Source organism: Euprymna scolopes, chromosome 6, assembly GCF_053919585.1.
Source record: "Euprymna scolopes isolate OS-2025 chromosome 6, ASM5391958v1, whole genome shotgun sequence".
NCBI classification, from domain to species: Eukaryota; Metazoa; Mollusca; class Cephalopoda; order Sepiida; family Sepiolidae; genus Euprymna; species Euprymna scolopes.
Window position 1 is genome coordinate 832755 of NC_136487.1, and position 144179 is coordinate 976933.

The following is a 144179-nucleotide window of genomic DNA, read 5'->3' on the forward strand; positions in this document are numbered from 1 at the left end:
CCTTGTTTGCATATTTTAAAACTAAACATTAATCAGAAGTGACTTTTCCATTAGATTCATTGTCAAGCTAAAATACTAGCTGACATGATATTGTAAACAAACACAGACGGAATTCGATGAACGACATTATCATTATTACTTTTAATTTGTTTTGCGAATTTGTCCATCGGGTAAATTATTCATTCTAATATACAGGATAGACTCACTTAAAAGTAGCTCGACATCTCTAATCTTTCTATTAGCGACCAACTGACACCACAAGACAAAATGCAATTCTTTTTCCAACAAGATAGCGCGACATGCCACACCTCTCACAGATCACTGACACGAGTTCATGGCATGTTAACGGAAAAGGTAACAATAAGCAAAGAGTTATGTCCACCACATTCCCCGGACTTGTTATCATGTGATTTATATCTTTATGGGACTTTAAAAAAGTATATGCAAATAATCCTTACAATCTAGACCAACTAAAAGAGAACATTACCAGCACTCTAAGGAGAATCATAAGAGAAGATCTACAAGCAGTACCTGCAAACGTCGTTAAACGTGCCCAGAAATGCGTAGATGTCAACGGGGAGCACTGCCAGCATCTTTTATTACACTACAAGAGTAGAGAGTACTTGAAAAAAACAATTGTAAAAAGTGATATTCTCCTGAAGGTTCAAGGTGTAGAAAATGTGTAAGGAAAGTCCTTTAAAAAATTACTGCGCCCTCTGTAGATGTATAAGGTAATCCTTTAAAAGTACTGCGTCCTCTGTAGATGTATAATGTTGCAGCAACGTAAAGCAATTCAATAACCAGTAAACACCGGTTCTGCACGGAATCCAACTAGCAATCACCCGCTTTTATGGCCGTTGTAGGCCGGCTTAATTTGCATATTACGAGAATTCATGTGACTTTGCGAGATATCATCCTTTACAAAAGACGGCGGCCGCCATCTTGATCTTTCTTTATTTATTTTCGGTCGGCGACGCCGAACCGGTCCCGAGGTAAGTTTTTCCTTTTCGTCCGTCTCTCTTACGCACCCACACAACACACAAACACGCGGGCGCTTGTCTCCTGGATGCACATTACACAAGGTTCAATTCTCAGTGTGGGCGACCGAAAAATACAATTGCAAATTACTTATGACTTCTATCCAGTCATGGCTGACTGAACAAAAGCATGCTACCCCCGTTAAGTAAATAAAGAGTTTCGCTCGAAATTTCGTCCAAATTACGTTGGGAAAATCACACCCAAGGGGAGAACAGTGGTCCGATGTATCCAAATAATACGAGTAACTAATCCTTACCTCCAAAATTCAGAAACGTCATAGGATTATTATGTAAATATTAATACTAATATTTCTGCATGCTTTAAGATTACAGAATTATTCAAGTTGTAAACTGAAGAAAATGATTGATTACACACACAAACACACACACATACACTCACACATATATATATATACACATATAGTTTATAAATGACAAAAGACTATATTCCAAAGTTCATTATGTTGACCATCTTATAATTTATTCTTTTAATTCAGTTCACATTTACAATTCTTGACAGTATCTGTTTCGTAGCGCACAATTTTTTCCATTTGACGGATTGATTATTGCTATTTCTTCTGATGAGTTTAGGGCAAAATAGATTCCCTGATTGATATAATAATTAAGTGATTGATTTTGCGCTACGAAACAGATACTGTCAAGAATTGTAAATGCCAACAGAATTAAAGGAATAAATTATAAGATGGTGAATATCACGAAGTTTTGTATATAGTTTTTTTGTCATTTATTCACTATATTGCTCTGTAATTACATTGAGCTTATTAAATAAAGATTGGTATATATTATAAAGAAATAAAATATATATATATGTATATATATGTGTGTGTGTGTATGTGTGTGTATGTGTGTGTATGCGTGTGCGTGTGTATAGTCTCGGTAAAAATAAGACGAATGGGAAGGTTGTCATGCAAAACACAAAACAGGGTTAGTATCTCACATAATTATATACTCTGTGTGTATCTGTGCGTGTATGTTTCTGACAGCAGGTGACATCGTGGAATGGCTGAATTGGTTTTAGATTTGAATAGGTTGAAAACTGAACGTTAACAATAGTAGAGCAAGACGAGACATTCTTTATAATTCGCCCTTTATGTCCTTTATATTCCGCCGGTTTGAATTATGAGATTTCTTTTTGTTTCTAGAAATCTGTTTGCTTCTTGCGTCTTCGTCGTTTTGCTTCTTTTATTGTTTCTAATCCTTTACTTTTTGCATTACATTCCTACTCAAATTTTATTGTGGTCGAAAAATAATGGACAATTTTTAAACTCACTTTTATGAAGTTATTTTCTTTTTTATTTCTCGAGTAAGTTTTATATCTCGAGTAATTTTTAAACATAGTGTTGCACATATTAGAGTGCTAAGATTAAATATTGTAGAATGATACAGATTAAGGTGCGACTCTGCATGTACTTATAGTTTAAAGTGAGATTCTTCCCGTTTACCTCCAATTAAACAAAAATCAAACACAACATTTGTGTTTACTATTTATGTTTCATAGCTTTTTAAAAATCCGATCGAGAGTTTTAATTCTATAGGAATAAAATTTATTAAGGGGACATTTAGCTCAATTTTCATTTTTAAAACATAGTACATTCACTTTTACGTCCACTGTTTTATATTTTAAATTTCCTAAAAATCTTTCAAATATCCTTTGAATACTAAACACTAAAACTAACCCAGTAACATTAACTAACCACGCGGGGTCGCAGAAATACCTGGATTAAAACCCAGGTACGGAGCAAACCCTCTCAGTGGTGACGGACCCAGTAGATCTTTCCAGATCATCTGTCTAGGAGAAGAAAAACTCTGAAACTAAACCAAAGGGGAAGGAGGCCTCTTAAGTCTTGGATGACAACCTCCTAGAGCTGGTGACTCAAACAAATTACCGGTTTGCAAACCTAAATTGCTTAAGGAATAGATAGGTTCTGTCTATCGCCCGGTTTCCATACTCCTTCTTTGCCTATTAGTCAGGCGCAGAGATACTATCACAGTGATTCGACAGAAACACCCAGTGGTAGATCTTGTTTCTTGTCTAGGGCAATGAACGCCGTCTCCCCACTCCCGACACACCTCACCCCTTAAGCTGGTAACTTGAGCGTGCTTGAGTACCATATATGCCTGAGAAATTAGATTGCGTTGGCCTTCCTCTGATGGGTTGAAGGTATAGGATTGACAATTACTGGCTGCTGTTTCCGACTGGTAGTACCAGAGGCCTAACTCTTTGGTAGCGCTTAGAGCGGCTGCTCCATCAACAGTTGTATAATATCGGGATGTTTGCAATGCCATGTCGCGCATGGAAAGGGACCCTGCACTCATTCCCGGTGGGCTTTCCTGAGGCCACAGTCCTAGTTGATAGGGAGTCAGCTGATGGTTTACCTGTGATGCATGTGTGATACTCTGCATAACCTCCTGTTTGGCTCCCCCTAACCTAACTGAAACTCGTTAAAAAATATGATGACAGTACAATCTAAAAATAAGCTTAAACCAGGCTTAGAGTCAAACAAATCCAACTTGCCTCCTCCCTTGAGGCTTGCATTCACAAATATCCGTGGACTTAGAACTAATTTAGCTGATGTTGAAGCATTTCTCCTAACAAATACCCCGGATATCTTTGCACTAAGTGAGACTAACCTACACTCCTCCATCCCCTCTAACTACTTTAACATGCCTGGATATCTCCCACTCTGCCGTAAGGACTCTGACAAGCACATGCACGGACTTGGAGTTTACATTCGTAATACCCTTCCCTTGACAAGAGAAACCAACCTAGAAACGGATGATCAAGCCTTTAGGTGCTTTAGACTAATTATGCAACACAACATTAGCTACTTTTACTTTCTCTACCGCTCTCCCTCGATCCAAGACTGCATCATAATAAACAAAGTATCTGACAGCATAGACAAAGCACTCTCCCTCGACACTAGCGCCCAAGTACATGTATTTGGTGACTTTAATGTCCATCACAAAAACTGGCTTGGATTCTCTACTTACACAGATGCAGCGGGCAGCGCAACTCATAGCTTCTCTATATCTCTATCCTTATCACAAATTGTTACTTTTCCAACCCGTTTCTCTGATTAGGAAGAACAACACGCATCACTTTTATATATATAGGTAACATACAAATATCCGTGCAGGAGGTCGCCAAACTAATAAAGAACCTAGATTCCAGTAAAACAACTGGCCCTGATGGCATCCCAATTATAGTGTTAAAAAAGCTTCAACCAGAACTTGCTCCCATACTTACGGAACTATTTAAGCGCTGCCTTAAGGAGAAGTGCTTTCCGACTCCCTGGAAGACCTCTTCAGTTTGCCCTATATTTAAGAATTCAGGTGATAAGTCATCTCCCTCTCAATACAGTAAGCCTCCTCTGTGTTATGAGTAAGTTGCTGGAATCCATATTAAATAGAGAAATAGTCAACCACCTCAGCAGGAATAACCTTCTTAGTGACACTCAATATGGTTTCCGCTCTGCAAGATCTACCGCAGATGTGCTGACAGTTATATCCCACAGGATTAGTGAATCTCTTGACAAAGGCTTCCTTTCTAGGGCAATTGCTCTTGACATATCAAAGGCCTTTGACAAGGTATGGCATAAGGGTCTACTTCACAAGATTTCCAGCTACGGTATAACGGGAAATGTTTTCTCAATCATTAAATCATTTCTCTCCGATAGGCTCATAAGAGTAGTGGTCGATGGACAAAAATCGGAGGCCTGCAATATAAATGCTGGAGTCCCCCAGGGGTCAATCCTGGGCCCAACTCTCTTCCTGATCTACATCAATGACCTCCCTAAACACATACTTAAATCATTCGTTGACATTTACGCTGATGACACAACCATCTACGGCAACACATCAAAGGCTGTAAATGACAAAGTTCTCTCTGATTCTCTATCCTCTGATCTCGAGCGCGTGGTTCAGTGGGGGAAGATGTGGCTGGTTACCTTTAATACATCCAAAACCAAACTCCTATCCTTACATCATCAACGCTCTGATCCCCAGCTGGAATCAATTGTGATGGATGGCTCTCGTCTGGGTGAGGCTCCGTGTTTTGACAAGCTTCTGGGTTTGACCTTTACTCCTGATCTGAAATGGAACACGTACATCAAGTCTGTTGCGAAGGTCGCTGGAAAGATGGTGGGATCCTTCTACCGCTCCAGAAGATATCTCACTACTGATGCAATTCTCTATCTATATAAAAGCCAAGTACGTCCAAGGATGGAATACTGTTGCCATATCTGGGCAGGACCTGCTAAAAACAGCCTATCCTGCCTTGACAGAGTACAAAATAAACTTCGTGGCTTAGTGGGGGATGCCCTTTTCTCTTCCCTGCAACCTCTCTCCCACAGAAGAGACGTTGCGAGCCTATGCTTGTTTTATCGTTATTTCCATGGCAGATGCTCGTCTGAACTCCAATCTCTGGTCCCCCCTCGCCAATCTTTCACGAAAAACACCCGTCTAGCTGAATCCACTGTGAAAAATTTCCCCCACTCTATATCTGTGCCTAAATCAAAACGCGGATTCCATGAACAAAGCCTCTTTCTTACAACTGCACGCCTGTGGAACTCTGTTCCGTCTGCCTGCTTCCCACCGGACTACAATTTGGATGTCTTCAAGTCCAATGTTAACAAATTCCTAATGAACCGCCCCCTTAAGTAAACACTTCATCAAAGCTCCACACTAAGGTAATGTACTTCCAATAACCCTTATCCCTGAGTGGCTTCCGGGCCTTGATAAGTGGTGATCACTGTGTAAAAAAAAACAAAAAAAAAACTATTTAGCTATTTATCAATTATGTTGTTTTTTTTGTTTTTTTTATTACATTTTCACCAAAACAAGGCGCATTGACACTTTGGTGTAGGGGGGCTACTATAAGGGGAAACAACTACTGGGGTACTATGTAGGGATTTGGGCAGCAAGATGTTGGTTCACGTTGCACTTGAACTTCTGCATGCCAGTACAGTTGGGGAAGCAGTGACCTGGAATGGAATTCCAAAGTCTAGCGGTTCTGGGGAAGAAACTACCGGAGTAGAAAGATCTTTTACATCTAGGGATCTCTACAGTGTGGGGGTGGGATTTTGCAGCTTTTCGGGTCTATCTAGGGTGTTCACGTCGTGGGGGCACAAGTGCTTGCAGTTCATCAGAGCATTCACCATTAAAATACTTGTAGAACAGGTAGAGGGATGCAACGTTTCGTCGATGGGACAGAGGCTTAAGCTTAGATGCCAGTTTAGGGCCTATCAGATTTGCGACTCTCTTTTGAACCCTGTCAAGGAGCGAGAGACTAGTAGCCAATGCACCAGCCCAAATAGGACAGCAATACTCCATACATGAGCGAATGGTTGCCTTATAGAGGTACAGGATACTTTCGGGTGTTAGTAGTTTTCTAGCACGGTAGAGAGAGCCCACCTCCTTGCAGCGGCCCTGGCAATGCCCTCGATGTAATTGTTCCAACTCATTTTTCCTGTGAAAGACGTACTCTCAGATAAAGAGTCGTTGGCCATTGCTATAGGTGGTAGAGAGGGTTTCTTGTAATTATTGAATGAAACCAGTTTAGTCTTGGCGGCATTGAACGTGACCATCCATTTTTGTCCCCATTTCACTAGTGATTGGAGGTAATCCTCTAGTTTTTCTGCCATTACTTTAAATAAATGTTATTTGTTTTCCTGTCGTGCCTGCTATAGAGTGTGGTGTCATCAGCATATATACCCATCTCAGAGGCAATTTTGTCGGGGAGGTCATTTATGAATATCAGGAACAGTAGAGGTCCTAGGATAGATCCCTGGGGCACTCCTGCATTTATATCATATTGTTTAGATGTACGACCGTCGAGGACAACCTGGATTTTTCTCTTATCTAAGAAGGATTTAATTATTTTAAGTATTCTACCAGTGATACCGTATGATCTTATCTTCCTGAGGAGACCCTCATGCCATACCCTGTCAAAAGCCTTAGATATATCTAGAGCTACTGCTCTGCCCTCTCCCGCTTTGTCCAGTGAATGGTATATGCGTTCAGAGATTACAGTGAGGATGTCTGCTGTGGAACGGGCTTGTCTAAATCCATATTGTTGGTTGGTCAGAAGTTTAGCATCTGTAAGGTGCTGGACTACAGCATGGTTAATTAAGGTCTCAAATATTTTGGCAAAAAGTGGGAGGAGGCTAATTGGACGATAATTTAATGGGTCAGTTTTGTCGCCAGAAGTCTTGAATACTGGTACAACAGAAGCAGTTTTCCAACAAGCCAGGAAAGCAAGCTTCATTAAGGCATTTGTTGTAGAGTTTGGAGAGAACTGAAGCTACTTCGGCTGAGCACTTTTTTAATAGCACAGCTGGGATGAGATCGGGTCCACATGCTTTTGAAATGCCAAGGTTTTTTTTTATGATAGCATGCACCTGAGCAGGGGTGATTTTCAGATCGTCTAGCGTAGCGTCTGTCCGCATAGGAAATTGAGGTAGGGTGTGGTTGGATGGATCCAGTGTGGAATTTGAGGCAAACCGACTGGCAAGCATGTTAGCCTTTTCGGTTGCTGAGCAAACAACCTCGTGATTGTTGGTTAGGGGGGGAATTGTTGATTGCCCATTATTTACTACACTGTTGTAGATTTTCCAGAGGTCACGAGTTCCTAGTTTTTGTGCTTCGATGCGTTTTTTAGTGGTTTCCGTAAATTCCCTAATTTCCGTAAATGCGCAGATATTTCAAAATGTCAGCGTATATAAACTGGGCTCAGATTGACAGGCGACGGCTGCCTATCCATAATTGTTTATATAACCGGGTGCAAAAGGGGGAAAAAAGTCAACTCTAGTTGCTGTGATCAGCAATTGTTTACAATGACAATATTTCAATGTCTTTGTTTTTTTTTTGACTGTATAACTGTTTCTCCCTTCCTCTCCCTTTCTTTCAGTGTTCTCTCTTCTCTTATCTCTCTCTTTTTCTCTCTTGTAAAGGGAGAATTAATACATCGTACTGAAAACAGCTGAAGTTGGGATGGCGAACCAGACGAACCGCGTGCCTGGACATTCATAGCAGTTTGGGTCCAACCCTGACCGACTACGAACGTAGGTCGACAATCACCGACTTTTAAATCTTCCTTAAATGATACAAATTAAATAATTCTAGTTTTATAGAAAATATCATTGCTCACTGTTTTATACAAGCGTTCAATTTTAGCTAGAAGTCCCTACTATCAATAATACCAATAAAGCCTAGTCATTAACGACGAGAAATATGCTGCCCATAATCACGCTGGCTAAAGACTTAGTGACGAAACCCACCAGTAAGTGTTAATCAACCCTCGTGACCCATTCCATAACAGCAACGAAGGTCTATCGTCTATGTGCACATCGTGTTTCCGCAGGGAGCTAGTCGCCGTGCCAGGATAACAACAGTTCCAAAAACGTCCCCCCTCCTGCAAAAAACAACAACAACTCTTTCAGGGTTAACGAGCTATCGGGTCATACAAGAATTCAAAAGACTACTAACTTAGAATTGTGTACGAGCGTTATTCATATAAACTCTCTTGATCAGCAAAAGGGGGAGGAGATTAGGTTGGGATTGAAATTCCATCATGACTACTTGCATTATACATCGAATCAATAGCCATTATGAAAATATATTTAACGGTTAACGCCTCCGACTATAGCACATATGGTCTGCGGTTCGAATCTTATAATATTAAAACTACGCTGACAAGATGCAGTACAGCGAAACACGTGTTCATAGATTACTGTTTTATAAATAACACATAATCAATAAATAAAGAAATAATATTTGTTCATTTGTTTACGTCCAAAAATAGGGCTATTTTTCTTCCGAAAATAATATTTTCCTGTTCTGCAAGATTGGAAACCCTAGTAACTGTATTCAACTATCATGTACAATAACAACAAAATCGACATAAGTTAAAAAAACAAAACAATGAAAATATCATTTATCAGGAATAATAAAGTGTCAAAAATTGACCACTGTCGCAAACCAACATTTATATCATACTGTTTGATGTATGACCATCGAGGACAATCTGGCTATTTCTCTTGTCTATAAGGGAATTTCATTACATAAAATATTCGTTCAGTAATACCATATAATTTAATTTTATGAGACCTTCCTGATGGCGAACGCGGATATTTTCTTACAAAAAATTGAGGTAATTGCAATAACAAAGACCAACTATTGCAGTACTGGATTTACGCCGAGACTATTTGCAAGTATATGTTGACAAAGTTCTTTGCCCGTTCCAAACAGTAAAGATCAAGAGACAGTGATATTGTATTTCTCCTCAGATTTGGGCTTAACGTCTCCACCTTAATAAAGCGTGCCACTGTTTATACCGTCCTCAGCCGAAACCATAAACACGGCTACGTTTTCGTATACTCACATTTTTGTGAATGGACGTTAGTGTTCTCCAACCCGTGTCAAGGAACTTTTGGAGAAGTTTGGTCTCGAAAGCAAGACCCCAGAACAGCCGAGACTGGGCTAACGCGTGTTGGGATCATGTGTCCAGGAAGAGCATGGAAAATTGTTATGGCAGCGTTGAATGACTTTCCAGCAGTGCCACTAGACTTACTCGCCGAATCGTATTTTCAGTGTGTGGACTGGCCATTTCCCGGTGTGTGACTGGTTACGTGCCGCCACAGCATTTATAAAACGAAAGGCAATTTTTGTTTACAACTAAATGGGATAACCAAGTGCGAGTCCATCTTCTATCACGGATGATCGAAGACATTTATTTAGGAGTAGCCCGGGACGGTGTAACTATTGAAAAGATGTAACAGTGTGGGTGAAAGCCAGTTCCATTACCATAGGCGTGGTTGTGGAAAGCACTGGTTCCGTGGCGTCACACGCAAGATGGCCCTGAGCAGTGTATGAGGACAAGCATATAAATTTAACTGAGTTTGATGTGATGGTTCAAGGTGTCAAACATGCATTTCAGTGTAAAGTCAAAACCATACATTTACGAACAAACTCTGCTTGTGTATATCAGTGGATAACTGACACCTTGTCAGGACAGACGATGATGCACACCAAATCATCCCCGGAAATGTTAAGTAGGCGTTGTCTCTTCACACACCGAGATTTACCCTCGGATCATGCACTGACAATCAATGTAGGGATTGTTAAGTCTCACAATTACAGAGCTGACCCACTTACTCAGGTACCACAGCGATGGTTAAATGGGATCTGTTAAACGACAGACCCTCGAGAACTTGTGTGTTCCCTGGGTGCAGAACAACACGTGTCTCAGATACAAACAAACAAACTCAGATATAAACAGATGTCTAATGGACATCTTGGTGTGAAAAGGACATCGTAGTTTGTGAAGTTAGTTAACTCATTAATAACTGAAGTGCGGGCGATGGTTGGGGATTGCAAAGAATGCCAGTCAATAGATCAAGCCTCAGTGAATTGGAAGCCAGGTAGGTTTGACGTCCCGGAAATCTGGAACAGAGTTGCTATGGATATATCTTATTTCGGCACTCAGTTGTATTTAATGTTAATAGACTGTAGCCCTAGCCGTTTTGCCATTTGGAGTCAGTTGCACCGATACGATTCTGTTAGCGTCATTAAACAGTAGGAGATTGCTCACGGATAATGCCGCAGAGTTTTGTGGAAAGAAATTTGTTGAGTTTACACACTCGCTTTCGGTGCGCCCACGTACACCCCCCCCCACTTGAAACGAAATAATCGAGAGACTCCATCTCACAATAAAACGCATTACGACAAAACAAGGTGTACGATCACAAAGGCAGTGTACTGGCACAACATCTCGCCTAAAGACGACACCTGCTAATGTCCTATACGCTTATAGGATCCGTGTCAAAGGTATCAATGCAGTGATGGTGCTCGACACTACAGTTGCCAATCTGTACAAGGAGGGAGATGCAGTTTGGATGAAAAATTCCACGGAAAAGATAAACTACGCAGTTCTGCACAGGAATGTTAATAAAAATCTATGGCCAACACTCAATCTCAGTTGATGGAACACCACGCCTCATAGAGGATATGCGCTCAGTGTGCCGACATAATTGTGTAATCAATGACGAAATTACCGCAGCAGATGACGAAGCCTCACTGCTGTACGAACAACTAGATGAACAAAGCTCCTCACAAGATGATGAGTCTTATGATGCGACAGACGAATGTACCACTGACGAAGTTCTTGAGCCTGTAACATTAAGGCGAAGTACGAGGAGAAAACAGCCTACCCAACATTGTTATTTGTTTGATCTCGAGATAAGGGAGGAGTGTGACGAGCATGCACCTAAATGCACAAGAATTGTGTGCGAAACCGGGACGTTTCGATTGCAAATCAAAAATCTACCAAACTAAATCCATCCTACTCACAGCGACGATTGAGTTTCGCCGAACGGCTATAAAAATATACCGATAAGTCATTTAGGGGTAGTTAAAAAGACTGACAGAACAGGCCTGGTGGCCGGAGTGTGGTATCTGCTCAGATGCTGCACCCAAAATCAATTGTTCTTAGTCAATGGGGGGACCTTTCTATACTGAGACGATTTTATTTTTGCACTCTGCCAGAGTGCCTCCTTTTGTGGGAGCTGGTTTTCTCTCACATTAAAAAAGAACTCGTGTCACATTTTGTTTTCGTGGGGAAACAAACAAATAACCAACAGAAAAAGATTGCTACGTGTTACTGCGTTTGTGATCGTATCGTGTCAATCAACCGTGTTGTTCGGGATCGTGTCCTGTCGATCGACGGTGTTGTTCAGGATCGTGGTGTGTCAATTCAGGGGTATTTTCCGGGATCGTGTCGTGTCGATAGACGGTATCGTTCGAGATCGTGTCGTGCCGAATCGTCGGAGGTATTCGGGATTGCGTGGATGAACTTGTTCAGTATTGTGCTGCCACGAGTAATATAAATATATATACATTTTAATATTTCTTTTTTGAGGGTCGTTTTCTCCTCTCTCGTGAAGCAACAGGCATATATTACAGTTAAGATTTTGCCTATATACATATTGTAGGCGTGAAAGTAATTTAGCATATATAAAGCGGTAGGCTTGCACTTGATTGAATAAGGACTCACAGATTTAGGCGAAGTAAAGAAGGAAGCTATAAGAGCGATCATTCGGGTCGGGTCTTTTACCAGACTTTTTAAAAACTGGTACCACTGACACTGTTTTCCAAAAGGCCAGAAAAAAGATTCAGCAAGACTTTTTTTAAGAGTTTGGTGAAAACTCGGGCAAACTTAACGGATCATTTCTTTAATAATAAAGAAGAGATGAGATCACGCTATCTCGCTTGTAAAACTAGTTTTTATTTTTATCTCACGGACATGAAAAGAGGTTATTTTCAGATCATAAAGTGTGACTTTTGTCTGCAAAAACGATATTTAGAATGAAGTGCAGACGAACCGTCAGGTAAGCATATTAGCTTTCTTGATTTTCTTGCAAGAACTTTAATGGTTGTTACATTGTGAGGAAATTGTTTATTGTTTATTACTTACTATACGTCTATAAATTGTCTAGGAATTCCCCGTCCTAATTCATGTGTCTCAATGTGTTTTCTACTCTTACAATTATTTCTAGAATCTATACACTTTTGTCTATTTGAATTAAAGTTATGTTAGATAAATCTGCGTAATGTAGGCTGCATTTGGAAAATTGCAACGGTACAAGTAGAAATAAACCACTGGGGAGAGTAGAGTTAGCTATAAAACTTCATTCTGGGAACATGTGTTCCAGTTGATGCATTAAACCAAGCAATCGCCACAGTTCAATAGAAAAGGAATAGATATTATTCAATAGGGCATCTCTGATGTGATCCCTGATGGCAATCGATTCAGCCTCCTTGGAATACATTGTTGTTCTTAGCAACGGCCCTTCATGTTGGGGTCGAGTGTGTTAGGTGACGTCTATCAATATCACAACGTGATCAGCAATCCTAAGTGGCCTAAGGACATTTGTCACACAATCGTCGGAAACTATAGGCAGAAATAGGCATTAAAGTGAAAGTTGCTGATCCTTATTATCTGTTTGGGACGTGATAGACTGTAGCAGAGAATGGGATATAAAAAAAAATTATGTGTAATGCTACCAGGTGCGTCTATGTAACTAAAACAATCACACCAGTTTCTCTGGTGGATATAAAGACAATAATATATATCTTCTTCAATACTCCTATAAATTTATTTTTTGTGTGTATTGATATTCATATTAAAAACCCTGTTGTCTATTTAAAAAATGCAACTTTATATATGAGTCGTGGAATTGCATTCATTAGCAACATATATAGCTAATTTGCATATTTAAAAAAGAAATTCATTTGAATTTATTCCCTATTAGTTTTTTCGGTTTTCTTATGGGATGATCATCTTTAGTTAACTATTATGTGTAATTATATTCATGCGGATATTCTACATGATTTAAACTTGAGTAATATTTGAGTAAAAAGGTTATAGTAAACAAAAAAAAACTCTTTCCATATATATTTATGTGTACATATATAGTTTTGTTTAAAAAATTTTGCCGACCAAACTGCTGCCACAGTTTTTGGTCTACAGACATGAAACTGCAGATATAAGGTATTTGAACCCATGCGAACCTTTATATTTGGGGTTTAGCTTAGGCCAGGCGGTACAAATGTATCAAAATTTTAAAAATGAAATTTGCACGGTGAAAGACTAACGCCGGCATTAAGAATATGCATGCATAACTTAATAGCTATTAGTTCATATTTTTTGTAAGCCTTCTAGCAAGCATTTCTTTAAAGCTCAGTCATAATGGCAGAGGAATAATCAATCGTGAGCTAAACGTTTTGGTTTCATTTGTTAAAAAAACTATTTAAATAAAATAAAATGAAATGACAGCTCAAGCAAAAGTTACGTTTAAACCAGGACCAAACTCAAAGAAAACCAACCTGCCTCCTCCCTTGAGGCTTGCATTTACTAATATCCGCGGGCTTAGAACTAACTTAGATGATGTTGAGTCATTTCTCCTTATAAACACCCCGGATATCTTAGCATTAAGTGAAACTAACCTTCATTCCTCCATTCCCTCTAACCACTTTAACATGCCTGGTTATCTCCCACTCTACCGTAAGGACTCGGACAGACATATGCATGGACTTGGAGTCTATATTCGTAACACCCTCCCCCTGACTAGAGAAATAAAACTAGAATCAGAGGACCAGGCCTTTATGTGCTTCAGACTAAATATGCAACACAATATTAGCTACTTGTATTTTCTCTACCGCTCTCCCTCAAACCAAGTTTTGGTTTCATTTGTTAAAAAAACTATTTAAATCATTACGATATATTGAGTCCAATATAATCTATAATATAAATCTTACACATCTGTTGCAATTTATGTATGTATGTATGTATGTATGTATGTATGTATGTTTGTATCTCTACCTAAAATTTTTGACAGAGGGAACGGATTTTCACGAGATTGGTATCATTTTGAAGCTTGACCCTTCGGACGACAAATATCGAAAAATTGTCTAAAAACATTAATTCCTTCACCCACAACTGAGCTTTTTTCTACAGGGAGGGGTCGCATTTTCGCTGATATTTTAAAAAGTCATCCCCTCTTTTCGATTGCCTAGTCTTAATTTTAAACCAACCTCACTTACAGGTTTTTCTTTTTCACATTCTTTGCCTCCGCGGTACGGTTTCGAGCCTGCCTGCCTACTATCACTGTTTTTGCTCATCCCCTCCCAAAAACCCGGGTAACGCCGGGAACACAGACGTATAATAATAAATACGAAATCTTCATTAATCAAAATATCATATTTAAGCGTATTATATATATATATATATATATATATATATATATATATATATATATATATATATATATATATATATTCCGATTAGATTTATCCAACAATCAGCTGGTATGGAAACCTGTGATTATAAAATTTACAAAATATTACTGGTCGTAATAAACAGACCTTGAATAATTTTTCACTTGATCATAAAGAACAATTACTCCAGAAATATGCCCAACTTGGATTTCTACTCTATGATGTGGATTACACAATATACAGCTTGGATCTCATTACCTCAATGCTTTAAAGGACAGTTACCTTGGATTTTACCGTGCACTTTGGAACTAAACCTTTATGTCCTTTTCTTCAATTTCAGCTGCTATGTGACTTCTATTTGATCAATTTTTAATTATGATTTTCCATGTCTAACTGACTTTAGCAAATAGGGTGAATACCGTTATATCTATTTGCTAATATTTTCTCCTTTGAAGAGATGGTAGGCATCAAAACCCTATAGGATAAGCAGATAAAATTTCTAAAGTATTCTTTGTCTTACTTGGGATAATAAAAATCCGTTTTTTTTTTAAATTTCATTGAATTACTATAATTTTATATATCTATATCTATATCTATCATCTATCTATCTATCTATCTATCTCTCTCTCTCTCTCTATATATATATATATATATATATATATATATATATATATATATAAAGCTGAACGTCTGTGTGTGTGTCTGGTCACGAATAGGCTCCTATATGGTTGACTATTATAGAAAACTGATCACATATAATGATAGAATATGTATCGAGACACAGGAATGGGTATGTTTGATCTGGCATAGTGAGGATTCATTAAAATTGTGGGGGTCTGCACGCACCTTGTCCACAAAGTATGGAAATAAAAAAAATAAAAATTAACAAAAAACGTTTACAAGTGTTTTTGATAGAGATGTACATAATAATACTTTGATAAGTATGTTTTAACTTAAACAGGGATGGTATAATAAAATTGTGGGGTCTTGGTTCGCGCCTGGCCTTCATAGAATGGAAATAGGCGCAAACCTTAATAAATACTTTTCATATCTATCTGCGTAAGTATACTTTGATAATTATGTTTCAGTTTGAAGAAATATGGTATAATAAAATTATGGGGTGTTGGTTCGCGCCTGACCTCCATAGAATGGAAATATATCATAAAGTTTAACAATTTTTTTTTAATATAGATCCACAGAATATTGTGATAAGTGTTTCAGTGTGAACAGGTATGGTATAATAAATTATGGGGTTTATCTATTTTATTTTTACTTTCATCATATTTTGCTTTGGTTTTGAGACCCCCAACTTCGAAGCCATCTCTTTACAACCCTTCCTTTTCATAACCTACCATACTTTCATAAATCGGAGTCCATTTTCTGTAGGCTGTTTTTGAACCCAATCGACGACGGGTACTTTTGCTAGTATATATATATATATATATATATATATATATATATATATTCGACAAAGTATGCCAGCAAGTATAAACATGTGAACGAAGTCAGTCGTTTTTAAGGGGCCAAAAAGGTGTAAAAATTGAAAAACATCGTTAAACTTTTTGTACATTAATTTTAGTTCACTTTTAATTTTTACTCTTTAATCAGTCATAGACGTGTCACGTTGGCACAATGGAAATGTACTTTACTTTGGATGCTAGAGTGTAACGTTAGCTTTCGCTTTCAGCTGAACATAACCGAATATTTTTTTTAACTTTTAAAATCACGACTCTATCATGATAATTCAATGAATAAAACGCTATATGTCCGTCTCCCTATTTTCAAACACTACTCTACCGAAACTAAAAGTCGCAGAGCGGCGCTAGGGACCTCAAATGATAGGATGTTTTTATGGACCGTTTTTTATGGGTCTTTAGCTGGTTAAAATAGTTTTTAATCGATCAAAATAATGAAAATTGAAAAAAATCCTTATACATTTTGTCCATTCATCTTAATTTATTTTCAATTTTTAATCAGTTCATATGCGTGTCACGTCGGTACAGTTGTAACGGCAGCAGCTTTGAATGCTACAGTTTTGCTTTCGGTTCTGATTGTAGCTGGCGGCACTCAAATATTTTTTTTTTACTTTTCAAATCACGACTCTATGATTATATATACGAAATCTGGACAAATTAAAATATCATATTTAAGCGTATTTACGACCAGATTAAACCGATATTGACACAACAACAAAGGCACAGTTTCAAGATGGCGCCCAATAAAAACGAAAACCATACAGAAAAAAACAAATAACTTTTCTTTTTATATTTGGTAGTTCCACGGTTAGTTCTAGAATTTATTTTCGATTTTACGTAAGACATTAATATATATAGGCAAAATGGAAAATAAACATAAATTAGTAATAAACCCATCGATAATCAATAATTTTTATGCAATAAATAAATTAGTATACAAGATTCAGATACTGAAATATCTGATGTTTTCTTGCTATAATTTAATTTGTTGTATGATTGTTCTAACAAAGCGTAGGAAGAGCTAGACATTCAAACAGCGCGCTAATTGAATTTGTGTTGAGTTTAAACTGAATTGTAAATATGTTTGTGTATAATGTGAGTTATCGGTTGATTTTACAATAAACAAATATTGTGGTTTAGTTAAGAATAAACAAAACAATCATATAAGATAGATATCGGATGAATAAAAAAATCTTGGGGCATAAATAGTCACTGAGGCACGAGGAGTTACTGAGCACTCGTAGGGTCCAGCAGGAGTCCCCGTGTCATACCTACAGATACTATAAGTAAAAGGATAATAGCGACATGTTACTATCAAATAAAGTAAGCCATAAAAAGTTTTTTTTTGTGTTTTTGTGTATTAATTATTAAATTAACTTCCAGGATAAAATGCATGGAATATTTCGAAATAGAATACGAAGTAATTAATTGCTTCTATAATTCCGAATATTTAGATGAGGGTTAATAAGTTTACTATTCAGGATTATTTGAACTACTGTTCTGATCCTGATTTTTTTTTTCACAACGTTTCGGCTATTGCAATTTCCGACCTTTTTTTTGTGTATCTTATCAAACTCGACAATCTTTTTATCAAACTACGGAATTTGCACCGGATTTTCACAGAAAACTTTATTTAATGCAAGAGTGTAACATGCCTTCGTTCTGTCAGGCCTTACTGGGTAGAACGCGTAAAAAGTTTTCAGTTGTATTCCGAGTGTCAGAAGCATTGTGAATCGAACGTTCAATCCCCGGAAGAGTGTAACTTACAACTAGATTCCACAAGATTAATCTGAAGACTGTAAGAGGTTACAACCGATATGTTGTGTTAATAACGCATAATAGTAAAAGAGTTGTCCGAATGATCCAAATCATCCGTATTTATTTTTAATTAAATGCAATTATCTTTGTAACCAGTTTCTGTATAGTAAACTGTGAATTATTTATAAATTTATATTACCCCATATTTGATTTGATGAACTTTTCTTGTAAGTAAGCAACATAGTGCATATGAGCGTGTAGGAAAATATCATCAGCAGTGAATGGTGGCTGGCTTGCGAAGAGATTAGCAGCAATAGACGAAAAACGCGAAAAATGCAAATTAGGAAATGTGCGCGGGAAGAAAAAGGAAAAGGAGAAAAAATCACTTCGGGGTCGGGAGAAGAAAAGCGACCCATCAAAGATATAGGACGATTCAAGTCAAGGTCAAGAATTAGCCGACTGTGGTTTGCATACAGTTGGTGAAACGATAGACTTCAGACTTTTTAAATGATGTCGAAACGGGACAATAACGGTAGTAAAAACTTGTTAAAACAGAAAATAAAAATGCCGAAAGATTTTTATTTATATCCTTCCTTTGTTTGTAACTCAACGTTATCTACATTAATTTTGATTGCCATGACAGTGCCATTTAACGTAACAGAGTCAATATGAAGAAAAAAAAAAAGAAAGAAAAATATACGTTATCACAGAAAAATACAATCGCAAAAAGGGACGAAAAAATGCAAGCGCAAATAAGGATTTAAAAACAAACATTGCCAAGAGGGGAAAACTTAAAAAAAAAAACATAAAACGATTCTGCACAATTCGGTGAGTACATTCGTTCGTTTCTTTTCTTCTTATCTTTAGAATTTTCTTATGTTCTGTTAGTCAGTTGTTTTGTGGAGACTGTGTTTTACACTCAATTAGTGTTAAAAACGAATGCTCAAGTCTTACGAATCGTTTATGCATTAACATAAGTAATATTGTTTCATACGTCGCAAATAGCTTGTTTTGTTTTTGAGGAATAAACCGTTTGGACTTGAAAATATTGTGATAAGGTGTTGTTTGGACTGTTTAAGTGGTATCTCTAGTTTATTGTTATGAATTACTAAAGTTTTAAAATGTAAAAACTTGGCTGGAGGTTTTGCAAGACTGGAATGCATGTTTAAAAATTGTATCACGTGTAAAAGTAAAAATAAATACCAAAGTAAATGCTAAAAATTACGTATGGCTTTATTTCTATAAAAAGTAGTTACTTTGGTCTAAGTTTTTGGGACGTTTATCATTGACTATTAATCCTATCATTGTGAAAACTGTTTATTAAATATAAAGACATTGTATTTAAGTTTTTAAATACAACACTGAAAATGAAAAAAAAACACGCTCATTTTTGTTCGGTCTATGCTGAGCAACTTATAAATAATTTTGCTTTATTTGCGAGGTTTTTCGCCGTGTCTGGTGATTTTGCTTGTCGATACTTTGCTATGTTGATTCAAGTAAAAACGGAACACGAAAATATTATAAGTAGTTTTTCTTTTGAAACAAAAGCAAGACTGCGTGACGGACAGGTAGAACACTTGACATCAAGGAAATTATTCTGTGTAACTGAAACTCTTCATGACGATAATGCGCAACAGCTTGCACTGCCGCTATAGTAGAAAGATAAGGCCTCACTAAACATTTGGGGTGTTAATAGTCCTCAATAATAGCGATGGAGAATGTAAATAACGACGATATTTTTATCCATTGAAATTCGTAAGTAATCTAAAGAAATCGGACAACGAATCAAATTTCCCAGGTATTCACGTAATCTAGCCATCGGAAACTAGCGACTGGAGTTTAGTGGAGCGGCTTCTGAACAAAGAAGCTAAGAGGTAGAGAATAGTGAGTGAATAACAGGTGCTCGAATGCTATATCCGTCTATTCTTAATGAAAAGGTTAAACTGTATTTTGACGCGAAAAGGGGTAAAATGTAAGAATTGGTTTATAATATTGATATCTGATTAAGTCGGGTGCACGAATAATGTCCTTGGCACGTTGGGTCAGGTGCCAGCCATTATTGCCCCGATTACTCTCGTCAATTATGAGTGAAAATTTAAGAAACAAAAATAGGTTAAATTGTCTTGAATAATCTCGCCAAATATGAGCTAAACCTAGAAGAGACAAAAAGAGGCCGTAGACTAAATAAAGGGTTAGATGAACTAGTGTTCTCTCAAATAATCTCGTTAAAAGTAACTGAGCAATTAAAGCATAAATGCATCATAGGACTAGGAAAAATGTTATGATAACTAGTTTAGTCAAGGGTTTCAAAGAGGTTTTAATGAAAAGAAACCTATTTGGATAGTTTACTTAAAAAACACTATCAATGAACAAAGAGAGATATAAATATGGCTGATAGAGATATAAATATGACCGCTAAGATATTGAGCGAAGATCGAGGGTTCTTGTAAACGAATAAAAAAAGCTTCGCGAAAATAACCCCTACGAATATATATATATATATATATATATATATATATATATATATATATATATATTAAGAATTCAGGTAAAAAGTCATATATATATATATATATATGTATATATATTAAGAATTCAGGTGAAAGGTCATCTCCCTCTCAGTAAAGACCAATAAGTCTTCTGTGTGTCATGAGTAAGTTGTTGGAATCCATATTAAATAAAGAAGTAGTCAACCACCTCAACAGAAACAACCTTCTTAGTGATACACAATATGGTTTCCGTTCTGCAAGATCTACAGCAGAGGTGCTAACGGTTATATCACAGAGGATTAGTGAATCTCTTGACAAAGGTTTCCTTTCCAGGGCAATTGCTCTTGACATATCAAAGGCCTTCGATAAGGTATGCCATAAGAGACTACTTCACAAGATTTCCAGCTACGGTATTACTGGAAATGTTTTCTCAATCATTAAATCATTTCTCTCTTATAGATTCATAAGAGTAGTGGTTGATGGGCAGAAATCAGAGGCCTGCAGTATTAATGCTGGAGTCCCCCAGGGGTCCATGCTGGGCCCAACTCTCTTCCTTATCTACATCAATGATGTCCCAAAACACATACTTAAATCATTCGTTGACCTCTATGCTGATGACACGACCATCTATGGCAACACATCAAAGGCCGTAAATGACAACGTTCTCTCTAATTCTCTCTCCTCTGATCTTGAGCGCGTGGTACAATGGTGGAAGAGGTGGTTGGTCAATTTTATGCATCCAAAATCAAGCTTCTATCTTTACATCAACGCTCTGATCCCCATCTGGCATCAATTGAAATGGATGGCTCTCGTCTTGGGGAGGCTCCATGTTTTGACAATATTCTGGGGTTGACCTTTACTCCTGATCTGAAATAGAACACGTACATCAAATCTGTTGCCAGGGACGCTGGGAAAATGGCGGGATCCTTCTACCGCTCTCGAAGATATCTCACTACTGATGCAATTCTCTATCTGTATACAAGCCAAGTACGTCCAAGGATGAAGTACTGCTGCCACATCTGGGCAGGAGCTGCTAAAAACAGCCTATTCTGCCTTTACAGAGTACAAAATAGACTTCGTGGTTTAGTGGGGAATGCCCTTTTCTCCTCCCTGTAACCTCTCTCCCACAGAAGAGACGTTGCGAGCCTGTCTTTGTTTTATCGTTATTTCCATGGCAGGTGCTCGACTGAGCTCCAATCCCCCGTCACTCCTCGCCAATCTTTCACGAGAAACACCCGTCTTGCTGAAACTACTGTCAATAATTTTCCCCACTCTTTATCTGTTCTTAAATCCAAACTTAGATTCCATGAGCAAAGCTTCTTTCTTAGAACTGCATGCCAGTGGATCTCTCTGCCGCTTGCCTGTTTCCCACCTTACTACAACTTGGACGTCTTCAAGTCCAACATAAACAAACTCCTTACAAACCGCCCCCTTAAGTAAGACACTCTATCAAAACCCCCAATACTAATGATTACTACAATAATATCTTATTGATTACTGTACACGCAATAACCCTTATTCCTGAGTGGCCTTCGGGCCTTGATAAGTGGTGACCCCCATGTATATATATATATATATATATATATATATATATATATATATATATATGTGTGTGTGTGTGTGTGTGTGTGTAAATGTATCTTGAAACTCAATTAACATTATGACATACGTGTTATGGAGACTGTCCAGAATCAATAAACTGATTTTATTACAAAAAATATCCCGTTTCAGTTTGGTGAATTTACATACTCAGAACCAACAAATATCACAGACTATGGAAACTCTGCTTTTGTCATTCAATGTTTTACTGGCTTTGTAAAATGGTTGTTATATTTAACCTGTATTCTTGCACAACCAAGATGAAACACTAAAACCTTCAGTGAAATTTCTGAAAATTAAAAGCAAACAAAGATCCTCGCTACTAAAACAGTTCAAAATAGTATAAAATTGAAATATCGAACAGACTCTATCCTTCAGTATTTTTATTTAGATTTAAATATTCATATTTTATTGTGTGAATTTTTTAGTTTTTTGTTCTTCTTTTCTTTTATTTCCTCAGGCAGGTTAAATTAAATTCTTGTAACGCATTTTTCGAGGAGTGAAAACATCAGCTGCATCGCAGGATTGCTTACTTGCGAATAAATTAGCAGCAGCAGCAGCCAAAAAACGCGCATATGCAAATTAGGAAGTATGCGCGAGTAGAAAATGAAAAAAGGAGAAAAATGCACCACGCTGTCGGGTGAAGAAAAGTGCGACGTCGAAGAAAATGGACGTGTAGTTGAGAACAAGTATAGGCCGGTTGTGGCCAGCATGCGGTCGGGGAGAGAGATACGTTTTAGGTTGTGTCGAAACGGGAGAGTAACGGTAATAAGAGCTTTTGTTAAAAAAGAAAAAATGATCCGGACTTTTATTTCTTTCTATTCCTTATTTGTCTGTCCAGTTGCAACGTAACAGCAACGTTGCAGTTATGCGTATTTCTCTATATAAAATTTGCCCTGTCTCTTTGTGTATATCCATCTATTTTTCTTGTTCTCCCCTCAGTTTCCACCTCTTTCTCTCACTCTCTACCTCCCTGGCTACATATACGAACATCAAACGGAACATTTTCCGATAAATAATTCTACGATCAATCCATCGGTTGTTCAATTTTTAAGTAAGCTTTGTAAAATTATATTGTTTCTTCACTGTTTCCCCATACATCTATAATAATCTAATCAATTAGTTTTATTTTTTTTTCAGTTTGAAACTTGAAAAACATCATAAATAACGAAATAATCATTATAGTGGTGATATGAGGTCAGAGTTTCGAATAGAACTAAGTACGAGAGTTCATTGATTCGTGAAAACGCCAGGTTACCCTGCTAAATACTACGTATTATGTCTTTTATCATTGCAGATAACAAAGGAGAAAAATAGCAATTGTGCTTACCTTTTTACCGAGACAGAATAGTTTAAGCAAGTTGTAATTCAATTTGCTACTCATGCATTTGATCAGAAGTGTCAGCATAATTTCGTAATTCTTTCTCGTCCATCTTCTTAAAACGTCCATTTCGAATGTAATTTCGTTACACACTTAATTAAACACGTTGGTAATAAAATAAGGTTACTCAGCAAAAAAATAATTTCTTAGAGGTGAACATTGCGGGCATAATTTCAGTGGTGTTTCGGGTCAAAATTAACTAAAGCATTTTCGATTAGTAAACATTAGTCAACCAGTCAAGTTTTACTTTACAATTATTAGTCAGCATTTAACACAATATATTACGCAAAATATATCAATCAAGGTTTTGTGATAAACTTTTGAATATATTTGTATAAGAAACCTGACACAAAACATCTGTCATCCCTCAAAACAGACGAGATACGACAATCAAGAGGATAACATTTTATTGAGTATCTACATAAAAAAAAAACTGGTGTCTCTATATGTGCATCTACCCTCCCATGATCTATTCCACAGTGGTGTTTATAAAACTAATCACACGAGTATATCTACAGAACAAAGTAAATAGGCTTTCATTTATCTTATATATATATATATATATATATATATATATATATATATATATAATAAAATTACAATAAGTTTACCAAGGTAATCAAAATGGTAAACTTAAAATATATTATAAATATTAAAGAGTTAATATTTACAAGTAAAGTAATCTCAACCAGATGTAAAAGCTCAATAAAACCGAAAAGGAAATAGAGCTTATAATATGAACAAATGATTAATAAAACATGTTAAAAGACATCTTGAAAAGAGTTAAAAACATATTTAATTTTTAAAAAGGAAGCACAAGATAAGTGGATAGTCCTTAATCCGCGGAGTTTCGAAGAAATACTCTCCTTCTCATCAAAGGGCACGAATTATCAAAATGCGGGATCGGATTTTGCATATAAAAGTATTTAATGAAACTACAAGTAAGTCACAGATCTTACTTGGTTAAAAAAATGGTTAGGTAAGGGGAATAGGAGGTAAAAGAAAAATGATAAAAAGATATCACATGAATGGATAGTCCGGTGAAGGGTAAAAAATCCAAGAATGGTAAAACCCAAAACGGTCGAATAAAAAATTTCCAATCCAATGGGTAAATTCCAAATGGTCCAAAATGATCCAAAAGGCAGAGTTCCTTGGAAAAAATCGCAAATAGAATGAATTCCAAATAATTAAAAGAAAAAGCACTGGGGAGAATATTTAAAACACGTATGTCAAGGCTGGAGGAATCAAGTAAATTAAGGTTAAAAATAAAACGAAAAGCGGTGAAAGTTTAAATTTGAAAGCAATGTCAAACTGACCCAGACAAAAAGCGCTAAAGTTAGCATTAATAGTTAGGTCAACTTAGATATGCATGTGAAAGTCCCAGAATTAAATTAAGAAACACTGGTCAGAAGAACAAATAAATGGCTAAGTTTATGAAATGGAGCGTCTATTATATTAAAAAAAAATGAAAAAAGTAAATAAATTAAAAATAGAAAATTGAAAAGTAAAAAAAAATCAAACTATATATACATATATACACACATACATATATATACATATATATATACACATACACATACATATACATACATACAGACACACAAATGCACACATATATGTACATACATACACACACACGCATATAATATATATACATATATGTATACATATACAATAACACACACACACATATATATATATACATATATACAAACACACACACACGCATGCATAAATATATACACATATCCAAAAACATATCCAAAAACATATACAAGTTAAACAAAAACATACAAACATACTTATATACAAATTAAGGGGAGGGACTGGCCGGTATCTACAAACTCCGGAATAAGGCAAATAAATGTGTATGTAAATGCATATAGTAAAATAAAAGTAAACAAATACATAGAATAAAAATGAGTAGGTTGATGTATATATTTAATTAATAGGTATATTTATACCATAAAACGGAGACAGCAGATGGAAAACCGGCCAAAGAAATAAAGAAAAAACAAATAAAATTCAAAATATAAAAAGCTTAGAAGGTAAGATAAAAAAATATGGGAAAAGATATATATTTGAAGGGTTAAATTAATAGCTATGTAATTTCAAATTTACCATATTTAAACTTGGGCATTTATTTGCAATAGGAGATCAGTTCGTTTTTAGAGTTTATTATATTACTACTTTGAGGGGAGGTTATAATAGTTATAGCTTCAGATGTACAGAGGTGACAAAACTTAGATCCTGGAGTGGAAGACTTAACTTTTTTTAGGATGGTCCATTTAATTGAAAAGTGGGTACTGACAGAGTTAAGCTTTTTAGCCAGTGTAGTTAGAGAAGTTCCCTGGTTATTATTTGAAAGAAGAAGTGTGGTTTGAAATTCTTTTCTTTATTAAAGTTGAAGTAGCACCTATATATGTATATGTTTTATTAATAGCTCGGGGTCGAGAATTAATATTAATTTGTTGATTTATACTGGGAAGAGAATTTAAATTTATTTTGTTCATTTTGTATGAACAGAGGGTAGGACAGTGATTGTAGCAGGATTGGTTTGGAGGGGATGATTAGTGTTATCAGTGTTAGGATGGCTGCTATGAAAAATATTATTATTATTATTATTATTATCATTATTATTATTATTATTATAGCTGGTTGTATGATTGAAAATAGAGGGGCTGGTTGATTCGTTTGTTGGATTAATAATTATATCAGAGGGAGGGTCGGAGGGAGGATAATTTGGTGGCAAAATGTTATTGTCTATAATGGGAGAATTGCGTGGGAGCTCTGTAATTGTGCATGAATATATTACATCTTTATGGATGCAATCATTATTGAGTGGGCAGAGATGTTTGTTAATACAGTTGCTTTTTGGTTAGATTGGGAAAGGGATTTTTTGGGCTGATTTAATTTTTTTGTTATTAGATGCTAAGATGCTTTGTGCTAAATTAGGCATAGTAGAATTAGAAATTCTTATTGAGTTTTTATTAAAAATTGAACTATATCTGTGTGGGTATTTTTAAATATTTTAAATTCTCTTCCCAGTATAAATCAACAAATTAATATTAATTCTCGACCCCGAGCTATTAATAAAACATATACATATATAGGTGCTACTTCAACTTTAATAAAGAAAAGAATTTCAAACCACACTTCTTCTTTCAATAGCCAAAATTCAAATAATAACCAGGGAACTTCTCTAACTGCACTGGTTAAAAAAGCTTAACTCTGCCAAAGTAGTAATATAATAAACTCTAAAAACGAACTGATCTCCTATTGCAAACATTTGTCCAAGTTTAAATATGGTAAATTTGAAATTACATAGCTATTAATTTAACCCTTCAAATATATATGTTTTCCCATAATTATTTTTTATCTTACCTTTAAAATTCTGGGATTTCACGTGCGTATCTAAGTTGACCTAATTATTAACGCTAACTTTAGCGCTTTTTGTCTGGGTCAGTTTTCAAATTTAAACTTTCACCGCTTTTCGTTTTTTTTTAAAACCTTAATTTACTTGATTCCTCCAGCCTCGACATACGTGTTTTAAATATTCTCCCCAGTGCTTTTTCTTTTAATTATTTGGAATTCATTCTATTTGCGATTTTTTCCAAGGAACTCTGCCTTTTGGATCATTTTGGACCATTTGGAATTTACCCATTGGATTGGAAATTTTTTATTCGACCGTTTTGGATTTTACCATTCTTGGATTTTTTACCCTTCACCGGACTATCCATTCATGTGATATCTTTTTATCATTTTTCTTTTACCTCCTATTCCCCTTACCTAACCATTTTTTTAACCAAGTAAGATCTGTGACTTACTTGTAGTTTCATTAAATACTTTTATATGCAAAATCCGATCCCGCATTTTGGTAATTCGTGCCCTTTGATGAGAAGGAGAGTATTTCTTCGAAACTCCGCGGATTAAGGACTATCCACTTATCTTGTGCTTCCTTTTTAAAAATTAAATATGTTTTTAACTCTTTTCAAGATGTCTTTTAACATGTTTTATTAATCATTTGTTCATATATATATATATGTCTCTAAATTCAACTAAACGCATGACGCCATTCAATGTCACGAGTTGCACATGATTGGATTTGTTTAGCAAAACATATTTTTGTATAATGATTGTAGTTTTCCATGAAATATTCGCCCATCTTTCAACTTGTAATTGTTTAATTTCAAATGTTTCTTGACATTGTCAGGAAATTAATGTGTAACTTGGAGGTCATATAATTATTTTATTCCTACTTTTAATTCATCCATTTTTCAAATAAAACAAAATAAAGTAAAAGATTATCTTAGTTATTATAGTGAGAGAAACAGTCAATTTTAACCGTGGAGATACTAACCATAACACATATAATTGACTTTTGTTTGTGGTTGTTTTGAATTGTAAAATTGAATATGCTCGAAGCTAACCCACGCCACTAGCTGTTCAAAACTAGCACATCATACATAAGTGTATACATTTAATACCCTAGACTGCTGGGAATATTCTTACTAGTTTACTCTTTTTTATTTTGCTCATTTATTTATTTTTTCTTTATGAAATTTTTATATTATTTCATTTTAGTAGTATCTGTTATCGCTCATAAGTCGTTTTAACCGAGATTCCATTTTATGATTGTTTGTAATGTTTTATTCTATGCAGGTGTTATTACTATTCATAACTTCTTCTTTATTTACATCATTTATTTACTACATCCACATATTTTCTCTCCATACATTGTTGCTATTAGTTCATTTCTTCCTTCCCCTACAATTTCAAAACATCCACTAATATTCTCATTCGATTAAGCTCCCAAAATCAATATGAAGAAAAACAAGGAGATTATTAAATATTATATAAATTTGTAACAATATGACACGAATTGACGAGAGAAGTTGAGTAGTGAATAAGAATTATAATCTAGGCTTTGAATAAATAGAGATTTAAAATGGATGTGTGAGGAGACGCCATGTTTGAAATTAAACTGGAGTTGTTTTGACAATTTTAAGATTGCGACAAAAAATGGACATACAGATTTTCATGTTTATAAATGTAATTAAATCATGCAAGAATATATTCCATTCTTATTTATACTACCTCCGACTGGAAATAGTTGATGCACAAAAATTTTCAGTTTGATCGGAAATACTTGGTGCATACAAGTTTCAAGTTTTATAAGGCAGTACTTTTGAAAGGAAATACAGGTTAACCAAATAATTGTACTTAATTTAATTGACAATTGATTGTACGTACATTCTTACAATGTATGATTAAATAAATAAACAAAAATAATGCAAAAAGCTAAAACATCTAACTATTTATTCAATTGTGTTAATTTATTTTTCAATTCTTCTGATATCAAAATTGAAGTGGGAAGTTTTCATTTTCTTTCTAGCTGTGCTTTTGACATATGCTGAAGCCGGTAATTGTTGCCACCATCAGCCAAACTTATTTGTTCCACTCTCTCCTGCAATGTCAGGAAAATGTTGTTCAACTTTGATTTTTCTCATTCTTGAAAGCTGGTTTCAACTGCTTCAATTAATTCTTCAATATTCTTTGGAGCCTTTTGGCGTTGAATGGATTGGATTGGATTGAAGTAACCTAGGTCAAGTACATTCAGATCCGGACTGTTTGCAGGCTGGTTAACCAGTTCAATGTTCAGCCCTAATCTCTCCGATTCTTGTTTGAACACCAGGTCCGTTGGATGTACGTCCGGCTTAGCATTGTCTTGTTGAATTATGATTCGTTATGCAATGAATCCACTTGGCCATGTGGAAACAAGAACCTTTTCAACAAAGAATTCACGAATCTGCATTTTCGTGATTGTATCCATGGCTTTAGTTACCATTGTTCCAGCAGGCCTGTTTCGGCTGTTACGTTTAGCCGCCTTTTGTTTGACAAGTGGCCAAATTCTAATTTTCCCGTCAAAGTAACATTTACGACATGGATCCCAACGGGGTCGAACCACAACAGCAAGAACATTACCTTTGTAATGAAACGCTTGCTTTTAGTGGTTCTTAAATGGCCATGTTCTTCTTTGCCTAAATAAAATTTCCTTGCATTTTGCGTCATTTAAAACCATTTCTGATCAATATGTATAACATCAAACATTTCTCTAAAAGTTCTTTGATTTAAATCGAACGGCGAACGGCAAAAATCAACGCGACATTTCATGTTTTCTTTCGTGAGAAGCGGTTTTACAGCATTTGAATGTGCCCGAATTTCGCCATCTTTCATCCTTGCAATCAATGTTGTCTTAGGTATACCACATGCTTGAGCAGTAGACCTCAAAGTGGTTCTTTTTCTCAAGAGAATGGTGTTTATTTTTGCCAACTGTGAACTATAGTCTTTCTTTTTTCGGCCACAAAGAAACTTACGGCTCAAAGAATCCATTGCCATCGATATATCAGACGAACTGTCTAGTGCTCGTGACCAAATTCTGCCTACAGTATTTCTTCCTATACCGAATTTTGTGGCAACATCTTTGACTGCACCTTTTTCTAGGATGCGCCCTTTAGACCTTTGTAGCAACGCTTGCAGAAATGCTGTTAGTCTTGAATTTCTCAGTTCTCTCTTATCACTCCTGTTTTTACCTTCCACATTTGGATCAACTACATTTTCCATATTTATATTGCCACTGCGGGTATTTAAAAAAATAGATTATATAACAGTCAACAAAGTAATGACTTTTAGAACGAAAACTGTTCTTTTTCAATTAAGCACGCTCTAAAATACAACCCCCCAAAACATTGAAATGGTGAGTGACAAAACCTAAAACGCGGACAATTTTAATTCTGCACCAACTATTTCCGACCGGAAATAGTATATTTTAACGTCTTTATGAGTGTTCAATTTACTAGTATAAATGATAATGTCGCCGAGTATACATTCGTTTTACAATCAAATCACTAGAAGAGATTAGTCTGTATAACAAAATAGACACACTTTACATGTTTATTTGTTTTCATCAAATTTTTTAACACATCATAAATTTTAGAAGAATTTCTTTTTAATTAAAGTGTTATTTTCTTTCAGCATACATAATGCCGACTTTTTAGCAGTTAGATATTTCACTATATTAAAATGGCCATGCGCCACATCTGTCCCTCCTGGGTAAGCGAAATATCAGCCCGTTATACTATGATTTTCTACAAAACCTGTATGTATTATTGAGTTCTGATTTCTTTTTTGGTTTACGAATAGTAATTTATAATTATGAAAACATATTAAAACAATGAGATCATATATGCGTTTCTCTTGGAACGTTATGTACAATGATACATTTATCAGATTTTAATCAGCTCGCTGCCCAAACAAAGAGATTTCGCTAGCTTCCTCGATACGTGATACTTTGAACTTACAGACTATGACGTCATATACTGAAAGTTTTAATTCTAATGTTAACTGATGATAGCATTTTCAGTTTGATTCCTTATGTTCGAAATGTCGTTTTCTTAATATTAACGTCTAATATTTCTATACATATAAATTCCACTGCACAACCGTACCCAGTACCGTAAATATAATGATTAAAGTATTCGCTACTGAGCTGGCAGACCCATATTCTATGTTCGGTCGTATTATACCAAAGATTTAAATTGATAATTGAGACCCGATTGATAAACACTGTATGATAAGATCATAGTAAAAAAGAGTAAATTTGTAAATGGAGTGGTGCCCTTTGACTAAAGTAAGGCTTTTAGTTTAAACAGGCCCATTTGGCACAATGTTAAGGGTGTTTGCAAATGGGCTGGCAAACTGATGTTTAACTCGGTGGTGTAAAACTAAAGATTTAAGAAATTATACTTGATGACCTTTTCCGAAACCCTCAGCATTACAAAGGGGAGTAATCCTGATAATAGAATGCTATCCTCTCCTACATCTACGTGAAGCAGTTAATGAAAAAGAAACCTTCAGTTTGCCATCGATTACATTCTACTTCTTAGCTTTTTTACAAGTGATTCAACACTTATCTAGGCCCGAAGGCAACTCGAGTATAAGGGTTAACGAATGTGAGGTAATAGTTTTATAATCATTAATAGTGTAGATTGGGTAAAATTTAAATTATTTAAAAGGAAGGTTCAACAAGAACTAGTTTACATTGGACTTGAAGGCTACCGTATTGTAATTCGTCGAGAAGCAGGTCAGTTGAACAGTGTTCTTCAGGAGGCCAGTTCAAGGAAAGAAGATTTGTTCATGGAATCTGCGTTTAAATTTAGACACAGATAGAAAGGGGGGCTTTCTTGATAATGGTCGTAGATAGTCAAGTATTTGTTGTGAAAGTTCAGCAAAGAGGCACCATAGATTGGAACTTAGACGAGCAGTTTAAGTTAACTCTGGCTTCAAATAATGAGTCACTCCTTATCAAGATCTGAAGTCATTTAGAGGTAAGCGTTGATGATATTTGTGGATAATCAGTGGGATTATGACTAATGTTATTCGAGGATTTAAAACACTGAATGGAATGCACAGTTTGATTAAGCATTTAGTTGATATATGGCAAGCATTTGATTATATTGTGTTTGATAGAGAACATGTAGTCTATATGCAAGCAGTCTGTTAGTAATGTGTCTTACAGATGAGAAATTCATGGAGATGATACCTGACGCAATGTACATAGAAGAAACACTAAACTTCTTTTCCCCTCCTTCCATAACTTTTGTCACATTTACCATTGATTGTCATCTGAGCTCAGCAGTGATAGAATAGGACTTGACATCGGAACATCTGCACATCGGCTTTGTGGTTATTGATCGTTAAACTATGCATTTTATATATTTTTTCTATCATTCTTTCACATTTCTGTATTTCTCTGTAATGAATCCTTTAAACCATTCTTTTTTACTATAGTTTCTTTCATTTGCCATGAAAGCTTTACATTATAATTGCTGTCATTTTGCCTTTTTTTCAACGACGACGTTATGCTTTGTACATCTGTCACGTTACTGTTTTAAATAGCGTTTTGTTATCATCCAGTTGACTTCTTTAATCTTTGGCAGACCATACACATATTTTCGGGGACAACAATTTTTAATTAAAATATCCATTGTACAAAAAGCCTTTGAATGCGTCTAAATAGACTGAAATAACATAAACAGAGATTTGGTGTTTTATGTAAAGACTAATGTGTTTTCTTTTCTCGACTTCTTTCAGTTTTCTATCCCTTTTCTGTTTCGTTATTCTTACCCTTTCGTTCTTTATTCTAATTCTTTATTGTTTCCCGATATATTTATTTACAAATTTAGCCGTTTTCCATTCAATTTTTTATCTTGATTAAGCGATGTCATTATAATCTTGAAGTAGTATCATATTTATTTATTTTATTGATTGTTCTATTTCTTCTAATAATATTCCTTTTTTCTTTTAATTATTTTTCTTTCTTTGTTTTATTCAAGCCTTTTGTTCATTTCTTTTTAACTACTTCTCATATACGATTTATTTATAACTTTTCGTACTTATTTAACGGCCTTAATTTCTGTGTTAGTTTCTTTTATTAAAACAAACCCCAGAAAAATCCAAATCTTCACTGATCTTGTCACAACTATTGACAGGTTTTCTATTTTACTATTTAGTAGGTTCTTTAATCTGTAATTTCTGATTATACAATTCTATATCCTGCAAAATGGTCAGTTTTATAGATTCATGAATCATGTCAAATGCTATGCTACAACAATGTATCCTACCTTGACTGAGTTAAAGAAAGACTTCGTAATCCAGTAGGTGATGCTCTTTTTTCTTCTCTGCAATCTCTTCCTCACAGAAGATACGTTACGAGCCTGTCTATGCTCTATCGTTATTTAATACAAGTGTTCGACTGATCTTCATTCTACGACCCTCCTTCGCCAATCTTTCGCAAATACATTCGTCTCGCCAATATCACTATCAATAGATTCCCCTACTTTCTATCGGTGCCTAGACCTAAACCTGCATTCCAGGATCAAGAAATGCCCGCCTGTGGAACCATGGTCTGTTTTCCAGCTGACTACAATAGCCTCACTATCAAGTCTAATGTAAACAAGTACTTATTGAGTCATATTCGTAAATAATTTAATTTGCCAAATTACCACTACAAACAATTATTACGCAACTGAACCAATAACTACAATACACACATTAACCCTTATCATCGAGTGACCTACGAACCTTGATATATGGTAGCTCCTTTGTACAAAAACTTACGTAGACAAACTATGGCTGAATACATCAATATTAGACAAAGATTAAGGACTTTGCAGCTAACAAAAATAAGTTATTCAGTTGCTATTTACCTTCACATTTAAGATTATTCAATGAGCCCTGATTTTGTGTACATGTACATTAACATTTTGTATAGATATTGACACCATTCCAATTTGTGTTGACTCAACTATTATTTATACTTTTCTTATCTTCACCTTTTTTGTTAGCCTATCCACACTATTTCTTTGTATTGTTCTCGTTTCTTTCATTCTTGTGCGTTGGTTATTTGTTAGTTTTTTAAAACTTGTTCTTTTGTTTATTCTTTCCCTTCTTTTCGTTCGTTCTTTTCTTCCTTTGATGTTTTATGTTTCCTTCCTTCTTCGTTTTCTTCCATTTTTCAATTTACTTACTGCGTTTGGAAATGTACCCATAAACAAATACAGACCATTATTTTTCCTTTAGATTTCTGTCATCACCTTTTATGGTTTTCTTAAAAAGATCATTTTCTTTGTAAATGCTTCATTTTTGTCTTTTCCTCTATTTATCACCATTTCAAAACTGTTCAACTGATGAAATATTTCTTTGATGTAAAAGTTACTATACAAAACAAAAACAGTCTCCTCTATTAAAGCATGTATAATAAAAAACATTCTCAAAACTCAAACACACTCTTTATACTTGATCGACCCTCTTTCAGTAGTAATTTTGCAATCCATTTACATAATTTAACACACTTAAAAATCTACAAAAATTAATCTCCTATTTTCGTATTTAGTGATATCAACGGATTTTTTCTAGTGTAAAAGATATTAAAATGACAACTTCGTCTGAATTGAGATTTCGAAATGACACAAAATCACACTATTGTTCGCTCTGTTTGAGTTAATCTCTATCTCTACTATTCTATAAAATATAAAAGTCATTTTGTGTGTGTGTGTGTGTGTGAGTGAGTGAGTGTGTGTGAGTGTGTGTGTGTGTGTGTGTGTGAGAGAGAGAGAGAGGGAGAGAGAGAGAGAGAGAGAGAGAGAGAGAAAGATCCGACTATTCAAAACGGCTGAGTATATCTTTTGCAAATTTCACACAAACCTAATTTATATATTTGGCAGTGTTCTTAGATGTATTTTGTGCAGAAATTCATCCAGTAAGCATGAAAAATCGAATACAATCTGATCTTCAAAAACAGCTGTTCTCTTTTATAGATAAAAAATAATTTTACAGAAGAATATTTTACGGTACACGAAAAAGAGAGCTAAAAATCTCAGCAAATCATTTCTTCTTAAAAACAGATTAAAATTTGTGGATTTAGTGGTAGAAAATTTGACTACAGATCGAATGATCCATTGTTCAAACATTGGTGTACCTAACCATTTTATTTTACTTTTCTTATCAATAAGTTAAATTTATGATAAAACAAGATATACCATTTCAAATCACCGCAAATCATTTCTTCGTTTGAATATTTTAAAACTAAAGATTAATCAGAAATTACTTTTCCAGGGCATTCATCATCAAGCCGAAATATCAGCTGGCGTAGTATTGTAAACAAACACAGATGCAATTTTATGCACAACATTATCTTCCTTATTTTTTTCTGCGAATTAGTTCACCGGGCAAATCATTCTTCGTAATATAAATAATCAATACTAGATTGATTCTATATAATAATGCACACGCAATTGGCGTGGATTAAAATATCATGCTTAAGCGTATTGTACAACCGGGCAACGCCGGGATGCCAACTAGTGAGATATAAAAGATATAGTTTTCTATAATTAGTCGACAATAAAAATATATACATAATTTTATATGTATTTAAAATAGCACTATAAGTAGACAATTGTTTCTTTGTAATTACCGTAATCAGTGTTGCTAAACCTAGCAGAATTCGACACTGAGACTTACCTCTTCGCTTCTAAATAGCATTTACTAAGCGTGTCAAGAACCGTCCTTAGTTATTATAGTAGAACATTGTATCGAATTATTATATAAATTATATATTTTTTCATATTTCTTATTTTTAACCCTCTGAATTGTAAATATTCAATTATTTTAATGTAAAAGAATGACTTCAATCATATGTGAAAATGAATATTACTTTTAAGAAATTGCTCCTGCTATACGGGATCCTATTCATAAAACAGTCGTTCACATGCACGTGTGTCATCGTCTGTATGGCTCATGAGTTCGTGTAGATATAGTGAGATTACAAATATATATATATATATATATATATATATATATATATATATATATATATATATATATATACATATATTGCATACTGGTTTTATAAGAGAAGACGTATGTGTTATATCATTATTAATTGTTCATATTTTGGAGAGGAAGTAATATTATATTATATCGTTGTTGTGTTCAATAGGAGAGAGACGGGGTACATTTTAATACAGAGACGAGAACATGTAATACACAAAGAGAAGAAGGATAGATAGAAGCATTTAACCAGTTCTGTGAATGTTTCTATAACGTATATTTAGTGAGGAGAATCGGTTCTTTTAACCAAGGGGGAACAGTCATTACTTATGATAGCTGAGGGAGACACATTTCTTAAGATGCTGAAGAGACACATTACTTAAGATGAATTTACACACACAGTTCATATAAATGATTCACAATACCTTTGTTTGTAGAATGACACAACACACGACGGCAGATCCGAGACCGATTTGTAGTCTAAAATGTAATTTAAAAAAATAATACAAACCAGCGGTTAGGTGCGAACCTTAGACTTTTCGGTTGCAGATCGTGAGTCTGCCAATGACTAGCCCCATCCTACCCACCCGATGGATATAGAAAATGGGCCGATAGGTCACACTGCGTCACCTGAAAAGGAATACTCTGGTCGTATGTTGCTGCTTCCGTGCTCGCGAACGTGTTTTATCAATTCGACGGTGTTGCTCAGGATTGTATTAATTCAAGTTGACGGTGTTGTTCGGGATCGTGTTCAACAGTGTCGCTTTGACAGACGTGAGTTCTGTCGGATGTATGTTGGATTTTCATAATACCACAAGTTATTTTGGCGGAGAACAGATCATGGAAGCTGAGATTGGGTAAAGATGTGATAGTAGAAAAGGTGATGTAGTCTCGTGGATAACAAAGGTAAAATTGGTAGCTAAACTACAACATGTAACAGAACTTGTCAGTTTTATACCACTTTTTCTACATAGAAATGCGCTCGTCCTCTATCTTGAGATGAGTAATGAAGAACAAGAAAATGCAACACAGATAGAAATGAGACTAGTGATAGCATTCACTGAAGAGTCTTTTGAAGCCTATGAAAAGCTAAAACGATTCAAGTGGTCAGGTGAATCAGTCAATGTTTATGTCAATGCAATCAAAAGATTTGATGGACTAGCAGGATACCTAGGGAGAGGACTGGATCATTCCAGTCAAACTTGCTTTTATAACGAGATACCAGAGATGGGAGACGAAATTAGTGGGTGGCAGTTATTTCTGTCTGTGGGAAATTGGGGCACTTTTCAATTGCTGGATGGCTGCAATTGGCATGCATTTATGTTAAAAAAGTGAAGTAGACTGGAGGGTAAAGTTCATTGTAAAACCGTCAGAGTGCTGTACGAGATTCTTGCTAAGGTAAAATTTTTCAAAGACTTGTACAAGATGAGCAATTTATATAGCATATTATCGCAGAGGAGCGTACTTGTCAATGATTGACTGTGGACCACGTACAGTGGCGATATGGCGGCAGTTACATGCAGAATCTGTGTCTGCAATTGAAGCCGAATTATAAAAAGTTCAGTAAGGGACGTGATAATAGATAATGGCATTACTTTTCGCTCCGAAATCTTCCATACTATGCTAAAAAAGGAGGATAAAAGTTCTTACAGGGAAGCTTATATACCTGGAGGAAATGGGATAATGGAGCGACATCATCAAACAGTGAATGCAATAGCTGAGAGAAGAAGGATATCATATGTCGAACCTACATTCTGGTTCAACATGGCCCCTAAGTCGGACAGAGAGAAGACACAGTGCCATACAGATCAATTTTTAATTATGAATACAGTCACCGAAGAGATACGTCCGCAGAAATTGATGGACAAGGACCAGCTAGGATCCAAATAGAACAGGTTTGAGTGAAACCTCCCTAATGCACAATGCACGACGCAATGGGGAAGAGGAGTGATTATGGAAGTGCAATCCCCTAACAACTTGAGTGTCGATGGAATTCCATGACATTTTTTAGACTAAAGGCACGGGTAGCTTTCCGATATATGGTTAAATATTACTACAAAATAATAATTACTGAATTTCTGTCTCCACATAAACTCGAAAAGATAACTGCCGAAAAGCCCCCAGCTGGCACCGCATGCTTTCTATTCCGTTGTTTGTCTTCCTCCCATCTCTGCTCTATATGATTCGTGGTATCCTTGGTGTCAGAGTTTTCGTTTCTTTACTTCCAATATTTTCCTCAAAGATCTTTTGCTCCTTTGCCGCGCATTGATGACTGATCGGTGTCTTACGTCAAACAGCAGTCAAACTCGAGCGTATGACATCATGATCCGAACAAAACGAGCGGACGCTTAGTTACGTTTAGTTCAAATTTGCCCAAGTACTAAAACAATTCCTATTATTATCTAAAATGGATTGAATATATTTAAAAAATATTTACTGAAATATTTACTTTAATAAGAGCTTTTTTATATTCATGTTTCTGTTATGCCATTTGTTTAATTTCAAGCGTAAAAAGATTACAGATCTATACATAGAGAGAAAATACTCCGTACCGTGATCTCAGTTAGGTAAGTTAGAAAATATGTTCCTGACTTTGAAAGTAAATTGTTAGCTTTGAGTACCTTTATTTTATACCATTTTCTGTTCGCCTCTTATGCTAGAAGATTATATTTTTGCAATAGCATTCAAGATATACTTCGTAGATTTCAATCACAATCATAATCTGAAAAAATTCTAAAAAAAGAAGAGAAGAGAAGATATTTAATAGCTGTTCTAAACTTATAATCTTAGCTAAAAAAAACTTGTATACCCGACACTGACATGGACTTCAACAAGTAGGTAAATACATCCTTTTACATACGATTATAAATGTACATACAATTACAAGCAATGTGGAACAGCGCAGGCAATTAATTACTGTGAGATCAAAGAAAACATACGACCACTAATATTCGAATAAAATATTATGAAAATATATATAGTAATCTAGATAACACGTTTAGATAATGACTGAATGAAATGTAAACAGTCTAAACTTTAATCTCTCTGTAGTTGTTAAACCGTTTAAGTTAAATAGCAAACCACTGCATACAAAGAATAAACTATAATGTAGGAAAATACACAAGAGAATACAATAAAATTATTAACTATGAAAATACACGAACCCTAAGCCAACAGTAGAAAGAAAAATACTCTAAATATGCATATATTTAGATAAGGTCGCCTATAAACTCGATGCATTAACAAACAAACAAAAAAGATAATATGTTACTCCTTACTATAAAATATGCGTATTAATTCCTATATATAAGAAAACCTAACTTGTTTTCTTTCATTTGAACAGTAAAGCTTTTATATAAAAAATCACATTTCGAGATTATGAAAATTCGTTTACATAAACCCCTTTATTCAAATTTTACGGTTTTCAATTTGCTATTACGCTTGCATGTGGCAGTATATTATAAGCTCAGAAATAAAAATTGAACTCCCGTGCCTATAAAAAAGTTAGCACTAATTATTTTAATGTTTTTGTGTATAATGTACTAACTTGGGAAATTACATTAAACATGATATAAACGAGGCGCACAGATAGTGCGTATGTTTGCAAATAATATCACATGAGAATTAATTTTCAAAAATTCAAACAATATTACATATTATTTTAGTTAAAGCTTTATAATAATAATAATAATAATAATAATAATAATAATAATAATAATAATAATAATAATAATAATAATAATAATAATAGCTCCTAAATAAGTATCTCCGGGTTATTAACCGTATCCCCAGCTAAACGAAATGAAAGACCTAGTTTGTTAAAGTAGGGGTATATGGCTCTCTAAAATGGACACCCTCGTTAACTATAAAATTATAGACAGTCAAATAGTAACGGTGATGCTGAGCTCAGAGAGGTATTTTGAATTCTGTCTCAGTCTTTGTTTTTCTCTTTGGTGTATTTCTTAAGACTGAGCCTTGTACATAATTATCATCGGTTAATTCACTTCAGAATTTGTCTATAAAGACGAAATTCACTCCAAAATGATCACTTTGTTTATCATACATTTTAATCCCATTTTTCATAATGGTGAGCGTGTCTGCTAACGGTTCGGAAAACCGGAGTTAATACTTAATCAATCACAAAGATGGTATTGATCATCATAAAGATGGTATTGATCATCATAAAGAGAGGATCAAAAGTAAGTGAAACAATGTTGAGAATAGTGGCACCGTCCCTTACATCTCGGTTTAACAGATAATAAACACAAGCCCTTGGGGTCGCCCTCAACTCTAGTTAGCCACTTATTTTTATCACTTAAACTATAATATAATAACGAATATACAATTCATTTTAAGTTCAATGACGCATATATTTCTAATGATGCATTAATTTATATGGATATCCAGTTTTATAATAATGTATATTTACTAAACGAAGTTAGATTTACGCCTTAGTCTTTATTAAAAGCTTAAACAATAAAATGTCTGCGCGTTTAATGATGGCTACGAAGTCGGTTATATGAAACCATTCTGCTTACCATAAATTTCCAGATAACAAACTGAAAATAGCGGAGAAGAAAAACCTAATTAAAATGAAAAAGCAATTTCATTTAATGTTAAAAGAACGGGGTGGATAATTCATGTCACTACCCTAATCACAAAAGGAGAAGCCATTTAATCGGAGATTTATAAGAGATCTGTTTCTTATTTGGCGACAAATATTCTGAGTTTTATTTGTTTATTATTTGGCATTGGGAAAAACATGTAGTTTTTGGTTTCCTTAGTTTTTCTTTTAATTTAAAAAGGAGTTGTTACGTTTTATTTCTATTATTTTCTTTACTTCTCGATTTTCTTTTTCTATGAAAGATTTATTTATTTTACATTCATTTTTTATTTAAACTCGTGTTGTCTTTCTGTTACCTCTTTCTAATCTGATATTCTGTTTGTCTGTCACATTTAATTTTTGAAGAGAAATTATGTTACACAACCCGCAAAGTTAGCGGACTATTTCTCATGAGCCTCAATATATATATATATATATAAGTAAAAATAATATAAAAATACAAGCGATGGTTATGTAATTTGAGAAGGAAAACCAAGAATTAATAAAATAGAACTCAACGTTTCGTCCCTATTTCAGGGGACATTATCAGGATTTCGTAGAAAAACGTAGAAGAACACGACTACAGACCACATGCGAGTGAAAAAAGAAAAACTCTAAAAGTCTTTCTCATTCTGGGCAGAATCTATAAATGTTCGTGTAGAAAGGTCGGATTATTCTATGCATATATATATATATATATATATATATATATATATATATACATTAAAACGTTATTCATACGCATATGTACATGCACAATGACAGAAAAGTTCACTATCCTTGTATTATACGGCCTCCACAAAACACATATAGAAAACATCCCTATGCGACCCATAGCCTCTAACATCGGTAGTATCATTCATAAGGTAGCACGAGCCATTGCCCATGTTCTAACTCCATTAATGGGCACATCACATATTAAAAACTATACATCACATATTAAAAACTATACATCACATATTAAAAACTATGCATCACATATTAAAAACTCTGTCGAACTTCTAAACAAACTAAAAAAGAATGACATACGAAACAAAACAATGCACAGTCTAGATATAGTTTCCCTATATACCAATATCTCTATCAAAAATACCTTACTCTACTCCACAAACACCTAAACAAAATTACAATCGATCTATCTTTTTCTCCGGACACATTAATACAAATAAAAAAACTTATCACTAATACAACTTTTTTCCAATTCTATAATTCCTATTACAGACAAAAATTCGGACTCCCTATGGGAAACACCCTCAGCGGAGTACTATCTTGCCTATTTTTTAGAATTTCTAGAGACCACCCTTTTCAAATTCAGACTCCCCTAAAAACTCCCCATACTTTAGATAGATAGACGATATCCTTATTTTCCTCCCCATAAACACACAAATAGAACACCCCAAAAATAAATTAAATTCATAAAATTTACACACGAATCCGAACAAGACAACTCGCTAGCTTTTCTAGATATACTTATCATTAGATCAGAAAAGGATCTGAGTTTCAAAGTACATAGAAAAACCACACAGAAAAACGATTACATTCATTACTACTTGCACCAGAATGATAGAATGAAAACTGGCATTATCATAGGTTTTTTTCTTGCGTGCCTTTAGAATATGTAGCCCCCAATATCTTGATGATGAAATTCTATAACACCCTCTCTGATGAAGTTACGCTAGGACCCCTGATCTTCTTGAAAAACTTCCGCTCGTGTCGTTTGGTACGTCGTTACACTGAATCCTGGTATGCTGAAAGCGAATATCAAGGCTCACGGAGGCAAGAAAGACAACAGACGCTTGAATTCTATTCTACGGAAGGTTAATTTCACAAAGTTTACAGACTTTTTACATATATGTACACGTGAAGTTCTTAAGACATTTCTCCTGAGAGGCGGCGGCGGAGGGAGAGGGGAGTGGTGACGTCTCCGGGAACGGTATTATTACTTCGAGTTTCGCGCACGAACTCTGGCTGGAAACTGACTAATTTCGCGCGACACTAGCACTATATAGTAAGGTCAGGCGTGAGGGATATGATCTCAGAAGCCAATCGGATCACGCCACGAATTTGGGGAAAACCTTAAATTTAGCGGGTGTGCAATTCGGCCATATCACTAATTTTGCAATCTTGGCTCAACATCAACATCTAATTCTCATGACCCCAGTGTTCATCGGCTGTCAGTCAGAACCCTCGGCACTGACTCGTCAGGCCAGACGATGTCAACGCTATTGTTCTAACATTTCCTGTCGTCAATTTCGAATAGCAAAATATATATCCGATTTTCAAACAATAAAGCAAATATATCTATATTGACAATGAAATAAAATATATATCTATATCTCTTATTTTAAGTCTTTGGGATATCCGCCATTGTCCGGGATCTTTTACAGCTATCTTAGCATACCCAGCTCCCCAATGAGGGGCAATTCGCTCTCCCAGGTCGATCACGTTACAATTCAACATATTATGAACGCTTTAAAGACATTACAATATCCGATTTATTTCATTACTAACGCAAAGAAAAAAGCCACGAAAATATATTCTAATAAAAACAAACAGAAATATAAAACAACAGATACCTCTATACTAAACAGACATCTCTTCATTCCTACCCATACTAATAATACTAAAATTTGCGACACTCTCAATAAACTTGGTATATATTCGATACGAACAACTTCTTCGAGAATAAAACAAACATTAAAAACCACTAAGCACTCCCCCAAAACCATCACATCCAACGCCGGCGTATACTCTATCCCTTGTAATGATTGCCACTAAACATATATAGGTGAAACGCAACGTAAGTTAGATATAAGACTTAATGAACATAGAAGAGACATAAAGAATGGAAAATCCTTAAATGCACTTTTCTGCCATTGTGTTGAATATGCTCACTCATTTAACTTTGATCATGCGAAAATTCTCAAATTCGTTATAGATAGACTTCTAGAATCAGCACTTATTTCAAATACTAGCACCATCTCGCAAAGAAAAGGTCTCTACAATTTAGCCCCTATTATAGGAAATATAAGAATCAGAGAGGAAAATATGAATAAAGATCCTGGGTAATCAGTCTATATATCCTTAGTCGTCTCTCTTCATATAATTTCAGAAAAATAAATGAGATAAAAAAAGTAATTGTGCATGTACATATGTATATGACTAACGTTTTAATGTATATATATATATATATATATATATATATATATATATATATATATATATATATACGTGTGTGTGTGTGTGTGTGTGTGTGTGCATAGAATAATCCAACCTTTCCACAAGCACTTTTATAGATTCTGCCCAGAATGAGAAGGACTTTAGGATTTTTTCCTTTTTCACTCGCATGTGGTATGTAGTCGTGTTCTTCTACATTTTCCTTCGAAATTCTGATGATGTCCCCTAAAATAAGGACGAAAAGTTGATTACAATTTTATTAATTCTCCGTTTCCTTCTAAAATAACACACACACACACATATATGTACTTATATATATATATATACATACATATATACATATATATACATATATATACACACGGACACACAGACACACACACATATATATATATGTACTTATATATATATGCATATATACATACATATATACATATATATACATATATACACACAGACACAGACATATATATATATATATATATATATATATATATATATATATATAAATTATTACGGGAAATTCGAACCCGGCCACAAAGCAATCTCTGACTCTATTAGTAAACACAGATGGAGACCTGAATAATAACGAGACTACACTGTTGAGATGAGAGGCATGAATTTGCTTGTTTTTAAATAGAAATATTGTATTAGAATATTGTAATCAGAGTTTTTTTTTTCTGTCTGTTTCGATTTACTCAAAACCGCACACACCTCGTCTTCTCATGTATCGTTCTCTTCTTCCTCTTCTACTTCTTGCTCTTTTTCTTCTTTTTTCTTCTCAGTCGTCAGAAGCGTCGTCTTTGTCTTGACTACGTTTTTCCTTCTCCCTTCTTGCTCACAGTGACCCGTTTTATGCTAAGCTGAACTCTCGTGTGTGCGAGAGAACACGAGATTTTGCGTGATTACTTGGCAATATTAACCGGCCGCCGCCATTTTGCCATTTTTTTTTGGACGTGCCCGCTTTGCAGAGTGCACACCTCGAGCGTTTGTCAGGTAAGCCCGTCTGTTCGCAATTTATTACACACTCCCCCCCCCCCTGATCTCATTATCACAGAAAGAGAAGGGAGGCGGTGGCCTTTTTCTTCGAGTGCTTCTTCGGAGAGGGGGATTCGGGGCTTCATCATCGTCTGCGCTGTCTTCCGTGACACGAAGGTCGGCGAACCTAAAGCTGAGCATCGCAGTATCACTGTCCGGGTCTTCATCATCAGCAGGAGGGTCAGTACTTTGAAGGCTACCACTCTCAGTGTCGCTGTGCGTTGAAGCCGTCATGAACCAGAATGATAGGTCGCTGGTCACGGATTCAATTTCACTATCTTCGTCAAGCGGCAGCTGCGTTTGGAATACTGATCTTAAGTCTTTAATATGACGAGGTACTCCATCAACTCGCACCGCCTGCGGGCTGATAACTTCAGTGACATGACCGGTTCCGTAGCGAGTCGTGCACTGGCCTCGGGTTTTTTTTAACCCAGACGACATCTCCCTCTTTTATGTTCTTTTGTGGTGGCTCCGGTTCGGGTAGTGAGCTGCTCTCCAAACCTCTCACCCTGACACGGTATGTATGTAGTGCGTTGGCTGGCGCAGTGGAGGGTGAAACATCGTCCTTAGGGGTGACGTTGTACCAATAGACTGCTTCAGGTACCGTACACCCCTTCCGCGCTGCGATTGTCTTAACAGTTCTGTGATTGCGCTCAATAATCCCGTTTCCACTGGGAACATGGGCACACCGAAAACGCAGATGGACACCCCAGCCATCTGCAAACTGTTTAAACGGCTCACTAACAAAAGCGGGGCTATTGTCGGTGAGTATCTCAGAAGGAGGGCCACGCTCGAGGAACACACCTTCCAACTCATGGATAATGGAAGCCGCGTCCTGCCGGCGAAGGGGCCGCCACAATGAAAACCTAGATGGTCCACAGTCGATAAGCGTCAAAAAATGCCTCCCGTTGTAGTGCGTTATGTCCATCGCAATCCTATCCCAATTACGCTTCACACTGAGTATTCCCTTCTTCCACCGGACAGGTGCTGGGTCGATCGATCGGCAGGTGTTGCAGCTTCCTACAACAGATTTCACAGCCCTCCGATACACAGAGGGGTCAACCAATCTGGCGAAGTAAAGCGTTCGGTTTACACCGGGGTGCCCGCTTTGGCAATGAACATCATTAATATGCTCCGGGCTGAGTCTGTCCCACTGCAGCGCAATTTACAGGTGCTGACTCGTTCACTTCTTTTGGCAGGTCTAGCCAACGGCATGGCACTATGGTCAGACGATCCGCCTGATTCAAACAGGACTGCACCAGTGTCACATCTATGACCAAGTCGTATTCCTTAGTGGTTTCGGTTAGGGTAGCAAGCCGCCTCCGGATCAACATTTCGGCCGACGCCTTCGTTGTCAGACGTGCTTTTCCGTTCAAGGCATTGGTCATCCACCGATGCACACACGTGGAATCCGTGATGATGTGAAGGATTCTAGCCTACCACTGAAGCGCTAGATTGACTCCTTTCAGTGTAGCATCGAGTTCAGCTAGGTTTATATGCTTGGCGTCATTCTCCGGCCGAAGCCAGCAGGCATCTTCTATTATCCTTCCGTCGACCGCCAGAGCAACGCGAAGGGCAAGTGAGCTGGCGTCTACCCAAACTGTAAATTCACTCCCATCGACGCACCAGCTCCCCCGTACAGGGTCATCATTGGTCACTCTGGCCACAACTTCCACCAGCATGCTTCGCAGGGCAGGATCATGCACCTCATCGTCCCATCCAGTTGACATAGAAGTTGCCCGTCGCTTTATGGCCGCTACAGCCACTCGGAGCCACCCACACACAGGGAAGTGACTCACCAATTTTCCGCAAATGGCAAACGTGCTCCGACGTGTGATGGTAGATGGGATTTCCGGGATTTCACCACTCCTTCCCCATTGAAGGCCATCCGCACTTCCGCTCACCTGCAGTCCGAGCACTTTCGCCCCGTCCTGTAGCCGCTCCGGCTCCTTGCACGACAATCCGAAGTGCTCGAAGTGTTCTTTGACCGCCTGGGCAGACAAGAGGCTCTCATTGACAAAAATGTCGTCTATATACGACGATGTCGCATGTTGCACCGCTTCATCTTGACGCCGGATCGCCTGCATGATTGCTGTCATGATGTTAGGGGCTACATTCAGGCCGAATCCTAGCCTGGTCAAGCAATAGCGAGTTCCTTTGATCACCACCGTCTGGAACGGCCACAGCGATTTCTCAACACGTATTTGCAAGTACGCTCTTCGCAAGTCCAGTATGGCTGCTTCCGCACCCTGCCGCCGCCACTCCCGTAGTTTATGAGCACAGACATCAGCCCCCGCAGTGTGTGGGTCAATGTATTCATTAAGTTCCCGGTAATCAAGAACAGGTCGAACTTTCTGCTTGTTCTCTTGTCTGACAGCCATCAGGGGAATTAGCCCCCGCGGGGGCCCGAGCTCATCCTCTGGGTATGGAACTAACCAGCCATTATCCAGCCACACTTGAAGTTCTGCCTCGTACTGCCCCCTAAGCCACGCAGGAGGGGGATACTCTGTAAGTCGATTCCGCAATGACACTGGTGGCTGGTCGCCTGCCCATTTCCAGGACGCTGTCCAAGTGTTTGTGCCCTTATCGTATTCTGCATGGAAGTCGGGCTCATCGAGAGTGATTGCTGCACACATTTGTTTGTTTGGTCGACAGAAGCTCACATCACCGGCGCCGTTCACAGTAATTCCGCCTAGCTGTGTGATAGCGTCCATTCCAAAGAGAAGGTCATATCCGAGCAGCTCCCCATCGACCACTAACACCGTCACAGCAACCGGAGAGCCATTGCCAATGCTGATATGAACAACGCTGACCCCACAACACACCAATGAGCCTTGGCCGACAGTAAGTACAGGGATCCTTCGTTTCTTCCATGTGGCGCAATATTCCTTTCGAAGAAGGGTTTGGGTACAGCCGGTGTCAACCAGCGCTGAACGTTCACATCCATCAACTTGAACTGTTACTGCAGGCAGCGCGTTGTTCAATGCCGCGTTGGGGAGGGTGCTAGCGCTGCGGCGTCCTCCCCTTGCCCGTTTCCCGGACAATTCCCCGCTATGTGGCCTGGCTTATTGCATTGGTTACACCGTATTACTTGTCGTGCTCCATAATTAGGGGTGCGCCTTGTACCGCTTTTGCAGTCTCTGGAAAAGTGGTTGGGGCCACCACAGGTATAGCATCGTAGACCCTTCGTTGGCGAGTCCAGAGTGTCAACAGCTGCGGAGACTAGTTCTCGATCGTCTTTCAAGATGTTTCGTGCTCTCGCCAATAACTCCTCCAATCCAATCTCAGTGAGTCTTGACGATGCTCGCAGCAGTCGACTTGCCTCATCCGGAAGTCCCGACAAAAAGGCGCATGCCAATATGCGATCACTTGCACCGCCGAAGGGAGTGGCAAGCTTTTTCAAGTCGGCCATGTAGACATCCACTGTCTCCCCCGGCCCAAGTCGGCGTTCGGAAAACTGCCTCCAGACGACAAAAGGGTCTTTACCAAATGCCCCGTATAGCGCTTGTGTAATCTGCTCCATGGTCGGATCCTCCCCTAGCTGCTGGTACACGGCATAAGCCCCTTTAGTGAGTCTCAATGGGATAACCATAGCCGGGTCTTTAATCTTGCACAACCGGCAAACGCGCTCAGCCTTTTCCAGCCATTCGACCACCGAGGGACCAGTGGGGGAGCCATCGAATTCCGGAATTAATCTGATGTCAAATTTCTCCATACCAAGGCCGAGATAGCTTGTAATCAGAGTTTTTTTTCTGTCTGTTTCGATTTACTCAAAACCGCACACACCTCGTTTTCTCATGTATCGTTCCTCTTCTACTTCTTGCTCTTTTTCTTCTTTTTTCTTCTCAGTCGTCAGAAGCGTCGTCTTTGTCTTGACTACGTTTTTCCTTCTCCCTTCTTGCTCACAGTGACCCGTTTTTATGCTAAGCTGAACTCTCGTGTGTGCGAGAGAACACGAGATTTTGCGTGATTACTTGGCAATATTAACCGGCCGCCGCCATCTTGCCATTTTTCTTTGGACGTGCCCGCTTTGCAGAGTGCACACCTCGAGCGTTTGTCAGGTAAGCCCGTCTGTTCGCAATTTATTACACAAATATTTATTTTTTCTGTAGAGAATTGTCTGAAAAATGTGCTACATTAAAAATACAGCGATAACATATTTTTACTGTTTGTTGGAGATTGCTACGAAACAGATCTGTAGCATATACTCTCATGTGAAAATAAAAAATGTGTTTTCAAAGTTGTAAATTTAACTTTAAAATGTACATATATGTATGTATATGTGTGTGTATATATATATACATATACATACATACATATATATGTATATGTATATATACATATATACATACATATATATATATCTATATGTGTATATATATCTGGCTATTTTGATCTGTGTATCACTCTCGAGTCTGAAATAATAATTCTTAGAAAAAAAGCTTTTATAGAAAAACATGTATTCCCCTAAGTATTTACATCATAAAATATATGTTCAAACATTTACTGGTTTTTATATTTACTTTTTAAGATAATTTCATGTCAATACGAGTAGTTGCATAAAATTGTATGCGATAAAATATTCTGCTATTTAATTTTCATGCGTGTTCTTTGTATATTTTATTTGTAACTGTACAATATTTAAAGAAATACTAATACGAAAATAATATACCGCGACATGACATTCAGAATGTTTTGTTTTAAAGCGATGAAATTTCTAACGATCATATTTTGCAGACATGCACAATGAAGTTAGCTGTTACTATACAATTAACTGCTCATTGGCACACAGTTTATAAATAGTAATAAACAAAAGCACAGTAAGATTATTAACAACCTCATGAAAAATTAACTTTAACGAGAGAAGAGTACGTTCAATCATCGCAGACAGAATTAGAAATAAACAAAGGTAAAAATTATTTTATCCCAGAGGCTAATGAAGACGAACAGCGAACAAATAATCTAAATTTCAAAAATAAAAGAACAGATGAAAACATGTAAATGTAATCACCCCCCCCCAAAAAAAAAGAAGTACGTGATACCCTCTCCACAAGGTGAGATTCTAACAATAGTAAAAATCATTTATTTATGGGCGTCCGAAATGGCTACCCTTAAAAATATGCGAAGAGAATGCGGTATTATATCGGAGCACACTTACACATTTCCATTACCCTATCTCCTCTCTCTTTGCCGTCGATGGTCGTTCAATAGTCGACCGAAGTAAAAGATTCCGAAAGAACTATCCTTATCTCGAGAAAGTTCTTCTACCTGCAATGAACAGCCGTAAAAAATAAATAAAATAAAGATATTACTTTTTCTTGAAAAGTAAACAATTTTTTTCCTGTACTTTCATCTAACAATTTACGCTTTTATTAAACACATTTTTACGTATTTTCTCCCTCTCCCCCCAAAAAACTTGACTGAACAAAAAGTCTTAAAAAAACCAAAACCTTCTACTTACACCTAAGAAGTTACGGTGATAAAAAATAAAACTTTTATCTTTTCTTGAAGGAAAAGAAAACAAAAAAAGAACTTTTTATTGATAAATATTAAAAAAAATATATATAAAATAAATAAATAAAAATATTTTCAGACCTTTAGATTTTTGTATTTTTAAAAATAAAGCAAAACATCTTTCTGTCTACACGAAATTATTTTTCCACGCTAAAAACGTCTTGCGATTACCAAATTAATTTATTGGGAAGCGTTTTTTTTTAATCTTTCGAACTTCGGAACATATAAAGAAAACTAATCCGGGGGAAAAACTCTACTCGTTTCATGAACAAAAATTGATGTCGGAAGTAATAATTCCAAATACATTTAATTAAATATATTATCAATATAATTGTTACTTAGAATATATGAAATAACAATCTTAAATAGAACAATTAAAACAACTCTTTCGCTAGAACCTTCAGCTAACATACAGCTATTTAGTACAATTGATTTTCCTTAATATAATAAACGAATGAGGTGACCTCTTAATCGTATATTTTGTAAAGAATCATACTATATATAGAAATAAATGAATACTAAACTAACGGATCTTTTGTATATATTAATCAGGTAGTGAACAAACAAACAAATAGACAGGAATACCAATTTATATATACATAGATATATATTTATATATCTATATATATTTATACATATATATATATTTATACATATATATATTTATATATTTATACATATATATATATATATATTTATACATATACATATATTTATACACACATATATATACACATATATATTTTTATACATGCATGTATATATATATATATATTTATACATATATATTTATACATATACTTATGCATATATATATATATATTTATATATATTTATATTTATGCATTTATATATTCATACATATATATACATATATATATTTATACATATATATTTAAACATCTATATATACACATTTATACATATATATATATATATATATATATATATATATATATATATATATATACTTATACATATATATTGGCTGATTGGCTGATAGGAAGGACGCGGTGGATACTAGAAAGCTGATTGGCTAACTAAAATCTCAATAGAAGGGACGTATATAAAAACGACAGACAACCACAAAATTCGCGCATAAGCCTGAAGAATCCTAGAGTGGAAGAAACGCAGAATATTCAGTGTAGCTTAATTGCCATATATATTTTATAAATTACTAATTCTACCTACGTATCGAGCACTTTTGAAGTAAACACTTAAAGTTTACGCATAAATTTATACTTTCGTATATTAATTTTATGTGAGTAAATGAAGTAGTTATACACACACACACACACGCACACACACACACACACACATATATATATATATATATATATATACAATTTCTATATTAATATAATTTCTATATCAATTAAGGAATTTCTGTAAATTATCGATACCAGTAAAATTAATTTGACCATTCTAGCAAACCAGCTGAAAGGAAAAAGAAAATGTGATATAATTAATTATTTCAACAAAAAGAAAAGAATTTCAGACAATAATAAACAATAATAAAAAGTTATTGCACGCTAGATTTCTGCTTTGTGTGCATTTAAAAACTTATTTATTTCTTTTTGTCGATAAATTTATTATTTCCGCGGCTGCTCCATCAATAATTGTATAATATCGGGATGTTTGTAGTGCCACGTCGCGCATGGAAAGAGGCCCTGCACTCATCCCCGGTGGGCTTTCCTGAGGCCACAATCCTGTAGGTGATGACAGCTGATGGTCTACTTGTATTGTATGTTTGATATTCTGCACAACCACTTGCCCAGCACCCCTCACTCACCCTAACTGAAACTTTTAAATTAAATAAAATGAAATGACAGCTCAAGCAAAAGTTACGTTTAAACCAGAACCAAACTAAAAAAAACAACCGGCCTCCTCCCTGTAGGCCTGCATTCACGAATATCCGCGGGCTTAGAACTAACTTAGATGAAGTTGAATCATTTCTCCTTGTAAACACCTCGGATATCTTAGCATTAAGTGGAACTAACCTACACTCCTCCATTCCCTCTAACCACTTTAACGTGCCTGGTTATCTCCACTCTGCCGTAAGGACTCAGACAGACATATGCATGGTCTTGGAGTCTATATTCGTACCTGTCTTCTGACTAGAGGAACAAGACTAGAATCAGAGGACCAGGCATTTATGTCCTTCAGGCTAAACATGCAACATAATATTAGCTACTTGTATTTTCTCTACTGCTCTCCCTCAACCCAGGACTGTACCCTAATAAACAAAGTCTCTGACAGTATAGATACAACACTCTGCCTCGATACTAGCACACAAGTACATGTATATGGTGACTTCAATGTCCGCTACAGTAACTGGGTTGGATTCTCTAATGACACAAACGCAGCTGGGAGCAAAACGCACAGCTTCTCTATATCTAATTTCCTATCTAAGGCGGTTACATTTCTGACACGTTTCTTAGACCAGCAAGATCAACATGTCTCACTTCTAGATTGTACAACAAATGCCCACAGCTCATCGGGAATGCTGATCACGCTGTGATAATGGAAGAAATCACCCTAAATTCTCGCCCTAAAACTGAAAACTCACTGCTTAAAACAACGAGGTATAAAAATAAAGGCTGACTGGGAAGCCATCAGGGAACTTATTAGAGATGTCCTATGGCAAAATATTTTTCTCTTCCAGCGGAACAGTGTTAAAATGAGACCATTGAATGGTTCAAAACTGCAATCGAAGCACATATACCCACACGGAAATTCTATAGCAAGCCCCACTCTTTCCAATGGTTTATTTCTGCTTGTGCAGCTGCCATTGCTCAAATGCAGCATGCCCTCTGCAGATTAAACCGACAAAAGTCCAGTACCAACACACAGAAGTATATAGAAGCTAGAAGTATTTGTAAGACAGTAATAGCGACAGCTGACAGATTACAATGAAACCACCAGAAAACACACCGAAGTACAGAAATTAGGAACACATGATTTTTGTAAAATCTACAACAGTGTAATAAATAATGGGCAGTTAATGATTCCCCCACTATCAAACAATCATGAGGTTGTTTGCACGGCAACTGACAAGGCTAATCTGCTTGCTAGTCGGTTTGCCTCAAACTCCACACTGGATCCGGCACACTATTCCCTCCCCGACTTTCCATTGCAGACGGACGTCATATTAGACGATTTGAAAATCACCCCTTTCCAGGTACATGATATCATAAAAAAACCTAGACACCTCAAAAGCACTTGGACCCGATCTCATCCCGGCTGTGTTATTAAAAATGCTCTGCTGAGGTTGCTCCAGTTTTTCCCAAACTTTATAATAAATGCCTTAACGAATCTTGCTTCCCTGACGGCTGGAAAACCACTTCTGTGGTACCAGTCTTCAAGAATTCTGGTGCAAGAACTGACCCACTAAATTATCGCCCCATTAGCCTCCTCCCGCTTTTCGCCAAAATATTTGAGTCCTTAGTTAATGAAGCCCTAGTCCAACACCTTACAGCTGCTAAAATCCTCACCGACAAACAATATGGATTTAGGCAACCCCCTTCCACAACGGATATCTTAACTGTAATCTCTGAACGTATATACCGTTCACTGGACAAAACTGGGGAGTGTAGAACGGTAGCCCTCGATATATCTAAAGATTTTTACAGGGTATGGCACGATGGTCTTCTAAGGAAAATTAGATCATATGGTATTACTGGAAGAATAGTTAATGTAATTAAATCCTTCTTAAGTAAGAGAATAATCCAAGTTGTCCTCGACAGTCGTATATCTAAACAATAAGATATGAATGCAGGAGTACCATGGACCTTCGTTATTCCTGATATTCATAAAGGACCTCCCTGATAAAATTGTTTCGGAGATGAGTATATTTGTTGATGATACCATTCTTTATAACAGGCACGAGGGGAAAACAAATGAACACATATCTAAGGAAATGACAGAAACACTAGAGGATGACCTCCAATCTGTAGTGGAATGGGGATAAAAATGGATGGTCACATTCAATGCTGCCAAGACTAAGCTTGCTTCCTTCAATAACTACAACAAATCTTCTTTAACACCAATAGCAATGGCCAAGAACACATTACCTGAAAGTACTTCCTTTAAACACCTAGGCCTAACGTTTACAGAGAACATGGACTGGAATAGATACATTGTGAACATTGCCAAGGCTGCTGCAAGAAAGGTTGGCTCTCTCTACCGTGCTAGAAAACTACTTACGTATGAAAGTATCCTGCATCTCTATAAGGCCACCATTCGCCCATGTATGGAGTACTGTTGTCACATTTGGGCTGGTGCATCTGCTTCTTGTCTCTGGACAGTGTTCAAAAGAGAGTCGCCAACCTGATAAGCCCTGAACTGTCATCTAGGCTTCAGCGTTTGTCCTATCGACGAAATGTTGCATCCTTCTGCCTGTTCTACTAGTACTTTAATGGTGAATTCTCTGACGAAATACAAACACTTGCACCTCCTCGACGTGACTAACCCCGACAAACCAACAAGCAACTAAGTCCCACCGCTAGACAGTAGAGATCCCTAGGTGTAAGAAAGCCTTTTACTCCAATAGTTTCTTCCACAGAACTGCAAGACTTTGGAACTTCCTTCCGGGATTCTGCTCCCCCAACTGTACTGATATGCAGAAGTTCAAGTGTAATGTGAACAAACACCTTGATACTCATCTCCCTTCATAATGCCCCACCAACTTACGTCCCTGATAGTAGTCCACTACTTTAAAGTAGTACTGTGTCTTGTTTGGGGTGAAAGTTGATTAAAAAACAACAAAAACACCCAACTACACAAGAATATAGACTTACAATTCCTTGCGTTAATCATTGTGTGTGTAGCTATTATAGATCCTCCCATGTGTACAAATTGACCTCTCAATGAGATCACAATTCTGCTAAATTTTAGTTAGTTTTTTCTTTGCTATTAACATATCTATTACCAGAATATCATACTTATTTTCAAATAGCCATCAATTCTGTCGCATCTACCACAAAGCGAAATATATCAAATATTCAGCGAAATTAAATAAAAACGAACACTATAAAAATCACTATAAATATTACAGCAACCAATCGGTATATATGCCATGGTATCATATTAAAACAATGACAAAAGAATTTCAATTAATAGTTTAAAAAAGATGTCAGTAAACATTTCACCATTTCGCTTCACGTAACAACAGTAAAATAAAAACTGCAAACTCATGGGTTTCTACTTCAGATGTTTTTATAGTATGCACTCAGAAATCCAATTAAATACATAAATAAACAATTCCCACTTTATAGCCACAAGTAAATATTCTAATTTAAAGAAAAAGCAAGGAAAAAGAAACAGGAACTTCAAATCTTAAGTATTATAATAAAAAATAGCTTTGGAACATCCAGAAAAAAGAAATAAATCAACCCTCTCTTGCTTCTATTAGCTTTGCCGCTTCTTTCTGTCTTTTTTTATACATCGTTTATCGTTAGCGTTCTTTGTTTTGTTAGTTGCACCTTTGTTTCTTGATATAATTGGTTCAAGATGTATTTTCCGATTTATAGCATTATTGCAGAATTCCTATGAATTGAAGCTTTCAACTTACGTTGATGTATTTTAAGCATGTAAACCGCGATTCCTGAAATTTCTACATAACTGAACAGGAAATTTAAAAAAATACCTTACTGATGCTGCCTGCGTAATTTTACACATTATTCATTTAGAAAAGACAATGAATGTGTATCAACTTAAAACATGAAATAATCCATTCCATAAATATATTAAAGCAATAAAATATTAACCAGGCCAGATTTGGGACTGAATGAATCTAAAATTTCCTTCTTGTAATAAGAGTTAAAGTGAACGTTTTTGTATGATGCCGGCTTTGAAATCAGATTAATTTCTTATAGAAATGTTCTGTTTTGTATATATTTGTATTTATCGGACTACTGTTCTGATCTTAAGTATTATTTTTACAACTCTCGGCCGATGTAACCTTTTAAATTCCTTATGCGCATATTATTGAACTCGGAAATCTTTCTGGCTAATACGGAAATGTATAAAATTTTTAAATTAACTCTTGAATCTGCTACTAGTCTCTCGCTCTTAGACAGAGTTCAAAAGAGAGTCGCCAATCTGATAGGCCCTGAACTGTCATCTAAGCTTCAGCCTATGTCCCATCGACGAATGTTGCATCCCTCTGTCTATTCTACAAGTATTTTAATGGTGAATGCTCTGGCAAACTGCAGACACTTGTGCCCCAACGACGTAGACACCCTCGACAAACACGACAGGCAACTAAATCCCAGCTCCACACAGTAGAGATCCCTAGATGTAAAAGATCTTTCTACTCCAGTAGTTTCTTCCCCAGAACCGGTAGACTCTGGAATTCCATACCAGGTCCCTTCTTCCCCAACTGTATTGATACACAGAAGTTCAAGTGTAACGTGAACCGACATCTTGCTACCCAAATCCCAACATAGTACCCCAGCAGTTGTTGCCCCTGATAGTAGCCCCCTACACCAAAATGGTAATGTGCCTTGTTTGTAAAAAAAAATATCAAAGGCCTTTGATAGAGTATGACATAAAAGTTTTCTTCACAAGATCTCCAGCTAGGGTATAGCTGGAAATGTCTTCTCGATTATTAAATCATTTCTCTCTGATTGGTTCATAAAAGTAGTGGTTGATTCGCAGAAAGCAGAAACTCTTAGTATTAATGCTGGAGTCCCTCAGGGGTCCATCCTGGCCCCAACTCTCTTCCTGATCTATATTAATCATCTTCGAAATCACATCCTTATATCATTCGTAGACATCTATGCTGATGACACTACTATCTATGGTAGCACATCTAAGACCGTAAATGACCAAGTTCTCTCTGATTCTCTCTACTCTGATCTTGAGCACGTGGTACAATGGAGAAAGAGGTGGCTTGTTACTTTTAATGCATCTAAAAACAAGCTTATATCTTTACATCATCAACGCTCTGATCCCCATTTGGCATCAATTGAAATGAATTGCTCTCGTCTTAAGGAGGCCTCATGCTTTGACAAGCTTCTGGGCCTGACCTTTATTCTTGATCTTAAATGGAACACATACATTAAATCCGTTGGCAAGGCCGCTGGAAAAATTGTGGGATCCTTCTATCGATCCAGTAGATATCTCACTGCTGATGGAATTCTCTATCTATATAAGAGACAGATACGCCCAAGGATAGAGTACTGTTACCACATCTGGCCAGAAGCTGCCAGAAAGGACATCCTGCCTTGATAGAGTTTAAAATAGACTTCGTAGCCTTGTGGGGGATGTCCTTTTCTCTTCTCTGCAACCTCTTTCTCACAGAAGAGATGTTGCGAGTTTGTCTCTGCTTTATCGATATTTTCATGGCAGGTGCTCGGCTGAACTCCATTCTATAATCCGCCCTCGCCAAACTTTCACTAGAAACACCTGTCTAGCAGAAAACCCTATCACTAGTTTCCCCCACTCTTTATCTGTGCCTAAACCTAAGCGTAGATTCCATGAGCAAAGTTTCTTTCTTAGAACTGCACGCCTATGGAATTGTCTTCCGTTTTTCTGCTTTCTAGCTGACTTCAATACGGTTGTCTTCAAGTCTAACGTAAACAAGTTTTTGATGAGCCGTTCCATATAAGTTAACAAATTTACCGATTCTCCATTACTAACGGTTACTACATTGTCCAATTTCTACTGTACATTCTTTAACCCTTATCCTCGAGTGGCCTCTTGGCCTTGATAAGTGGTGATGACTTTGTAAAGAAAACCCCTCAAAAAACCAACAGCTTAGAAAAAAGATAGCTTTAATCGACAATGATACAACACTACAGTGTTATGATTAATTCGGATTAATTAACCGATATTCAAATACGTCATGTAAAAAAGCTTACCAAAACAAATGAGAGTCGAATAAAACTGAGAAAAGTTATAGATTTCGTCCATAAGACCAGCGTTGGTAGCGCTCGAGGCGTAAATTATATATTAATATATAAACACTGACCATATGTTCCTCAGGAGACTCACTGCCTTCCATTCGAAAGGTTTAGAACCAAAGTAATATACCATCGGTATATGTCTAGCTGATGGTATTTGGATTCAAAAAGAAATCCAATCGAAATGTATCACCCATTTTCATCTCATATCTTTTGTTAAGTGTAGAGGGGAAACTATTTTGGATTCTTGTTTGTCGTATAGCAAACATTTTGGGGAGCGGCCACACGTTTTACCATGGCCTAATTTAACGGATAACATCCTCCCCATATAATTCACTGTTCTCTGGGAAAAATAGAAGGAGGTACGCTAACTGAAGAAAACCCGAAACGAGACCCTGCGTACTGACTGCGCAGAAATGGATTTGGTATGTCATCTGATTTCTATTGAGGTTAGTTTCGTGTATTTTTATAACATTCATTCATTTCATTTCTTTCAAAAACTCAGCTGGAAAGGTTTTGCTGTTACGCTTGCATGCATTTCAGTTGACTACAATACTGTCGTCTAAAAGTCCAATGTAAACACGTTCCTGTTGAGATAATTATAAAATTGTACCCAATTTCAACCACTTATTAACTATTCAATTCAATTACTACACTCTTGTCCATGCGACGACCGTACACTTATAAATGCTTATCTTCGAGTGTCTTTTGGACCTTGATATGTAATATATATATGATTAACAAACGTTATTTATCTTTGTTAATCTGTATATCGATTTTTTCTAATACACTTCCGAGTGGAAAAGGCTGCTTGGTAGTACCAGAAGTTGCAGTGTCGCAATGAGCTACCAAAACTGTTATATAACTCCGCTTATCGGTTGATAAGCGTAGGGTCTCACATGTTCTTTACGGGCTGTATGATGAAAATAAAACAATTTGGATACTATTGCATCAATAATCCTGCAAGTCAACACCATCCAAGAAGTTTTAGAAGCAACAAACATCCAAAAGAAATAATTACAATCGCGCAGAGATGAGTAGCATAGGTTTCCAAATTACTGACATGCATTGAAACCAGACCCGCAAACAATAAAAGAGAGATACTAGCTGAATGTTTTAAATGTAAGGGGGTATAGCTTCCATACATTCATATCTGATCTACTTCTGCATTTCATGTTTAAAAAGGATGTGTCCTCTATAGTATCAGACCTGACCGAATGGTTAATTGTAGGCATAAACCGATTCATACCATCCGAAAAATTCCAACAAAAACCTAACAGCCAGCCATGGTTCGCCCCAGAATCTACTGAGACTAAAGCTGCTTTCAGGACTGCCAGCAACCACTGTAAAAGAGTAATAAAAATGCAAGAGAGCTATATACTCAGTCTGTTAAATCCAAAGTAGCTGAGGAGCGGCTAGGTTCCCACCAGTTTTGGCAAATAGCAAACAGGATCCTGAACAGAAGCGTGCGTTTTATCCCAACCATCATCAATGGACCTGAGGTCATCTCGTCAGCATCAGGCAAGGCCAAACTATTTGCCAAGAACTTTGCAGCTAATTTTACCCCCTGCTACACTATGCGACAATTACAATCAACTCTTCGTATTACCCCCCTATAACAGACAACACACCATGCAGCATACAAATATCTGTGCGTGAGGTCGCCAAGCTAATCAAGAACCTTGATTCCAGTAAAGCAACTGGCCCAGACGGCATTCCAATTATAGTGTTAAAAAAGCTTCGACTAGAACTTGCTCCCATACTTACAAAACTGTTTAAGTGTTGCCTTAAGAAGAAGTGGTTTCCAACACCCTGGAAAACCTCGTCAGTATGCCCAGTATTTAAGAATTCAGGTGATAAGTCATCTCCCTCTCAGTTTGTTATGAGTAGGTCATCTCCCTCTCTGTGTGTTATAAGTAAGTTGCTGGAATCCATATTAAATAAAGAAGTAGTCAACCACCTCAGCAGAAATAACCTTCTTAGTGACATGCCATATGGTTTCCGTTCTGCTATATCTACAGCAGATGTGCTAACGGTTATATCTCATAGGATTACTGAATCTCTCGACAAATGCTTCCTTTCTGGCCCCAACTCTCTTCCTGATCTATATCACTGATCTCCCAAAACGCATACTTAAATCATTCGTTGACATCTATGCTGATGACACGACCATCTATAACAACACATCAAAGGCCGTAAATGACAAAGTTATCTCTGATTCTCTCTCCTCTGATCTTGAGCGCGTGATACAGTCGGGGAAGAGGTGGCTGGTTACTTTTTATGCATCTAAAACTAAGCTCCTATCTTTACATCATCAACACTCTGATCCCAAATCTGGCATCAATTGAAATGGATGGCTCTCGTCTTGGGGAGGCTTCATGTTTTGACAAGCTTCTGAGTTTTACCTTTAGTCCTGATCTGAAATGGAACACGTACATCAGGTCCCGGGGAAAATGGTAGGGTCCTTCTACCGCTCCAGAAGATATCTCACTACTGATGCAATTCTCTATCTTTATAAAAGCCAAGTACGCCCAAGGATGGAGTACTGCTGCACATCTGGACAGGAGCTGCTAAAAACAGACTATCCTGCCTTGACAAAGTACAAAATAGACTTTGTGGCTTAGTGGGGGACGCCCTTTTCTCTACCCTGCAACCTCTCTCCCACAGAAGAGATGTTGTAAGCCTGTGTTTATTTTATCGTTATTTCCATGGCAAGTGCTTGTCCGAGCTTCAATCTCTGCCCCCTCACCAATCTTTCACGACAAATATCCGTCTAGTTCAAACCACTGTCAGTAGTTTTCCCCACTTTTTATCTGTGTTCAAATCAAAACGTAGATTCGATGAACAAAGCTTCTTTCTAAGAAGTGAATGCCTATGGAATTCTCTTCCGTTTGCCTTTTTCCCACCTGACTACAACTTGGATGTCTTCAAGTCCAACATAAACAAATTTCTGATGAACCGCCCTCTTCAGTAAGACACTTCATCAAATCTCCAATACTAACTATTACTACGATATTTCCCATTGATTACTGTACACGCAATAACCCATATCCCCGAGTTGCTTCCGGGCCTTGATAAGTGGTGACCTCCATGTAGAAAAAAAATGTTGCCAGACCTCTCCGCCGTAATGGTTTCGCTTGCATTAAAAAAAATCTAATGGACAAGACCGGCTGCAGACCCCCAAACAATCAGCATCACCTTCTTTACGTGCAAATCTGGCTTGGGGAAGTGTTGTAGAGCTTCGTCGGCGTCTAAGCACTGAGCTGACCACCTGCGGTCGTCGTAAAGAACCCACTTTTCATCGCAAGTCACAACGCAGTCTAGAAACGGGTCGCTCTTGTTCTCTAAAAATAAGGAATATGACACTTAATAACGACGTTACTTTTGTTTATCCTTCAAATCATGGGGCACCGCTTTATCAATGTTTTGTCTTTTCAATCTCTTCCAAGTGGCTGGAAATCGTTGTATACATTACGATTAATTCAGAAGCAAGTTCTCGAACAGTTGTGCGTGGATTAGCTTCGACTTAATTGATCGTTGTTAACATCTAATGATCGACCACTACGTTCATCATCTTCAACACTCTTGTAACCGCCGCGAAATTTCTTAAACCACCATTGTTCTGTGCATTCAGTAGTTGTCCAAGGATCAAGGCTTCGATGATATTGCGAGCTGTTTCCGTAGCTTTCTGGTCTAGCTTGAATTCAAATAAAACATTATGTGAATTTACGTCTTTTTTTCATTTTGTATTCAATGTTCTTATAAAAAAGATATAATTATTTTAAAACGAATGTAATTTAAACGCTCTTTATAATTATATATAAAGTAAAGCTATTATAACGAAAACTTTTTCTTCAATACATCATTTGAAATCAAAATGCAAAATTCTGCAAGGACCTTTTGTCAGCCAAATATAAGAGCGAAGGATGTGTAAGAACTATTCTTATTGGTGGATGCTATTTGACGTGTGTCCAGATGATTGTTATTTAAAATAAAAACATTCTCGCAATGTCGACATTTATTGCCCTCACTGTCAAGGAGAATAGATTACCTGGATTGAGTCAATCGAGTTTGCTTTCTGAGCCAATATAATAGCGAATTCGAAATCGGCAGTGAGAACAGAGTATCACTGGAGACCACTCTTGAGGAAATTAAGAAAACGCATTTTAATATCAAATCGTACAGACATCTCAAACATTTTTACATCCAAATATAGAGACAAATATATACTCTGCATTTCCATAACCTTAAACATATATGCATTGTCTTAACCCAGTTTTTGCATTTTCAGCATGATTAATAAATACAATTTTATTCACATCAAACAAGGCATATCACTACGTTGGTCATTTAAAGGGGTCTTCGTAAGTGAAAAGTTATGCAGCATTTAATTGTTATAATACATTTACATTTCTTAATGCATGTGTTTAGAACCAAAATGGATAGGGAGCATGAAAAGAACCCCCCAAATCACGTGATCCGATAAAAGGAGCTATTAGAGTATATACAGTCTCCCATATCTGAGGAACTGTGCAGTAAACAGATGAAGTTTTGCATTTTCTCAATCATTATAAAGTCTGACAGCCTTGACTTAATAAAGTGTCCAATAGCATCTTAGAGCCATGACTTTATTAAGATATTTTTAAAGAGAAATCGCTATTTAAAAAAAATTCTGTGATGCGATAAAACTTTGGAGGCAGTTTGGCAGAATAAACATTAACCAATAAAATAATCGGCCGTCTGTTTTCTGTTTTCAGTATCCTGGATTGTAACTTGCAAATACAATAGGAAGATTTGATTTCAAGCAAATACAATAGGAAGATTTGATTTCAAGCCACTGAAACGTACAAAATCCCAACTAAAAATATAATAAATCAGAAATAAAAATTTTAAAGTTGTAATAAAATCAGAGATATGTATTTTATGTCTGATAACTTTGTTCTGAATGAATGAGCATATATCTACGCTTGTCCTTTTACTACCGTGTGAAAGCATTGTGCTCTCTCAAGTGTGACAACGCTGATAAAAGATCAGATAAGCAATTGAGTGAATTTCTAAAACGAACAGTTTTACTTTAACATCTTTGGAATGTTAACAACGAGACCTATGTTACACAATAGAAAAGAAAGCAGTAGTTCTTAACCTTTCTATCGCGGCACATGTGTTTGCCGCGGAATAATTATTGGTATGTCACAAAAAGATAATATTTAAAAGCAATTTAATTTTATTTTATTTCACAAACACATTTAATTTCTTCATAATGATGATACCACTCGATTAAAATCATCGAATTTGTGGAAACTAAATGATTGGGGCGTACTAATTTCTAAGTTTTCATGGCTTATGTTTGAAATGGAATACAAGGAGTCCTTCAAAATTTCGGAAATCGGAATCGGAGCTGAATAATCATACCAAAATGATTCCTAAATACACAGCTTGTAAAGCATATTCAGAATTTAACGTACAAAATATTTTTTATAATCTTCTACATTTATTTATTTATGGCAGAAAGTCTTCGTGAGTAGAAATGATTAATTTTGCGATAGTTGTGTTGCGAAAACTAGAATAAATAGTTTCACGGCATGTAAACAAAGGGAGCCACTGGACTAGTTGGAAATGTGAAAAGATACCTTCTATTATTCTAATCTCACCACGCATTTTATTTTATGTGCTTAGATTTACTACATAGTTAAAGAAAAATGAGACACAAATACAAAAACTCTATCGCTGCATGATTGCCCATTATGCTGGAAGTTAACCTTTGCCGAATTCATTGAGAAAAAAAGCACAACGGTTAATCGTGTTGAAGGTGAGCAAATGCATACTATCGCCGATGATAATAATGTAATTTTAAGGCGATATCTTAAAATATTGATTTTTTTTAATCATCATTTCACCTGGAAAAGGCAGAGCCACTTATTTGTGAGGGGCTAATTTTTGGGACCAGATTTGCAGAGATACTATTTATAAAGTAAGGCAACAATATGTCTGTTTCTACATTGAAGGCTGTTTTTCGGGTTTGTCGAGGGTATTGTCAACGAGGGGGTCCAAGTTCTGAGTTTTCCATTGAAATACTTGTAAACCAAAACACATGGCTGCAACGTTTCGGCGATGGAACATAGGTTGGAGTTTAGTTTATAGTTCAGAACGTATTAGGTTAGCGATTCGTTTTTGAACCCTGTCTAGTAGCGAGAGACAAGTGATAGTTCAGGACCTATTAGGTTTGCGACGCTTTTTTGAATCCTGTCTACGAGTGAGTTATCGGTGGCAGATGCACCAGCTCAGATGGGGCAACAATAATCCATGCATGACAGAACCGTTACCCTGCAGATATACAGGATACTCTCAGGTTTAAGTAGCCTTTTAGCACGGTAGAGAGAGAGAGAGAGAGAGAGAGAGAGAAATAGAGAGAGAGAGTCCACTTTCCTCGCAGCAACCTTGGCAATTGCCTCAATGTATTTGTTCCAATTCATGTTGTCTGTGAATGTTAACCCTAGGAGCTTGAAGGAAGTACTTTTAGGCAGTGGATCATTAACCATGGCAATCAGTGATTGAGAATATTTCTTGTAATTATTAAAGGAAATAAGCTTAGTCATTGGCACCCTAATTTATGTAATAAGCGTGTTGCGACTAGACTCGAGTTTTAGCAATTTGCTTGGATATTTGTTCATTTCTTTTACCCTCGTGTCTGTTATAGAGCGTGATATCATCAGCAAATATCCCTACCGCAGAGAAAATTTTCCCAGGAAGTAATTCATGAATATTAGGATAATAAACATCCAATGATTTATCCCTGTAGCACATCCGCATTTATATAATGTTGTTTGGATCTATGCCCATCAAAGATAACCTTGATTTTCTCCTACTTTAGAAGGGTTTGATTATGTTATGTCTAGTAATACCATATGATTCGGTTTTTATGAGAAGACCATCTTGCCAAACCTTGTCAAATCCTTTAGATATGTCTAGTGCTACTTAGCAAACTTCTCCTTCCTTATGCAGTGTTTTGTGTGTACGTTTTAAAATTACAGTTAAGATACCTGTAGTAGAAAGGGTTTGTCTAAATTCATACTGTCTGTCTGATAAAAGTTTATTGTCTGTGAAGTGGCGGAAATGTGCTTGATGGATTAAGGATTCAAATATTTTGGCGAAGAGAGGGTGAAAAAAACAAATAATCAACAAATAAAAACAGACTTGCACATGCGTTTTACTGAAGTAAACATTCTAAAAATGATTTAAAACAAAAATAATTACCAAGATATATAAACAAGTATATTATCTGATAATTGATTTCATTTATTTGGTTTCGATTTATTTTGTCGACGCTTTTTTGTTTTGTTAGATATTGAAAGATTCGACAATTCTTTTATATTTTAGTTATTGTTCGGAAAACCGTCAGTGCAATAGTATAAGTTTACTAATTATTATAATAAAATTATATATACTTTATAAACAACAGAAAATGAAAATAAATAATTTTACTTATTTTTCATATGGAAGAAATACCATTGTACTATTGTGGTACTGTGTTCTTTTAAACAATCTCATCAGATATCCCATATTCTCTACTTATTTTGATAGCTGTGTGTATTGTCTATCTTGGTTTTTGATAATTGATTGTAATAGCGGAGTTTTGGTATACTATACACAACTTTAGTGTATGAGTCTGGAAGTTATCTTAGTAAGGTTTTGTCTCAGAATACCACCGATAATTACCGATAATCGATAATTTAAATCGCTATTTTTATTTATCTATCATCGGTAAAACCATTTTCCATGTCGTCGTTAGCAACAATGATAGAACAACGGGCCGTGAAAATTCTACTGTGGGTAAGGAGATAGCGTGTTTTCTTTTTTTCTTCTTTGACATAGTCTGTAGGTTCGAACTCTGCACGTAAATTTCTTAATTTTTTATTAACTGCAAAGAATTTTATAGGACTTGAAAATTTATGCTTTTATTTGTTTCTTTTTGCATGACGTGGTCTGTAGGTTCAAACTTCGCACGTAAATTTCTTAATGTTTTGTTCGTTAACTGGCAAGAAGTTTATTTATAAGATTGGAAAATGTGTGTGTGTATATTTTAAAATATTTATTATTTTTGCAATATAAAACTGGAATATTACGGTTCTGTAATTAAACTTTATAATTGAGAATAGAAAAACAACATCGTAAACTAAGTAGAGATAATTTCCTCGTCCAAATAAAAAAATATACATTTGACTTTCACTCAAGTCACATAGAATAATAAAACTTCAATAAAACTTTTTAAAACTAAGTTTTCTTTTTACGAGTTGCTGGTGTAAAATGATTATTTTCTTTAATCAGACTTCATAAATAATAATACGTCAAGCAATCACAGTACCAACACACCGTTATTTCACGCGGTTAATGGTAGCTGAATGGATATGGTCTTTGCCAATCGAGCCAGAGATGGCTCATGTTGCCGAGTTCGAATATGTGGACTGGTGTTAATCGTGACACCCTACACTGAAGATTCCCGAAAAGGAGAAACATTAGTGTCTGTAAATATCTAATTATTATAGTAAAAAAATAATTATGACAGCCATTTAAAGGAACTCGTTTCTTATCGTTAAGCACTTTCAGTTTAATTACACGATCCATTTAGCTGTTATGCATAGATCATCGTATAACGATTAGTTCACTGTCTGACTGAAAATGTTTAAATTCAACGCTAATTCACGCGGTTAATGGTAGCCGAATGAATAGGTCTTTGCTAATCGAGCCAGAGATGGCGCGTGTTGCTGAGTTCGAATCTGTTTATTTTTAGTTTCTTATTACAAAAACGAAAAATACAATGTCTTCAAATTTAATAATCATTTTCACAATGACATGATTAATAGTTAATTATAAACGACACACAAGCTTAGAATAAACTTACGTTCTTTATAGAAATAAAGTCAGACTTAATTTTTAGTAATTACTTTAGTACGTATATTTACTTTTTTACGCGTTATAATTTTTTAAACATTTATGTTAGTCTTGGAAAACCCCAAGTCAAGTTTCTTATAAAATTTTAAAGCTTTAGTAATTTATATAATTAAAAAAGAGACACATAAAACATCCAAACACAAACTTATAAAATGTTATAAAAATGCAAATTCAAATTTTTCTCTAATACAAAAAATAAGTATGAAACAACACTACTTATGTTTATGCATAATCGACATGTAAAACTAGAACATTCGTTGACTGTAAATCACAAAACAACAACATATGACAGACAGAAACAGAAGTAAATTCAAAAGTGAGCAGACACAAGCCAAAAATACGAACAAGTGTACTCACCAACTGGTGTAATAGTTTTTTTTTGTTTCTTTTCCAACTTTTCCACTCTCGGCCATTCCCCCCCTATCTCTTTTGCGACTGCATTGTTTCGTGATAACGTTTATTTTTCTTTCTTGTTTCTTCATATGGACCCTTTTATAATAAAAGACTAGTTCTTGAGATCCAAAATAAATATAATGTAACGATGCTACCTATACCGTCGCAAATGGACAAACAAAAAAAATATGAAATAAAAGTTCCGGTTCGGCACATATATTTTACAAAACGCCTTTATTCCCGTTATTTTGTGCACCACTTAAAAAGACTCTCGCTGCTACATGTCCATTTTAGCTTTTTTCCAACGCACGCTATTCCCGCCTTCGCTTTACACGTTTATTTTCTTCGTCTCCGACTGTTTTTCTCTTCTTCATTTCTGGCTTGTGACTTCACACATCCATGTTCTTTGCCTTACACTTTCTTCTCGCGCGTACATGTTGTATTTTCTCCCTTTCCTTCCTCCTTATTCTTCTCGCGCACACTTTCTAATTTACATATGCGCATTTTTTATCTTTACTTTCCTTCTTCTTCTTGCTCACTTTTTAATTTGCATATGCGCGTTTATCTGCTACTGCTGCTGCTAATATATTTTCGTATGCTGGCCATTCTTCGCTGCTACTGATACATTCCACGCGCTCACACGCACTATGTTATACCATTGCTTTATTTCAAATATAATATCTTATTAATCATGTATTACAAGGTTTTCTTAATTATATGAATCTAATTCTATTATATATTTAATACATGGCTATGCCAATTTTACATTCACTATAAATTCCCTCACTACTTTCAGTTTCCTCGACTGTACCAATAGAGGAGTGACGTTGGGGAAGTAGCAAACGAAACCGACTGACAACCTGGGTGTATCAAGTTCGAATCCAGGTCATTCCATAAAAAAGTTTATATACGAATGTTGTCGACCTTTCTGCATGTACTCGGTGTCTTTCCAAAAAAATCTTACTAGAAACATATCAGAGAAACGAATGCCAACAGTAACAATCACAATGAATGGAAGAATAATGCTTAACGACAACAAAAACAACTGTACCAACATGCATCTCAGTGACATTGTGAATTGTTTGGGTTGAATAAACGCAAGTCATATAAAACAAAATGACTTACAAAAAAAAACGTATTTTTCATTAGAAACGAATCACCATTTTTCTAAGAGAAGACGTCTTTTTCAAAATGTTTTGTGACATACGGCTGACTTCTGCGATTCTGACAATAAATCAACGCCGTTTGAAAGCGAAAATAAACGTAAATGAAACATATTGTTTTCTAAATGGAAAAGAAAAGATCTTTGTCGTCTTCCGTTCGTATACGTTCACAAATTAGAATTTAAATAAGAACAAAACTTTTCTCCTTTATTTTACGTGGAGTTAAATAAATAGCATTTTCTTTTCTTTTATGGCTACCCAGTAGTTTAAATTAACTTAGTTTCACATGCTACGTCCCTGCAGATGAACAAATGCCTGTTCCGTTGAATAGCAAGAAGAAAAGAATCGTTAGTCACAAACTACGTTGTTGTAACTCATGTTTGTTATTTAAATGAAGGATTTTAAATACGCCATTAGCGCAATTAAATAAGTATTTCATTTGAATTTAATCGACAGTTAAAGGTCACATAAACATTCCAATATATAAAGTTTGGTGGAAAGTCAAGTCGAGGTTTCACACGGCTATTTTTGGTGACACTTGGTGAATGTAGGGCGTGATGCTGCTTTTCAAAGATTGCACAGTACTTCCTATAATAATTTCTTATACAAACATTTTATAAATCAAAATTTAAATAGCTACGAAAATGTAATAGTGGGTTTCTGAAAGTTATAGCTCATATTCTACGTTGTGTTGGACACATTTTAAATACTGGAAGATATTAAATGAAATTCTATGATTATGTATTGCATAATGTAATATAAACCTGCCGTAAGCCGTGAACTCTCCGGCTAGACGATTAGAGGGTGAATTTCAGCATCTGTCTCATCGACGAAATGTTGCATCTCTCTGCCTGTTCTATAAGTATTTTAATGGTGAATGCTTTGACGAACTACGAGCATTTGCACCCTCTCGACGTGAATACCCCCGACAAACCCGACAAGCAGCTAAATCCCACCCCCTACACAGTAGAGACCTCTAGGTGTAAGAAGCCTCCTACAACAATAGTTTCTGCTCCGGAACTGCTAGACTTTGGAACTCCTTTCCGGGATCCTGCTTTCCCAACTTTATTGACATGCAGAAATTCAAGTGTAATGCAAACAGAACCTCTTGCTGCCCACCTCCCTTCATATTATCCCTGCAACTAATGTCCCAGATAGTAGCATCCTACTTAAAAGTGGCACTGTGTCTTGTTTGGGGCGAAACTTGAATAATAATAATAATAATAATAATAATAATAATAATAATAATAATAATAATAATAATAAAATTTTTTTTTTTAAAACTTAGACAGTCATAATTTAACGAATCGTCGTGTTCTAATAAGACTCAAAATTCACAACCCGGACAATTCCGAGTGAAATCTGTACGCGTCAAGTGCCCCCAGCGAGCCTCTGCTGTTAAAAAGAGTGGATAATCCTCTGCTTTGTTTTGTGGCACATTTACTGTACAAAAGAGTGAATTAACCATCGTTTGGTCGGCCAGTTCGGCTTGTCGCTGTAGAATAAACACCTTTGTCAAACGTTCCAAAAAAAGAAAATTACATTGACACAAGAAGCGATTAATGTATGCAAAGCAAATATATTTTCGGATTTTTATAAAATTTTCATAAATAAAATTTTCAAAAAAATATTAAGTTATATAATCATAGTCATACAATAATCCGTACATTATTTGTATCTTTTTTTTCCGGAGTGTCAGCGGACTAAATATTGATTTTTGTAGCAGTCGTCGCTACGATCATTAAGTAGGATGGAGAGACAAAAACGATTGGTTAAGACTATAACGTTTGTGTGCAGTAATGTTCGCGTCCTTCTATTTAAGTTTCAGACTGGGCTAACGACTTCGCTTCAGGAAGCACTTTCCTTTTAAAATAAAAAACATCCTAGCAAGAGAAACCTGTCTCCCTGTCATACAACTCGATTCGGTTCTGACGGGGTTTAGTTATTCGCCCGAAATATTCTGACTTATCTCTAGGAGTGGGAATCCCAAACAGACGTTTCGGGCCTCTTGCTCGTTCTTTCGTCATTGTCTTCTTGTTCATAATCTTGTTCTCTTCTTTTCTCTGTTTCGGTGATTTTCTGCGGCGTCGCGCTTTTTATACCAACAGAAAATGTTATGGTTTGCGGTGACATTTTCCTTATCAGAACCAATCAAAGAATTTCACATTTCCGATCCTCAAACATTTGTCAATTCGAATCAAACAGGTGCATTCAACTTCGCTGTGAGATGCTCGATCTACACAGAAACGGAACATGTTCCAACTTGAGGGCAAATCTTGACCCAACCCCTTGACATCAATGTGTCACTATAACTGGTTTAAACAATAATAATTCAGTCTACATCTAGATTTCGGATAAACAACTGTAGGTTCTAATCCATGATACGCGAGAACTAAACCCGACCAACAATGTATATGAAAAGTAAAATAAAAATAGTTATATGGGTTTAAATGAGAATAATCTCCTAGATTCAATCTCCGACTTAAGCTCATAAATTTCTAGTCTATTTTGCTATCGCTAGGCGATTATATTACAGTAATATATACATGCATATACGTGCATAAATACATACATATATATATATATATATACATATACATATACAATTTCTTATTATTTTATATGTTTATCTAAATTGTATAAACATGATATTATGCAGTAGATAGTAAGATATTCCCCGGCAAGCTATTTAGGAATCCAACTATTCTTACTTGTTAAAACATTTCCTTTTTTTTACCTTTGTTGTACAAGCAATTCAAATATGCATTTTACATATATCGGCCTAGGAAAAGAAATAAGACTAAAAAGCAAACTGAAAAAAAAACATAACAGTTAAAATGATCGCTCTCAAATAAAGATGTTTTAACATGCAGCGATTAAATATATATCCCAGTTTTGTTTATATATTTAAAGCGTCGAGAAAAATACTAAATCGTTTCTACCATATAACGTATAGTTATATTTTGAGAGTATATAAAAGTATTATTTCTTATTGTGAATTTGCTATATATATGTGTGTGTGAATGTGCGTGTGTGTGTGCGCACGTGCGCGTGTGTGTATCTATTATGATATGAAACTAATCGTCTTTCTTGAACGTTTAAACCGTCAATCCAGTTCTGGTTTACGAGTTTAGGTTTCAAAATTTCTGCGCAAGCGTAAATAAATAAAAAACAAAGCATAAAAGAGGTTTCTGAAATTTTGTAAATGAGGATTTATTATTTGTATTATTATTCATCGGACTACTGTTCTCATCTTGAGTGTGATTTTCACAACGTTTCGATCGATATAACTGAAGACCTTCTTCAGGTGCATCTCGTCGAACTCGGGAATATTTATGTTTATTTGGTTATTTCGAACTGGTAGATTTGTTGCGTTGTTATCTCTAATAAGGGATTAGAAGAGATGACGTATATTATAGATTTGTTGTATCATAATGGGGATTGTGTGTGATCGTCTAGTCAGCCTTAATGTCGTGTGTGATCGTCTAGTTGTTCTGTCTATTTGTTCATATGCCGCTGTGTGTGTGTGTGTGTGTGGTACATATATTTTCAGAGATACCTTCTGCTTTTAGATGTTGGTCTATCTGGAACATCTCGTCTTGAAGGGAAGACCTGGTACCTGCTTTGGACGAAGATTCAATCACTCCAAGACAATGAATTGGTTTTATAGTTTATTTCACTTTCCCGCAGAAGATGAAAAGTGAATATCCGGCTTGTGTTCTTTCTGTTCTACACACGTCAGCATCCCCCATGTGAAGGTGAGGAAACAACGGAGAAGCCGTCTGTCCTCTTCTAAGTCCAAACCAAATCTCCACGATTCAGCTAACCTGATCACGTGACTCACACACAATCCGATCAGCTGATTCTGACTTCCGGTCAACGTGTCTAACTATAATTTACACACCTCCCCCTCTCTCTATCTTGATCCATTCTCTAACATTCTATCTATCCTTATTTTCAAAAGATGAACGCATTTTTAAATTCTAGTACAATTTTTCTCTATCGACACAACCACTTGGCCAAGAAAGATCATGCTAAAAACTCATTTAGTCAACCCTTTCCAACTGACTTCACAATTATCATTATTTATTTTATTTTATTATTAGATCAGACCCTCTCTTATCTTCTTGGCATTTGCTTTTTGGATGTAAGTATTCCTCCCCTGATCTACGTTTGTGTTTTCATTTTTCATATTCAAAATAAACAATTCGTTATCTGTATGTCGATCGAGCTATCTGTTTTTTTCTCTTATTTCTTCTTACTTTAGCATATACTCTATCTATACATAATTTTAATGTGTCGATTTTTCTTTTTTTCCGTCGGTCTATATTTTGTTTTGTCCAACGTGTTTTTTAATGAACCCTACGTTGTTTTTCTTTCTTTAATTTTCTTTATCTTTTCATCTTCTATCTCTAGTGTACAATAGTTTTTTTCGTTGTATCTATATATTTTTTATATAGTAACCTCCAGGCTCGTTTTTTCTTTCACACTCTTGTATGAGTTCCCTGGTTCACGAAGGCCAAATTGAGTGTTTGTTGTGTTGTTATCTCTAATTAGATTAGAAGAGATGACATATATTATATATTTATCGTATCATAAATTCCGCCCCCGCCAAGTGAAGGGGAGGAGATAACGGTGAAGCCGTCTGTCCTCTTCTAAGTCCAAACCAAATCTCCACGATTCAGCTAACCTGATCACGTGACTCACACACAATCCGATCAGCTGATCCTGACTTCCGGTCAACGTGTCTAACTAGAATTTACACACCTCCCTCTCTTCCTCTCTCTTGATCCATTCTCTAGCAAATTAACACAAAATCTTTCTTTTAAAACCTTATTTTCTGTAGGTTTATGGATGTGCTGAAAACGAATACCACATTTAAATTTTCCACAGGTAAGTATTTTTCCGAATATTAAGCCAAGCAATTCTTTATGTTATAATTGGTAGCGTTTGTTATACGTGCAAGTTTAGGTTTTGTATTGATCTACTAAGCCACAATAAACACCATCACTAAAAAATTACGGACTCCCCCCCAAAAAAAAAGGTGGCCATAAAGTAGGTATACATTTTACCTTAAGTTTAAACAGAAAAGTGATGCCCCACTTTTTAAAACTATGATGTGTGACCTTTAGGGCAAATGTCACATAGCCTACTACACAATTCAGGCCATTAGTTTCCAACAAGCCTAAATTTGTTAAATTCTGATCAATAGTCGCCGAGATTTCGAACTTATAAAATTGCAAAAGAAAAAAGTTGATATATCTATTTATCTCTCTCTCTATATATATATGGATATATCTATACTTGTAGTCAAATTGAATATTGAACCGCTCATATCTTTGGTTCTATGGAACGATATTATATGGGAATGTGCAGGCTTTTTGAATATTATAACACTATTCTATAATTAAAATTTTATAACAATTGGTAACGCAAAAACTATATATTCAAACCAATAAAATAGTCACAAAATTTCCTACATTTGTACATAAGCCATCTTTAGTTTTGCTGCTTGAAGATGAATTTTATTTAGGTGTTTTTCCTTTGGTTGTCTCTCCTGTGGCCTTGCCAGGCCACTAATATATATTAGAAAGTATTATTCTATGTGTTTATGTTTCTATCAACTTTATAATATTACAAGTTTACGGAAAGGAAAACATAGAAAGTATATTAATGTTACGTTGACAAATTGAAATGACAAATAATAATTCTAATTGAGGTAGATTATATGAACAGCTACAAATATATAAAATGACTTGAATACGTATTTAGATTTATACTACACTAGTTGGTATAGACGTTCCGGGACAGAGAAGAAAATCCACATACATTAGCCATAAAATATAAATATAACATAGAATACACATTTTGTAATTATGAACATTAGCCAGACAGAAAGAAATCGGCTATTATTTTGAATAATTGCGTAATTTATGAGAAGACAAATTACTTTCTATTAAAAAATAAAAACATCAAGATAAAGGGCTGTCACTTGTTAATATGAAAAGCAAAACGAAGATGACACAGGTCAAACAATTTCATTAACTTGTGTAACTTAACTCATGCAAGTAGATACGGATAGTAAAGTTACGTTAACCTTAATTAATCTCCGAAGAAAAAAACACTTTTATTTTTTCCCATTTATTAATCTTGTGCGATGTCGGGATCCGCAATTTGAGACCAAATCGGTAAAGTAAAAAAACTGACATTAAAAATTTAAAAACATGATTTAACTAAGATAAAGACTTTAGGTCAATTCGATAAAACAAATCCTCAATTCTACAATTGTTATTCTTAACGTTGGGCACTACACAAAAAACCAAGACTGGTATATTAAGAGGATGACTAGCAAGTATTATATTGAAGAAAATATTATTACCCTTTTTATTTTAGATTTCAGAAGTATCTAACTATATTTACATTAAACCATCTTTTACCCACATATGCAGTATTGTTTATACACTTGTACATTGGGCATTTAGCACTAGTGGGGCATTTAGCACTAGTGGGGCATTTAGCACTAGTCGTTGCAGTATTGCATTCTTGTGCCTTTTTTACAAGTAATGTATAGATTTAGGCAATCCAGTTTTACTGCAGATATACTAACTGTAATCTTTTCAGTATATAATCAACCCTGGATTAGGATAGGGAGGCTAAGACAGTAAATTTAGGCATATCTAAAGCATTTGCCATGGTTTAGCACGATGATCTTTTCTGAAAATAAAAATCATATGGTATTTCTTGACGAATATTGATATAATTAAATCTTCTTAGACAAGAGAAAACCCACGTTGCCCTTGGTAGTTGTACGCCAAAACAACATGAAATAAATGCGGGTGTGCCACATGGGTCGATAATTGGACGTTTATTATTCCTCATATTCATAAATGACTTCTTAGAGATGGATATATTTGTTGACAACATTACGCTTCATAACAGACGCTAGAAGGAAACGCATGGCAACATAGCGACAGAAATGGATGAAACCTGAGAGAAGGCTATCCAGTCTATAGTGAAATGAAGCACGATCATTTCGATAAGGTTCGGCTTTGTATGCATATTTGTCATAAAACTGACTCACTTTGCCCAACACTCTACCCCGTAGCTGAAATTAAACGAAAACGAAATGAAAAAAAAACAAACAAGCAAAACACACGATCAAACCAGACAAACGAAAGCAAAACTATTTCGCCTCCTCTCTTAAGGAACGCATTCACGAATAACCCTGGGCTTAAAAGAAACTAGATGATATAGAATCTTATCTCCGGATATCATAATGCCGCGTTCTTACGTCGGGACAAAGCTAAGTAATCAATTAACTCCAACACTTGCCTTATCGCCGCAATGTTTCATACATGTACCTGTTTTACAGTTAGTTTAATAACATGTTCTCTGACGAACTTATGGCATTTGTGCTACCTCGACGTACACACCCCGACGAAATCGCTTACTGACAAAATCGCACCCTTTTACTATGTAGGTCTTTAAATGCCAGAAAGACTTCTATGCTAATAGTTTCTTCCCTTGAACTGCTAAGATTTGGAATTCCCTCCCGAGACTGTACTGATATGCAGGTATTCAGGTGTAATGTGAACATATATTACGCTGCTCAACTCCCTACATAGTATCCTTGTAAATGTTATCCTATATAGTAGCCCCTTACGCCAAGTGCTTTCTTTGGGGTGAAATAAAAGATGAAAAAATGGAATGTATTCTGACGAACTAAAAAAAATCAGTGTTATCCTCAACATCAATATTCAGAGTAACCCAATAAACAGCAAAATTCCACCTATTCACCGTATATATGATTAATATATAATTATATTCCGGAAACATGAGATTCTGATACTTATTTCTTTCACACTGCTAGACTTTAGAATTCTTTCTCCGATTTCTTGCTTTCCTGGCTGTACTAATAAGAATAAATGTAAATGTAATTTGAACAGACATCTCGCTGCTTAACTTCGTACATAGTGGCTTTGAAGGCATGTGCGAACATGCCATTACGTGCTAGTGACACTATACCTTGTTTTGGAGGAATACGAGTTAAAAAAAGTATTTTATTAGAAGATTCCAAATTTAGCTATAAGAATATTAATAAAACTCTCGCTTGTACGAAAATTAATGAATATTATTAGTTGTGGAATCACAAAACGACGTGGATTTGAGTATATGGGACTGAAATAAAATAAAAACATTTATTTTGAATAATATTTTATTTCAATAGTCAGATAATTTTACACATTATAAAAGTGTTCTGAATGATGCATATGAAAATTTATACTATTTTAAAATAGTTTACCCCAATAACTAAATCACTCGCTATCGCCTAGTATCCCAAATTTTTGTAATATTTTTGCCTCATAATGGGGATTTGTTACCTGAGTGTTGAGAGATTCTATTTATAAACGCTGCTGCTAGCAACTGACGAATCAAATTAAATCATGTTTTGCTATCAACCAACCAGAAACCAGAATGGCTTCATAAAAATGAAACCATTTTTTTTATCAAGCTTGCACGATTTTTTTTTCGTGTTAACACGAGAAGGATCTTTTGATCTTTGGCTGCAAAATTATAAAGTCTGGAACCTTTACAGAGGAGCTGTCCACTGGGAATTCGTCATCTCCTGGACTTGTATAGAATAACTACCCATCAGAAACTCTTCTGAAATAGAACATGGCTTACACTTCAAACAATATTCCATACAGTGTTTAAACAGCAAATATCATGTTGCAAGTTATGTTTGAGAGTACTAGAAGCGTGTCATAAGTAATGTCCCTGACCACTTCCCATAGGAGAAGAGCTTGGAACAGTTATTAGTCTTTCTCTACATAGGAATCACCCAGAGTTATGCATTTCTCCCATCGTCTGATGCAGCTCTGGAGACCATTTTTGTAGAACACCCCAGGTTAGTCCACCAACTACGACGGGACTTCAGAAATCAAGGCTGCATCATCTGGCAAACGCTTTCCTTTCAAAAACAACTTCATGGCTAGGAAGAGGTGAAAGTCAGAGGGTGCAAGGTCAGGAGAGTAGGGAGGATGGGAGAGGATTTCATAACCACACGCCCGTACTTCTGATCTGGCGACATGCGAGTTGTGGACCGGAGCGTTGTCCTGCAGGAGGAGAGTACCTTTGCTGATCTTTCCCCGCCTCTTGCTTTTGATAGCTTCCCTTAATTTCCTTAAAAGTGAAGCATAATAGGCTCCTGTAATTGTGGTAGCCTTTTCCAGGAAATCTGTCATCACTACTCCATCCTGGTCCCAGAAGACTGTGAGCATGACCTTGCCAGCAGAGGGCTGCACCATTATCTTCTTTGGAGGTGATGAGTCCAAGTGCTTCGACTGCATTGACTGGGCTTTGGTCTCTGGATCATAGTGATGGACCCACGTTTCATCCTGCGTAATCAGTCTTTTAAAAAGCTTTGACTAATCTTCTTGGCCCAAATTCATCCTCGAACACTCGACGCGTTCTCTCTTCTGGAATGGCGTGAGCAACCTGGGGATCCATCTTCCAAAATGTCAGCCTCAACTTGAGAGACAGATGCCTCATCAATGGCAGAAGGGGGGCGACCAGGTCTGGGAGCTGTTTCCACAGACTTCCGGCCATGTTTGAATTCACGATGCCAGCGTTTTACAAGGTCATATGATGGGGCATTATCACCATAAGTTTCTTTTCATTTCATCAAAAGTCTCCTGTGGTGTGCGTCCTTTCAAATACAAAAACCGGATCACTGCTCGACATTCAACAGGCTCCATGTCACACCTGACTCAGTTCAAACAGCGGTAAAACAGAAACCACAATTAGTTCAGAGCTGTAATTTGCCACAGAACCTGTAGAGATATAAATCATCGCACATGCAAAAATTCAGCTAGATCAGACAACTGGAAGTGGCTCAGTTGCATTACTTATTGCACGCCCATCGTAGTTCTAAGACGACTTCAAAATACATTTGTTAACAAATTATATATGTGTAGTAAAACCGTACAAGAATTAAATATTCAAGACTGAATTTACTAGTAAATGATTTCTATCTGTAGTAGAATAAGGATCATAATTTAATAGTAAATTTAATGCTAATAATACAAAGTGGCTTTCTTTTAACAATTTAAAGCCACTTTTCATGTTTAATAACAGCATCTTCAAGAATGCGACATTTTAATGTCTGCCAAACATTTACGGCTGACATGATTTAGAAGAAACACATAAGGATACTGCATGGTCTGTTGCGAGAAATATAGATGTTTGCAGATACTGGAGCAGTTTATACTTCATTTTCTTCGTTCTACGTTTTCTATTTTTCATCAATACAAGTGTAGAGAATAAAATGAGATTTAAACAAACCCCGATTTAATGACCAAATTAGTCTAGATCCCATTTCGGAGTAAGTCCTTACATCTTAGTAGCAATATGATTTGTTTGCTTTAGATATAAGTAAAAAATACCGAGTATATATTAAAATAGTCGGAATGAGTAGATATAATCATTTAAAAAGTAATAATAATCAGAATATTGAGATGAAAGCTTGCGTTCATGCAAATAAATTGGATCCATCTCTTATAAAAATCCGACAAAATCAACATCAGTCAAATGTAATTACACACACAGAAAATGGATGGATTAAAAACATTTCTCTCACGGAATAAATATTTCTGTTTTTCTGATAATTGTGACAATATTATTTTCTCACATAAGTTAACCATACCTACGCTGATTATAGAAACCTTTCGTATTTATGGAACGACAGATTAGGTCAGTACATTTAAGGTAAGCTCATCAGAATTTTTTCACGTGGTAAGGTCATTATTTAAATTAATTAATGTACACTCATAATACTTTATCATTCGAACCCCCACAATTATCTCAGTAAAATAAATTAAATCTAAGTATTTTTAACTACGGACACTGTTTTCTAGAAAGAGATTATTATTTTCAGGGTCATTATGCATGTATATATCATTGGCTCTACTTTGACTACCGAGGAAACTCATTTGTATATTAATACGAACTTTTTGCTGTATGCATCAAATATCAAATTGTAAAGGGAGACTGGGAAGATAGTTTACGTGTAAGTTGCATGCAGAGTTAGGTATCAAAATTAAGTTGCACTCAGAATATGTCCTCTTTTGTTTTGAATTGCGTTTGTTGCATCCCTCGAAACCCGTTTTAAAGTATTAGACATAAAATAAAATACGCATTAAGGGCACTTGAAACCAAATCACAACTTAATATTAGGAAAATAAACAAATATTTGAATATTTGAAATTTATCACAAATATATTTCGGATGTAGACTCCATCTTCAGTGTGTTGTTTTGTTTCCTTTTTCCTTTTCTTCTTCTTTGCCAAGTTGTAAATTTGGAGAAAGAAGTCTGTTTGTATAGAGCCGCGCGTTCTTTCTGGCTGTTGTATTTTGAAATGTTTGAACTGTGCGTAGGTAACGCGAGAATTACGTCAAGAATGAGAGTTCAATAGAAACGTTGTTTTAATTTGAATAAAATAAAATACGCATCAAGTGCGATTGAAACCAAATCACTACGTAATATTAGGAAAATAAACAAATACTTTACTTGCTGAAATTTATCACAAATATATTTCGGAGGTAGACTCCATCTTCAGGTAAAAAAATTAAAACATGGCAAGGAAGAAGAAAAGGGGCAACAAAGAAATAAAAAACAACACACTGAAGATGGAGTCTCTCTCCGAAATATATTGGTGATAATTTCAAACATTATTCCGTTATATTAAAACATTTATTCCTTGGAACGCCATCTTTATTATTGTCATGCTGTACAGAGGAATTAACTCAAAGTTTTACCATCTATTCGATAAGACCACTTACGACCCCATGCTACACCGTGTTTTCTCCTTTCCTAGGTGTACTCCGTCATTAACTAACTATCAGATGATGAGGAGAGGTTCTGCCATAATTTCGCCATTGCCTATGACCTCACCCAGATTGTTCACGAACCCACCCGTGTGCCCGATACTTCCGGTCAGTACGCTAGCCTTCTAAACCTTTTTCTTACAACTTCTCCTGAGCTATGTCCATGTTCGTTCTGTCTCCTCTGGGATCTTCCGACCAGTCAGTTGTATCAGTTAATATAAAAACGAAATGCAATAAGTCCTCAGACGTACCTCTCCACTGTACTGTATATCGATACTCTACGGCTGACTGGGATAGCTTCCGTGAACTTATATCTGATCTAGCCCTGCATTTCATGTTTAACAAGGATGTGTCCTCCATAGTTTCATACCTGACCGAATGGTTAATTGTAGGCATAGACCAATTCATACCATCCAAGAAATTCCAACAAAAACCTAACAGCCAGCCATGGTTCGCCCCAGAATATGCTGCTGCCATCGCGCACAGAAATCACTTTTTCCATAGCTACCAACGTAATAGATGCACTGAGACTAAAGCTGCCTTCAGGACTGACAGCAACCACCGTCAAAGAGTAATAAAAAATGCAAGAGAGCTATATGCCCAGTCCGTTAAATCCAAAGTATCTGAGCAGCGGCTTGGTTCCCACAACTTTTGGCAAATAGCAAACCGGATCCTGAACAGAAGCGTGCGTTCTATCCCAATCATCATCAATGGACCTGTGATCATCTCGTAAGCTTCAGGCAAGGCCAAACTATTTGCAAAGAACTTTGCAGCTAATTCTACCCTAGCGACGAAGGCCATTTTTCCATAGTTAACCCATAACGGAGATGTCTCACATTCCAGGTCAAACATTACCCTCAATATAACAGTCTTTCATAAATGGGTTAAATATGATAACGCTATTGTTTGGTTTATTGTACAGTTTTTTGTAATGAAAGTTATTGGTGTATTTTTAGTGACTCTTTTGGATAATTACCGCAGCAGACTTGTTTTCTGATTCTACCTCATTAGTAAGAGAGTCTTGTCACACATGTTTCCTGGTGATTGTGGAACTGCTGGCTCTTGTTAAGTGATGTTGATGTTAATGTACCACTTTGAGGTTTGAATTTTGTGGATCTCAGTCTTGTAATCTATCTGATCAGAGACACTTTTGATCAGCCCATTCCTCTTCTCAGATTGTTATTTGTATATAACTAGAACCAGTGAGCGTTGAAGCAAACCAACACAGAAACTATGCCAATAAGACCTTATTATATCGCATAGTATACGCTTTCAAACCGACTTCAATCTGTTGTTGGCATTATTAACCTAATCTTCTCTATGATTAAGCACTTACTGGACGAGAAACGTGAAGGTTTTCCAGCATCCATAAGTGACAGTTATGCTATAGAGCCGACTGGGATCGAACTTCCGATAACTAGGCAGTCAATCTGCATCAGTATGTCTTCCACCACAACCACGACTCATCACATGCCATCATATTACAAAAATGTGAAATAACTATCGGAATGAAATAAGAACACCGAAACACATACACTATTTTACTTGTCGTAGTAAATAGAAACTATATAATATTTATGTTTAGAGTGTGCATCATGTAACCATCGATTAAATAGAGCAATATATATTCATGAACATTTATCAGTGTTATAATACAGTAGGCATATTTAAACGTTTTATAAAAGCAATGAAGATTAATGATAAAATATATCATATATATTATTCCTTAATTGGAATTCATTTTTGAGATGAGCATTATATATATTAATTTATTTTTATTTCGGACTATTATTCTCATCTTTATTGGTTGTTGCTTTATTGGTTGTTTCTCTGGCCTTCGTCAGATGGTAACCGCGACGGATAGGATCTTCGAATCTCCTAACTGCATTCTCAGCAATCATTGCCATCTGTAGTTGTTGTCGTCTCACCACGTAAGACAACAACTACGGATGGCAGTGATTACTGAGAATGCAGTTAGGAGATTTAGGAGATTCAAAGTTTATATCTGTCGCGGTTACCACCTGATGAAGGCCAGAGGAATAGTTGGCCGAAAAGTCATGAAAAACAACAACCAATAAAGATGAAAACAACAACTAATAAAGATGAGAATAATAATCCGAAATAAAAATAAATTAAAAATAAATCAGTTGCGGTTATATCAACACAGAATACTTCAGTGTAACTTATATTTTTCTATAATTTATTTTAATATAACTTTAAGTCTTTATGTCTCCAACACAAGAAAAAATATCATTAAAAAATAAAACATTTATATCGTCTTATTGATTTTTAAAAATAATGTCATTAATGACTTTTAGCATCCGAAGTTTATAACGTTACGTAGATATGAACGTAGGTCGAAAGGTAGGTAGTTCTGAAAATATCGATCAACTTTTCCACTTAACTTTTATTTCATCGCGGTGTTTATTCCAAACAAATAAAATGTCTGGATTAAGAGTGCGCAAAACACTATTGGAAGGACAATAAATCCGCCAAAACGACATATTAATGGCCGCGACAGAAATTAAATGTTACTGCAAACAAATGCCAACAATTATCCAGTATTGTTTACGCGGCAATAAAGACTGCTTTCTCACGGCATCCATAGTGGAGTTAATTCCTCTCTGGAAATCATGTTTTTTTAAATAAACTCACATAAAGAACTTGAACAGGCTAGGAGACTTGCTATTATACTTAAAATGAGAACTCATCTGACTGTCAAATAGGAGGTATTTATTGTCCATTTAAACGCGAAAAGTAGTATTAAGTAAGCCTAGTATGCTATTGTGCCAGAAAGCAACAAAAACTCGGTGACACAGTCATTTATATGAAAAGAACGTAATACGTAACAAACAAATATTGAATTATCTTCTTTAATTACACTGCTCACGTACGTAGATTTATGCTCTCTACTGATATGGAACTTGTCGGCAACTCTAGAGAATCTCAACTTAAGACGTCTCAAATAAAATATTTATTATTCGAATTATTTGGAATAAATTCTCCAAAGCGTCATAAAAATGTAGGTTAAATAAATGGTATAATATTACGCCTATATCTTCATCATATATCTCATTTACAAAAACAACTAACAAGGGCACATGTAAAAATATTAAAATCACGTATGTTCCTGTGTTTGAACATTTCTGAGATAGGCAATAATCGAATAAATACACATGCTCAGTCAAGGATTTTTAAGAAAATAGCTTAGTTAAGGCCATTATAGAGAAACGCAGGAATTAACAAATCACAATGGTTATGCACTTGATCCCCTACAATCTGAATTAGGATCCATTATTTTAAAAAGTCCCAGGGCATTATAATGAGACCAAACTGATCGGGGATGGTGATTACAAGCAATTTGAAATCAAAATTTTTAATGTTTAACTTCTTTCATTTGTGTTACTGTCCACTGTTAAAAATGGTAGGATGATGACCTTGATGAGATTCCTTCGAAGAGGTTCAATTACCCCTTATTAATACGCAACCCGACCCAATACAGAACTAAACCGGAATGCTAATCATTGAACTTTTATCAATTGCTAAAAGTGCGAAAAATCATACTAAATTACGCAAATAAAACACATTTTTTGTAAATTGAATTCATACGCATATTATAAAAATTCAGTGGAAATGGGCCGATGTTTGCGAAAAGAATACGTGTGGTTCGACGTGCCCTATTGAAATAATCAATTTTAAATATAAAAAGATGGAAATCTTTATGTAATTCTTTCCTTGAGTTCCCTATTCTCAAATAGAAACGGTAACAGAAATTCTAACGCTTTAATGAGTATAATTCAACGCAGGGATTTATTTATTAAACGTAATATCCATATAGTAAATCAATAGATTTCTTTAAATCCATAAATAATGTTTAAATATAAATATTGAATTTGTATCAGGCCAGTTCATAAAGCATTTAAAAATAATAAATTAACTTTCAAGACGTCATGCTGTAATGTCAAATTACGTGTTTTTCGGTTTTCGAACGAGTATAAGTCATCTTTGGAAATTGTACATCATGTATATTTCCGAATCAAATACCCGAGTTAACAGCGATAGAAAAAAAGGTACTTTTTTTTTTTACTATAGATTGTAAAATGAAATTATAATTTTAGATTACATCGTAATAACACTGATACATTATCATTGAAGTTATAATTACATAGTCTAAACCAATTACGGTTTATTTTATACATTGTAGAGTGCGATAATTACGTCATAACTATGTTGTTAAAAGTATGTTTATAAGTTTAAGCATTCGAAACATGAACGTTGTTTTAAATGTATTGTTTAAACATGTTTGATAAACGAGGATTATCAAACCATAGTGCCACATTCCTCCCTATGCACTCGGAAATTTATGAACACTCATAAATTTCAGAACTACCCAATTTTCTGTGGATAGCACGAAATCAGCCGTCTGCGATAAATGTCTCCATGCCTTTCATTCCGTAAGGAACTCAGTGAATTAATTTTTTTCCGACAGGCTCTTGGTAAGCTGGTATACTGCTTCAAATACCAGAAAGGGGAATCATCCTCGCCATCCATCGAGGCAGAGAAGAAAAATGACGGGGAATTTTAACCACTTCCTAGCATAACACACCTTACAACCACAGGTTCTGTTATAATTTATGTCACTGGGTTAACGCTCATTTGCTACCAAAATAATATATATGTTACGCATTTGAGTGTCTAGAGGTATTCACATCAAAACGTTCTATCCCAACCATTATCAATGGACCAAAGGTCATCTCGTCAGAATCAGACAAGGCCAAACTATTTGCAAAGAACTTTGCAGCTTATTCTACCCTATGCTACGAAGGCCATCAACTCCCCATTTTTCCTCCTATAACACAGAACAAGCTAGGTAACATACAAATATCCGTGCATGAGGTCGCCAAGCTAATCAAGAACCTTGATTCCAGTAAAGCAACTGGCCCTGACGGCATTCCAATTATAGTGTTAAAAAAGATTCAACCAGAACTTGCTCCCATACTTACGAAACTGTTTAAGCGCTGCCTTAAGGAGAAGTGCTTTCCGACTCCCTGGAAGACCTCATCAGTTTGCCCTGTATTTAAGAATTCAGGTGATAAGTCATCTCCCTCTCAGTACAGACCAATAAGTCTCCTGTGTGTTATAAGTAAGTTGCTGGAATCCATATTAAATAGAGAAATAGTCAACCACCTCAGCATAAACAACATTCTTAGTGACACACAATATGGTTTCCGCCCTGCAAGATCTACCGCAGATGTGCTAACGGTTACATCTCACAGGATTAGTGAATCTCTTGATAAAGGCTTCCTTTCTAGGGCAATTGCTCTTGACATATCAAAAGCCTTCGACAATGTATGGCATAAGGGTCTACTTCACAAGATTTCCAGCTACGGTATAACTGGAAATTATTTCTCAATCATTAAATCATTTCTCCCCGATAGGCTCATAAGAGTAGCGGTAAATGGACAAAAATCAGAGGCCTGCAGTATTAATGCTGGAGTCACTCAGGGGTCAATCCTGGGTCCAACTCTCTTCCTGATCTACGTCAATGATCTCCCTAAACACATACTTAAATCATTCGTTGACATCTATGCTGATGACACGACCATCTACGGAAGCACATCAAAGGCTGTAAATGAAAAAGTTCTCTCTGATTCTCTCTCATCTGATCTCGAGCGCGTGGTTCAGTGGGGGAAGATGTTGCTGGTTACCTTTAATGCGTCTAAAACCAAACTCCTATCCTTACATCATCAACGCTCTGATCCCAATCTGGCATCAATTGTGATGGATAGCTCTCGTCTGGGAGAGGCCCCGTGTTTTAACAAGCTTCTGGGTTTGACGTTTACTCCTGATCTGAAATGGAACACGTACATCAAGTCTGTTGCCAAGGTCGCTGGAAAGATGGTGGGATCCTTCTACCGCTCCAGAAGATATCTCACTACTGATGCAATTCTCTATCTATATAAAAGCCAAGTACGTCCAAGGATGGAATACTGCTGCCATATCTGGGCAGGAGCTGCTAAAACCAGCCTATCCTGCCTTGACAGAGTACAAAATAGACTTCGTGGCATAGTGGGGGATGCCCTTTTCTCTACCCTGCAATCTCTCTCCCACAGAAGAGACGTTGCGAGCCTTCCCTTGTTTTATTGTTTTTTCTATGGCAGGTGCTCGTCTGAACTCCAATCTCTGGTCCTCCCTCGCCAATCTTTCACGAAAAACACCCGTCTAGCTGAATCCACTGTGAAAAATTTCCCCCACTATATATATGTGCCTAAATCAAAACGTGGATTCCATGAACAAAGCTTCTTTCTTAGAACTGCAAGCCTGTGGAACTCTGTTCCGTTTGCCTGCTTCCCACCTGACTACAACTTTGATGTGTTCAAGTCCAACCTTAACAAATTCCTAATGAACCGCCCCCTTAAGTAAACACTTCATCAAATCTCCACACTAACGTAATGTACTTGCAATAACCCTTATCCCTGAGTGGCTTCAGGGCCTTAATAAGTGGTGACCACTGTGTAAAAAAACAAAAAAAAAAAAACGCATATCTTATTTAAATAAAAAAGAAGAGTGAAAAGAAAAAAGAGAATGGAGGTTTAAAAAGAACATAAATTTATTTGAAAACGAAAGTTTAAAGTAACAAGACTGTTTTACATTCTAATTAAATGATCTAAGGGAGAGAATAAAAAGGTTTCAGTTCTAGTTACTACTATAAGTTAGAAATATTACAAATAACTATCACAGATATATTTTACATTGTTCAATATCAAAATTCACGAAAATCTATATTTACCAATATGTTGTCCGTTGTGGTTTGTTTGGCTTCATGTTCAGTAGGTTTATTTTTACGACCAAGGATTATTTCAGTTCTCGATTTTGGCCAGGGTTAGATTGATTTTTAGCTAAAAGGTTCGCGTTTCCGTTCCTTGCGTTTAAAGAAACCATCTTCTTAAAAGATCACCACAAAGATCATTTCCAATTAATCCACTCTCGACACATTGGAAGTTAAGTTAATTAATAACGAATTCTATATAATTTAATAGCTCGAAAATATTAAAGTTTCCACCATGTTGGACTTCCATTAAATTCAACTAGATATATGTGCAAAGTCTGTCCTCGTTCAATGAATGAGAATTTCTTCAAGACTGAGGTAAAAATTTTCAAGAAACAAATTAATTTTTCGAAAATACTCTTCAATCAACACTTTAGGAACATTTATAATTCAGTTTAATTTCAAATAAACCTTTAATTAAAGAATTTGCTCGAATATAAATTCAGGATATTTTACCGTGAGTCAAATAACTTTGTCTTAAAACGTATTAAAAATTCGGGTAGCATCTAACGTATTAGAATTGATTATTTTGCTCTTGTTTCAAATCATTAAGAACTCGCGTAACATGTTTAGCATTACGATAGAATAATTTTTCTTGTTAAGAAATTATCAACAATTCAGAATAAACTTCACGCGTAATGTTTACAATTGATTATCTTAAACATCATGAAAATGCACATACCATTCAATGTTTAATAGCATAATTCCTCTTTAAAGATTATTAAAAATTCAGAGACCACTTTAAGTTCCATGTTAAAGTTTTTTTCTCTCTAAACACTATAGAAAGTACAGGAGGATTTTAGGTGCTATATTCGAATGAAAAATTCACCCAATCGAATAATGTTTTAAAGAAATATTTTAAAGAATTCAGGAAAATGCTAAGTGATGTTTGAATAAATTTTCTTTTCCTATCTTATCAAAATAATCTGGAACTTTCTAAATACTATTTACTAGTAATTATTTTCATAAAACGCAATTTAAAAAAAAGATTAGAAGACTGTGTACGCATTACTCTTTAAGTAATTTCGTTCTTTTAGAATCTGGTAAAAATTAAAAAATCAAAGTCAATTCGTGCTTGCACATTCAATTGTTATGCATACCTTCATTTGTTATGTATCCATTCAATTGTTATGTATCCATTCAATTGTTATGTATCCATTCAATTATTATGTACACATTCAATTGTTATGCATACCCTCAATTGTTATGTATACAATGAATTGTTATGTATACATTCAATTATTATGTACACATTCAATTGTTATGTATACAATCAATTGTAATATAAACATCCAGTAGTTATCTATACATTTAGTAGTGATTAACACATTAAATTGTTATCTGGAGATATACTTTTTATGTACGCATTCAACTGATTTCTACACATAAAATAGTTATGTGTACATTTAAATACTATCTAAACATTTCATTGTTATGCATACGTTTAATTGTTATGCATACATTTAATTGTTATGTATACATTTAATTGTTATGTATAGATTTAATTGTTATGTATACATTTAATTGTTATTCATACATTTAATTGTTATGTATAGATTTAATTGTTATGTGCACATTGAATTGTAATTTATTCCTTCAACTGTTATGTATGAATTCAATTGGTTTTTATGCATCTAATTGTTATCTACACATTTAATTTTTATCCGTACGAATGATCTTATGTATTATTTTAATTTTTATCCGTAAGAATGATCTTATGTATAAATTTAATTGTTTTACATTTAATTGTTATGTATACACTATATTGTTACCTGCACATTCAATTGCTATGTATAATGTATTTTGTTATGCATGAATTACATTGATATGTGTACACTCAATTATTATCTACACTTTCCATTGTTTTGTATACATTCAACTGGTATGAATACATTCAGTTTTTGTGTATACGTTCAATAGTTATCAATACATTCAATTTTATATGCATTATCAATTGTTATGTACACATTAAATTGATATCCACACGTACCATTGTTATGTATACATTCAGTTGTCATCTACACATTTACTTATGTCTATCTATAGTTCTTATGAATGAATTCAATTATGTGTATACATTCAATTGTTATGTACACATCAAATTGTTATCTGCACATTAAATTGTTATCTATCCATTCAATTGTTATGCATAAATTTTATTGTTACGTATACACATAATTGTTGCTATAACATTCATTTTGTTTCTACACATTTAAATATATGTATACATTTAATTTTGGCATCAGATTTAGTTTTTATATGTACAATCATTATCTACACATTTAATTGTTATATACACATTCAATTGTCATGTATACGTTCAATTGTTTTGAACATAATTGTTATATTTATATTCAATAATTATTTTCGGATTTACTTGTTATCTGCACATTTAATTGTTATGTGCACATCTGATTGTAATCTTCACATACAATAGTTATGTATATATTTAATTGCTATACACAAATTTATTTGTCATTCATGCATTGAACTGTCATATATAAATTCAATTGTCATCTATACATTTAATTGTAATCAACACGTTAAATTGTTATTTATACATTCAAGTGTTACGTACACATTCATGTCATGTGTATACATTCAATTGTTACCTGCGAATTCAATTTTAATATATACTTTCAGTTTTAGTGTATACATTGAAATGAATACTTTTTATCCATTCTAAAACGTTTAATTGTTAATGTATACCTTAAACTGTTAGATTTGAATTCAATTGTTGTGTATATATTTAATTTTTATAACCAAATTCGAATGTTATATATGCATTCAATTTTGGTCTACACATTAAATTGTTATGTATAAATTCAATAGTTATGTATACATTCAATTATATATACTATTGTGTCTGTATCAATAACAACACGAACGCAGAAAGTAGAGGTAAAGCAAATATATTAAGACGAAAATAAAATACATATTTACAAAGGTGCAGTTGTACTGCAGTTGGAAGATTGTCCGGCAGAGGGCGTGTTAAAGTCTTTCATGGAGCAACCGGCACATGCGTCTTGCCTATCCGGCGTTCGAACACAGCTCTCCGGTCTTGCTGACTTGATACCTTTATCTATATCTTGTTCACCCACATGTTAATTAGTGGGCGTCTCCACAACTTGCTGGCAAATCAAACCATCTAATATAGTTAGCCTTATGTTCAAGTACATTCGAAATATAATACAGTGCAAAGAAACAGTTACTCATGAAAACGGACCACCTAAAGTAAAACCTTGAATAATTATCTAAACTCGAATTGTAACTTAATATTAAGCCGACTTTACAAATTGATAATAGTTAATTATTGGATTTTAATTAATTATAAGATGGAACTCTAATGATTTAAACTTGATAGATAACGACAAACTTCCATCCATTAATATGGGAGGGGGATTATCATCAAGAGTGTCCTGAATTGTTAACTTAGCTCCGGACTTACTACTTAGATATAAATAAGTCACTTGTCCCCATTCCCCCCTTTTTTTAAATGGAGAGTAGATAATACAGTGGATGTGTTATCGGCAGCTCCAGTAACTCTCGCTTCTCCTATTTTGTCATTCAGTCCTCATTCAATTAGTGATTTTTCTGACAAAGGGTGAAGAAAAAGTTGCTTAAAGGTCGGTAGTATTTGTTGACCAGTAGTCTGAGATGTCGGAAATTTTTCTGTCTCTGTCTGTCCTTGTGGCCATGTCACTAGTAAGGGTGCTGGAGGTAAACGTTTGTCTTGGCTGACGTTATCCGCCTGATAGTCAGGGACCCGAACCTTGGATTAACCACTTAGGAGGCTGTCCTATGACCAGGCGCAAAGTACTGGGACTGCTGTATTGCCATTTGGTGAGTGGATCTGGACCATGCAGTAGTCTCTGGTGGGGCCTCTCGATGCCATACTAGTGGGTAATTGTTATGGCTTTACCTTTTCGTGTGCCACACAAAAAAATTTCCTGTCTTTTTCTCTCTTACTTTCAGTCTCTGTACTGCTCTAAACAAGTATGCCGACCTATTCCACAAATCCCAAAACCTCAACATGAAATATCTCCAGAATAAAAACTCGATTAAACCTAGAACCCCATCTTCCAACGTAGACCCCTACTATCAGGTCTCCTTCTCCAACATCAGGGGTCTACGTTCCAACCTTCCAGAGGTTGAAACACAATTACAGGAGACGAAACCGGACATATTATTTCTAAGTGACACTGGAATAGGGCCGACCACTTCCCTAGATGAGGTCATAATTAACGGATACTCAAATTTAACAGCTAAATCTGACCCCCAAGATCTCCATGGGCATGGAATATGTGCCTACATTAAGGATGGCTTCCCGTGTGGAAGAAATATCTCTAGAGAAGATCCTTATTTACCCTATATGTGCTTCAGGGTTGCACTTGCTAACACCACTGCATTTATATTTGCCCTCTATAGGCCACACAACAGCGGAGTTACTATATTTAAGAGCATATCTGAGAAATTAGACCACATACTTTCTTCACACCCCTCGGCTAACATCCACATCTGTGGTGACTTCAACGTCCATAATGTGGAATGGCTGACCCATTAAAATAAGACAGATGATGAGGGGAGGTTTTGTCATGATTTTGCCATTGCTTATAACCTCACTGAGATTGTTCGCGGGCCCAGCCGTTTGTCCGATACACCCGATCAATATGCAAGCCTCTTAGACCTTTTTCTCTCAACTTCCCCTGAGCTATGTTCATGTTCCGTTCATTCTCCTCTAGGATCCTCCGACCACTCCGTCGTATCAGTTAAGATAAAAACAAAATGTAAGAAGCCCCAGACGTACCCCTCCACCGTACTGTATACCGATACTCTATGGCTGACTCGGATAGCTTTCGTACATTCATATCTGATTTACTTCTGCACTCCATGTTTAAAAAGGAAGTGTCCTCTATAGTATCAGATCTGACCGAATGGTCAATTGTAGGCATAGACCAATTCATACCATCTAAAAAATTCCACCAAAAACATAAAAGCCAGCTATGGTTCTCCCCAGAATGTGCTGCTGCTATCGCGCACAGAAATCACTTTTTCCATAGCTACCAACGTAATTGATGCACTGAGACTAAAGCTGCTTTCAGGTCTGCCAGCAACCACTGTAAAAGAGTAATAAAAAATGCAAGAGAGCTATATGCCTGTTAAATCCAAGGTAGCGGATCAGCGGCTTGGATCCCACCAGTTTTGGTAAATAACAAATAGGATCCTGAACAGAAGTGTGCGATCTATCCCAACCATTATCAATGGATCAGAGGTCATCTCGTCAGCGCCAGAAAGACACAAACTATTTGCAAATAACTTTGCAGCTAATCCTACCCTATGCTACGAAGGCCATCAACTCCCCATATTTCCTCCTATAACACAGAACAAGCTAGGTAACATACAAATATCCGTGCATGAGGTCGACAAGCTTATCAAGAACCTAGATTCCAGTAAAGCAACTAACCCTGATGACATCCCAATTATAGTGTTAGAAAAGATTCAACCAAAACTTGCTCCCATACTTACGAAACTATTTAAGCGCTTCCTAAAGGAGAAGTGCTTTCCGACGCCCTGGAAGACCTCATCAGTTTGCCCTGTATTTAAGAATTCAGGTGATAAGTCATCTCCCTCTCAATACAGACCTATAAGTCTCCTGTGTGTTATGAGTAAGTTGCTGGAATCCATATTAAATAGAGAAATAGTCAACCACCTCAGCAGAAATAACCTTCTTAGTGACACACAATATGGTTTCCGCCCTGCAAGATCTACCGCAGATGTGCTGACGGTTATATCCCACAGGATTAGTGAATCTCTTGACAAAGGCTTCCTTTCTAGGGCAATTGCTCCTGACATATCTAAAGGCCTTCGACAAGGTATGGCATAAGCGTCTACTTCACAAGATTTCCAGCTACGGTATAACTGGAAATGTTTTCTCAATCATTTAATCATTTCTCTCCGATAGGCACATAAGAGTAGTGGTAGATGGACAAAAATCGGAGGCCTGCAATATAAATGCTGGAGTCCCTCAGGGGTCAATCCTGGGCCCAACTCTCTTCCTGATCTACATCAATGATCTCCCTAAACACATACTTAAATCATTCGTTGACATCTATGCTGATGACACGACCTTCTACGGCAACACATCAAAGGCTGTAAATGACAAAGTTCTCTCTGATTCTCTCTCCTCTGATCTCGAGCGCGTGGTTCAGTGGGGGTAAGATGTGGCTGGTTACCTTTAATGCATCCAAAACCAAACTCCTATCCTTACATCATCAACGCTCTGATCCCCAGCTGGCATCAATTGTGATGGATGGCTCTCGTCTGGGTGAGGTTCCGTGTTTTGACAAGCTCCTGATCTGAAATGCAACACGTACATCAAGTCTGTTGCCAAGGTCGCTGGAAAGATGGTGAGATCCTTCTACCGCTCCAGAAGATATCTGACTACTGATGCAATTCTCTATCTATATAAAAGCAATGTACGCCCAAGGATGGAATACTGTTGCCATATCTGGGCAGGAGCTGCTAAAAACAGCCTATCCTGCCTTGACAGAGTACAAAATAGACTTCGTGGCTTAGTGGGGGATGCCCTTTTCTCTACCCTGCAACCTCTCTCCCACAGAAGAGACGTTGCGAGCCTGTTCTTGTTTTATTGTTATTTCCATGGCAGATGCTCGTCTGAACTCCAATCTCTGGTTCCCCCTCGCCAATCTTTCACGAAAAACACCCGTCTAGCTGAATCCAATGTGAAAAATTTCCCCCACTCAATATCTGTGCCTAAATCAAAACGCGGATTCCATTAACAAAACTTCTTTCTTAGAACTGCACGCCTATGGAACTCTGTTCCGTCTGCCTGCTTCCCTCCCGACTACAACTTGGTTGTCTTCAAGTCCAATGTTTACACATTTCTAATGAACCGCCCCCTTAAATAAACACTTTAGCAAATCTCCTCACTAACGTAATGTACTTGCAATAACCCTTATTCCTTAGTGGCTTCCGGGCCTTGATAAGTGGTGATCACTGTGTAAAAAAACAAAACAAAAAACACATGCATTGAATGGTTATATATACATGTCGTTGTTATCTGCACATTTACTTGTTATGCATAAAGTCAAATGTTATGTCCACATTAAATTGTTATTTACAGAATCAATTGATATATACACATTCAATTGTTTTGTATACATTCAATTATTATATATACATGCAATTTTCATCTAAACATTAAATTTTTATCTACAGATCTAACTGTTACGTATATCTTCAATTGTTATTTGCATATTAAATTGTTGTCTACACATTTAATTGTTTATTATACATTCAATTTTCATGCATACACCTAATTGTTATTCATACATTCTATTCTTATTTACAAATACAATAATTATGTATGCATTAAATTATTATGTATATATTGAATTGTTGTGTATATATTCGTTTTTTATCTACATATTCAATTATTTTCTATACATTACAATTTTATGTTTACGTATAATTGTTATGTATACGTTTTTGTTTTTATTCAATTGTTATCTGCACATTTTATAGTTATTCACTCATTCAATTGTAATGTACAGATTCAATTGTAATGTATACCTTCGATTGTTATGTACACATTCGACTGTTATTTACACATCTAATTGTTATCTTCACATTGAATCATTATGTATACATTCAGTCGCTATTTATACATTCGATTGTTATTTGCACATTCAATTGTCATCTACGCATTGAATTGTTATACACACGTTCAATTGTTAGGTATACATTCGATTGTTATCACATTCAATCCTTATGTATACATTCAATTGTTATGTATACATTAAATTGTTACGTTTATATTTGATTGTTATGTACACATCCAAATATTATAAGCACGGATATTGTAAAGTATGCATTCAACTTTTATGTAGGCACTCTGTTGTTATCTACTTATGAAATTGTAATGTATACATTCAATTCTTATATATACATTAAATTTCTATGTACACATTCAATTAGGTTCTGCACATTTTTATGTATGCATTTAATTGCTATATATACAGTCAATTGTTATGTATACGTTAAATGTTTATGTATGCATAACATTCTTATGTAGACGTTAAGTTGTTATGTATACATTCGATTGTTATTTCCACATTGATTTTTAACTACACAATGAAATGTTTTATGATTAAGTGTTTTGCATGCATTTAATTGTTTTGTATACATTTAATTGTTACCCGCATATTCAATTGTCATGTGTACGTTCAATTATTATGTATACATCCAAGTATTATCTGCACATTATGTTGTGATTTACATATTTTTTTCTTAAATATACATTTAATTGTTATGTATACATTTAATTGTTTTGTTTATGTTTAATTGTTATGCATACATTCAATTGTTATCTATGCATCAAATTGTTATCTGCACATTCAATTGCTTTGTATATATTTAATTTTAATCTACACATTCATTGTTATGCACATAATTAATAGCTATGTATACATTTAATTTTTATCTTCATATTTAAACTAAACTGGCTATATATAAATTCAATTGGGAATAAAATAGCTCATTAGGTCAAAAATCTGAGTTAAACCATGCCATATTTATATAATTGAAATTAAAAAAATATAATCATTTTAATACAATTTTATACATATGATTGATATGATATTAGTTACAGACATAAAACGTCTATTTAAAACATGCTATTTATAATTATAGAGCATTGAACGATTAAAGTGTCGCCCTAGAAATAACGACATAATTATATATCCGTTTGAAAGAAACTATTTTTTGTTGCAGACAATCTACTAATTGGCCAGTTGCGTACACATCTTAAAGGCGATAGGAGTTTTCTATCCTATCTTGAAGTTACAGAATTTTAAACGAGCGAAATCGAAGATGCGCCGCTGTACAATAAAGCTGTTTACCGATCCAAGTTATGACAACCGGATCATTGCGAACACACTGAACGCTTGAGGGCACATCTCAATGAATTTCCGGCCACGGTTATTGTCTTTGGTGTGGTTTCAAGTGATGTAGTTTCTCAGCAGAATAAATCCTACAAATAAAAGTCATGTAGATGAGATTTGGAGCAAATCATGCCACCTGACATCCTTAAAGTCGGCTTGAAAGTCAACAATAAAGTGTACCTGGATGTGGTGAAGAGTGTGGTGATCCCCTGATTCAATCAGATGCCCGCTGGCCGACCCTAAATTTGGCAACAGGACTCGGCGTCGGCCCTAAAACCAAAGAGACCCAATGCTTAGTTTCAGAAGGAGTGCTACGATTTTATAACCTTCTCTCAGTTATCCCCTCCACTCCGATCTAAACCAGCTGAACTGCGTCGTTTAGTCATACGTCGGGAACATCGCAAATATGAGCTCCTACGATACTAATACAAGGCGACTACATTGAATAGATGTCAGCTTTACTACATAATTGATTTTTTGGAATAAAAGTTTCCAAATAAAGCTGTTTTTTTCTTTAGAAGGACACTTTTATCATTCCTACCTGTAAAATTTTGAGACTTAACACAATTATTTTTCAAAGGTGTTTTAAGCTTTGTTGAAATAAGATTTCATATATTTTTCTATTATCAATAAAAGTAGTAACAGTTTTGACCCACGAAAAGTCATACACATGAGAAATTAGCGAACATTTGGCATACAGGTGTTTATCGTTTTTAGTATTAGCAGTTTCAGAAGTGAAACGAATGACATATTGTTTGCCTCTTATAAAACATCCGTCATATCAAGATTGCTTTATGTCAAATTTAGTGCAATTATGTCAAGTAGTTTGAAAAGAACACAGTCAACTATGTTAAATTATATACAATTAAATTTATCGCCATGATGCCAATCTTAGTGGCAACAGATTTCTCACGTTGTCTCATGCGGACAATAATAAAATAAATCGATTCACTCAAAAAATTTTAAACCCAGTTTTATTTTTATAATCGAAAGTAGTGAAAAAACTCTGAGAATTTTCTTTTAGCTTCTTTTATTCTGTATTTTTTCTATTTTATTTCATAATTTAGTATTAGTTATTTTGGTTTTTACTTTACTAAACTGTATTCTTCAAGTTTTCGTCTTTCTCTCTCTCCCATTCTCTCTCTCCTCCTCTCTCTTTTTCTGTTTATTTAATGTGTATATACAATTGCATAGAGGAAAATACCGCCGATTTTAGTTTTAGATAAAAACTTATACCGAAAGAAATGCTTACTCCACACATATAATATGAACATTATTTTTATAAGACAAGTTTTTTTCGTATTGAACGGCGAAATCTGTGGTTTGAACATGCCCATCTCAGACCATAAATTGAATGCGAATAACGGCTTTATGCGCATGATAAGTGAAAGAGGGCACATTAACCAACGCATGGCGATAAATATAATCATTTTTAAATGGTCAGACAGTTTCAGGACAAATTGAAATATTATTTCTTCAGTACGCGTAAACCGATTACTACGAACATTATTTACAAACTTGCTGGATGCAATCTAATAACTAAGTGATCAATTTCTATTTTCGTTACTGAGTCTACATATAACATTGTTTGTCTTAAAGGTTTTAGAGAATAAGTTTTAGTGCATACTTAGTTCAAATTATTGTTGCAACCTATGAAATAGTCGATGCCGAGTAAACAATTCTCGCGGATATAACGGGTTCATTTATGCGCGCATAATACAGAAAAATTAGTAATTCTAAAATTACACATTTCATAAAATAAATTACAATGTATGCTTTATTAATATTATACACCCAATTCCCTGTAATATTCATTGAACTTCAGAATTCTAGGGTCGATATCAATATTCATAGTTTTAATTTCGCATTGTTTTTAATTAATATGTCTTTCCTACATTGATATTTGACTCTTTAGTTTCCCAAGACAACAAAATTGCTGACAATGTGCACAAATAGGCTCCAGAAGTTAAGTAGATACTTAAATCGTATAACGATCAAGATTCTTCGAGAGAGTTTTACTGCCCTGAGAGAATTAAGGATTTGGCGGCAATTTATGAGTATGTGTTGCGATGTATAAACTCTTTGGATTTCTCAAGTTATTTTTGGCTTTTATACTGGAACCTTTGATTATAAATATTACATTTAAAATCTAAGTGTTTATTTTATTCTTTTCCTTTGATATAATAGGTTATTAAACGCTATTGTTTGGCGTTTGGTAGACATATATGTTGACACAGTAAACCTGCTGGAGAAGAAGCTTCAGGGTTTCTCAAAGCTGTTTCGACGAGCTGGAAGGCATTATATCACGATCAAGATTATTCTGTAGATAGACACTATATACTCGGAATTGGAGTTACCATCCAAGATTCTTAACCAAGCATCATAGACCATTAAATTTGTAAATGTCATAAATCAAGTCGATTTCTTTAATAAATGTAAAATATAGGACAATTAAACAAAAACAAATACTAGAATAAAGATAAAATAAATGGACACAATAAAAATGAATTTCTTTCAAGTGTGGTCTACAAATAATACAGGATTTCGACACAGTACATACTAATCAGAATGAAATTACATCAATCAGAGAACATCAGTGCACACGATCTACTGCCAGGGGAATCAAGTCATAATAGCTAAATCCGCATGAGAAAATGAGAGGTAATTGGCTTATTTAATTGGACTTAACTGTAGATCAAATTACAATTATTTCATTTTATTAACTTCTATTTATATCTATCCAGGGACTTACTTATAATATACGTTACAATGACATGGGCTTTGCTATCTAAAATGAGATAGATTAGATCAACGACGTACAAAATATGAGGAAAAATCGTATTCAATATAGTTTCAAAAGCGGAGGAGATTGTGATATAAGCAGTGACATAGTTTCATGTAGAAACACACACGGGCACATCATCTCTATTTAAATAAGATTCCTTATTATTAATATCTTACTCCTGAATCCTTTCAATGCTTTTGTTAATTAAAAACAAGAATAAAGTTGCGTTGATTGGATCGTCAGTCAGTCCTTCAAAGTATACGTTGAAAAATTCAATAGTCATCACACAATAGACAGGGATAACCATTTTCAAATCATTATACACAAAATCGAGCGCTTGGTAGAATATGGACACTCATGCAATGTTTAAGTGCAATTTCACTTTGATCAGACACCACTCCTAAAAACACGCTGACTTACTGAATGTTAAAAGCAGAAAACAAACTTCCAATGTTCCAACTTCGTAAATTCATATCGTGATGTTTGGCTTTTTTGCATTTGACTGGACAGACTAAATCATTCAAAGACTATAAATATTTATAAAGAAAACTCTACCCTAGCGCGATTTATTCCTTTTTAGTCCGTTTATTTCTAGTCCCATGTCAGAATTTTTTTCTTTTTCTTACTCCTACCAAAACTACATGCTCTCTTAATAAACATGAACAACCTGGGCAATTTATCGCTACTCTTTTCTTTATACAAAATACCATTTAATAGTTTCTATTAAAAGTGAAACTAAACTTTAGAGCAAATCTAAATCAAATCGAATTTTTATTTTCATGTACGAAAAAAAAATTATTCAATATTTTATAAGCTTTTCTAATATGGTTCAGAAATAAGAAAAATATGGTTTCTAATATGTTTCAGAAATAAGAAAAATATGGTTTCGCTCAAAATCTATATATCCATAAAAATGAAAGTGTCTATCTGTGTGCATTTGTATCTGTCTATGTACATTTCCCTACACAATAACCCTGTCAATTTTCAGTCTACAGACTCGAAATTTAATATACAATTTATGAAGATTTGGGAAACATTTTGTGATCGAATTTCGACCCTAAATCTGGCTGTTAAGGGATCAAAGGTCAAAGATTTTACCTTTGCAAACTCTACCAAACTCCTCCGCTAATTTTGAGTCTAAACACTTGAAATTTTAGATATAGGTTGCTTGGACATGGATCTAACTTAATAACTTGATTTGAACCCAAAACACTAAATGTTAAAGGGTCATAATAGGGGCCCAAGTTAAATAAAATATGACCGCTTCGGCCTCTACCAAATTACTCATACAATTTCTGGTCTAAACATTTGAAAGGGTATTCAGAGACAGGGCAAGCTTTTTAATCGATTTGGGTGGAAAATTTGAGTTACCGATATAATTAAATGTATGTGTGTATGTATGTTTGCATGTCTGCCAAAAACTTTCGACAGAGGTGACGGATTTTTACAAGATCAGAATCGTTTGGAAGTTCAACCTTTAAGACGACAAATATCGAGAAATTGCCTAAAAACATTAATATCTTCACCTTAAACTGCGCACTTTTTAAAGGGGGGTCGCTTTTTTTACCGATATTTTCGAAAGTCATCCTCCCCTATCGATTGTCTAGCCTTAATTAAAACCTACGTCACTTCCGGTTTGGCGGTGGTCGTAACAGCAAAGACGTCTAGTTTTCCCCCCAATTTTTCCTCCGTTATGGTACGGGTTCGAGCCTGCTTTCCTACTACCACTTTTTTTTTGTTCAACATACACCTCCAAACACCCGGGCAGTGCCGGGCTTAAATGCTAGTAGTAAAGAAATACGTTCATTTACTTGAATGTAGATTGTGTCCATGTATATTTAAGTACTATTTAAAATAAATAATGTTACATGACAACTTTTCTAATAATTATGAATCCTTATATCTTAATATATATACTGCTCATTTTAATTTATCACAATTGATTGAGGCAGTTTCTTGTGGGCACTGATCGTGTTTATAACTCTTTGTCACTGTTGTCAAGTGTCAGAGAATGGCGACCATTCTGAACACGATTCGACATTTTACGTGATTCTATTCTTGAAAATATATGCATTTACGCAAATCGTCTGAAGAAACTAATTATGACATATTTATAGCGATATATTTCTTAAAAAATCCAATTACATTCCGTCAGTGAACGTGAGAACATGCATAAGCGAGTAATATTCTTAAGCAATTCATAAGACGTGTAAATAATATGTATCCGTGTACATAATTTGCATTGACAAATTGTAATATTTTGGTGTAATATTTAGAGAAACTATTGGAAGGGTTATGGAAGCATTAATATATAAAATCGAAAATCATATTTCTGAACAATCCAGTATTATAGAATATTGTGGCTATTATAGAATAGTGTGGCTATTATAGAATAGTGTGGCTTTTTAGCTTAAAGTAAGAAATTGTTTTACATAAAACAAAATGATGAAAAAAGAAGAAAAAACAGAAGAAAGACGAAAATATTGAAAAGAAATATGGAAGCATTTAAACCAAAAAATCGAATGTTATATGAAAAAAAAAAACCCTGTAATCAATTCTTAGAGGGACCCTTAAAGTTCACTTAAGAAAGTGTTTAGAAGTTATATGTAGAATAAGAAGCAGAAAAGGAAGATGAAAAGGGAAAAGAGAATAAGATCAAGCAGAATAAGAAAAAAAAGGAGAAAAAGAAATGTAGAAGAGGAAAAAGTAGAAGAAAAAGTAGAAAAAGAAAATTAAAAAGATAAGAAGAGACGAAGAAAGGAGGATTGAATAAAAAATATTGTGTAATGTCGATGAAGTCATTGAAAAAAGAAGAAGATAAAAGAAGATGCTGAAATAGAAGAATATACTGAAAATAAAGAAGAAGACGCTGAAAAAAGAAGAAGTACGAAAGGAGAAAACGGAAAAGAAGAAAAAGAAAAGAAAATGTAATAAAAAAGAAGAAAGAAGACAAAAAAGAATGGAGTGTCGAAGAATAGGACGGCGAGATAGAAGAAGACGTTGCAAAAGGAAGGAAAAGACACGTAAAAATAAAGCAGATGAATTCACGGAAAAAGATGTAGAAGAAGACGAAGAAGACGCCGAATAAGAAGAGAAAAGGCAAGACACAGAATAAAAAAAAGAAAAAAAGACGAATGTGCCGCTAGAAAAGAGGTAAAACATACCAAAGAAGAACAAGAAGCCTGCTGATAGCGGCCATAAACAACGTGTTTGTTTACGTACGGTTGGTATGAACCATGTTTATAGTGATGCATCAACTTTTAAACATCAAGATCGGATTCGAGTTTAGATATAGCTGGAACAGTTTACGGAAGCTTGTTAAAGCAGTAATTCATCTATTTTATTTTGTATGTAATGTCTTTGCTTTGAGTAACGTTTCTGATAGCGATCCGAGAAAGTTGGTTTCTATGTTTCAACAGCATTCCCTTAATCGAAGAACTACTGGTGTTTTTCTATGTGCCATTCCGTCATTCTGTTGAAATCAAAATTGGAAGGGAGCGTTTCATATTGTCTCTTAGTAGCCCTATGCAATATGTATTAAACCAATGCCTTTAAGTAATGGAATAATGAACCGTTGTGTGTAAATATTGCTGTGAATTAAAGAGCCACTGATTAGAGTTTTATGAGATGGTTAAAAATGAAAAAAGAAAAAAAGATTTACTACTACTATGGTGAGATCACTTTCGAGAGCAAGTTGGCCAAGGAAAAATTTAACTTTTATGGAAAGATGAGAAAATGTGCCTATTCTTGTACGAAAACACGTTGCATAATAAGTTAGGAATGATGATTGTCGAAGATTTGCATAGGTTACAGGGAGAAACATCGTTATTACATTATTAATATATATTTATGTGTGAATATATATATTCAATTATATTTCACCTTTTATTTATACAAGTCCTTTAATTTTTGAACCTCAATGTAACTACAGGGCATATAAACATAACTGGCAAAATTCTGTATTCCAAATTTCAAGATGTTTACCATCTTACATTTTTTTGTTTCAGTACTTTGGCATGCACAATTCTTGAGATCACCTGTTTTGATGAGCAGAATAATTCATGTAACTATGGTGCCAATTTTTAAATTTATTCAAATTTAAAAAATTGTAATTATTTTTATTTATTCAAATTAAACAATTAACATAACAATTACATGAATTATTATGCGCATCGAAACAGGTGCTGTAAAAAAATTTCATGTCAACGTACTTAAAAATAAACTGTAAGATGGCCAACATCTTGAAATTTTGAATATAGAATTTTGTCACACACACACACACACACACACACACATATATATATATATATATATATATATATATATATAATCCCTAAAATCTAATGGGCACCAACCCACTCCTATTTTCATTCATAGTAAATAGATCACTTAATACTTTTTTAATATATTTTCACTGACGCACAGACAGATTCCTAAGCTATGATGACTGGTCATTATGTTTTGAGGTCAGCCACTGTCGCTATATAGTCGTTCCCCTAAAGTAATTCAATTCTCGTACTCTACCAAATTGACTTGTACGGTTTATGAGAAGTTAACGGATTCAAGTAGTCAAGTTCTTTGATGGCTGTAAGCTAATCCGACTTACATGGATAATGAATATCGAGCAAACCGAACTAATGTTCGATCTTCATAGCGGTCCATTTACGCCATGCCATTTAATTGATCTAATTAAGATTAACATGACTGATAGAAAGTATCAGGCAAAGATCAAAGTGGAGTTTGCTTTTTACTAATCACCCATCTTAATAAATGCCAGGCAAAATGTAGATATTATTTTCCCACACCACGCATAGGATGTTGCTAACGGCCTACTACTTGGGATCATGCTAAATAAAGGATTGTAAAGAGATATACAACGATATGTCTTTTTACATTACATTTAAAATTTTGCCAGTTTGTATAGTCAGGAAAGCAGGAAACAGACAGTAAATTCCAAGCATATCAATAGAAAATGCTCATACGAATTCAAATCATTACTACTTTTTGTCGTAAATGCCCTCGACAAAACAGCCAAGCAACAAAATACACTGTAGAAATCTTTAGATGCTGTAAACCCTTCTACCTTAATAGCTCCTTCCGTCGAACTGCTAGATTTTTGAATTTCCTCCCGGTTTCTCGCTTCCTTTACTGTACTGGCTTGCAGAAGTGTAATGTGCTACCCATTTCCCTGTATATATTATAGTTCCAAATAAGAGCCGATTACAACTTGGTTGCACGTTTCTTTTTTTTTTTTTGAGTAAAAGACAGCAAATAAAAAATAAATAAACGTTAGCAGTTCAAGGGAATACACTCTACGAGTAGATACCTTTCCGGCATTTGGGACTTGATCAGTATAGGCATGGTATGTTGTTGCTTGTCGGCTGAGTCTGAAGTATCTATGACGACGAGGCACACGGGACGTGAATACATCAGTGAATATTCCATTACAGTACTTGTAAGACATGCACAGGGATCACACACACTGGAACAAGAGGTGTGAGCTTTGTCTGATATATGAGATCTATTCGATTTTCTAATGTCTATTCTGTCTTCAGTTATAAAAAGTGAAACGTATAGATGAATACCTTTATTTTTCAATCAGTTAAGAGTGTTTTATTAAAAATGCAATATTTTATCAGGTATCACACATCACCATGAAGGCAAGTAAAGTAAATAATGAAAATGTGTAATAAGTTCGGTATTTATTAGGTTCACAAAATGATATTTATTTCTGATGATTATTTATAAAATATCGGTTTTAATTTGGTATTATTTAAGAGTATTCGTTGTTGAATCTTAAGGATGATACATATCTAGGTCTACCAACACTGATACACTTCTCTACCACCAATAGCAATGGCCAAGAACACATTACTCGAAAGTACTTCTTTTAAACTCCTCGAGCTAATGTTTACATGGAACATGAACTGGAATAGATACATTGAAAGCTTTTCCAAAGCTGCTGCAAAGAAGGTAGTCTCTCTCTACTGTGCTAGAAAACTACTTGCGCCTGAAAGTATCCTGTATCTCTATAAGGCCACCATTCGCCCATGTATGGAGTACTGTTGTCACATTTGGGCTGGTGCATCTGCTACTTGTCTCTCACTGCCTGACAGGGTTCAAAAGAGAGTCGCCAACATGATAGGTCCTGAGCTGTCATCTAGGCTTCAGCCTCTGCCCCACCGATAAAATGTTGCATCCCTCTGCCTGTGCTACAATGGTGAATGCTCTGACGAACTACAAACACTTGTGCACCCTCGACGTGACTACCCCCGACAAACCCGACAAGCAAATAAATCCCATCCCTTCACAGTAGAGATTCCTAGGTGTAAGAAAGCTTTCTACTACAATAGTTTCTTCCCCAGTACTGCTAGACTTTGGAACTCGCCAGCTCAACTGATATGCAGAAGTTCAAGAGTAATGTGAACAAACATCTTGCTACCCATCTCCCTTCATAATACCCCTGCAACTTATGTCCCCGATAGTAGCCCTCTCTTTCAAAGTGGCACTGTGCCTGCTATGAAATGTTGCACATATTAACATACACCATGTTAACTGTTAATATTTTGAATGGGCCTCCATCATCAAAACAGCTTTTATGCTTCGTGGCATGAAGTTTACCAGCAGTCGTTCTCAATCGCAGGCACACAAATCGCCAGAGTGCTCCAACACGTTCAGTTCGTCTCCCTTCACGCACCAGTCTCCTTTGGCAGGATCATCCTGCTTTATTTTGTCGATGGTCTCCTTCACTATGCGAACCAACAGATCGTTTGCGGTTTCATCATTCCAAGCTTTGGTGACTGCGCTTGCCCTCCTCTTTATGATGCCTGTTGTCACGAGTCCATCCACACACTGAGAGGTGCCCCACAAGTTTTCCACACAAGGGGAATACTGCTCGCCTCGTTAAGACATTGGCCACTTCAAGAAGTGCAGTTTCCCGCCCCCCCCCCCATTTCAAGGTCCCTCGCTCTTGACAAGTAGATAAATCCCAACCCTACATCGTAGGTGTAAGAAAACCTAGACTTTGGAACTCCCTTCCGGGATATTGCTTTTCTGTACTGGCATGCAGAAGTTCAAGTGTAATATCAACAGACATCTTGTTGCTCATCTCTCTTCATAATTCCCTGCAACTTATGACCTTGATAGTAGGCTCCTACTTTAAAGTGATACTATGCCTTTTTTAGGGTAAAATTTAAATACTAATAAAAGTTATATTAAGATTTCGTTGTAAATCTCTACTATTATAAAAAAAAAACTTTTTGTGTGTGAGGTCCTTCTCCATAGGTTCCGAAACGGCTGAACCTATTTTTTGCGAATTTCAACCAACGTTAATTTATATGTCTGCCAGTGTTTTGGGGCACGTTTTATAAATTCGATAAATGTCGGAAATCGGAAAAGTTTTATCGTAAACATAGTATTTTTGTCACAAATAAAACGAATATTTACAGGGTAATAATTTACGTTACACCTGCGATGATTCTCAGCAAGTGAAGGGAAGTTCAAGTTTCAGCAAATCATTTCGTCTTAAAAATAATAGAGCTATAGTCACCTGGGGATATAGGTTAGTAGTAGAGTATTCGACTACAAATCCAAAGGCCATTTGTTCAAGCCTGGGTGTACCTCATACTTTTATTTTGAGCTTTTTTTTTATTAATTAGTTCAATTTACGATAAAAGAGGTACATTTAAAATCGCCGCATTCTACATTTGCATATTTTAAACACAAACATTAATCAAAATGACTGTTTGAGGGTTTCATTGTCAAAGCCAAACATCAGCTGACCTGATATTGTAAACAAACACAGACGGTATTTGATAAACGACATTATCATTATTTTTTGTTTTGCGAATTAGTCCACCAGATTAATTATTCCTCGTAATATATATTAATCAGTAGAGGACAGATTCTACAACAATACATACTCAATCTACATGAATTAAAATACCATGTTTAAGCGTATTGTAGGATCGGGCAAGGACGGTCATCTAGCTAGTTTTCTATAATAGAAAATTGCATTAGTTTTAAGATGTGTATCATTTGTGTTTTTTGGACTTGCGTCACATTTTACATGTTTTTCCTCACAACATCATAACAAAGTCAAAAGATCGACTCCTGAGGTACACCCGCATTTATAACCTATTGTTTTGACGTACGCCCATCGAAAACAACTCAGATTCTATGCTCAATTAAGAAGGGTTTAATTATGTTTAGTATTCGTCCAATAATAACATATGATCTGATTTTTCTGAGAAGAAAATTAATAACATATGATCTGATTTTTCTGAGAAGACCATCGTGGCATACTATGTCAAAAGTCTTAGATAGAGCTACAACCCTAAATTCCCCTGCTTTATCAAGTTCATGGTATATACGTTAAAAGATTACAATTAGGATATCTGGTGTAGAACGGGCTTGCCTAAATCCATCAAGAGTTTGGCAGCAGTAAGGTGATGGATTAGAACTTGAATACTTATGGACTCAAATATTTTGACGCCAAGCAGGAGGAGGCTAATGGAGCGATAATTTAATGAGTCAGTTCTTTCGCCAAAATTCTTGAAAACTGATACCACAGAAACAGTTTTCCAGCAGTCAAGAAAGCAAGATTCATTTAGGCAAATGTTTGGAAAGAACTGGGGCAACCTCAGCGGAGCACAGCCGAGCTGAAATCAAGCCACATTATTTTGAGGTGTGTAGGCATTTTATTATATCATGCACTTGGGAAGGGGTGTTTTCAGATCCTATCATGTGGTTTATATCCCAGATTTCTCACGAACCCACCCGTGTGCCCGATATTCCAGTCAGTTTGCAAGTCTTCTAGACCTTTTTCTCACAACTTCCCCTGAGATATGTTCAAGTTCCGTTCTGTCTCCTCTGGGATCTTCCGACCACTCCGTCGTATCAATTAAGATAAAAACAAAAGTCAATAAGTCTTCAGATGTACCTCTCCACTGTACTGTACATCGATACTCTACCGCTGACTGGGATAGCTTCCGTGATCTTATATCTGATCTAGCCCTGCATCCATGTTTAAAAGGATATGTTCTCCATAGTATCAGACCTGGCCGAATGGCTAATTATTGGCATACCATCTAAAAAATTATAACAAAAACCTAACAGCCAGCCATGGTTCTCTCAAGAATGTGCTGCTACCATAGTGCACAGAAATCACTTTTTCATAGCTACCAACGTAATAGATGTACTGAGACTAAAGCTACATTCAGGACTGCCAGCAACCATTGCAAAAGAGTAATAAAAATGCAAGAGAGCTTTATGCTCAGTCTGTTAAATCCAAAGTAGCAACAGCTTAGTTCCCACCACTTTTGGCAAATAGCAAACAGGATTTTGAACAGAAGCGTGCGTTCTATCCCAACTATCATCAATAGAGATAAGGTCATCTCGTCAGTATCAGATAAGGCCAAACTATTTGCCATGAACTTTGCAGCAAATTCTACCCTATGCAACGAAGACCATCAACTCCCTGTATTTCCTCCTATAACGGACAACACACTCAGCACCATACAAATATATCTGCGTGAGGTCACCAAGCTAATCAAGAACCTTGATTCCAGTATAGCAACTGGCCCTGACGGCGTTCCAGTTATAGTGCTGAAAATCTTACACCAGAACTTGCTCCCATACTTGCAAAACTGGTTAAGCGTTGCCTTAAAGAGAAGTGCTTCCCAAAACTCTGAAAAACCTCATCAGTATGCCCTGTATTTAAGAATTCAGGTGATAAGTCATCTCCCTCTTAGTACAGACCAATAACTATCCTGTGTGTCATGGGTAAGCGGCTGGAATCCATATTAAATAGAGAAGTGTTCAACCACCTCAGCAGAAATAACTTTCTTAGTGACATGCAATATGGTTTCTGTTCTGCCAGATCTACAGCAGATGTGCTAACGGTTATATCTCATAGGATTAGTGAATCTCTTGACAAAGTCTTCCTTTCTAAGGCAATTTCTCTTGACATATCAAATGCCGTCAATAAGGTATAGCATAAGGGCCTACTTCAAAAGATTTCCAGCTACGGTATAACTGGAAATGTTTTCTCAATCATTAAATCATTTCTCTCCGATGGGCTCATAAGAGTAGTGGTTGATGGGCAGAAATCAGAGGCCCTCAATATTAATGCTGGAGTCCCTCATAGGTCAATCCTAGGCCCAACTCTCTTCCTGATCAACATCAATGTTCTCCCAAAACACATATTTAAATCATTCATTGACATCTATGCTGATGATACGACCATCTACGGCAACGCATCAACGGCCGTAAATGAAAAAAGTTCTCTCAGATTCTCACTCCTCTGATCTTGAGCGCATGGTACAGTGGGAGAGGAGGTGGCTGGTTACTTTTAATGCATCTAAAACCAGCTCCTATTTTTACATCATCAACGATCTGATCCCCATCTGGTATCAATTGAAATGGGTGGCTCTCGTTTAGGGGAAGCTCCATATTTTGATAAGCTTCTGGGTTTTACTTCTACTCCTGACCTGAAATGGAACACGTACATCAAGTCAGTTGCCAATGTCGCTGGAAAAATGATGGGATCCTTCTACCGCTCCAGAAGATATCTCACTCCTGATGCAATTTTCTATCTGTATAAAAGCCAAGTACGTCCAAGGATGGAGTACTGCTGCCACATCTGGGCAAGAGGTGCTAAAAACAGCCTATCCTGCTTGACATAGTACAAAATAGGCTTCGTGGCCTAGTGGATGATGCCATTTTGTCTTCCCTGTAACCTCTCTCCCACAGTAGACACGTTGCGAGCCTGTCTTTGTTTTATCGTTATTACCATGGCAGTTGCTCGTCTGAACTCCAATCTCTGGTCCCCCGTCGCCAATCATTCAGGATAAACACCCGCCTAGCTGAAACCACTGTCAAAAATTTTCCCCACTCTTTATCTGTGCCAAAATAAAAACGTAGATTCCATGAACAAAGCTTCTTTCTTAGAAGTACACGCCTGTGGAACTCTGTTTCGGTTGCCTGTTTCCGACCTGACTACAACCTGGATGTCTTCAAGTCGAATGTAAACAAATTCCTGATTAACCGCCCCCTTAAGTTAAGCAAACTTTAGCAAATCTCCAACACTAACGTACTGTACACACAATAATACATATCCCCGAGTATCTTCCGGGCCTTGATAAATGGTGACTACCTTATAAAAAAGCACAAGGGAAAGATGTGCTGAATATAATCGGTTATAAGTGACAGATTCATTTTATTCCTAACTTCACGAAGGTAAACCTGAGTGAACGGTTATTTTCTGTTTTTACTAACGAATGTATATACTAGCTATTCTACTTAACCAATATTTCGCAAGGTCATTTTATTTGGAGGAACCTCGTCATTCCAAATGGTCAACAATTTTTAAGTAGCAGTCACACTTCACGTAATACTTTTTTTATCTTAAATTTTGTAAATACTATGCATAATAATTGAGTATGCATTCCATGCGTTTAACTAAGCACTGCAAGAACGTCGATTAATGTCCTAATATATTTAAATCCGCATACGTCTACCAACACAACTCAATACTTAAAAGACGATAAAAAATTAAATAAATAACCACGCTTTCAATAATTTGAATAACGAGCTAAATTAATTACTAACAATTAGTACAATAAAGTTATATCAGTAAGAATTCCTAAACAATGATACTGTAAAAGCCTACAATCATTAATCAAACATTTTCTGAAGGCTTATACGGGGTGACCCATAAAAAACGGTCCCCAGCTATAATTAGCCCCCGTTTCTTACTTATTACATTCAAAACATCACATCAAAACACGAGGGTCTATGGCCTTGTTTTCTTTTTTTCTCTGTTCTACAGCATATGTTCTAGATGGCCTCTTTTTTTTGGGGGGGGGTCACCCTGTATTGAAATTCTATTCAGAGGCTTGCCTTTTTTCTGTTGTTCTTGGCCTTCGGGCCGGGGTCAAAGTGTAGTATCTGTTCTGCAGATGCTGCACTTAAGATAATTTGTACCAGTCAATCGAGGGGGAACCTTCTATACGTGGACAGTTATTATTTTTGGTCATAACCAGAATGCCCCATTTTTATCCTATTTTTAGGGGAGCTGGTTTTTCCTCACATTAAAAACGGCCTTGTGCCTAATTTGCTTTCGTGGGGGAGCAAATAAATACCTAAAAGCTCTTGCTAATTAGTTCATGTATTTTCCTAAAGCATACGCAAGGCATAAACTTGAATAGCTTAAAAAGTCAACATGAATTATCCGGAGCAATGAACATGATACGCATGAATTAAACGCGACAAGCAAACGTTCACAGTCCGGGTTTTTCGTAGAGCACGAAATATAAGAAAAATATTTTTTGTGAAGAAAAATTGCTTATAAACGACAATATTTTTATGACCACCATAAACGCCCCTTTCAATGGTTGGATGCTAAAGTGTTGATTCCAAACTGATTTTAAATAGTGGATATTCCATGCAGGACATATCAAATAGATACAACGAAACACATTTATTACACAACAGTTTATGTATTATTATCACTATATATATATATATATATATATATACACAAATATTTCTATATATATATATATATATGGGAATATATATTTATTAAGTTATGTATGTGTTAAAATATCTTTACATAAAAGATTCACTTTTAATTAATGTATATTTATGAATTTTTGAAGATAGCTGACCGACAAAAGTGTTCAAATATGCGTTATATAAAGTTATTTGTGAGACAAACAGTAAGAACTAATTAGACGCCTATATGCAGTTAAAGTCAATTTATAAATATTCGCTAAATTTCAGTTTGTTGGAATATTGTAAAGTATTTTACGGTACGTGATGTAGACCAAACCCCTTTGTTATTGTTATGCATGTAGTATTGTTGCCACATCTGGGCTGGTGCATCTACCACTAATCTCTCCCTCACTTTTTCACTGTTGATGTCTTTAAATGCCAAAAAGTTTTCTATTCTGACAGTTTCTTCCCTCGAACAGCTAGACTTTGGAATTACCTTCCTGCTTCCTGCTTCTCTGGCTGTACTGATATGCAGAAGTGTAAATGTAACAATAAAAATATCTTGTTAATCTTTTCTAAACATGACTCCAAATAGTAACACCTTACGTCTAAGTGGCGATATGCTTTGTAAAAGGTAAACATGAGTAAAAAAAAAAATAAAAAAAAATTGATTTCACAATAGCTTGATCGGGAAATCCGGTTCGAAGTATATATATATATATATATATATATATATATATATATATATATATATATATATATATATATATATATATATATATATAAATCCACAAATGATAACCCAACTAAACCAGAAATAGGTAGAATTAGCAAAACTATACGTTCTAGAGTAAACAAACAAATCAAACAAGACCTAGAACTAAACCAGTGGGCAAATACTACCGAAGCAATCACCTGGTTTAAAAATATAGAAAACAAAGATAAATGTACGCTTATACAGTTTGACATCATAGACATTTATCCCTCGATATCCGAAGAACTTTTTAACATTGCCCTAGAATTTGCCGAGGCATACACTGATATATCCTCGGAAGAAATCAACATCATTTAAAAATGTAGAAAATCAGTTCTAATAAATAACAATAACCAATGGATAAAAACTAAAATGAAAAATTCGTTTGATTTGGCGATGGGTGCCAGAGATTCTGCAGAGGCATCAGATCTTGTGGGATTATTCATTCTATATACCCTCACAAGCATATTCGATACTACGGATATCGGCCTATATAGAGATGACGGACTAGCTATAATAAAAAAAACTCCAACACAGTCAAGGGAGAAAACTTTAAGAAAATCATACACAAGAAAATGAAAAAATTAGGCCTAAAAGCAGACGTATCAGCTAACATAAACATAACTAACTTCCTGGACGTCACGTTAAACTTAGATAAAAACACATATGAACCATACTTAAAAGATAACGCTACTCCAATTTACGTAAACTCTAAGTCCAATCACCCACCATCAATTATAAAACCCATTCCTAACTCGATTGTAAGTAGACTCAGTAATAACTCAAGCGATGAAAATGCATTTAACAGGTCAACCAATATCTACGAAACAGCCCTAACAAATAGTGGATACAAAAATATCGATATCAAATATAAGCAACAAAACACCAACAACTATAATAAAATGTAAAATAGAAGAAAAAGAACTATAATTTGGTATACGGCCCAATACAATCAAATGTTAAAAACAAAACTTGGCAAGAAATTTCTAGGTCTTATTGAAAAACACTTTCCCGCGACCAATCCCTTACACAAACATTCAATAAAAATACCTTAAAGTTATCCTACATTTGTTGCGAAAATTTAGAGAGGATAATTAAAGCACATAATAACAAAATACTAAATAAAACAATGTAAACAACAACAACAACAACAACAACAAAATAAACAAATAAAAAGTAGACACCATGACAAAAATAAAACCAAGACTAGCAGAAATAATAATAATAATAATAATAATAATAATAATAATGATAATAATAATGATAATAACAACAACAAACCAACCCCGGACAAGAATAACCATACCATAAATAAAGATACTGATAACGAACAAGATAAATGCAACCGTAGACACCGCACATTTTGCCCAGTTCAAAATAAATGTCTAACAAAAAGCGTAGTTTATTAGGCAACAATATTTGCGAAAGAAAACCCGAATAACAAGAAATATTACGTAGGCATTACTTCCTTAGATTTCAAAACCCGATACTATGACCACAAAAGTACATTCAACAATAAAAACACTGTATAAAAGCAACACTAGCGAATAAATCTGGGAACTTAAAGAAAGCGGACATTCGCCGGTAGTCAAATGGAAAATAATAAGGCAAGCTACCACGTGTAGGCATTTAGACGACTATGTAAATTATGGCTTCATGAAAAATTTGCTATCCTGTACTTTAAAGAACCCCCAAATCTATAAAACTGTAAAAGAGAAATAGCAAACAACTGTGTTCACAAAATAAAACTTACTCTAGGATAGCGATACAAAATAGTTTTTAAACTAATAAAAACAATGGAAAATAAACAAATAAATAAATTAAATTAACATGAATATACATAAACGATCACACACATATATGTATGTATATATATATATATGTATATATATGCGTATATGTATGTACACATATGTATATTTATATATAAAAAAGGAGAAGGTCTGCCTTAAACCACTAACCTAGTTCTAAAACAGATCCTTTGTTCGATAAAATGCATGCCCATTGGCTGATAAGAAGGGGCGCGGTGAATACTAGAAAGCTGATTTGCTAATTAAAATCCTCAACAGAAGAGGAACATATAAAAACGAGATACAACCACAAAATTCGCGCATAAGCCTGGCGAGTCTTAGAGTTGATGAAACGCCGAATATTCAGTGTAGCTTAATCGCCATATATATATTATAAATTACTACATATATATATGAAAGTGTAAAGAGTGTGGTGATTTACTTGAAATAATGTTGCTAAATAAATATGAACGCTAATAGCAAACCGGATTTCTGAAAGAATATACGAACAAAAGCAGACAACGGTAGACATTTTTGTTTGTATTCTTTCTGGGGTAAAGGAGTTCTACCGATGTATTGAAAAATGAATATACAATTGTGAAAAGACCAATCATATATTCGATTGTTTGTTTCGTTTACACTCTCTCTAATCTATTTTTTGTTACCAGCCTTTATAAATGCTCCCTCTCTCTCTTTCTCTCTCTCTCTCTATATATATATATATATGTGTGCGTGTGTGTATGTGTGTATGCATACATATATGCATATATACATGTATTGCTATATATAAATATATATATATATATATATATATATATAACAAAAATAATATATATATATAACAAAAATTTATATTCCAAAATTCCTGATGTTGACAATCTTATAGTTTATTCCTTTTAATCAGTTGATTTATACACTTCTTGACAGTATCTTCTTCGTAAACTGCAGCTTCTCTCCCAATTTTCGGATTTTCACCATGTCAAATAACATTTTAATTCCTTTTGATGAGTTACGGGCATAATAGATTCACTGATTGATATAATAATTAAGTGATTGATTTTGCGCTACGAAACAGATATTGTCAAGAATTGTATAAATCAACTGGTTTAAAGGAATAAACTATAAGATTGTCAACATCATGATTTTGGGATATAAATTTTTGTCATTTATTAATATATTGCTCTGTAATCACATTGAGCTTCTTATATAAGAATTGATATATAATAAGAAAATATATTTCTACAGAAATATATATACATATATATATATATATATATATATATGTATATACATATATGTGTGTGTGCGTGTATATAGATATCTGAAAAAAATATTTCCTAGATATGGTCGGTAGATAGTAACGACTCAGTGTGTAAGATACGATCACATCTTCAGGGCAGTGAGTTCAATCTTTGCGAGTCACGTAATCATGCTTCTCCTATATCAGAATGATTCAAGCGTGCTAAGTAAAAACTTATCAACCACAAACATTAGACAATTTTGCATGCCGTCTAGATTACAAATACCTTGTCGTGGAGAATCTTCTTATCTCAGTCTGTCATCTCGCGTCATAAGTATTTCGTATATATATATATATGTATATATATATATATATATATATATATGTGTGTGTGTGTGTGTATATATATACACATATGTATATGTATATATATATATGCGCCATATTTTACTTTTTTACAATTTGTTTCGCTCCTGTTCACATGCCATAGCATTGAGGTATCTAAATGATTCCTATAATTACAAGATAAGTAAATATATTTATCTGAAATCATTTTTGTTTACTCAAGTGTACATATTCTATTTGTTCGAGTTCTGTTGCTTTTAAAGTATGACAATAATTTATGTTGCATAAAGGGAAAAATCAGCACTTTAGTACTTATGGTTTTATAAAGGAACGCATTTAGCAGAATGCAGTGAAACGTAGACGCCCTTTGAAAAGATAAATGAAATAATTATGTCATTAAAAATGCCACTTAAATTAAAGTTAGACCATATTAACAATTCTTTCTGATGTTGACGTTTTGTTGGTATTACTGAAATATATAAAATTTATAACTCGAAGAGAGATAAGAGAAATACACAGACATTTAGGAGAGTAGATTGACTCACTCACTGAACTTATAATGCTTATCCTGGATGTGTCTCTGGGCCTTGATAAGTGGTTATGCTTATGTAAAAAAGTTAACTATTATGGCGATTTGCCTTATTGCGTCATAAGATAATTATCTCTGAAACAAGGAAATAACAAATATGAAATGACAACTCGTGTCGCAGTATCTGGTTTCATATTTCCTCAGTCAACTTGTGAATACAATCTTATATTCATTACTATCTTGTCTTAGCTACCTTGTCTTCCTTTCAACCAATTCTCTCATATTAAACTTACATTGACTTAAACGTAAAAAGTCACTATTTGGAAGTATGTCTACGGGGCAAGATGTGTGAAGGGTAACAGCGAATGTTTGTTCAAAATACATTAATATTCGGCGGGTAAGTGAAGTCAGGGAAGTAGAAAACAGTAAGATTATTCCACGTTCTAACAATGCGACAGGGGAAACTGCTAGAGTATAAGGATTTCGGAATCCACGCATCTCAACCGTGAATGATTGTGATTTTGCTGCTTGTCGGTTAGTGAGAATCATGTACGTCGATGAGGCACATATGCTATGAGTTCATCAGAATACATTCGATTAACGTATTTGAAAAACAAGCACTGGGATGCACCAATGTGGCAATAGAACAGGAGTTTGAGTTTGGTTGATCGTGTGGGACTTGATTGAGGATTTTTCCAGATCCTGTTTAAGGGAAGAGAGAACAGTAATAGATACACTAGCACAACAGTAATTAAATCGCAGCATTCACGTATGTGGAGACTTCAATGTTCACAACGTCGAATGGCTGACCCACTCAAGCAAGACCGATGATGAGGGGAGGTTCTGTCATGATTTCTCCATTGCTCATTCAAATTGTTCACGAAACCACCCGTGTGCCCGACAATGACGGCCAGTATGCGAGTCTACTAGACCTTTTTCTCACTACTTGCCCTGAACTATGTTCAGTTTCTGTTCTGTCTCCTCTTGGATCTTCCGACCACTCTGTTTTATCAGTTAAGATAAAAATGAAAGGTAATAAGTGTCCAGACGTACCTCTCCATCGTACAGTATATCGATACACTAAGGCTGACTGGGATAGCTTCCGTACATTTATATCGGATCTACCTCTGCGTTCCATGTTTAAAAAGGATGTGTCCTCTATAGTATCAGACCTGACGGAATGGTTAATTGTAGGTATAGATCGATTCATACTCTCGAAATAGTTCAAGCAAAAACCTAACAGCCAGCCATTGTTCTATCCAGAATGTGCTGCTGCCATTGCGCACAGAAATCTCTTTTTCCACTGCTTCCAACGTAATAGATGTATGGAAACTAAAGCCGTTTTAAGGACTGCCAGCAACCATTGTAAAATGTAATAAAGAACGCAAGATAGTTGTATGCTCAATCCGTCAATTCCAAAGTAGCTGAGCAGCGGCTTGATTCCCACCAGTTTTGGCAAATTGAAAATAGAATCCTGAACAGAAGCGTGTGCTCTATCCCAACTATCATGAATTTACCTGAGGTAATTTTCGTCAGCATCAGACAAAGCCAAACTCTTTGCCAAGAACTTGTAGCTAATTCTACCCTTTGCGACCAAGGCCGACAACCCCCAATATTTCCTCCTGTATCAGAATACACGCTATGTGATATGCATATATCTGTACGTGATGTTGTCAAGCTAATCAAAAACCTTGATTCCAGTAAAGCAACTGGCCTTGACGGTATTCCAATTATAGCACTCCAAAAACTTTAACCAGAACTAGCGCTCATACTTACAAAACTGTTTAAACGTTATATTTAATAAAATAGCTTCCCATCACCCTGGAAAATCTTATCAGTATGCTCTGTATTTAAGAATTCAGGTGATCCCTCATCCCCCTCTCAGTACAGGCCAATAAGTCTCCTGTGCGTCATGAGTAAGTTGCTGGAATCTATGTTAAATACAGAAGTAATCGACCATCTCAACAAATATAACCTTCTTAGTGACACTCAATATGGTTTCCGTTCTGCTAGATCTACAGCAGATATACTTACAGTTATATCTCATAGGATTAGCAAATCTCTTGACGGAAGCAACCTTTCTAGGGCAATTGCTCTTGACATATCTAAAGCCTTTGATAGGGTATGGCATAAAGGTTTACTTCACAAGATCTCTAGCTATGGTATAGCTGGAAATGTCTTCTCAATTATTAAATCATTTCTTTCTGATAGGCTCATAAGAGTAGTAGTTGAGGGGCAAAAATCAGAAGCTCACAGTATTAATGCTGGTGTCCCTCAGGGGTTCATCCTGGGCCCAACTCTTTTCCTGATCTACATTAATGATCTTCCAAATCACATCCTTACATCATTTGTAGACATTTATGCTGATGATACTACCATTTATGGTAGCACATCTTAGACAGTAAACGACCAAGTTCTTTCCGATTCTCTCTCCTCTGATCGTGAGCACGTGCTTTAATGCATCTAAAACCAACTCCTATTTTTACATCATCAACGCTCTGATCCCCATCTGGCATCAATTTAAATGAATGGCTCTCGTCTTTAGGAGGCCTCAAGTTTTGACAAGCTTCTGGGCTTGACCATTACTCCTCATCTTAAATGGAACACGTACATCAAATCTGTTGCCAAGGCCGCTGGAAAAATGGTAGGATCTTTCTATCGATCAAGTAGATATCTCAGTGTTGATGCAATTCTCTATCTATATAAGAGTCATGTACGTCCAAGGATGGAATATTGTTGCCACATCTGGGCAGGAGCTGCTAGAAAGGACTTGTCCCGCCTTGATAGAGTTCAAAATAGAGTTCTTAGCCTTGTAGATGTCCTTTTCTCTTACCTGCAACCTCTATCTCACAGAAGAGATGTTGCGAGTTTGTCTCTGATGTATTGTTATTTTCATGGAAAGTGTTCGACTGAACTTCAGTCTATGGTCCCCCCTCACCAAACTTTCACAAGAAACACACGTCCAGATAAAAACACTACCAATAATTCCCCCACTCTTTATCTGTGCCTAAACCTAAACGTAGATTCCATGAACAAAGTTTCTTTCTTAGAACTGCACGCCTGTGGAATTGTCTTCCGTTTTCCTGCTTTCCGGCTGACTACAATATGGTTGTCTTCAAGTCTAGAGTAAATAAGTTCTTGATGAGCCGTTCCATATAAGTTAACATATGTACCGAATTTTCATTACTAATGATTACTATATTGTCCGATTTCTACTGTACACTCTTTAACACTTATCCTTGAGTGGCCTCTAGGCCTTGATAATGTGGTGATGCCTGTGTAAAAATAAGGTTTCGAATTTTTTCGATATAGGTAGAAGTATACACGAATTATAAACATAATTTAATTATTAGGAAACTGTAGGGGTATACTTTCTAAATAACTAGCATTGTATTAAACATACATCAGCTGATTGTAAGTTGTTAGAAACATAATATTTACAAACGAAGAGGTTGCTGGTTTCAGTACGATTAATTGCGTGTTTTTAGCAGCTGTAGTATTTTTTTCTTTTTTAATATCAACCTTATGACTGTAAGAGATAAAATCCTGGGGAAAGCAAGACAATAAGAGGAGGACAAAAAAAAGTAGAACATGGAAAAGAAAGGCAATGGAAGGAAAATCGAAATTGTTTATACGCGAGAAGAAAAAGCAGACATAGCGAAGAAAAATGTGGTGACTATTTGGAATCACTTCCCTGGAAAGTAATGAGTATTTCTAATAAAAGATAGATGTGAGAAAGAAAAATTAAGTGATCTCTAAAAGATTAAAAAAAAACTCTAAATATATGATGAAGTTGTGTTCTTGCTCTTAATGCTCAACTGGGCTGTTAATATATGTGATTAGCCGTAAATATTAAATAAAAGTCGTATATGTTGTAGGTTTCAAACTTATGAGATTATATTTTTTTTGTACTTAAGCATAATTAATGTGAATTTGCAAATAACGGTTCCCGTGTACTATTATATTCAACGCTGATGCGACTTAAAAGATTCTTTAACCAAGCATATGCGCCACGTCTTTGCATCGCTTGCTTTCCATCGATCTGCCTTGTATGTGATTTTTACTTCATCACACAATGGGGATGGATGTTTATTTCTCCCACTATGTAGTCGGAAAGCCTGGTTTTTCAATTCCTCAATGAATAACGGCTTTTCGGAGTTCCTATATGCTTACTTTAAGAGATCGACACGTCTCACTTTTGTAGAGATTTTTTTCGCATTTACAGGAAAACCATACACGCAGTTTTTCCTCATGAGTCTTTCGATTGGGGATCTGACTCGCACCATGTGTTTTCGGCGTGTTGAGATCCTCTTGAATACTGTACGCATATCATATGGAATGCATATTTTGAAAGATTCTTTGGATATGCTTTTTTGTCTAGAGTGTGCAAACTGTAATGCGTTTTCGGGTGGTGTCCTGTCGAATTTGGTCCAGATTTTCTTAAGCTGATGTCATGCTTCCTAGGTAGTAATTTTGGTGGAGAGTTTTTCTAAAATTGGCCATCTTCTCGTGGTGCATATTTCTTTTGTCCGGTCTTTTAGTCATCGGCAGATTCTTTTCTTCATGGGATATTAGTAGTAGAGATTGAAGTTCAGGCATAGCCCTTTGAAGTTACATATATACGGATGAAATAAAACCTTGACCAGCGTGGATTATTAACCCATCTAGAAAACGATAGTTTGTTTTTATGTTCCATTTCGATGGTGAACTGAATAGAGTTCACATGGTTCAGTAACATTTGAATGTCCTCCTGGTGGGGTCAGAGCATGCATGTATCATTCACATATCGTAACTATATTGTTGATTTAAATGCAGTTAATCCTATTGTTAATTCCTTGATGTGGTCCATATATATGTTGGCCAGTACTTAAGATAATAGAAATCCTTCTGCTAGGCTTTCTCCCTGTCAGTATATAACATATCTTATCGTAATGTATGTAGTTTTTATACAGAGAGATAGCATCTTTATTATACTGACAATTGGGATGCATGTGCGTTTCTTCAGTATAGTATCTGAAGTCAGTTTTTTCCGTATCACTGTTAGAGTATGATCAGTGGATATTTTGTGCTATCCTCTGTTATTTTACTACCAAAACCTTGCGACTCTAACACCTGACAATAATTGGAGGTTACAGCTACAAAAAACGTAGTGTAGATTACACTAAAACTAAAAAAAATGTCCGATTAATTTAAACAATGCAAACATCTATGCATCATCTCCAAAATTAAAAAAAAAGATTCTCTGTAATTATTAGTATATCTATTTCTGTAATACTATTTTAAGCTACGCCTTTTTATCTTTTCGCTTAAACAATGATTTTCACGACGAAGCCAATGGATTATTTTCCTGTTGGGGTAAAACCAGCATTTTAAGTAATAATAACTGTTGTAATGTTATATATTGGTATTACGCGGATGAACACGGCAAAAACGAAATAGACGTGGGTTAATGTTTAAGAGTAAATTAATGAATCGATTAAATATATATTTGAATTAAAACTTAAGATCTCGCAAACAGCTTTGAGCATGAATACGTATAAAAATATTTTCCATGTATCTCAATATTCCACCGATGTTAAACTGTTATTAGCCATTGATGATCATGTCGGAGAAACCATGAAAATAATGACGTAGCTCAGGGCGTCTTTCTAGTTTCTATGAATGTGTAAAGGCGGTGTTTAATCTTTATGGATTAAATTTAATATTTCTGCTTAGGCATTAAAAATAATATCTATCTATCTATCTATCTATCTATCTATCTATCTCTATATATATATATATATATATATACTTTTGTATACTTTCGTATATTGATTTTATGTGAGTAAATTAAGTAGTTATATATATATATATATATATATATATATATATATAAGTTTCCTGGTTAAATTTTAAATTCTGAAAAAACAACATATAGAGACATATATTCGATTTAAGAATTTATTGTTTTACAAAAGGAATATATAGAAAGGGTTATATTAATTTCCTTAATCCATGGATTTTCAACAATGGAAAATGCAGTTGGGAAATGAAATGCAGTTAGCAAAATGTTCAGCTGCGAATGGACGCTATCTTGCTTTTCAGCACAATTATCGAAAATGGTTTTTTGAGTGGTTGTGGATGATTATATGTAGAGAATTATACGAAAAGAGAAGTTGATACAACCTAGGTAGTCCATTATCGGAAGGAGTCCAATGTCGTTCGGGGTTATAACTCCAGGTGGGCAGAAAATAGGCCCATGTGAGAAAGTGATATTCCCATATTGCGAAAGCGTACTGCTCCTTATTGATATTTCGAAAGGTATACCTGCCCGCCTTATTCGTTGTTGCGTTGATTGCGTGTTGGTAGTTGTAGTCCAAATGCTTTCTTGGTGTTGACAAAGTATATCCGAAATTAGTTGGATATACCATTCCATTGTAATTATCCCCGTAAGTAATAGTTTGATATTGAGTTAAGTGTGCAATGGACCTCGGAATCAATAGTGTAGTTATCAAAATACCAAAGATTAATGGCATTGATGGCAGGAACTGGTTTGCTGGAATTAAACACTTGTATAAAATAAGCGACAAGACATCTTCTTTACCAAAATAAAATTATTTTGTATTTAATATTAGAGGAGCATTTTAAATTCGAAATACAAATCCGACCGTACGTCGTCGTATACAATCGCATCCAAACTGCTACACGCCTGCCGTCGACGGCGTTCACAGCGAAACTATTTCCTATAAAATTCTTCTCTTTTTAAAAAGGAGAAAAAGAGTGATGAATAAGAGAGAAGAACGAAAGAAGGGAGAGAAAGACATGCATAGACGCTAAAACAAAGTCATTGAAATATTTGCTTTATTTAAAAACGTGATAGCAGGTAGACGTTTAACATTTCAGCACCTGTGTGCTCTGATATCTTTGACTCGGTTGAGTTTTATAAACAACTATCACTCTTGGTTTGGATCATATGTGATTGACAATGCAGGCATCTTTTTCAATAACGCATTTTTCACACCGAACGGCGAGCACAAAATAAGGCACAAGATTCATAAACATTCATCCCCCCCATTTTTGGTGACTTTTGCTCTAACTAGCAAAGGTCATGCCATCTATATTAATGGCACAATACTTTTATTAATGTCTTAATCACTCAGACAAAAGAAAAATCATTTTTTTGCGTTTCTCCAAACGTTGCTCTCTTCTTTCTTTTACAAGGGACGTACAATAAGCAATGCCCCTAACACACTTTCAGTTGTCTGATATAGCTGAAATTTTGCATGTACAATGATTTATATCTCTACAGGTTATGTGGCAAATTACAGATCTGAAATATATGTGGTTTCTGCTTTACAGGTGTTTGAATTGAGTCTGAAATGGAGCCTGTTGAATTTCGAGCAGTGATCCGGTTTTTGTATTTGAAAGGACGCACACCACAAGAGACGTTTGATGAAATGAAAGAAATTTATTGTGATAATGCCCCATCATATAACCTTGTAAAACGCTGGCATCGTGAATTCAAACATGGCCGGGAATATGTGGAACCAGCTCCCAGAACTGGTCGCCCCCTTTCAGCCATTGATGAGGCATCTGTCCGTCTAGTTATGGCTGCATTTTGGAGTATCGGCGCATTACGCCAAATAACCAAGTTAAGATTAGTACAGGATCTGTGGAAACTATCATTCATGACCATTTGCATATGCATAAGATGTCTACCAGATAGATTCCTAGATTGCTCACACTATTCCAGAAACGAGAACGTGTCGAGTGCTCGAGGATGAATTTGGAGATGTGCTGATTACACGGAGACCAAGGCCCAGTCAATGCAGTGGAAGCACTTGGACTCACCACCTCCAAAGAAGGCAAAGGTTCAGCCCTCTGCTGGCAAGGTCATGCTCACAATCTTCTGGGACCACGACGGAGTAATGATGACATATTTTCTGGCAAAGGTTACCACAATCCCAGGAGTCTATGTTGCTTCACTTTTGAGAAAATTAAGGGAAGCTATCAAAATCAAGAGGCAGGGAAAGATCAGCAAAGGTACCCTCCTCCTGCAGGACAACGCTCCGGTCCACAACTCGCATGTCGCCAGATCAGAAGCACGAGCGTGTGGTTATGAAATCTCCCCAATCCTCCCTACTCCCCTGACCTTGCACCCTCTGACTTTCACCTCTTCCCAGCCATGAAGTTTTTGAAAGGAAAGCGTTTCCCAGATGATGCAGCCTTGCTTTCCGAAGTCACGTCGTGGTTGGAGAACCAAGCTGGGTTGTTCTACAAAAACGGTCTCTAGAGCTGCATCAAACGCTGGGAGAAATGTATAACTCTGGGTGGTTCCTGTGTTGAGAAAGACTAATAACTGTGCTAAGTTTCGTTGCTCTACTACTATGGGAAGTGGGTCAGAGGCATTACTTATTGCACGCCCCTCGTAATGCTTCATTGTTTCTGTTTTGAAAAAAATATTTATCATCGCCATTATGTAAATTGATCATTTAATTCTACTGATTCTCATATTTCATTGTTCTTTATTTCTCTTACAGAAATAAGCACTAATTATCCTTATTGTTTTCGACGATTAATATTTTTTCTTGATTATAGTTGGTGAAAAATTCTCTCTCTTTCATGGATGGTCTTGCACAAGCATATTGTCCGATTGAGAAACTTATTTTCTCCGTAGGCTTCTGTTAATTTTATATCTTGGGAGGAAATTATTTCTGAGAATTATCGGAACTGAGGTTTTCCGAATATTCTTTTTGAGTGTGGGAGGGCTTGACATTCGGTGAATGAGTAATTGGTCATTTGAAGTCCCTCTTTAGCATTAACATCCGGTGGAAAACTGACAGTGTTTTAGAGGCTCTTGTCTTTGTGGTGCAAGTAATTGTTAAACTAGGGTCCGATGCTGATGGGAGGGATTCCTATTTTGCTTTAAGGAATGGCTCTTACAGTATAAAAGGGGGTGCAATGCATGGCAGTAAATTACATTTCCTAAATAAAGATTTGTCGACTATACCACTGGGTTTACTAGAAAGTGAGATGTTCTGTCTGGTAAGATTTTCCCCTCCTTTTTTCTATTATGATATCCAGTATTATCCCTTGGACTGTTTAGCTGTCTTTACGCCCATGCCCTATCAAATTTTGTGCCTCGTGTTTCCAAATATTGCTGACGGTTCATGCATGTGCTATTTGTATTATTGTCTGAGATAAATTCATCTGCATAATTCATATTGCACTGTCTTTCTCACTTGTTCATGTCTATTCTGGTATGTTTGAGGGATAGTTTGCAGCATTCGCTTATTACGTGTTTTATTGATTGTCTATTTACCAAGAACCTAAGCATTTCGTGTTTTCTTCTGTCGTGTCTATCTTTGCTTAGTGTGTTTGGTTCAAATGGTGTTTTCTGCTGCGACTGTTAGAGATTCAGTAACGCTGTTGAGATGTATATTTCGTATTCATATCCAAGTGTTTTCGTTAGTCTCATATTTTGTCATTTTCATTGTCCGTGTAGCTGCTACTCTTTCCGTTTTTCTTTCATATCTTGTCTCATTTTCCGTTTTATTTTTTGTGTGTCTTTTAATGCGGTAATTATTCTTTCTGTGTTTTGCATTGCCGTAATTTCTTACCCTAATATGGGGAGTTAGTATAGAACTGTTTGAAGCTGACTTTACAATATTACTTTTTCTTGTTTTATTATTTTACTATCTTAATGTAAGATTTAGCAGACTAAATGATTTCAAACAAATGTAGTATCATTCAAGAGTCAATTTCTAGGGATAGTTGCACTGAACAAAACAAGATTCTGAAGGTTATCTTCTAAGAACCTTAAAAATAAAAAAGCAAAGATAAGATTGTTTAACGGGTAAATGTTATAAATGAAAAATTCGTCATTGATGTTTTGTGATAAAGAACTAAAACGTGACTTCACGTTTTTCGTTTTTCTTGTGTTTTCTCTCAAAGAGAAAAGTATGTGCTGTGATAAAAAAAAAACTTTGTTTCATCTCTTGGAAAAACGTGAACTTTAATTGAGAGAGAAAGTGTATTTTCTTTCATTCGATCTCAAGTTCTGCATTGTGTAGATCGATAAAAAACAGGAAACGTGGAAACTCGTTTGTTTTTCTTTCACATTCGAAGTCGCACTTATAATTCTCTACTCTTAAAAGTGTAATAAGCCATTAAAAGGGTAATGGTAATAAAACATTAAAAGAGTAATGGTAGTAAACCATTAAAAAGTAATGGTAATAAACCATTAAAAGAGTAATGGTAGTAAACCATTAAAAGAGTAATGTTAATAAACCATTAAAAGAGTAAGGGTAATAAACCATTAAAAGAGCAATGGTAGTAAACCATTAAAAGAGTAATGGTAAGAAACCATTAAAAGAATAATGATAATAAACCATAAAAAGAGCAATGGTAATAAACCATTAAAAGAGTAATGGTAATAAAACATTAAAAGAGCAATGGTAATAAACCATTAAAAGAGTAATGGTAATAAACCATTAAAAGAGCAATTATAATAAACCATTAAAAGATTAATGGTAATAAACCATTAAAAGAGTAATGGTAATAAAACATTAAAAGAGTAATGGTAATAAAACATTAAAAGAGCAATGGTAATACACCATTAAAAGATTAATGGTAATAAACAATTAAAAGAGTAATGGTAATAAACCATTAAAAGAGTAATGGTAATAAAACATTAAAAGAGTAATGGTAGTAAACCATTAAAAGAGTAATGGCAATAAAACATTAAAAGAGTAATGGTAATAAACCATTGAAAGAGTAATGGTAATAAACCATTAAAAGAGCAATGGTAATAAAACATTAAAAGAGTAATGGTAATAAAACATTAAAAGAGCAATGGTAATAAACCATTAAAAGAGCAATGGTAATAAACCATTAAAAGAGTAATGGTAATAAACCATTAAAAGATTAATGGTAATAAACCATTAAAAGAGCAATGGTAATAAACCATTAAAAGAGTAATGGTAATAAACCATTAAAAGAGTAATGGTAATAAACCATTAAAAGAGTAATGGTAATAAAACATTAAAAGAGCAATGGTAATAAACCATTAAAAGAGTAATGGTAATAAACCATTAAAAGAGTAATGGTAATACACCATTGAAAGACGTAAAATTAAATATATTACAACTATGGAAATAGTAAATTAAACCACGAAAAAGACATAAAAGACAGACTTAATTGGTTAAATACCAGATGGAAACAAAAAACTCAGGTGTATTAGTTAAATATCAAATTAACAGCAGGAGAAAAGAGAAAAAGCAGATTGCACAAGTGGAACAATGAGAGAAAACGACTTATTACTACAAATCATAATAAATAAAAATCAATGTACAGAAATTAAAATATTATGTTCGCAAAATGCAGTCCGGAATGCAATTGACAATTAAATGTACGCTTCTCACGTAAACATAACAAATTCATGGATTAGATTTTAACGCTGAACATACGTTATTTACCTCTTTTCTGAAACCGTAAAATCTTTTGTCAAAAGTAGAAACTTTAACCCAAGTCAGAATTAAAAAAAAAGTTTAACTGGAGTTATCTTGGCCAGTCTGGGAAAATACAGAAAAATGGCAGTGAGATTCGAAGTAAAAATAATACGCACCAAGTATTCAAGAAAAATGAAATGTACCATTCCAATCAATGAAGAAGATTAACGAGAAGATTTAAAGGCTTGTAAAAACCGACATACAGTCAAACGCTAAATTCGGTTAATGGGCAGCCCTTAACATCTTTGTCAAAAGGAATTCAAATAAAATCAACGTTTGCGCCGATTTCTTGAGTTGTTTATACTTAGGACAAAGAGAGTACAGTTATTCACTTCTCAGCCATGAAGAAATTTTCACTTAACTAAAATGAAGAAATATCTTCTCTAAAGACTATATCAGTGATACAGTACCTTTCAAATTCTGTCAAATAGTTGGGTATTGCTTTGTATTAAGAAAATTTAAATTCGAAAGGTTAACTTTTGGAATCAACGTCAGGCTTGTCTTTTTAAAGACATTATGAATACAATATTGAGCCACTATCAGACAAAAGTAAAAATACTATCGCAAACGCGTCAAGATCTCTGCTAATGGCAGAAAGGAACTATTCATAAATCGAATATTAAGTTCTTGCCAGAATCTTCGCAGTTACAAAGTTCACTGATATTTACATGAATGTGGTTTTATACTACAGACCGATCATGAACTTTTATTGACCATGTTTGTGTTGAAAAAATTGCTAGCCGTTTACATAGCGAATAGAATGCTTAGTGCAATTCTGTTTTGCTGAATTATTATTCTAAGTCAGATCGGACATTTGAAAGACTTTCAAGGTTGTTTGCGAGACAAAAGGAACCTCTTGGTGACTCAGAAATTGCTTCTTAACTTACCGATAATGCCATTAAAATTAGAATGTGTAATAAAATAGCGACTCTCTTATATTTGAGGTCTGCTTACTGTTCATTTCATATTTTATTATTTAACCTTTTACATTTTTTTCAAATATTTCATTTGTTCTTGGTATTATTGTTACAGACATTCAATTATCTGTTAAACATATATTTGATCCCTAACACTCTGGCCTACATATGTAAACTGCATAACGCAAAAAACTACCGTATACCGTCTGTCTGCTTCCCTCTGGACTACAACTTGGATGTATTCAAGTCCAATGTTAACAAATTCCTAATGAACCACCCCCTTTATTAAACACTTCATCAAATCTCCACACTAACGTAATGTACTTGCAATAACCCTTATCTCTGAGTGGCTTCCGGCCCTTGATAAGTGGTGATCACTGTGTAAAAAAAACAAAAAAATTTAACAAACCGTCTAGTTGCACTGCATAAAATTCAATACGCAGCATTAAAAACGAATATATGAACAGACAATTACAAATAAAGACTAGCAGTACATGCAAGTTTTTTTATGTGTAATGTTTTCTTACTAGAGAATTATCATACTAAAAGCATTGCAAAAAAGGATAATTAAAGAGTTTCGTATGGATTAGCCAGGAATTAAAAGATTGAAGAATAAATAAAATCTAATCTAGAATGCATATAGATTTAGCATGGCTACAGGAGGATTGTATTGCCTAATTGTGATGGACAGCTTCCTAAGATAACCAGATGTGTTCAGATATAAGGCACCTTTATATGAAGTGTTAGTGTTACATCATAGATCTATTCATTAACATAGTATGATCAAAATATTTCTTTATTCCCAGAATACTGATCGCATCATTTTTTATAGCATTTTCACCCCAAACTAGGCAGAGTGTCACTGTTCTGTAAGGGGGATACTATCTGGAACATAATTTTCAGGGATACTATGTAGGGGATTTAGCAGCAAGATGAGTGTTTACATTACACTTGAACTTCTGTATGTCAGTATAGTCATAAAGCAGGGATCTGAAAGATAATTTCAAAGTCTAGCAGTCTTAGGGAAGAAAATATTAGAGGAGAAGGCTTTCTGGTATCTGGGGATTTCTACTGTGTACGTGTGGGATTTTGCTGCTTGCGGAGTTTGTTGGGGTATTTACATTGAGAGAGTACATTGAGTTGTAGTTCGCCGGAGCATCTATCACTAAAATACTTGATGAAAAGGCAAAGGAATGCAACATTTCGTCGATGTGATAAAGGTAGAATCTAGCTGACAGTTCGAAACCTATTAGATTCGCGACTCTCTTATATTTGAGGTCTGCTTACTGTTCATTCCATATTTTATTATTAAACCTTTTGCATTTGTTTCAAATATTTATTTTGTTCTTGGTATTATTGTTACAGCCATTCAATTATCTGTTAAATATTTGATCCCTAACAGTCTGGCCTACATATGTAAACTGCATAACGCAAAAAACTACCGTATATGATTCTTGTTGTAGCGCCCAAATATGTTACATGTTTTATATTTCCAAGTTACAGTTTTGTAACACCAATTGTAGGTGTAACAACACTCAAAATAGCTATTATAAAAATTGCGTAAATTTTTTCTATGTAATTATCAAACAAAAATTATGTTACATGGAAAGGGATGGCCCCTTTCTATGTAAATAAGAACAATACTAGATAAGTGAAAATGAGATTAGAAGAAGTCTAGAATCGAACCCTGTAGGCAAGGGTAAGAAATAGAATCTTAGAAATCAAGTTTATTGTTAATTCTTTTAGAAATGTGAATATTAAATATGCCAGAAAAAGAATGGGCAATGCAAATAAAAATATATTGTTTGTAAATAGGTTAGATATTAAATTGAGGATTCTTTTGTTTTCCAAAAGTGTGTTTGGACAAGTATATGTAAAGCAATGTGAAAATTAGTAAAATTTGAAAACACACTTCTGACGTCATAAACAATATAGGATTCTATGGGTTCGGAGATAGAAGAGCCAGAGACAGTTGATCAGACAAGAGTTGAGAGAATCAGTTAGACAGGAGAGTCTCTTAGAGGCAAAGGGGAGAAGATTAGTCTGTGTAGATTTAAGATAAATTCCTGACTTCATCGACCGGTCGATCAGATGAATAAAGAAATCACCATTTATGTTGTAACTGTTGTCTTGTGTCATCCTTCATCACGAACGAAAGGTAATCGTGTTTATCATCTTATAATGAACATTGTGTATTCCTTCGAAGATTATGTATCTCCCCTCCTCAGTGTTAAGAACTTGCATCATACATTTCCAGTCCGTAGTAGTATGAAACCTCCAAGAATTGTCACAGTCGTCGTCATCATCATTCTATCTGTGTTATAAGAACTGTTATATATGAAGTCCCAAAGAATCATCAGAACTGGTATAAATGTCTTCCCATCAGAATTGTCATTATAATAATTATACGTTATTATATGTCCTCCGTTAATGTGGCCCCAATATGAACTCCCGTAATCTTTAAATATGTACCCCTACACAACAGTTGTTGTTAAGAAACCGCTTATTATTTACGTTTGGTGTTTCTTTTAACTCATACATATGATTTTAATCTATATATCTATGTGGTCTAAAATGCAACCAAAAGATAAAATAAGTTACACCTTTGTAATTAGGAACTTAAAAAATTAGTACAAACCTGTCTGTGTGCAGTCTGTAGAGTTCCGTGTAGACAAAAAGAATGAAGAAAAAGAATAACATGGCCGCCTTTTCTCTGTATATGATTGCGATATTGTCAACTAATATGCACATGATATGCTATTGGTTAGATACCAAATACCTTATTTTCAGAGACCGGGTTGATTTTGGATTTGGATGTTAATGTAACAAGTGATATCAGCAGTGCGTGGTGTTCTAGAGTTGAGTTTTGAGAGTAGAGCGTCGAGATTTGGAGCTGGCTTTTGGCAGCAAAACGTCAAAAATTGAAGTAGCGAGTTTTGGCAGTAGTGTGTTAAATTTAACATTTGTTAACCACAATCTATAAAAGTGATATTGTGTGTGTGTGTGTGTGTGTGTGTGTGTGTGTAAGTCTAATGGCAACTCTCAACCAATATACTCAACGGTTTTTGGATCTATAGACTTGAATTGTGTATATAGGATATTCAGAGACGTGGATGCCTTCTTAATCGTTTTTTTCCGGAAAGAAAGCATGCTAATAGGTCAAAATTGACTTATTGGTTCTTGATGATCATCGAATTTTTATCTGTTTGTCAACTGTTTCACGACTGCGAATCGACACATGAAAGCTTCCTTATGTAAATAATAAGTAGGTTTGAAAACACTTTTATAGATTGTAGCAAAGTGGCCTAATAGTTATCGCACTTTACTCACACTCTTTAAGTTGTGGTTTCGATCTCAGCTTGAGTATTTTTTTTACTTACAAGAAATGAACTGTTTAGAAAATACACAATGCTCATATTATGGAGAAATGCGTGACTTACCTGGATAGACCACGTGCGGGTCGGTCACCGAAAATAAATAAAAAGAAAGAAAAGAAACGGTCAATACTCTTATTTATAGAGTAGTGATCACGTGAGTTAGAAGAATATGCAAATAGAGGTGAACGATTTTGCGATATAAAAAGCCTGTGTTGTTAAGAGGAGGGGCAGACTGTTGGCAGAAGTCAGTGCTGTCAGACGTGCTTTAGAGTTTTGTTATTATATGCTGTGTTCGATTGTTGGGAGAGAGAAAAGAGAAGAGGAGGAACCAAGAAGACATTCTGCAGATACTTGACTTTGTGTTGGTTTTACATATGCACGTGTGCCCATTTTTTTTTTGTTTTTACTATATATGGTACAATATAACAATTAGTAAAGAATTGGATCTAATAATAATAAATAATAAAATCTGCATTAATTTAATATGAGATTTATGCGTATTTTACGACAGAGCTACGTCGGGCGGTCTGCTAGTATTTATATATATATTATATGATGGTTATAATACAATATTTTGTTTTGTAAACATATGTGCAAATCGATCAGTACATTCAATTTTTTGTATGCTGTTACATTTAACACTTCTTGTCGTGTTTCAACAACGCGGTTAACACGGACGAGTTGAACACAATTGGTTTGTGTTCTGAGTTAAGTGCAGAAAGGTTTAAGGGTTGAGGCCGACAGGTTTTAAACACCTTGACTTCCATTGATAACACGTGCATTCGCATGCAGCAATGGCGCACGAGACAGGTCAATGCGTTTTGAGAACAACCCGGTTAAGGTAGTTTACCGACCCACTTATACACCTTTAAATAAATAGGAGCGCACATACGTATTCTAGTCAACAGTCGATAGTCTACAGTCTAAAGTTGGAGAGTTAGTTAATCGCAGGCAGTAATCTGTTGCTATTCCAAGAAGAGGATAAGCTTCTTGTGGAGGCGATGAGAGATGAGGATTGATGGTAGAAAAAACAATACCAAAATCCATCCCTTTCAAGGAGGAACAGCGAAACAGGGATGTGACTTCGACCGTGAAACTTAATAAAGTTCAAATTGTCTAGAGCAATGATACTTGAGTCTGTTGTTATGCATCAGAAAGTTTTTGTTTTAAGTGAGCTGAAACTACACAAGGACACGGGCAAGCGATGCGAAGAAGATATAAAAGGTGTTTTTTGTTTTGTTTTCATAAATCCCTCAAAAGTGCTAATGTGCAGTAAAAGTTAACATTGAGACACAATATAAACAGCCCCCTCCTCCCTTCCATGTAACATTGTTGGCTTATCTGAAAACGACAAAAAACTTGGATCTAATGAAAACATTAATACGTATGTCATGTTTTATCTTTAATGCAGCATAATTGTGTGAAACAGAAAAACTTAATAAGTAAACTGCTAAAGTATAATATAAAACATATGACTTTAACAAAAAGATAACAAATTTTAACACCATTATTGCCTCTATCCATTTTTCTTTATCCGTCTGCTTTTCTCGCTTTCTAATCTCTCTCTCTCTCCACACACGCACACACACACACACACACACACATATATATATGTATGTGTGTGTGTGTGTTATAATGTTTTAGTTGTTAACCTTTAGCGATAGATGCATTACTAAGATAAATTATTTCTTTTGAACGTTGAGGACTTTCCTTCGATTACATGCGCATGACTTTGCTCTCATAAATACGCATTATCGAGATAATATTTCAGAGACATGTAAAAACATATTCGTAACTACATATAGATAACTATTTTATTCGTAAATAAATTATTTAACATATGCAGATTAAAAAAACCCACCCCTCTATTCTTTCTACGTACATATATATATATAATTATATAAATATTTGAAATTCGTAAACCAATTGTATTTCTACTAGATTAAACTAATATTGAGTGGGAAACCTTGTAGACAATTCTATCAGCAGGTGCAAAGTACTTAGGTTGCTGCATTGCCATTTGGTGAATGGATTCTGGACCATGTAATGGCTTCTGGTGGGGCCACCCGATGCCATATTAGTGGATAATATTTCGGCATGTCTTCTACATGGTCTACAGAAATGATTATTCGTTCTTTTTTATTTATGCACTGCTCTAACTCTGCCGACTTCTTCTACACATCTTATACTTAATCATAAAAACTATAAAGAAAAAATATATGACTTAAACCAGAACTCAAACGTAGGCCCCACTATCTGATTTCCTTCTGCAACATCACTAGTCTATGTTGAAACCTTTCAAAGGTGGAAATCCAACTATAGGAAACCAAACTTAACTTATTTTTAGGTGCGAAATTACATTATCCCGACTTTTCAACTATAGGTGTTTACTTTTAAAGGATACTGAAATTTAACATGCCAATCTTATCCCCAAAATCGTAATTAACATGACATATGTGCCTACGTTAGAGATGGCTTTCCATTTTGTAGAAAAATCTCCACAGAAGATCCTTAATTGCCTTATATGTGCTTTAGCGTAACACTAGCTTAAAGCACCGCCTTTCTGTTTGCCCTTAATCATCCCCATAACAGCGGAGTTACTATTATTCAAACTATCTCTATGAAAATTGACCACATGCTCTCAACCAGTCCCTAGGTAAACATTATAGTTTGCTGAGACTTTAATATTAACAATGTCGAATGGCTGGACCAGTAAATAAAGATGGGTGATGACCGAAAATCCTGTCATGATTTCTTCATTGCTTAATACATAACACAAATTGTTCACGACAGTATGCAAGTCTCCTTGCCTTTTTTACAACTTGCCCAGAACGGTACTCATCCTCCGTTTCATCTGCACCGGGATCTTCTAATTACTCAGTTGTCTCGGGTAAGATAAAGACAAAAGATAATGTTCTCAGATTTATATCTCCATCTCATGTACATTGATACTCTATGGCTGATCGGGACAACTTCCGAACATTTATATCAGATATACCTCTGTTTATCATGTTTAAAAAGAATATGTCCTATATCATATCTGACCTGACGGAATGATTAATTGTCGATATAGACCGCTTCATACCCTCACAAATTACAGCCAAACCTAATAACCAACCATAAATCACTTCAGAATGTGCATCTCCCATTGCCTAACGAATCCACTATTTCTATTGCATTTAACGAAATTAATGTTATGAAACTAAAGCTACCTTTAAGACTGTTAAAAACCATTGTAAAACGACGATGAAGTAAAACACCTTGCCAAGAACACTTTACGGCAAACTCTACTCCATGCGGCTATGGCTTCATACCTCCGTATTCCTTACAGTGGCTGAAAGCATGCTATGCGACATACAAATATATGTGCGAGATATTGCCAAACTTATCAACGACCTTGATTCTAGTAAAGCAACTGGCTCTTACGGCATTCCAATCATAGTGCTCAAAAACTCCAACCGGAGCTCCCATACTTACAAAGTTGTTTAAATTTTTCTTAATGAGAGAATTCTTTCCAACATCCTTGAAAATTTAATCAATCTGCCACGTGTTTATACATTTTGGAGATAGGTTATCTGCCTCTCTGTGCAGACTAATCAGTCTCCTATCATGTGCCATGAGCAAGTTGCTGAAATCTGTGATAAATTAGGAAGTCGTCAACCACCTCAGAAAAAGTAACCTATTCAGTGGCATGCAATACGGTTTTCGTTTTGATTGATATACAGCTAATGTGCTAACTGTAATATCACAGAAGGTTAGTAAATCTCTCAACAGTGGTTTCATTTTTCAAGCAAAAGCCCTTAACATAAGGTTTTTGATAGAATATGGCATAAAAGTCTACTTCACAAGATTGCCAGCTACGGAATAACTGGAAATTACTTCTAAATTATTAAATCTCTTCTCTCTGATAGTCTTATAAGAGAAGTCGTCGAGGAGCAGATATCAGAAGTTCATAGTATCAATACCGGCTCACCTCAGGTTTTGATCCTGAGCAAACTTTCTTCCTGATCTTCATCAATGATCACCCAAATCACATTCTTAGATCATTCGTAGACATTTATGCAGACGACACCGCAATCTATGGCAACACTTTGAAGACCGGCAATGACAAAGATATGTCTGATTTTGATCACATGGTGAAATAGGGGCTTAGGTGAATGGTTAATTTTAATGCAGCTAAAATCAAGCTTCTCTCTTTTTCCATCACAATCAATCACGTCCCAATTGAAATAAATTGCTTTCGTCTCCAGAAAGCACCATGTCTTAACAAGATTCTCTGACTGACCGTCACTCGTGATTTGAAAAAGATTACATACATGAAATCAGTTGCCAGGACCGCTGGAAGAATGGTTGGATCATTCTACCGCTCCAGCAGGTATTTCACTGCCGATTCAATACTCTGTCTATAAGAGACAAATACGTCCTAAAATGGAGTAATGTTGACACATCTGGACAGAGGCTGCTCACTGCGCATTATCCGGCCTTGATAAAGTTACACACCGGTTTCGAAACGTAGTAGGTAATACCTTTTCTATTATCTTCAAAATCTTTCCCACAGAAGAAATGTTGCGAGACTGTCTCGGCTCTATCGCTCATTTCATGGTGTATGTTCATCTAAGCTCCGATCTAAGGCCCCTCCTTGCCCAATTGCCACGAATAAAAGTCGACTAGCTTCCATCACTATCGACAATTTCTGTCATTCCTTATCTGTGCCTTAATCTAAACGCAGTTTCCATGAACAAAGTTTCTTTCTAGAACTGCTCGCCTTCGGTGCACTATTCCAATGGCCAGCTTCCTGGCCGACTACAATATGGCCAGGGTAAACTCCTTGTTGAGCTTTTCCCTTTAATAATCCAAATTCTACCCAATCTACACCATTAATGACTACTAATCTACCATTCATTTATCCTTATCCTCAAGTGGTCATACGGCCTAGGTAAGTGGTAATTTCTTTGTAAATGTATGTATTTCTTTGTATATATATATATATATATGTGTATATAATATATATATAATTTCTTTGTCAATATATACATATATATATATATATATATATATATATATAGAGAGAGAGAGAGAGAGAGAGAGAGAGACAGACAGACAGACAGAGAGAGAAACCTTTTTAAAGAAAACGGAGAGCTTCATATTAATTATACCATTTTTATTTTTTCAAGTTTTCTGATTATATTTTTAGCGTGTGGATCGAAAAAATGAATATAGGTCCAATATGTAGTTCGATGTTGGCAGCTGCGATGCTTTTCCCCTTTTCAAGAAGACATTGACTTGAGGGATTTGTAAATATTATTTGCGAAGAGGGCTGGTAGTTTTTTTTTATATTGTAGCTGCAGTAAATTCGTGTGAAGCTGTGAAGGTGGGAGTGCCCAACGCTGTGGAAAGTGATCAATCGTTTGTGGAATTACGACAACATTTGAGTGTGTTTGAACTGGAACTAAAAGTGATTTGGTGGAGGCATGGTTTTGTGTTTTAATGTTTATAGCTTCAAGTATTTTTTAACTTCTTGATTTTTTGTTTCGTGTTGTATTATTTGTATGTTGCTGACTTCTCTAACTTCGGGGGAAGTAGTTATGTTTTTGCAACTATTGTAATCTTGCGCTAGATTGTGTATTATGCTTGGTCAGACACCGTGATACTGTGATAGTAATATAACCAACGTAACCGACGTAATTATAAGTGTTAATATCGTTATATACGTTGTATTCTCCCAAGAGGGATCAGAACTGATAAATGACGCTGGTTCGTTTCCAGTAGTTTGGATGCATTGTTTTTACTACTAGTATTTAAAAAAAAGAAATTTGATAATATACGGCAAGTCTAATATTGTTTTAGTTGTTAGTGCAGGAAACATATCTACGCATATTTGTGAGGGTCTACCAGGTCTATTCGCAAATAATATTTACACACCCTTCCTGACGATAGTTTCTGTGGAAGATGAAAAGCATCACAGGAACCTACTTCGAACTACACATTGAACCTATAGATTTCGATCCATACACTAAAAATATGATCAGAAAAATAAAAAAAAATAATAAAAGATCTAATTACACTGAATCTCTCTGTTTCCTTTAACAACGTTTGCCTAAATGAGGGAATGCTACCTAAACAAACACACACATATATACATACAAACATATATATATATATATATATATATATTTGAATGACGTATACATGGGTTTATATGTAGAGATATGCAACCTTTTACATATTATGGCTATTTTACCGAGAAATGAAATGGCCATTTCGATGAAAGATTAAAACATGTAATAATTTAATGACATTTTTTAATTTCTTAAAATTATATTTGTCATTAAATGTAGAATTCGGAATTCGAATTTTTTTTTTAAATTATGTTTTTTCTTCATTATCTTTAAACCAGAAGTTTACAATTTAAGGAACGGCAGGGACAAAATTGGCTTAATTCATCGAGTAGGAAATCAAAATATAAACTCATTATTGGCAAAAACACAGACAAACAAAACAACATAAAGAATATTTACGAATGATAAAATTGATTCTTAATAACAAAAATCACAGTATTCTACGCAGCGTGCGGAGCACCATTTCCAGTGAGAAACTATATTTTCAGTAAAACAGATACAACGTTCGACAGTTGTATATTATCGAAGTTGTGTATCTGCAAGGAATTCCAAGCGGAAAAATTTGTAATTTATAGCAATAGTATGCTCTCATTGCTATTAGCATTACACAATTAAATATCTACAGTAATTATTCTTAGTATCGCCCCCTCTGTGAATTAAAGTTTCAACTTTCAGAATTATATCACTTAGATCTGAATTTACTTATTATTTTATCCATTACGCCATGGGTGTTACATCGATTATTGTTAGAATAACAACAAGATTAGCACAGTAGTCCGAATAATTCAATAGAAATTATCGCTATTTATTCCAAAAATAAAATAAGAAATGCATAATTCTGTCGAGTTCGTCAAGTTCGTCCACATACTAAAATTTAAAAAAAATCGTATTCAACAAGGCACAGTGCCACTTTGAAGTAGGAGGCTACTATCGGGGGAATAAGTTGCAGGGGTATTATGAAGAGAGATGAATAGCAAGATGTCTGTTCACATTACACTTGAACTTCTGCATGTCAGTACAGTTGGGAAAAAGTTTCAAAGTCTAGCAGTTCTGGAGAAGAAACCATTGGAGTAGAAGGCCTTCTTACACCTAGGGATCTTTACTGTGAAGGGGTGGGATTTAGTTGCTTGTCGGGTTTGCCGTCGAGGGGTACGTGCTTATAGTTTGTCAGAGCATTCATCATTTAAGTACTTGTAGAACAGGCAGAGGGATGCAACATTTCGCCGATAGGACAGAGGCTGAAGCCTAGATGACATTTCAGAATCTATCAGGTGAGTTACTGTCTTTTGAACCTTGTTAAGAAATGAGAGACAAGTAGCAGATGGCATGGATAGTACACAGAAACTTACACGTCGATTGCTTGATCGTAAATCAACGCTGAATCTACTTCACTGGCATTTGTTTGTGTAATTTGATATGCAGTAATTTGCATATAAATGAGGCTTCGCCCTCAAAAGTATGTAATAAAAACCTGGAGTCGAGAAGGCAAGGAGTCGAGGTCTGAGAACCGAACTGAATAGGCGGAATTAACAATGTCGTTCGAATGCTGAGGTGAACCCATTTATATTTAAATTATAAGCTATGTTGGTGTAAAATCTAAAGTTAATAAGACTCAGAGAGAAAATAGGATTTTGAACATTGAAATGTCGAGAAATGAGAATATTAAACACCACATTTTTGACAATTGAAAGAGCCGAGAGATAGAAATATTAAGCGATTCGAATCGAAGTTTTAAAATTAAAAGCGTCAGGAAATGGAAATATTAAACGTAAAGTCAAGCAGTGTTTGGGAAGCTGATAAAGTCTAGGAGTTTTGGGGAAGCTAGTAAAATTTAGCATTGTTTGGGAAGCTAGTTAAGTATAGCAGTGTTTGGCTAGATAGTAAAGTCTCGTAGTGTTGAGATGCTAATAAAGTCTTACAGTGTTTTTGAAAGGCTATTATTGTCCAGCAGATTTTTTCAGAGGCTAGTATCTACCTAGCAGTTTAGTTGAGAGGCTACGAGGATCTAGCAGTATTTGAGAAGCTACTAAAATCTAGCTAGCAGTCTAGATGTGTTTGAGAGCCTAGTAGTGTCTAGCGGTGTTTGAGAGGCTGGTAGTGTCTAGCAGTGTTTGTAGTTGCTAATCTTGGCACGAGGTTATGAGATGATCATTAAGTAACAGGGGGGAATGTAGTGAGATATGTAATAATGTTCATATCCATAAAAAATATCTATATATTAATACGATAGTATGTGTGTTATTTTCTGTGTTACGTTTACATCCGGGTCGTTTAGTTGTTATGTACTTTCATGTCTTTTCATAAATAATTTTACTCAGAATTCTTCACAAGTTTTGGGTTCGGTTTCGATCATAAATGATGACACTCCAGTAATCTATTTTTATAAATAATTTTATCAAAAATTCTTCATAATGTTTGGTTTCGGTTTCGATTATGGCTGAAGAAACTCAAGTTATATATATACATATTATATATATATATATATATAGATATATATATTATATATATATTGTGTTAACAAAATCAAAACATCAAGGAATAGATTGATAGCCACAAATAGTGTATTTCATCGTTAGTTACAATTGTTTCAAGACTATTCGGATAAATTCAAACATTATGTCGTTTGAAAATTTTCACAAGAACAGGCTTTAGTCAGACGTATAGAATAAAAAACACTTTAACAATAAATAGTATGAAGTTCATTTTCCTTATGCGGAAAAATATGGAAAAATATTTTACCTGCATCTCATCCTTCCAAAGTTTTATATATATATATATATATATATATATATATCTATAAAAACAGAGATGTGTGTGCCACAGACGATTTCTGATTGGTTAATCCAATAATCACATCTCCTAAAAAACTATGGTTCGTAGGCTCTTAATTTTACCATAAAATATTATGGCTTTATTTATTGTCCATCTTGGAAGGGTTTAATTTTTTTCTAACTTGCGATTTACAAATTAAAAAAATACGAATCTTACACAATCTTACAATCCAACCTACGACATCCACGGCCGCCATTATGAAACTAAACTAAAAAAAAAAAAAAAACGCGCGTTCACTCATGGTCTTTACATTTCGGGTTTGGGTACTTGTGCAGTTTTCCATTGACATTAAAAAATGGAAATATTTAAAAAAATATATATATTGTACGTACTCGTCATGGGATAAAGTTTTCCTACAGAAAAAATCACGTAATTTCATCAAGTAGTTATTTTTTTATAGCGAAAAAAGAAAAACATCAACGCTACAAGCGAGTCATTATTAATTAAACAGAAAGTTCAAGTAGGGGGATTTCCCCATTTTTTTTTTATATAGCGAGGCCAAATTTCGCGAATTTGGCCTTTTTTTAAAGCAGTTTGGCCTTCAAATTTTTGTTTGGCCTTTTTCTTCACCGATGAAATAAAAAAAAAAGCAAATAAAAACAACGCAATAAAACTTTTAAAAATACGGCACACTTTTGTTGTTCTTGTTTGTTTTTTTTGGTAATTTTCCTTATTTATTTATTTTTTCAAGATAATACTATTAAATGGACACTATTATGCCAAATTAGCCCCCCCCCCCGAAAAAAAATGCACAAAAATTCGAGATTTAAGGTTTTGACGAGATAATTTAGCGAATTGTCCGGACTATTGCGAGAAAACCATCCATTAGTTTTTCCTGAAATTTTGCCACAGATTGTATTTCAATACATAGATGTGCATGTGCATAGTAACAACATTTTTTAGCCGAAAATTCCCGTTGCGTCCCCAGATTTCATCGGTGAAGAAAAAGGCCAAACATAAATTTTGAAGGCCAAACTGCTTTAAAAAAGGCCAAATTCGCGAAATTTGGCCTCGCTATCAAACGATTTGACCTTTGAGAACTCTACCAAACTCCTCCTACAATTTTGGATCTAAACACGTGATATTTTAGATATAGATTCCTTGGACATGGATCTAACTTATTACCTTTACTTGATCCCTAAACAATAAATGTTAAGAAGTCATAATAGGGGTCAAAGTTTAAAAAATTGACCGTTTTTTTTTCTCAGCATTAACCTCAAAACACCTGGGCAACGCCGGGCACCGATTGCTAGTATATATATATATATATATATATATATATATATATATATATATATATATATACAATTTTTTTAAATTTTGGTTTCAATTCAAGCTAATGCACCCAAGTCATATGGATATATATTTTCTTTCTTTTAAAAATCGCAACTTTATAATATATAAAATTTGATAGAACATTAACTCTATAATACTATATAAGAAATCTGCAAGAATTGAAATATCATACTTAAGCGTACTTTTCGACCGGGCTTTGTCGGGCGTTAGTGCTAGTATAGATAAATACTTTTGCAGTTTTTACAAAAAAGCTACAATAATATCAGAGCGTCTCCATTTACACTGAATTTCTACAGGATACCAACAATATGTTATATATGAATGAGTCCACTGTTGAATTTTGACAGATCCCGATAGTAACAATTATTATTATTATTATTATTATTATTATTATTATTATTATTATTATTATTATTATTATTATTACTGAATATTTGCCTTTAATCTCTTCTTCTTCTATCTATCTTCTATATAAATAAAATGAACTCATTTTTTCCCGTCTGATTTTGACCTTAATAGGATTAAAATCAAGATATTTCATGCAAATATAATATGCACAATCGGCAGAACAATATCTGAGGTGTGTTATAGGCTTATTATTTCTCAAATTCCTCGATAATCTTAGATTTCTATACTTTTTCTGCTGAGAAGTCACGGCCAAAATCGGTTAAGATCAATGGAAGTGGTAAAATATTTTCTCTCTAATAAATTCCTCCTCCCCCTGCCACCACTTAACACCGTTTGGGGATCGTTCACAATGAACAGTTGAGAAGAGAACACCGGTTTGGCTTCGTAGTTCTTTCATGTGAAGTTATTTAAAATCACTAAACTAAGCTGCAGTGCTCTGTGGCGTAGTAGTTAGCGTGCTGGACAATTCACATTATATTTTCACGTTCGCGCCGACCTACCGTAGTCGTTTTTTTTTTTTTCCTAAACAACTGGAATGGACTTTTCTTGGTGGCCGAACTGTCAACGTTGCAGATGCTTTTTTTTCACACTTTATTTTCCTACTTTTACTCATGACTCCGGGTTTGATCCTTCCTACTTACCTACCATAACATTTTTTAAAACTCCCCCCCCGTCCCGGAAACAAACACTCGGGCAACGCCGGGTACCCCCGCTAGTATATGATAAAATGTATACAATCGTCATACTATAACACTAACTAAAAGTCTATTTAGTGATTACTACGTATCGTACACGGCAAGAATTTAATCAATTGGTATATTCCGATTTTCCAACATAGAGATAGATATTCTTAGCACTGATTTTCCTAACAGTTTTGATCTAATACAACCTAAAGTTTAGTAAACACTTTAAAATGATAATCCTTCTATGAAATAAAACAAAAAATCGGACACAAAAGACTGGTTCTAAAACCAACGCTATTGTTCATGTCACTACTTTAAACCCTAGGGGCTACAGAGCATTTGTTGACGTATAGAATTCCGACACTTATAGAATTTGAACTTTTTTTCCATACACAATAAAACTATAATAATGAATATAAAAATAAGTTACCTAAACGTAGATTAATTAGAATTAGTACATCAGACGTTTGTGGATATTTTAAAGCTCTCTTTGGCTTGTCCTATCAACATTGAATAAAGTAACATTGATTGCGATCTACAACATTCACAAATTCCGATGTTTACCTAATATCATGTTCATGCTTCTGTTATTTATTTGTATGGAAGATGATAATGATAAATATACGACGCCGACATTAATTATAGACTATTGTTGGTAAAAATATATTATTGATTACCGACGTCTAGCTTTCAAAGGTATATTGTCGGCGTCAGGGTGACCTTTGTGATCTGCTTATTTGGCAACAAAGTGACTGCTTGTATAACTACATTC